We start from the raw sequence: 144179 nt of genomic DNA, 5'->3' as shown, positions 1-144179 counted from the left end.
GTTTGTTGGGGCAATTCATCCTGATACCCCAGGCTACCGGTTCAATCCATGGTTGCAGGTTCAATCCATGGTCAGGGCACATACATGAATCAACCAATGAAATCATAAATAAATGGAACAATAAACCAATGTTTCTCTCTCTTCCTTCTTCTCTCTCTATAAGTCAATAAATAAAAAAAATTAAATAAAAATGTAATTTATGGCCATAAAACATATGTATTTTGGGATTTGTTATTTCCAAAGTGGGTATCCTTAAGGCTGACCCTTGCTTGAGGGTGTCGTGGCCACTGACCAGCAGTGACCGCGAAATGCTGCAGATGGCTTGTCAAAACACAAGAAAAACTTACACAAAGACAACCGAGTCCTGTGGAGAAATAGGGACAAAACGGCCACCCTCCCTAGGGGAGAGCGCCTCATTCTCCTGCCTGAGCAGGCTTTTTATTGGGTTTGTTTGCATAAGGATTCAGGTAAAGCTCATTACTCATTGCCGGGAAGTAAGGATCAAATAACAAGGAACTCGGAGGGCCTATTTTGAGTCAGGGGTCAGATAGCTAAAGAGCTATAAAAAACTTGAAGGAACAAACTTACTTCTTCCTTGGACCCTTATCAGTTAATTGAGAGCATTCTAAACAAAGCAGGTTTCACAGGATTTTACATATTCTCTCTTAGGCCTGATCACCTGGGGAACCTGCCCTTTCCAGCACAGGGCTACACCACCCTGTCATTGTTTCAGACTTAGGTGGAGCAAGGGAAGTAAGGCAGCCAAGAGATTAGGAGATTTTCTCTCAGACAATGAGGACTCAGGCTATGTCAAAGCCGAGGGGCAAGGGTCCATCACCCCCTTTTGCTGTAGCCCCAAAGCCCTTTCTCAGGGGCCTCCCACGTGATCATGCCTGTCTTAAGTCGTTCCCCCTTTGGGGAATCTTACCCATCATTGACTAACCAACCAACCAAGCATTGGGGACCAGGCAGGGTGAAGTAAAAGGAGCAGAAGCGGTGCTCTTGCCAGGGAGATAAGCTTTTGTCTCCTTGCTGGCTTATGGTCCAAGGTCATTCCCTCAGCCTTAGCCTTGGCGGGGGTTACAGCTTTTGATACCAGGCAGGGCAGTTCCCAACATGAGGGCATGCTTATAAATATATCAGTTTCATGAAACAGGTGAAACTCTTAGTTGTTTATGTTCCCTTAATGACTGACTCTTTGTCTGCTTCTGTCATATAGCTAAATGAGCTTGTTGTTTGCTGATAAATCCTGCTAGAACTCAAGAGGTCAAAGCAAAGAACCAGTGTTATGTGGCAACCCATGATCATCTGTCTCATTTCCTTGAGGAAAGAGAAGCTCTGAGCTGAAGTGATGAACAGTAGGCAACAAATTGATTAATGGGCATCACAGAACATGATTTTTCTGGCTTTATTTATGTGCTTGTATAAGCAGTCAAGCTAGACTAGTCATACTTCTAAGAAAAGGTAAAAAATGATTGGGGATGAGTTGGGGAATTGATCAAGGAGTTCTAATCCTGGGAGGAATCCAGAGACCATGAAAATGAGTGTGAGTGAATAGGATTTGCCCTTGTATTATAGGCTACAGCGTCTGGGAAACTGAGTCTGAGACAGCATAAGAGGCAGGAATTTTATTAGGACATGCCCTTGGGTTCTATACCTGAGGAAATAAGGGGAAAGAAGCAACAGTGGGCAGAGGGAGAAGCAGAGCTGTGATGCAGTGTAGGAGACCGTTCTGCATGGCGTGGGCCCAGCTCCCACTGGGAGATGCACAGGACCCATGCCCACGGATAGGTTCTCCTGTGGGGAATCAAGCCTGTAATGTACCTAGGCCACTATGAGTCTTGCTTTTTGCTAAAACTCCCTCACCCTGAATTGAGGACATTTACTGCAAAGTAACTTCCTAAAATCCATGCTAAACCTGCCAAGGATGAGTGTAACCAGTTCAACCACTTTTGCCTTTTCATTTGCAAATATCCCTCTTCTGTGATGTGATTAGCAGCATCGGCCCCTTTGTTTTCTGTTAAAGGTAACCACCTAAAGCAGACCCGTGCATAGTAAATGAGGACCATAACGTAATGTGCTGGGAGATAGAAATAAAGGCCTGTCATGGCGGAGGCTGCAGCTTTTGCTCCCCTTGAGAGAAAAGCCATGCTGTTCCTTTTCCTCCACCAGACTTGGTAGTCCATGTGAATGTCTCATTTCATCCATAATGACACGGACCCCACAAGCCGGGGTCTGCATCAGCTGGCGTCCATGAACAGGGACCCAGGGCTACAAGCCATTGTCATTATGGACAACACACCAACTTGGTTGGAGTATGTGTGCAATTAGCCCAGGTAAGAGCTGACAACCCTGAGTGCTGTTCGGGAATGTTGTAAGGGTGTGTTGGATTTCAGAGGAAAAGGGTCTTTCTTCCTAGGTCGCTCTCTCTTGTGACCACTTTGAAAAAATTTCTTTAAAGGTTTCTGTGAATCCTCAACCATGAGGAACAGGCTCTCTAAAGAACAAGAGCAATGTTTTAAGCTAGTTCAGCAGTTATGGGGTTGTTGAATGTGTATGGAAGAGAAGGGACCGATGTATACTAGCTAGGCCCTTCTCATGGTTCTCGCCAGCTCCCACCAGTCTCACAGCCCATCCTGTGAGCTCCGTGCACTGGCAGCATGGCTGTAGCCGCTGGCACTTGCACCCTAGCAGTGAGTTGAGTGGGGGCTGGGTCTCTCTGCTGGTGACAGGCAGTGGTGCAGATTGGTTTCCCTCGCTTCCTTTTCTCCCTGGTGCACTCGGGGGAACACCATCCCTGTGCCTGGTACCGGGTGCAGTCCTGGACACACCAGTGCAGTTGCCACCAGCCAGGCACGGTGGTGCACACCTATAGTCCCAGCTACTTGGGAGGCTGAGGCAGGAGAATCGCTTGAGCCCAGGAGTTCTGGGCTGCAGTGAGCTATGCCAATTGGGTGTCTGCACTGAGTTCCGCATCAATATGGTGACCTCCCAGGAGCAGGAGGCCACCAGGTTGCCTAAGGAGGGGTGAACTGGCCCAGGTCGGAAATGGAGCAGGTCAAAACTCCAATTTTAAAAAAAGTAAATGTATTTGCCAGTAGAGAAAAAAACTATTTCTGAAAGTTGTCAATGTGTTCATAAATTTGTCAATCTAAAGCATGCTATAAGTGGGATAGGGGGTGTGACAAGTTAAAACAATATTAAGAATCCTCCTTGTTTGTGCCAAAGCCATGACCTTTATTGTAGAAATGAAATATAAGTATACTCTCTCCTGGGGGGAACTAGCCCTTCTCCATGGAAGACAAAGTACAATTTTTTTAACTTAGTACCTATAAACACTGATTGTTTCCTTGGGGAAGAACTGGCTATTCTCCCAGAGGGAGTGGTTAGTCAATCGAATCACAAAAGGCCTTTGGCGTGTAACCATTTTTGTCTAAAACATATTTTTTTTCAGAGCATCTCCCCTCCGCCAATCTTTCCCACTTTCCTTGAAAACTATGAACCTAAGAACTACCAGGTCCTGATAATAACAAGGGAATTGCTTCTTAAACTCATTGCAGCTTGCAGAAACAGCAGGGCCCTGTCTTTCCAAGCTAAGAAAATTATTAAAAAATGTTCTGATTGCCAAGCCCTTAGCAAGGCACCCCCATATACAGGAGTTAATCCTCAAGGACAAGGTTCTCAAATAATTTAGCAAACAGATGTCACTCATTACGCTCCCTTTGGGAAATTCAAATACGTTGATATTTCTATTGATACTTACTCTGATGCTCTATATGCATCTGCTTTAACAGGAGAATCTGCTAAAAATATACAAGCCCATTGGATTTAGGCCTTTAATTATTTAGGATGCCCTCAGCAAATTAAAAATGATAATAGCCCTGGATATCTTGCCTATTCTACTCAGGTTTTTCTTCAGTGTTGGAATATCCAACATAAAACAGGAATACCTTATAATCCAACCAATCAGGCAATTGTAGAACAGGTTCTTCATACTTTAAAAATCTTCTTAGAAGACAAAAAAGGGGGAGTCATGAGTCCTTCTCCCCAAATTTGATTTTATTAGCCATGTTTACCTATAATTTTCTAAATTGTGATGAATCACTTTGTACTCCAATTGAGAAACGTTTTCAGAAGAAAAAGCCAAAGTCATCTTATCCTCAGGTTTTATATAGAGATTCGCTGAGAAATGGCTCTTGGCAGGGCCCTGTAGACCTCTTAACTTGGGGAAGAGGGTATGCTTGTGTTTCCATCCCTACAGGTCCTGTCTGGCTACCAGCCAAAAGAGTAAAGCCTTATCATGAGCGGGACAGACACCAAGCTCTGCTACCTGGAGCCAAGAGCCAATCGACTGACAGACCAGATGGCCCAGCTGACCCTGAACAACCAGAAGGAAAACGGATACTCACACCCGTCACTCAAGGGCCTGAGTCCACTGACATAGGCCAAGGCTTAAGCACCTCCTGAAGAGGGCAACAACCCCTTGGTGCCCCATAATGTTCAGTGGTTGAACCCTAAAAACTGTTTCAGTGGACTGAATTTACAAGTTTGGGTCCTAGCAGCCAGTGGATGCCCCTTTGTCTTAATCCTTATTTGTGCTTTAAGATATATATATATAAAGATTGTATATATATAAAGATTGTTTCCTTGAGATTGCATTCAGGAACAGCAAATAGTAGGTTTCACAGGCTTAACAGCTGCAATAGCATTTACAAATGAAAAAGCGGGAAGATCAGATGTTGGGAACCACCCTGCGTGGTTTCAGGAGCTTTAACCCCCCATGACTAAGGCTGAATGAGAGACCTTGGGACCATAAGCCACTGAGGAGACAAAGCTTATCTCCCTGGCAGGAGTGCCGCTTCTGCTCATTTTACTTCACCCTGCCTGACCCCAATGCTTGATTGGTTAGCCAATGATGGGTAAGATTCCTCAAGGGAGGATTGATCTAAGACAGGCACGATCACGTGGGAAGGCCCTCAGGGAAGGACTTGGGGGGCTATTGAAAAAGGGGGTGATGGACTCCCACCTCTGGGCTTTAACATATCCTGAGTCCTCATTGTGTCTGCAAGAAGTCTCCTAACCTCTTCGCTGCCTTACTCCCTGCTCAACCTAAGCCTGAAACAATGTCGGAGGTGGGTGAGGTCCTGTGCTGGAAAGGGTAGGTTCCCTGGGGGAATCAGGCCTAAGAAAGAATGCATAAAATCCTATGAAACCTACTTTGATAGTACCCTCAATTTAAATGATAAGGGTCCAAACCTGAAATGGGTTTGTTTCTGCAAAGTTTTGTGGCACTTTAGCTATCTGACCCTGACTCAAAATAGGCCCTCAGACTTCTTTGAATGTTATCTATTTGATCATTACTGCCTGACAATGACTGATGGGCTTAATCTGAGAATGTGGATCTTTGGAACTACTGGTTGCTTACTGATTATAATAATGTTCTGTGTACTTCAACATGTTTGCAAATTATTTCCCCAGGGTTGTATGGGAGACCAGCAAGCAGTAAGCTTTGTGGGATCTATAGTGGTCCTAACTAAAAACAAGGAGGGGAGATGTAGGGGACTGTTCTACATGGCGTGGACATAATGATGCGGACACTGTGGGTTGGCATCTGCATCAATGCAGGCCCCAAAACAGTCTCTGGAAATCCACAGGAAGCTCTGGAGCTGTAATGGCCCTCAGAGTTGTCCTGAGTTTGACCAAATGTCTGGAATGTATGTGTTTTTGCACTGATCTGTCATTGTATATGGATGATCTCAGAAGGTGATCAAAGAAACTGCCTTTTTGGTCAAGGTGTCTCTCTGGAACTGAGGCAATCCTTGAAGGGACTGAGAACTCAGGGTTGTCTACCACCAGAACACCTATAGCCTGCAACAAAAAGAACTTCATTTCATCTGGTTCATGAAAGTGGCTACCACATATGGTCAACTTTGGGCTGTGGCTTATCAAGGTGATTATAACAAGTATTAGGAACCCCAAAGAACTGCAAGACTAGTTGTTAAAGGCAGGTCATGCCACCAGAAGTTTGTTGCTCCTGACTCTAGTAATTATTTTGTTTTGAGATCTAACAAGGAAGGGCAGAAGTAAAGAGTTGTGGACCTGGCCCTTGGTCTATCTAGAGGGGAGAGGCAAACTAAAGTGGAGTCAATGGTGGAGGTCCATGAGCATCAGAATGATCAGTGAGTATATTATCTAAGGATTTAAGCAAGAGTCAAGCAGTCAATATAAGGCATACAAAATGACACAAAAGTCAGGTGAAGGTAATATTTGGAAGTCCATATAGATGAATGCAAGCCACTAGGACAAAAATTATAACAACTACACTTCAGTAAGTGCTTGTGTGGATGAGGAATACTGCTAATCACTTTACATACTCATCTAATTTTGTTACAGGAGAAACTTGGTCCTTCTTGCCAATGCCATAAAAAAATTATAGATCAGCAAGTCTATTAGTATGCAAGCTGGGTTTATTGGTGATACATTCTCATGGAAGAGAATGGGCCTAGCTAAGGTGTGGGGGTGAAAGGCATAGGTTCAGGGCAGGGCAAGGTAAGGGTGGCAACAGCATCAGGTCCTTTGTCCTGAGGACTTATATAGTTGGTGGGGTAGGGGTGAGGGAGTTAAATATTGATTTGGTTGGTAAAGGTGGTGCCAGCTTCCCTGGAGGGATGTGACTACCCAAACGTAGGTATGTGTGGGTATCTCTTAGCCTGAATCCCTACCTTGTTCCAGACCCCATTTATTCATCTTGTTGTAAAACAGATATGTGACAGGAGGCAGTTAATTAAAGTTGGGACAGTTACCCAAAGTTATTTATGGGCTCTTTCTGTAAGTACTAGGCAGCCCCCTCATAAAACAGATAGTGACCAGAGGCAGGCAATTAACCAAAGTTGTTTTATGGGGTCCTTCTTTGAGTATGGTGGACCCCCTCCTCTTCTCTCTTTCAGGCCTTGGGATAAGTACACAATCTCAAAGGATTTCTTTACAGATAGTGGAAACAATATATACAGAACTTCAAGGGCTTCCCTCCTCCTGTGCTAGCAATGGTGTTACTTGTGGTGTTTGGAACACCTGTTGATCTTATTGGACTGGGTTCAGGACTGCTAAGTTAGTGGGTGAGGGGTGTCTCCTTCCTGCTTTGGTTTACTATCTATCCTACCTAACAATTTCATGCTTATAACTCTGTGTGATAGGTGTTATTATGTCTACTTTTTATGGGCAAAGAAACCAATTCAGAGAGGAACTTAGCCAAAATTATTCAGCTAGTAAGTGGCAGAGATTCTGGAGAAAAACTGACTGGGTTTGAATTCTGACTCTTACTAGATGTGTCACCTGGCAAATTACTTCACCTCTCTGTTACTCACTATCTTCATCTTTAAAATGGGAAGAACAGTAATAATACCTACCTATATCTACCTCTTATGACTGTTATGAGCATTAAATGCATTAATATCATTACAGTACCAAAAGCAATGTGACATAGCTTAGGAACTATGTAATTGTGAACTAAGTGAATAAGAAAGCCTAACACCAAAACCTATGTTTTTTACTATCAAGCTACCCTGTCAGGATTCTCATTCTTGGGGCATAAAGTGGGAGAACTAGGCAGCCTAAGTACTAGGAAGTAGCTAAGATAGTAGGCAAGTAATCATTCATTCATTCATTTACAAATATTTTCTGAGTATATATATGTACTAGGCATTTTTCTAGGTAGTGGAGATAAAACAATGAACAAAACAGCTAAAGTCCCAAACATCATAGTTTATATTATAGTAGGGAGATAGGCAATAAACTAAGTAATAGATAAATATCTAAATAATGTCAGATAGTAGTAAGAGTTATGAAGGAAATGAAATCAGTATAAGGGCACAGGGAGCCATGGGGATGGGGCTGAAGGAAGGGGTAAATGTGTGCTACTTTAGGAAAAGAGATCAGAAAAAGCCTTTCTTATGAGGTGACATCTGAGCTGAGACCTGAATGAAATGAGAGAAGGAGTCAGGCAGTAATGTAGAAGAGAAGTCCAGGCACAGAAAACAGCAAGGGCCCCTCTAACTTGTTCTGAGTTGGGAGATGTAGGTTGCCATTAAAAGGAAACAAGGTCTTGGGTAAGACACCTTTCTCCAGTGGAGGCAATCTCCAATGTGAGCTGACAGCTGTAGGCCACCTCCTAGCATCACTCCCAGCAGCTGGAGGACTAAGTGTTTCAGTCCCAAAGGTCCATCTGGGTGGTACATCCCAGCTTCCATGACTGTGTGCATGCTTCAGTTGCTTGTTGTACTATTTGTCTTATTCCTGTAGAAACAGATCTTTGCCACCAAAGAATATATGCTAAACATTTTGAAACCTTCAGTGAAGTTCTTGTGCAAAAGTACAAAATTTGAAATGTTACTTTGATGTAAGTAGCTAGAAAGACAATATAAATATTGGAACACTGAATAACACAGGAGGAAGGAGCAAAGCTCTAAATCTGAAAGTTCTTAGGAAAGAAGTACTTGGCAGATATGTGGTTTTAAAATGTTATATCATGGATTCTTTTGCAATTTGATAACACATCAACACCACCCACAAGCTCTAGAAACCATGTAAATGAAGAAGGCTGTCATTAGAGCTGAAAATTGCTTTGTGATTTTGGCAATGGTCTGCTGTTAGGCCAGGTTCAGATTCCCCAGTTTCTGAATTCTAGCCAGTAATTGCCATTACAAGTGTGTTTGGGAGATGGTTACTGGAGATTGTGGCAAGAAGATAGAATTCTCTGCTTTTTAAGGCATCTTAACCACAATCTTGGCAATATAGGAGCCTTCAATTTAGTAAGCTGAAGCAGCCATTCCCACAGCAAAGAAATAAGCTACTGTTTGACCCAGAGAGGGAGCCTTCGGCTATTGTTTATTGACCTGAGCCAAGGGAAACAACATGACAGATTGGACAAGCAGCACACCATGCAATTTATGCCCTTCATGGACTGTCAAACATTAACTTAATTTAATTTTAATCATGACCATCTGGTGCTTATATAGAGAGTCAGACCAAGATACATATTCCTTTATCTTGAACTGGGGAACAGTGCTGTGTTTTGCCCTGCAGCCACATCCATACACCCCAAGGAGTAGGTAGGGGACTATGGAAAGACAGATTTGTACTGACCCAGCTGTGCTACCATCACCAGCCCCAGAAGCTGGAAATGGAACCTGTGGTTGGTGCTGGTCTTACCATGGGTCAGTATTCCCTTCTCTTGTCCCAGTCATGGAGGCATAAATGCTGAGTCATGTCTTTGTATTCCTGGACATTAGCAAAAGGGATGTCTGGGATTGTGTCTAGGTGAATTAGGGCATCAGATTCTGTGGGTCAACCCTCTTGTGTAGCTAAATTGACCAGTAGCCACATTTCATCTGATTACAGGTAGTTATTAAGCAGTGACCGTCGTGATAAGGGCTGGGATCAGATGACCTTTGAGTTTTCATCACTCCTGAGAATGTATGATTCCTTGTATCTATCACAGTGCCAGGCCTAGCAAAGAATAAGGAAGTATAAGGTAACATCCCTGTCCTACAAGTCACCTCAATCCCAAGAGGGATTTTCCTTTCTTCCCAGTCCTCAGATTGAACCACAGGTTCTTGGTTGCTGGTAGGAGGTGGAAGGATTGCCAATGAAGTCCCAAGCAAGTGGTGGGGGGCATAGAGAAAGAAGACCTTCATTTTCCTGAATTTTAATTTCTGAAATGCGAAGTAGCTTGGTATTTAAAAGACTGGAAGATGCCATTCATCAAGACAGCTCCAGCTTCAGGAGACAAACACTGAGCCCTGTTCATTGCTTTGTAGAATAAGATCATATGACTTACTTGAGAGAGGAGAGCAAGTTTCCCCCTTTTCTTTGAGAACAGAAACAGGTCTTTTTTCTGATTTTTCTACAGTAATTTTATATACATGCTCATTGTCAAAAAATCAGATAATATAGAAAAGTAGAAGTAACAAAATGGTCACACACAAATACAGACCACTGTTAACATTTTCACATATGTATGTATGTGTGTGTATATATATACACACACACAACAACAGATCATGTTATAGGTAATGAAAAGCAAAATCTCTTGCTGGGTGATTTGTTTTTCCAGCCAGGAAAGAATACTCGGGGACTTCAATCAGGGAAAGGGAGAGTAGCTTTGCAAAAGTTGCCACTTCAAATTTCAAGGCTGAATGTTCTTTCCAGCTCAAGCTTTGTCTGTCCAACCTACTTCTTGGCAACTACCCAGGGCAGACTTGTGAGTCCTTCTGAAATACGAAGCCAACTCTATTCAGAACATGAATCTTGTTTCTTTCTATGAAGCATTACATTTTTTTTTCTTATAAAAAGTAATGAAAGCACTTTTCATTATGGAGGGCTCAAAAACAAATACAGGTTGGAAGAAATATTTGCAAGGGTTAAAATGGAGCAAGGAAAGAGAAAATTTCCTGCCTTCCTTTCCTAATTAGACAGATTTTTTTTCTTTATGCTAAAAGAGAACACTATTCCATAAAGAACGCATTTTAATTCACATGCATCAAAATTGAAAGGGTGTGATCTCCAAGTGTATTTTGACCCAGGTAAAGGTGTGGTTGAATCTGTCTCCTTGCAGGGGATTCCACTCACTTCTGGAGAGTGACCAGAGAGAGGGGGCCCACAGAACCAGGCCATATGAGGAGTGATAGAGAAAGCCAGGTCTGGAAGTTAGAACCAGAATGAAAGGATCAAACATGGTTAAGCAGAGAACTGACATAAGATTTGAGAGGATAGAGAAGGAAAAGGAGTGAAGGCAGCTAATATTTATAGCACCTACTAAGTCAGAAGTTGTGCTGAGTTCCTTGTGTTATCTTATTTAATCTTCACAGTGATTAAGAGGTAGATAATATTACTGTTATTTTGTAGCTAAAGAGAGTAAGACTCAGAGGGTTTAACTTACCCAAACTTACCCAGCCATGAATTGGAAGAGTTTGTGTTCAAAGACAGATCTGCTTGACTTTCTTTCCCATATCACACTCTCTGAAAATGGAATGGGAATTCCTCATGAACTAAGGTATTCCTGGTAACCTGGGATATTCAAGCAAATGTTCAGTGATTATTTACCAGAATATTTTTAAGAACAGTCATACATTGATACAGAGCTGGAACACATGGTTTCTAAGAATCCTTCCAATTGCATGTTATAACAGGATCTCTCTAACTAAAATATGTAATTCTTGCGTGTGTACTATGATACCTACTATGGTCATGATTAGAATTACTTGTTTGGCTAAGGCATCATCCTCAGAAAAATCCAAGATGGATCAACTCCAGCACACATTGTTGATGTCCTACCCATACCTGTTTAGCACTAACTATTTGCATATGCACCCATTGAGTCCTGCCACAATCACCCAAACTTTCTACCTAAGGGTTTTGGGTTGTTTTTTTTTTTTGATTATTTAAGGGGAGGCTAGAAATGCCAAACAGTGAGCACTCTAGGGAGCAGTCCTCCACTCATGACAGATGGGATTAGGAAGACAAATATTTCTTATCCTTGTCTGAGACACACCTCATATATCTCCCTGAGTTTCCCAGTAGGAGCGAGTCCTACTTGCCCATAGGAGTGACCTGCTTTCTAACAAACTGTTTTTGGTTTCTTCCTCTTCTTTGTCTCATTGCCCCCACATATACTAGTCCTTTCAGGGATCACTTTTCAAAGAGAGTAGTTGTACTCAAATTCTTGTCTCAGAGTCTGCTTTTGTAGGAAGCTAAACTAAGACACCAACATTATTTACCTATCAGCTCAGGCTTTCTCAACCTCAGCACTACTGACATTTGGGCCTGGAGAATTCTTTATTGGAAGGTGCAGCACTGTCCTATGCACTGTGGGATGTTTAGCACCATCCTTGAACAATTTGCTATGCTCAGCACCCAGTTGCAGTGTGCTTTTCTGCAAATGACTAGCATCTGTGGCCTTCTTTTGCTTTCCCTTGGATTCCTGGGGTTGCCTCACCTATACATACAGCCTTTGATTTTGTATCCCCCTGGAGAGGCCCGTAGCTAATGGGCAGGAATATGATAGTCCAGTTCCATTGCCTCATGTTAAAATGAATTCTAGGTGTAATTTACAACCCAAAGCTACACAGTGGGATTATAATGAAGCTGAGACTTTTCCTAAAATCACAGCCTTGCTTCTTGGCTTCCTTTCTTTCTCTGTTCTGTTTTCTCCACTCTTTTGGCCTACCCTGAGAGCACTTTCTCAATAAATCACTTGCACAGGAATCTTCTTCTCAGGGTTTGCTTCTGGGGAATTGGAACCCATACATATGCATTCCAAAGTCTACATTTGAGTGGGAGAGGTGAATTCTACCACTCATATGGGATATTCCATAATCTTACCCTCTCCTATAAAGTAAACATTCATTAGATGTTTCTTGCTGTAGTGGATGATCTTAGTCTGGAGAAAACAAATAAACCACTACCATCTACGGACTACTCCCCCTGGCTCCACAGGCAACAGGGCCACAGAGGACCTCAGGAGGTGTTGGATCTCACTTTGCCAAGTGAAGTAAGAGAAGCTGGCTTTGCTTGTTTTAAGTGAATTAGATCTTGGACACTCAAAGCTGTGCCTATCTTCTTTCATACTTGAAAAGACTTTGTCACAGAGGAGAGTGATTCAGCAAAACAAGTCTGTAGTGAGTAAACTTGAATCAAAAACATTGGGAGAAGCTTCTGATACTTATTAGGGTTTGAGAGGGCCTCCACAATTTTATTGCAAAAGTGAATGGTAATACAACACTGTTTTTTTTAGTGCTCTCTACTTGTTTGGCAGTGTTTGCTCATGCATTACATCATTCCATCTTTGTGGTATACGTGTGAGATATGAACATTCCCATTTTCCAGTCAAGAAAGCTGAGGCTCAAAGAGGTTATGCTAGCTGCCTGAGGTCACACTCATACTAAGTGGCATAGCTGGGATTTGAGTCTACATTTGTCGGATTCCAACAATTATGTGTTTAACCACAAATCAGAGTAGAGTCCCAACACTGGCTCTCTTCTCTCCAGAGACAGGAGGGAAAGACTTGTTAACATTTTCACAAGACAGAGAACTATCTCATGTGAGAGGATTTCTATAGACATTTTTCTCTTTCAAGAAAAATAAGTAAATATATAAGAAATTGAAATATATTAAATGAGCCTGACATGGTACAATACAGAATGTATGTTATATGGGGAAGTTTTTTCTAGGATTAGCATTTTCTTATTACAAGGGCAATATGATGATTAATGATTTACGCTCAAGGCAGAAATTGATCATTTTCTTTGTAGTCATCTGGAGGGTATTACACATAGTATACTTTCTTTCTTACTTGGGTACATGCTAGATTGTCCTTGGGTTGAATTTTTGTTTTCTCCCTCCAATCCAACTCCAACTTCATTCCTCCCCCCACAGAACCAGGCCAGAAAGGCTTCATAACTACTCCAGTTTTATCCAATTCCCTCCAGGATTGAAAAAATGTACTCTTTCTGAATCCTAACAGTTTTTGCAAACCTCAAATGTAGTATGAGAACACTTTTGCATAAGAATCTTCCATGAAAAAAAATTGACAATATATCCTGTATTTAGGTATAAGATATGTATTCATATTTTAGCTTAAACAGTGAAGGGATCTCATTTTGAAATTTTAAGATGTCAGTTTTCAACAACAGAGAATATAAAATTTGAGAGTAGCTGAAAAAGAATTTTTTTTTCATTTTATTTAGAACTAGGTCCAAAGTTTAGAGCAAAACTCTCCTCTCTAGGGTTCACATATTGTTTACCCTGAATATAACATGCTTTCCTGTTTGATAGAAAACACATGAAAACATTCTAATTATGAAACAGCACCAGGCAACTGGTATTTAGGAAAATAAAATGCTAAGCATTCAATCACAAGCTGGAATAGACCCTATGAGAACATCTAGTTGTGCTCTCATCTTCCAACTCATAATGGCTAACTCATCCTGTATAGGTTTTTCTCTGTTTTGGTAGGATTTATAAATCTATGTGTTCATCTTTAGTGCCCATTCACATGACATGTTTCAGTTAATAGTGTAATATCTGGGTAATCACAAGAAGTCACCAGTACCTAACAACAACAACAAAACTCTTGACACATAAACATTGTTCAGTAGAACTTTTACTAGAGGGAATGAATGTATTAACAAATGACAATAAATGAAGGCTGAATAGTAGAAACTTTATGAGGGGATTCTTACTGATATGATTAATTAACATAAAGGAAACAAATTGTGGCAAAGTTCAATGTCTGGTAAACTCTAACCATTTTGCATTCCATAATGTGGATTTTGTCCTTCTCAATAAGTAACATAACCATGTAATATGTATTCCAAACAAGGACCCTTTTGAGTGTGAAAGGGGCACTGCTTTAAAAAGTCTTTAGTCATAACTTCTGGTCAAGATGGCAGCATAGGCAATAATGGCTCACCTCTTCCCACAATCACATCAACATTACAATTAAAATATAGAGCAACCATCACTCTGAACCATCAAAAATTGAGTTTAATGGAAATCTGACAACTATGGAATTGAAGAAACCACATTTATCTAGACTGGTAGGAGGGACATAGATGTGGATGGGCTGGTCCTAAATCTACACGTGGAAGATAAAAATTCAGGAGGGGTATCTTGAGAGCGAGGAGTCCCAGCCTCACAGCCAGTCCTTGCAGCTGACTGGCCTGGGTAAATCCCTCCTATTGATCTTCCAAAAGCAACCAAGGCTCAGCTACAAGAGAAGGATGTACTCAACCCACACAAAGGGTGCACCTCAAGTACCCAGCTTGGGTGATAGGGGATGCCGTGCCACTGGACCCTACAGGACACCTACTACATTAGCCCACACTACATAAGCTGTACCAAGACACAGAGTCAAAGAAGATCAACCTAATACATAGAAACAAACACAGGGAGGATACCAAAACAAGGAGACAAAGAAATATGGCCCAAATGAAAGAATAGAACAAAATTCCATAAAAAGAACTAAATGAAATAGAGATAAACAGTCTATCAGATGCAGAAGTCAAAACACTGGTTATAAGGATGCTCAAGGAACTTAGTACCTCACAAGCATAAAAAAGATCTAGTCAGAAACAAAGGATATACTGATTGAAATAAAGAACAATTTATAGGGAAACAACAGTAGAGTCGATGAAGTCTGGAACCAAATCAATGATTTGGAACATAAAGAACTAAAAAACAACCAATCAGAATAACAAGAAGAAAAAGAATCCAATAAAATGAGGATAGTAAAAACAGCCTCCAGAAAAACTTCAGGAGGTCCAACGTTCACTTCATAAGGGTGCCAGAAGAATAGAAAAAGGAAGAAATTGGAAATCTATTGGAAAAATAGTGAAAGAAAACTTTCCTAATTTGGTGAAGGAAATAGACATGCAAGTCCAGGAAGCACAGAGAGTCCCAAACAAGATGGATGCAAAGAGGCCCACTCCAAAACAAATCATAAGTAAAATGCTGAAGGTTAAAGATAAAGAGAGACTCTTAAAAGCTTCAAGAGAAAAGAAGTTAGTTACCTACAGGGGAGTTCCCATAAGACTGTGAGCTGATTTTTCAAAAGAGACTTTGCAACCTATAAAGGATTGACAAAAAATATTAAGTCATAAAAAGCAAAGACCTACAACCAAGATTGCTCTACCCAGCAAAGCTATCATTTAGAATCAAACGGCAGATAAAGAGCTTCCCAAATAAGAAAAACTAAACGAGTTCATCATCACCAACCCATTATTATATGAATGTTAATGGGACTTATTTAAGAAAAAGAAGGTCAAAGCTATGAAAAATAAAATGGCAATAAATACTTATTTATCTACAAATGACTCTAAAAATAAACTAAGCAAACAAGAAGAACAGAGACAGAATTGTGGAGGAGACTGTTTTGATGGTTGCCAGATGGGAGGATGGTGTGGGGGAATTGGTGAAGACAGGAGGGGATTAGGAAGTACAAATACATAGTTGCAGAATAGCCATGGGGATGTAAATACAGTATAGGAAATGAAGTAGCCAAAGAACTTATACGCATGACCCATGGACATGAACAGTGGTGTGGGGATTGCCTGAGGGAGTGGGGGCTGCTGGGTAGAGGGGAGCAAAGGGGAAAATCAGGATAACTGTAATTGCATAATCAAAATATAATTTTAAAAGAATGAAAGAAAAAAATAAAGATTTCCTAACCTAAAAAAAAAAGGAAAAAAAGACAGTCATCCAGAAACTAACAAGTGGGTCCTCACCAGACATCAAATCTGCCAGTGTTGTGATCTTGGACTTCCCAGAATTCATAACTGTGAGAAATAAATATTAACCATTTTAAAATTTTGTTTACTCATTTATTTATTTATGGGGTGCCATTAATAATCTCAATAGTACAACAAGACTGCTCTGGGGAAACTGGAACTAATAGTCACCCTCTCAATGAGAGATTAAAAGCAGGGAAAAATATATGTATACAGGCTCTAAAATAATAAACAAGGGGGTTTTCAATCACAAATGAGGACTGGAGGGGTTTCACTATCAATATGTTTTACATTCTTAACCTTGGGCATTCTTGGCTCATCTTGGAATTAGGGTAAAACACATGGGGCAAAATGGCAGGCAAAAATTCCTTTCCAGTAATAGTACAGGAATTACAATTAAAGTATTATCAAGAGCTTAACTAAGAGACATTGTGCCCTGCAGGCCCCCAAACCTGTCATTGGTTATGTTTAAATGGAACAAATGTTACTGCCATCCCTGCCTTCTCTCCTTCTATCTAGTGGGAGGAAGTGGCACTGCCTCTCACCACGTTCTAAGTTCTCCCTTCCTTTGCAACTTCTGGTACCATACATATTAGCTATCTCCTGCTTCTGAGAGCAGCTACCACCGTATTTTCCAGTTAGCTCCCCATCACTAATTATGAGCTCCAACCTCCACCAGAATTATTCTGCTGAGGTGGAGGGTGCCATCAACCACCTGGTTAACCTGCATCTGACAGCCTCTCACACCTACCTCTCTATGAGCTTCTATTTTGAAGGTGATGAGGTGGCTCTGGAAAGCATAGGACACTTCTTCCAGGAATTGGCTAAGGAAAAGCACAAAGATGCCAAGGTTCTCTCAAAGATACAAATCCAGTGGAGTGGCTGTTCCCTCACCTAGAAAGGGAGGAAGCAGTTCCAAGATGGGTAGAGTGGCAGTGTGGATGCCATGGAAGCTGCTAAGGTCCTAGAGGAGAACCTAAGCCAGGCCCTTTTGGATCTGCATGCCCTGGGATCTGCCAACACAGACCACCATCACTCTGACTTTCTAGAGAGCTGCTTCTTAGAGGATGAAGTGAAACTCATCGAGAAGATGGGCGACCACCTGACCAACCTCTACAAGCTGGACAGCCCCCAGGGCATGCTGAGCAAATATCTCTTCAAAAGACTTACCCGCAGGCATGAATAGCCTCTGCAGCCCAGCAGCCTTTGAGGGACCCTTCTGCTTTCCCCTGCCATTGAGTTCTGACTGAGCCTCTTTCTCCAGCCAGGAGGCAACATATTAACCACCTCGAAACCCCCACCCAAGCCATGAGATCAAGTGGAATCCAGAAAAATATTTTTTTTTTTGCAGAGGGGGAAAAAAAGCTAGAGGGGGGTGTGTGGTGGGGAGGGATAATATGCAAAATAGCATGAAGAGTTTGTAGTGTTTAATTCTCTAGGCTTTCTAAAGAAATTGTTTAACTTGTGTGAATCACCTGTGTATGCTGAGGAACTATGCTTTCTTGCTCTGGCTGGTGTGGCTCAGTGGACTGAGTGCTGGCCTGCAAACTAAAGTGTCACCAGTTTGATTCCCAGTCAGGGCACATGCCTGGGTTGCAGGCCAGGTTCCCAGTAGGGGATATGTGAGAGGCAACCACACATCAGTATTTTTCTCCTGCTCTCCTTCACTACCCCTCTCTCTAAAAATGAATAAATAAAATCTTTAAAAAAAACTATGCTTTCTCTGTCAAGAAACACAAATGCAGTTATTCACTAAATGTTGTATATAATTTGAGTGTTTTCATAATCTCTCTGAAACCTTTCTGGGTACTGGATTAAACTCTGCTGTTCCAAAATTTTTCTTTGGTTTTGCTTTCACAGAGCCAAGTGCTGAGTACCTTGACCAATATCATATTGTTTCCACCCCCTCACTCCCAAACTCATGATTAAATTGTTTTCCCTGATTTCCAAGTTGGTGTGATGCTATCTTCCTATTGAATAATACAATAAGAAAAAGCCCTGTGAAATTCATCTTTGCTACTACTAGGTTGCTGTTGAGAATGGTGATTATTGCATCATACACTGACTTTTTTATGGAGCCTCTCAAGAGAAATTTCTTTCTGTTCTTAATATTAAGAATAACACTGCTTCTCTTAGGTAATTGGTTTGTTTTTGTTTTTGTTTTATGGACACTGTAAATGATGTAATTAATTAACTTTCCTTTTTTTTCTGACTGTCTGCTAGAAACCTTCGAGCTAAATTTGTGGTCCACCCAGAGTAAAAGAGAAGGATCATATAAGTGTTTTTATATAAGCTTCATTCTTGGTTCTTCTGTTTCTAATTTCTTGGTATATTTTATACATTATTTTAAGCCACCTTAAAACCTTTCTGGAACAAGGTGGTGCATAAATAGATAAAGTATACTTTAAAATGCAGACTGAAAAGTGGCTCTGAGGTTTATTTTAAAGGAAAAAGAAGACAACTTTAATGATGCAATAAGTTCCGAAGTGATTAGAATGGAAATGGGTCAGATGGAGGTTAAATTCTAGAAGCCAAGAAGAGAAGCAGTCAAATTTAGCATTCCTTTAAAAATGTGTTTCATTTTTCCGGTGAGTTGTTTTCTACTAAGTTCATATATTTATGTCCCCCATATAGCAATTTAGTAACTGCTTGTGTTTTCCTTGTATTTTGAAAATCTGAAGTTATAACTTTGTTCTAAAACTGGAGAAGTGGGAAAAATCAATTATTTTCTTATAGCAACTTTCTTTTCTGGAGCATGTTATTATGTTATTATCCAAAAAGGCATGCTATTATTATTTCTTTTTATCCTACAGGGATGAGGAAGAATATTTTACAGAGATTGGGGCAACTTTTTTGCTCAGTTAAGGAGAAAACCTTATCTTCCTGTTTTCACACAAAATCATTTGATAATAAAAAAGAATATGGTGGAAAAATTATTCCTAAGAAAACATTTGTACATTGTCTGGCAGTTGGCAGTGAGAGACATAAGGAAGCAGTTAACAATTTTCAGATTTGGATTAAAACTCAGATGTCTGTACTTAAAATATATGCTTAAAATAAAAATCATTTTAAAATAGCACTCAAATATAAACATATAAATTAAGGAGAAAAAATCACCTAATACAATGAAATCAATTGAAAAACTATAATTTGAGGTTGATTATTTGGGAAAGATGCAAACATTTGTTTTAAAAAAATGACATTATATTTGTCAAACCATTACTTATTAGTGTTTTTTAATGTCAAAAATTGAGCTGTAGGAGAGAGTTTAATTAAAGTCTCCCAAATAGGCTGAAATGGTCTTTGGTCATCAAATAATTCTTGAAAAACAGCAACTTGCTGAGCAGACAATACTGACTCAAAGGTATGTGTATAGAATATTAGTTTGGATTTAAAAATGACTTAAGGTTCCTGGCAAAATCATCTGTAGACAAATGAGGATTTGATGATATTAAAATTCTAGAGATTAATTTGGAAACAAGTCCCATAATGCTTTTCTCTATGGATAACCACTGTGTGTGTGTACTTGCACAGACAGCTACAATAAACAATTCCTGTAGACTACGACTAAATTCCTTGTACCAGCCTTCAAAGCTCTTCTTGGTCTACTGTGTCTAATCTACCTTTTAATTAAATTTTCTATTCCTTATTGTTGAAAGTTTTGGGGGATACAACCTGATCACCTTTCCTTTCACCCAAGTTCAAATTAATTAGAACAGACACAAGAAGCCAGGTGGAAATAAATATAGCTTTATTGGTGGTAAAACCAAATTGGAGAATGTCTTAGGACTTCCTATTGCCACATCCTGAATTAAACTCAACCATCCAATTCCAGGAAGAGAAGCTGAAACAGAGCAGAAACAGAGCTTGTCTGACTCTGACAAGCTGGGCTGGTCAGAGTCAGACTTAGCCTCATCTGCTAACCCAGTGAAAACTGGCACCTAGGGTAATGCTGGTGGCCCAAGGGAAATGGGCAGGGTACGGCAGGCTATATTGCCTTGTCATAGGAGTGACTGTACTATTGCTAATGTGTAACAATAGACATCAGGCTCTCAGAGTTTACATTAACTCCTGTACACCCCTGTTAGGAACTATAGTGGAATTTTTTCCTCTTTTATAGAATGTGAGGCCTAGGAGACGAAGCTCTCCTATGGAAGACTGCAGGAGCTCTCTTGCCATAGCCAAAGCACTCAGTTTGCTGCTCTTGCAATTTTACATGGTTTCCCTCAGCAGGAAGGCCCTTTATACCCCTCTTCACCAAATCAAACTCAGTCTACTTTTCAGCACAGTTTCAATCCGCCTTTTGTGAAATCTTCCCTGACCAATGCAACTCAGTCATATGGCATAGATTTGTCTTCTTTTAGTTAACTCATAGTCCTCACTAGACTGTAAGCAAGTTGGAGTCTGGAAGGTAAATAGTACAGTGGTTGAGTAACATGCTCTTGGCTAGACTGCCTGTGTTCAAATCCTGCCTCTATGCTAACTCATCTTAGTTCAGTCTCTGCCTTTTTGTTGTTGTTGTTGTTCAAGTACAGTTGTCTCCATTTTCCCCCACTGGTACCCCCCACCCCAGCCATCCCCACCTCCCATCTTCACCTCTTTTGATCTCACCTTCCTCATCTGAAAAAAATGACATAATCATGACACTATCTAATTCATAAATTTTAGGAAGGATTAAATGGGATAAGCCATGTAAAATCCCTAAGTCATGGCCTAGCACATGGTAAATGCATAATTGTTAGCTATTTTTATCAAGTGACTATATCCAGCAGAGCTTAGTAGAGAGCTAAGATAGTAACATCTCAAAATAAGCTTGCTTCTCAGTTTCAGGAAAATGGATAACTTTAGATTATAGAATCTTTTTTAATGATTATTCCTCCCTCTAAATAGTCTATATATGTAGAAATGAAATGTACTAATTTCCTCACTTCCTGGATGTGATGATCAGTGACTAGAAGAGGAAAAAAGAAAATGAAGGAGGACCACTCTTCAGCCAAATAAATATAGCTACCTTATTTAGGACCTGTAATTAATTGTTTTATTTACTACACTGCTAAATGCAGGCATGACAGCATTTTAACCTCTCAGGAAGGACCAGCCACACAAGGAATCACTGCAGAGCTAAAACTAATTAAAACTGCTGGCTGCTGCTCTTTGCATAGTTTCCAGTTTTTGGTAATCTTCTCCTCCCACTTTTTTCACCCACACATCTTCCTCCTTCCACTTTGTGGTAACCTTGGATATGTCAGTATGAAGGATCAGGGACTGAGTAGGCACAGTCAAAACTCCAGGCATCACTGAGGCCTTGAACTTCTTTACTGTAGCACCTGTTTAAAGCTCTTAGTTTTTGATTACTATGTAGTTGACTCTCCTTCTCTGGAAAGTGAGACAGATACCGGCCAGCAGTATCCATCACTGCAGATGCTCATGGAAACATGAGAAAAACATACACACAGACAACTGAGTCCTGTGGAGAAATAGGGACGAAACGGCCACTTTCTCTAGTGGAGAATGCGCTGTTCTCCCGCCCGAGCAGGCTTTTATTTTTGAATACAGATACAGTTTGTGAATTACAGTCTGACAGGGAAGGTAAAACAAGTAGTTTAGCCTTTCAAAGGGGTGGCAGATCTCCCGCTGGGATTCTGGGCTGAGATTTTGGGGTTTTATCATTTAAAAAGACTATGGGACTTAGAAAGTTAGTTTCGTTTCCTGCCTGTGCCTTCATATTCTAATTAAAGGGCATCCTCCAGCAAGCAGATCTTACAGGATCTTTCATATTCTATGTCCTAGGCCTGATTACCCCAGGGGTCCGCCAACTTTGGTATGGACTGCAGTGCTCCTGTTATTTCCGCAGGCCTGAGTTGGGCGGAGGAGACAAAAGCAGCCAGGAGACTTGGATTTCTCCACAACTCAGGCTTTGGCAAAGCTGAGGGGGCAGGGGTTGATGTCGATCACCCCTTCATTTCTACAGCCCCCCAAGTCAGTCCCTGAGGCCTCCACATGATCATGCCTCTCTTAGGCAATTCCCCCCCGTGGGAAATCTTACCCGTCATTGGCTAACTGATCAAGCATTGGGGGCCAGACAATAGAACAGGCAGTGTTCATGCCAGGGAAATAAGTTTTGTCTCCTTAGTGTCTCCTGGTTCAGAGGCCTCTTACTCAGCCTTAGCCATGGGTGGTTACAGTTTCCTGAGACCAGGCAGGGTAGATCTCAACAGAAAAGATATACAGTCTTACAAGGGTTGGGTTAAAAATGTTACTTATTTAGAAGAAGGAAATGTTTTTACTAGATTCAGGTCATGCTGTTTACCTCCACGAGTCATCTACCCACCTTTATTAATAATTTATTCTGCATAATAATAATGAAGCATGCACTAATCCATGGGAGCGTGGGAGAGGCACACATTAGGAAAGAGTTTTGAATTGCCATGTTTCACCTGAGAATAAATTTCCAAAGAAGCAGACATTCTCCTCAGTATTTTAGAAAGTCTGGTGGCTAAATTAGGGATCATAAGAGGAAGCAGAAAAACTTTTGATTTCACCAGAAGACCTCAAAGTTCCCACAGCTGTGCAAGGTGTCAGGGCAAAGTGGGGGACATGTGGGTAGAGGCAGCTATTCTGAGATTTAAAATGAAATACATATTCCTGCTAAAAATTCATGCCCTGAATCTGATAATGAAAAAACATCAGACAGATTCAAATTGAAGGGCATTCTAAAAAATAACTGGCCTGTAATTCTTTAATGTGTAAAGGTCAAGAAAGGCAGAGAAAGACTGAGGAATTGTGCCAGGTTAAAGAACACTAAAAATCATGACAACTAAATTCATGATCCTAGATTGGACCTTCATAGGTGTGGGAGGTGGCTATAAAAGACATTGAGACAATTTATAAAATTTTAATATGGACTGTATATTGGATAATGGTGTTGTATCACTGTTAAATTTCCCAATTTAAATAATTTCATGGTAACTAGATAGGAGAATACCCTTGCTATTGAAAAACACAAGTTGAAGTATTTAGGGTAATTTGCCAGGGAATGAGCTATTTTGTGGAAAACAGGATTTTAGTGCTAAAATGAGAACAAATGAAGACAAATAAGGACAGTTATTGCCAAGTACTGTTTGAAAAGGTTGGAGAAGGTGTGAATTTTTCCCTGTGGGTCATGATACAATTGCCTTTATCTTCTGGACTTTTTCGCTCTTACTATCATTGGGGCTAACTGTAACTGTGGCTCAGTGTTATTCATTCCATCATTATCTTTTATTTTTTGGCTATGGATCTTGGAGGGCTGCATATTTTTCAGTTATCTCTCTTTCCTGAGTTTTATTCTGCGATCCCATGTCAACAAGAGGAATAAAGAGTTGGAGAAAGCATCCTTGGCTGATGTTCATTTATATGACAACTATGCAATATGTGGGTGGAGATGCAGGGACACAAAGAGGCACATGCGGGAAAACACAATGATGACTGGGAGGCACTGAGCATAACTTTGCTTATCATTGCACAATAAGACAGCTGGTGCCTGATTTGCATTGTCATTTCTTGATTGATTAATTGATTGAAACATGCATTAAAGCAAAGGCTTATTTTGAATGCATTTAAAAAATTCTTTACCTAATCCTTGCTCATAATTCATGTGCTGTTTACTTGGTTTTAAGAGCACCAAGTACCAATCACACTAGAAAATTAATGCTTTTTGAGCAGTATTGCCAAAATCCTAGCTAAGTTTATTGGACTACAAAAATTGGCAGAAGTAATAGATTATTGGTTAGCATTTCTATTGGTAAGTCATTGAGCCAGAAGTTGCAAGTGTTATACAGAATAATGACTGACTCCTTCTCTGCTTTTTAGGCAGCAGTTTTTTTTTTAAATACCGCACATTAATTATCTCCAGGTTCTGTGAATCAGGAATCTAGGCACAGCTTAGCTGAGTACTCTGGCTCAAGATCTCTCATGAGATGCAATCAAAATATAGGCTATGGCTATGGTCAGTAGGAAAGTACTAACTTCCAAGCTTATTCTCACGGCTGCTGGCAGGGTTCAGTTTCTTGGAGGTGTTTGGACTGAAGGCCTCAGTTACTTGTTGGCCCTTGACTGGAGGTCACTCTAAATTCCTTGCCACATTTCCTCTCTAACATAGCAGCTTGTTTCATCAAAGCCAGTAAGAAGATCTGCTAGCAAGAGGGAAGTCAGTCTTATATAACTAATCATGGAAGTGTTATCTCATGACTTTTGCCATATTCTATTTGTTAGAGACAAATCAATAGTTCCAATTCACACTCAAGGGGAGAGAATTACATATGGGTTTGAGTATTAGGAGGCATGTATCATGGGGGCCATCTTAGATGTTTGCCTTCTATTTAGCAGTTTTGGTAGAAGCATAGCAAAGTGGTTGACTGAGATGGCTCTGAAGCCTTATTTGCATTCCTGGCATTGACACCTACTGGTCATATAGCCTTGAAAAAGTTACTTAACCTTTCAGTTTCCTCATCTGTTAATTCAGAATAATAATAGTACTTAACTATCATGGTGGTTATGAAGATTAAATTTAAATGAAATTACTAATGTGCACATTTACCATGTTGCCTGTAGTATATATAGTAGGTACTCCTAAATGTTACTTGTTAGCCAGGGTCTCTCAGGAATAGCCTGAAAGACAGGCAGATGCATTAGGGAGCATGGAAGGAGAGGAAGGCAAGCAAGGGTGGAATCTAGGCAAAAATCCTGCAAGGAGTAACTTTTTAGCCTGATCGAGCCCAGGAACTCTCAGTGTGAGTTGCCCTCCAAATTGTGTCATCTTGAGGTCAGGCCACTGTGCTTTCATACTCCCATGCTCTATATTCACTGATTAACAACCACCCACCTCAGAGTAGAGTGGGGAGATGGAAACTTCCAGCACTAGCCCTCTAACCTTGTAGTCAAAGCAACTCTAGTAGCCTGAGGGGAGGTCCCTGAAGAAGAGCCAGCACAGATTTGGGTCTCGCAATTCAAAGAACACTGACATTGGCAGAGGGAGGGCACATAATAGTAAAATGTCAGAAAGGGATCTGGGTGGAGCACTGCTATTATTCAATATACGGTATTCTCCCTAAATTCTCAGTTTCTCTCTCTTCAGTTACACATGGTCAATCACAGTCTGAAAATATTAAATTGAAAATTCCAGAAACAAACAATTTATAAGTTTTAAATTGTACATCATTCTGAGTAGCATAACACGATGAAAGTTCCTGTCTTCCCACTCTGTCCTACCCAGATTGTGAATCATTTCTTTGTCCAGAGTATGCATGATATACACACTACCCACCTATTAATCGCTTACAAGCCATCTTGGTTAGTCTTGGTTATCAGGTCGGCTATTGCAATGTCACAGTGCTTATGTTCAAGTAACCCTTATTTTACTTAATAATGGCCCCAAAGTTCAAAAGTAGTGATGTTGGCAATTTGAATATGCCAAAGAGAAGCCATAAAGTGCTGCTTCATTTAAGTGAAAAGGTGAAAATTCTCCACTTAATAAGGAAGGAAAAATAATCATATGCTGCCATTACTAAGATCTATGGTAAAAATGAATCTTTTATTAATTAAATTGCCTAATTAATAAAGTTAACTATCATAGATATGTATGTACAGGCAAAAAACATAGTATACATAGAGTTTGGTAATATCTGCAGTTTCAGGCATCCACTGGGGGTCTTGAGATGTGTGTCACACAAATAAGGGGGTATTACCATATTCCTCAGTCAAAAAATGGAGGTTTCAGTTTCAGTAGGGGAATAAAACAAGTTCACAGAATACTGTAATTAATTGGAAAATATAATAATTGGCATAATTGAAGTTTTAGATTTGGTCTTGGCAAAGGTTACAACCAGTTCTTTATAAGAAAATATAGAAGAGAAGGCATCCAAAATGCTATTAAATATTGGATTTTAAAAAGCAAAGATGAAGTGGTATGAACAAAGGCAAGGGAGTAGGGAATCTGAAGACAGGTTTAGGGGAAATTAATTCAGTTTTCCGCAAGAGAATAGTAGGAGTAGAGGAGGAAAAGCCAAGCACAGATGGGTTGGGGATAGATTACAAAGAAGCTTCAATGTAGGAATCACAAATTTACACTTCACTGAGAAGGAAATGGGGAACTACTATGGGTTGTTGAACAAGTAAGGAATAGAAAAGGAAGGGTAAAGGAAATAAAAACTTATTACAAAAGACAGTACAAGTGATTGTGAGGATTGGGAGTAGAGTAGTGAGAATGGGATATAGGAGACAGATGCAGATGCTGCAAAGGCAGACAGTTTATAGATTTGGTAACTTGGCAGATGTAGGGAGAAGCAAAGAACAAGCTTCCAGTCATTGGGAAAGGAAATAATTTATGGGAAAACATAATGAATTTACCTTTGGAACTGTTGAGTTTAACATGCTGTTGGATTATCCAGGGAGTTATGTCCATCAGGAAGTTGTGAAAATAAGAGTAGAGCTCAAGGAAATCATTGAATTAAAAGGTGTAGGTTTGATAGATAAAACCATGGACATTGCCAAACCTATCAATGTTAAAGATAGACAAAAAATTACCAGTAACAGAGTCTTGGAAAACCTTTAGGAGAGAGAGGAGGAAGAATATCAGTGAAAAAGACAGAGAAGGAGCATCTAGAAGTAAAATGAAGCAACTTTTGGATCATTGAAGTCAAGAGAAGAGAAAAGCTCAAGGAGAACATAAATAAATGGAGAAAGATGGAGGAGAATAGAAGAAAACAGCAAAGGGATTGACAATTAGCAGTCATCAGTGACATTGATAATGGTTTTTGTGGGGCAGCAAAAATGGAATTTACCCTTCAAGGGAATGAGCTATGAGCAAGTTATAATAATTTCCTTCAAAAGATTGGATTGCAGTGAGTTTGACACCTTGTGGGAGTTAGGATGTAATTATTTTAAATACAAGATAGATCCAGAAATGTAAGCAAAGGGAAGGGACAGTAAAACACAAGTAATTAAAAATATAATTTGAGGGAGCCAGACCTCAAGTGTTATCGAGAGAGACTGAGGTCAAGAGACTTATATCCATTCTTCCAGGCACCTCTCAGGTAAATAAACTCATTGCAGCTTCTTGTGTTTGACATAATTATCACACCCTCTTCCCCCATGTTTTTCAGCTTAGAATCTTTCAAATTTTTACTCAAATAGTGTCTTTAGCAAAGTGCCTAATTTCAGATGATGCTTGCTATTTGAGAAAGCAATTTGCAAAAGATGACTATATCAGGGTGATAAGTAGCGGATGGCTGCCTAGGAATGAAAGCTCACAAATCCACCCACCACACTCATTATGGAGCAGTCACTCCACAAGAGAATGCATTTTCCACATTAATTTTTTGTTTTCTGTGTTAACTAAGGATTACACCAGCACACAGATAAAATACCTTTCAAATGAACTCCATGTGCCCAGTCACTCTTGATACCTCTAAAAGTAATGATTTGGGGACAAGTTTGTCAGTCAAAAGCTCTAAATAGAACCAGACTGATGGAAATGAAAGAAAACTGATCACTCTATTACTTTTATCTTCAATATATTTGTTGCTGTTGTTGTTTGGATTGCTCTACTCAGACACCAGAAGAAGGGATTTGGGAGTTCTAAAGTGGGCCTGGGGATAAAGAAAGTAAAGCTATCTTTATGAAATTATTATTTTCCCAGAATAGCATCCTGAATTACAAATGTGAAATTAGACACAGCAAGAACCTACCTTGTGCAGACTGACAATGGCAGCTGTATTCCCCTTTTAAGGACTTGGTGGTGGTAACCTCTGAAAGCTGTGTAGAGCTATGCTGCACTGCTTAGCCTCTTTCATGCTGCTAGATTGACATATGTCATTGTTAACAGACTGGGAAGTAATTTAGCCATATGGTATGTGCATGAGGTAACTTCTTTTCATCAGTCTGTAACCCACAAGAAAAGTACAACCTAAGGTCCAAACAATGGAATAAAAAAAATTCACAGATATATAGATCCAGAAAACGTTGCCGAATTAAAAGGAGCCTTGCATATACAGGTGGGAATAACATAACGTATCCCAGGAAAATTTGATGTGGTATGTCCCATTCCACAGAGCTCTCCCGGCTGCCACAGATGAGAAATAAGTCATCCAGGACAAAATCTGTTGTTCTGGCAAGAAAGAGGGTGGCAATTCCTTCTAGTGGAGAATGCTCTGAGCCCTTTTATTTGGATCAGTATGTGCAGGGATATACAGTATGCATGCAAAGCTCATCAATCAATGTTTAAAGGCCATAGTTACATAAACAAATATTATTATAGATAACAATTGAGGAAACACAGAGATCTGCTTCAGGTCAGGGTCTGTTAGATATGCTGACACCAGAGGGTCGTTAAGGTGTGGTTCATGAGATTAGGAATCACTCTCTTATGCTTTGAACTTAAATATCTGACTTATATCAACAGGGCTATACAAAGCAAAGCAAGTCTCCAGGGGTATATGCATTCTTTAGACCTGATCTCCCACGGTGCTAATGCCTGCCTCCAGCATTCCCAATGTTCTGGTCCAGACTTACAGGCCTCTTTCAAGGCCTTGCTCACTCAAGGCTATAGTCTCTAATACCACACAAAGTCATCCCCAACAATTTGATACTGAGTGAGCATGCCAGTTATCAATCCCAGTTCCAAGCATACCCTTCTATATTCTACTTGATGATGTTGGAAGTCTGCAAATTATAGCACATTTTTTAAATTTTCCAGCTGGTTCCATCTTGGGCTCCCCTCCTCCAAGCTTCTAGAGACTGATAATCTCCTTTAGTTTTTTCAGTCTTAAAAGTGATAACTGTTTTCTGCAGGTATTATCTTTAAGTATCCCCAGTGTTCTCCTTTTGTTCTTTCAGCTCTGTCACACTTGTGTGAAGTTCCCTATATTAAATTCCCTCTGTTGAAAAACCTAATCTGATGTCAGTTTTAAAGACTGGTCCCAGAAGGATAGAATGAACAACAAAATATATTCTAGTAAATTTTCTAGATTTCAGAAATGAAGTAGGTGACCTGCAGGCATTAAAACAAAGATAAAAAAGATTGTTGATTGTAAAAATGTGATTGACTTTTATACATTTTTTTTTAATTCAGGAAATCTGCTAAACTCTTCTTAATTCTAAGAAATTATAAATTCTGTCAGATTTTCTATAAAGACAAACACATCACTTGCCATAATGACAGATTTTTCTTCTTTTTCAATTCTTATACATTAATTTTTTCTTATTTTATTGTACTGGCTAGGATGTCCAGTACACTGTTGAATTGAAGGGGTGATAGGAGGCTCTTTGACTTTTTTCCTGATCTTAATAGTTATCTCTTCATTTTCTCACCATTAAGTGCAATAATTGCTATCAATATTCATAGATATAATTTATCAGGTTAAAGAAAGTCCCTTTTATGTCTAATTTGCAGAATGTTATGATCATGAGAATATATTGACTTTGTTATCAGACCTATTTTCTATATCCATATGGTTTTTCACCTTTAAAATATCAATGTAGTGAATTATATTAATCAGTTTTCTAATATTAAATTAATCTTGCATTTCTGGAGTGATCTAAACATGATCATCTTTTTAGACATTGCTAAATTCAGTTTGTTAATATAGTATTTGGGGGTTCTACATCTATGTTCATCAAGGAGAATAGACTGATTTCCCTTTCCTCCCCTTGACTAGTTTTGGAATCAAAGTTGTGTTAGCCTTATCAAATGAGTTGAGGTGCATATCCTCTTTCTTTGCTTACCATATGGTCTAATAGATAATAAATTTTCACTTGTGCTTGAAAAAATGTGCTTTCTCCAGTTTGTGCATATGGTAATTCATGTATGTCCATTGGACCAAGTTTGTTGATTATCATATTGAAATATTTCCTCTTTAATGATTTCTCTGCATAATTTACCAACTCCCAAGAGAAATATGTTAAAATTTCCCCAACATGGTAGTGGATTTATTTATTTCACCTTTTTCATGTTCTTATATATTAGGCACATACAAATTTAGAAGTTTTATATTATCTTGATGATATAAAATATAGAAGAAGATAAAAAAATCTTTAACCCTCTCCTGAACAACTCAAGAATTCTACCATTATCTCTGATGGCCACTCTCCATACTTACATGGTTGCCCAGTATATTAGTTATATCTCCTTTTTCATTTTAAAGATTAGACATTACTATCTATACATTCACTTGTTTTATTGTTTTATATAATCAACACTTACTCTATTTTATTCATTATTTTTCCTGAATGTATTTCAGATCTTACCTGTGAGTTTATTTTCTCCTGCTTGAATGACAATCTTTTAGAATTTACTTGTTGAAATCAATTGACAAAGATCTTTAAATTTTTATTTGTCTAAATTTAAAAAAAATATTTTTATTCTTGAAATATGCTTTCTGTGGGTACAAAATTCTAAGTTGACAGTTATTTAACCTCAGAATATTAAAGCTATTATTTCACTGCCCTTCTGTCTTCAATTGTGGCTATTGATCTAATAGACTTTCCTTTATAAATGATGACTAGGCTTTCTTCTCTGGCTGATTTAAATATTTTCTCTGTCTTTGTTAATCCACAGTTTCATTAGGATATATGAAGGTGTAGATTTATTTTTATTTATTCTCTTCAGTATTCATTATACATCAAACCATTTGTTTTTAAGAAAGGTTGATCGGTCTTTGGGATACTTATTTGTTACCCTCAGTTGAATTTCCATCTATGCTTAACTCAAAAAATTAAATGAATATGGTTTGAAAGAATTACAAAATCTTTCTGAACTTCTATTCCTCATATAGCAATTTATCTTGTAATTTCTAAAATTACACCTCCTCTAATGAATAGTTTGTTTAACACTTTAGGATGTATGAAATTTACATAACTCAATATACCCCAGCTTTATTTGGTTATTCCCCAAAACAAGAGCAAACAAACAAAAACATCAACTTCTGGTTAGCTTTCCAAATTAAAGTGAGTATAAGCACAATCTATTAATTGTCTGGAATGAACACATCCTATTATCATCAATTAGCAAGTTTAATTAAGAGAGCCATGAACTAAAGTAAAGCAGGCCTTGGGCTGAGAACAAACATGACAGAAAACAGTTATGATCTGGTAATCATCTAATAACTAATGGGCATTTGTGAGTTGAAGGACATTATAACTCTCATAAAAACACTGAAAATTTTAAATAAAAAGAGCATGTGCTTATTGCAAAACAAGTTAAGGCAGAAGAGTATTAAAAAAGAACATAAAAATCTTCACAAATCCCTCAACCTAGAGATAAACACTATTAATATTTTGGTAAACATCCTTATAGCTACTTCAATATACAAGTCCTTTTAAAAGAATCACATTTTGTCACTGTTTTGAGTATCTGTGATATACATTACCATTTCAGATGCTTCTCATTATTCTTCATAATCTCTTCACATTCTTTCATTTTATATACATAATATAAATGACTAGCAAGCATACATTTGTAGACATGTGCATGAAGGGTTGCAGTGGGACAGTCTCCAAAATCTTGGCATGTGATGAAGTTATGAAGGATATTGAGAAGCATCCAATAAAGTCAACAAGTATAAAGGACACATGGACAAAACCAAAGGGGGCTGGGATCAGGGGTGGGAGGTAGGGATGGCTGGGGTTGGGGGGGGAGTGGTGGGGGGAAATGGAGACAACTGTACTTGAACAACAATAAAAAAAGAGTTGCCCATAATTTTAGGGAAATTTGACAACTTTTGATAAGGAAAGCTATACATATTTTGTATTTATTTATTTTTAGAGAGAGGGGAAGGGAAGAAGAAAGAGAGGGAGAGAATTATCAATGTGTGGTTGCCTTTCACACTCCCTCTACTGGGGATCTGGCCCACAACCCAGGCATGTGCCCTGACTAGGGATCAAACTGGCGACCCTTTGGTTTGTAGCCTGCACTCAATCCCCTGAGCTACACCAGCCAGGGCAAGGAAGACTATATTTAAAGGCATGACATAAGCAAGTTAGTTTTTCCCTGTTGACCCCATGCTGTTGTTAAATCACTGATAATTTCTTTTTGTTGTTTTTTTTTCTGTGTAGATCTTTTTTATAACAGTCTTATGGTGTCTCCTTTAATTGCCTAAGCAGGACTGCCACCTAGCTTCAATTGCTTAGCTTTGAGAATGTCAGAGCTTCCATCGAATGTTAAGGAGTGAACCACTTGAAGGTCCCTTCGACTTCTTTACCACTTATCACTTCAAGTGCCTTTATCTCAGGGCAAAGGAGTTCTTTCTGTGGAGTACTATAGTTCAAGTTTGTTATATTATCACTGCAGGTATTGAAGACTTTAGAAGAAAAAGTAGAATGATTTATTGAGAAGGACCTTTGACCACCCAGAGGATAAAGCATAGGGGAGTATACCATGGTCTTTGGTTAAGGGAGATATTAAGTTTTATAATCACTCAAAATATTAGGTGTCTTGTAATAAAAAATAATTACTGGACAACTGTCAGAATCTGTGGTTCTCAACCTAGCTGCACATTACAATTACCTTGGAAGATTTGTAACAATATCAATGACTAGGCCCCACATCAACAGACACTGATTTAATTGTTCCAAGAAGTTTCTTGGGCATCAGTATTTTTAAGCTCTTCAGTGATTCTAATGAGCACACTGGTCAAAATAAATAGAAGAGAGAGGAGATTCCATTATATCTATAGTTTAGGTGGTATAAGGTGTCAGTATGAGCATCTTTTGTGGAAGGGGAAATGGAAAAAAAGGCAGAAAATTTTCCCATTTTGATTATTTATGCTTCAGAGCTGTGTTCTTATAGCTAGAATAATCATATAATTTATGGTCCAAATCAGGGCACTTATGAAAATAAAAGACAGAGCTATTAACAATTGTTAACTGTAACTGTCTAGGCAAGCTGGGACCAATCGACACTCTGCTTATAGCTATAGCCTGTCTCTTCTCTAGGTCTCATTAATGGCCCAAAGTTAAGCTATGGTATTGTCGATGTTTTAATATTTGCTTGTTGAAGGACTTTTAAGTCATTTTTTTAAAAACATCTTTTTATGGTATAATCCCAAAAGTAGAATTACTGGGTCAAAAGAAATTCCATTTTTAGTTGTTTGAGGAAATTCTCTATTGTTTTCCACAGTTGCTGCACCAGTCTGCATTCCCATCAACAATATACTAGAGTTCCCTCTTCTCCACAGCCTCATCAGCACTTGTTTGTTGATTTGTTAATGATGACCATTCTGACCAGTGTGAAGTGGTTTTCGTTTGCATCTCTATGATGGCTAGTGACGCTGAGCACCCTTTCCTATGTCTCTGGGCATCTGTATGTCCTCCTTGGAGTAGTGTCAGTAGTAGTTCAGGTCCTTCACCCATTTTTTAATTGGGATGTTTGTCTTCCTGGTATATGGAGTCGTGTTAGTTCTTTATATATTTTGAAGATCAAACCCTTGTCTGAAGTATCATTTGCAAATATGTTTTCCCATATGGATGGTTCCCTTTTCATTTTGCTAATGTTTTCTTTAGCCATGCAGAAGCTTTTTATTTTAATGAAGTCCCATTTATTTATTCTTTTCTTATATCCCCTTGCTCTAGGGGATGTATCGGTGAAAATATTGCTGCATGGAATATCTGCAATTTTCCTGCCTTTGTTCTCCTCTAGGACTTTCATTGTAAGACAACTTACATTTTAGTCTTTTATCCATCTTGAGTTTATTTTTGTGTATGGTGTAAGTTTGTGGTTAAGTTTCATTTTTTTGCATGTAGCTGTCCAGATGTCCCAACATCATTTGTTGAACAGGCTATTTTTACTCCATTTTATGCTTCTGCCTCTTTTATTGAATATTAATTGACCATAGTGACATAGGTTTATTTCTGGACTCTCTATTCTGTCCCATTGATCTATGTGTTTGTTCTTATGACAGTACCAGACTATTTTGATTACAGTGGCCTTGTAATATAGTTTGATGTCAGGCATAGTGATCCCTTCTACTTTGTTCTTCTTTCTCAAAATTGCTGTGGCTATTCAGGGTCATTTATGGTTCCATATAAATTTTTGAAATGTTTGCTCTGTACCTGTGAAATATGACATTGGTATTTTAATAGGTATTGCATTGAATCTATAAATTGCTTTGGGTAGTATGGACATTTTGATGATGTTAATTCTTCCAACCCATGAACACGGTATATGCTTCCATTTATTTATGTCTTCCTAAATTTCTTTCTTCAGTGTTGTGTAGTTTTCTGAATACAGGTTTTTTACCTCCTTGGTTAGGTTTATTCCTAGGTACTTTATTTTTCTTGTTGCTATAACAAGTGGGATTTTTTTCCTGATTTCTGTTTCTAATATTCATTGTTGGTGTAAATGCCTTCAATTTCTGAATAGTGCTTGGAATAGTGCGTGTACCCTAAGAATCCTGAAATACCAATTCTAAAGAACCTATGCACCTCAATGTTCATAGGAGCACAATTTACAATAGCCAAGTCCTGGAAGCAACCTAAGTGTCCATCAGTAAATGAGTGGATCAAAAAACTGTGGTATATTTACACAATGGAACACCAGGCAGCAGAAAGAAAGAAGGATCTCCCACCCTTCCCAACAGCATGGATGGAACTGGAGAGCATTATGCTAAGTGAAATAAGCTAGGCAGTGAAAGACAAATACTATATAATCTCAACTATAAGTGGACCTAATTAACAAAACAAACAAGCAAGCAAAATGTAACCAGAGACATTGAAATTAAGAACAAACTGAAAGTAAGCAGATGGGAGTGGGGAGGGAAATAATGTGGGAAAGAAGGGAAAGGGAAATGAATATGTATGAAGGACCGATGGACAAAGCCAAAGGGGGGTAGAATTGAGGGTGGGAGGTGGGGATGGGTGGGGGAGTTGTGGTGGGAATATGGAAACAACTGTATTTGGACATTAATAATAAAAAATTTAAAAAGCATCTTTTATGTCAAATTTTAGCAATAAGTGTTTGGAAAGTCATATTTTGAGGGTTTAAAAAAATATGCCTTCCCAAGATTCTTATTTCATTCCTTCACCACCACTCTCTTACAGAACAAACAGGAAATAAAACCCACATACATTGTCTTTTTTGCTACTATGGGTGCTTTTTAGGACCTCAAAAATTTAGTGAGAGAGGAATTAGAAACTACTTGCTCTAATTAAGTTTTTAGTTTGTATGTGGATTTTGCACACATATACTGAGTCTATGTCCCATTAACAAGGATAATTAAATGTTAACTGACAACACATTTCTGAATGAACAGTCTTAAGTAATTGCATTTATTGATTAACTTTGTTGTTATAGCCAAATGAAATGTCTGTGAGAGCCCTTTAAAGAACTAAAAGTGTCATTATGTGGAAGACATTATTCTATCACTGAAGGTTTATATTTTAAAACAGAAAGAATTCTCATTTTCTTGGGATGATTTGGTTCAGTGTGTTTCGAATATTTTTTAACCTGAGAACTATTTTAGAAAATGAAATCTTATATGGAAATTCAGTAGATAAAACAAATTAAAGGCCAACTGCTTGAGTTGAAGTGACAAGAGGTCATTGCGGTGGAGATGAGGGCAAAGTGGCCATACCTTGCCTGTTGAGGCCACTCCGCACCCCTTTCAGGATAAGGGCATGGGAAGAGAATAGAGGAGTAACTTTGAGCTTGAGAAATCTATATTGTGTTCCTAGTTTTAGTCCTAAATTTCTGCAACAGCCCAAAATATTAGTTTACTTCCACAAGTTTACATTTCTGTTGAGGGAGGATAATAAATGCTGCCATCTGCCTTCCATTCGGGGATGATATATGAGCAAAAGTTGATAAATATAACATGTTTTATTCCTACCAATGACAGTTTATATAAATATAAAGTACTTTAGCCTTGTAAAATAAAATTATTACTAATTATTATAAAGGCAAGAGGCCTAGAGAGAAAAATGAAAACAGAAGTTTAACTGTTGAGCTGAAGAATATTTTAGCAAGAATTCACCCTCTTTATATCTTCTGTTATAAAGCTGAACTGACAAGTCTACAGTTTGTTTTGTTTGTTTGCTTGTTTCAGATGTCTTTCTCTCATACCCATTTGTCCATCAACTAGTAGATGGATAAACAAATTGTGGTATATCCACACAATGGAATATTATTTAGTAATAAAAATAAGCTTTTGTTACACACAAAAACATGGTTGAATCTCAACAATATTATGCTGAAGGAAAGAAGCCTGACACAAAAGACCACATACTGTATGATTTCATTTATGTGACATTTTAGAAAAGACAAATCTAATCCACAGTAAAATAAAGCAGAGCAGTTGTTGCCTGGGGCAGGTGGTGTGGAGGATTGGCTACAATGAGACACAAGGCACATTGAGGGGTTATGAAAATGCTCTGCATCTTAATTTGCATCAAATTTACAAGTTTATAAATTTGTCAAAACACATCAAATTATACACTTAAAGTAGATTTATTTTAGTGTATGTAAACATGTCAATTTATTTGCTGAGTAAGTTTTATTCTTAGTTCTTGACACTGATGCCAGTGGAAATTGAAATATTATATTAGACTATTCTGGTGCAAGATATAGATTAGTTGGCCTGATTTTATAACTTGGATACTATTATGTCTGATTCTAGAAGCTTAAACTTTAGATGGGAGCATTAGCACTGTATCTACTTTTATGTTTATTCCTAGTTTCACTTTATCCTCTGATTTGTTTTTTTACACCATTTGTAATGTTTATATTTTTAATGTTAAGATGTACTCATGCAATTTATGTGGAATCCTTTCTAGTATGAGGTAAAGTATAAATTTTAAAAAAGGAAAGAAAATAAACTTATTTATTTTTTATTATAGACAAAAGTAATATGTATTTTCACCTTTCTATACTTACACACATACTTGGTACACACTCAGACACATTTACTAACCATTAATAGATTTAGAAATCCAATGAAGTTGATGGATTTGAGAAGAAGTTCTTAACTGTGATACGACTAAAAAATGAAATGTTTGTTGCTTTCTATGAATACTCTCCTAAAATAGATATAAATTTAATAAAATATAACTAATAGTTGACACCCTGTAGTTTAGAAAGCTGGCAAAAAGTAATTATAGACAGCTCATTATATATGGTGTGGCTTTAGATATCGTTTATCATGTAAATGTTGGCAATAAGGATTAATAGCAATAAGCCCTCTTATGGTATTTAGGAATACTCAAAATCAGTGTTTCTTTCCTGGAATTAAAGCTGTCTCATGGCATCATTGACATGTGTTATTCAAAGATTTGCCATTGGGAAATATGCCCAAAGAAAAGTAAATAAATGAAATTTTAGAGAGGTAGGTGATGAAATAAATCTAGGAAGAAACTTTATTAAGCACTTTCATAACCTTTATTTGAAATATACAAGATGTATAAAGACATATGTCTCTATAAATGAAGACTAAGAAAATTAGGCAAAAACACACAACTCCATTTGAATGTATAGATGGTGTCCATATGTGATTTTGATAGGAATGGGCAATGCAAATATGCTTATGAAATTAAAATTACCTAAAAAATAAAGTTTAAAATTTGTTTAAAATCCACAAAATAGAACTAAATAAAAGGTGAGTAGCACAATATAAAAAGTAGAGCAACAACCATCATCTGTTATTTTTGTATCAGTTAAAATTTGTTTTGCTGTAAGTTGAGTACCCTTCCTTTAAACTCTTTTTCATAAACACTGATGCACTATTAGCAAGTAAATTAATTTCTTTCTCTTCACTGTGAATATTCATAAAGGAATAATACTATCACATAAGCACATTTTTTCCTTAAGTTAGAAAAACTAAAATTAAGTTTCAAATGTTGAAGATTTACAGTAAAACTATGGCACTATTACAGGTGGACAAATATAAGTTTACTGTTGCAATACAAATAAATAATACAATAACTAATAAATAATAATGCAAGAATAAACTCTGTGTTTCATGCACTCACAACTGTAAACCTACTTTTGCCAACTTCTATATTATGCCTGCTTTTGACTCTTGCCAAAGTGTAGTCGAGCAGCATCAGTATCACCTGTGAACTAGAAATGCAGACTCACATGCCCCGCATGACCTCTTGAATCAGAATCATGTTAACAAGATATCTAGGGAATTTGGATGCAGCTTAGTTTGAGGAGCCCTGTCCTAAACCATCAACATGACCAGTTATTCAAGAGATTGCTAAGATGATAACCATCTGGTTTGCCCTAGACCAAGAGACTACCCTGGACTTAGTACTAAAGTGCTAAAGTTTCAATGCTAAAACCAAGAAAGTCCCAAGCAGATCAAGATGAGTTGTTCACTCTTAAATTGCCCAATGTTTAGCTTTAGATTTGTAGAGGAAAAATATGGATATGGGGAAATTATACTCTGAGTCAACTTCCATTAGTGTTACTTAGCTCTTCTCTCATAATCTTTTTAAGCATTAAGAAAATAATTGATTCTATAATATATTATTATCTGTATATTGCATTGTGTATTCACCACCTAAAGTCAAATCTCCTGCCATCACCATATATTTGACCCCTTTATCCTTTATTACTCCCCTCTGCTCCCCTTATTACACTCTGATAACCACCTTACTGTTGTCTATGTCTATGAGTTTTTATTTCTTTTTTTGTCTTGTTCATTTGTTACTCTCAGTATTATAGAGTTGTATACTTGAAATATGCATAATTTTATTAACCAATGTCAACCCCAAAATTTTTATTTAAGAAGGAAAATAAATGAAATGGGGAACAGCTCTCTTTTCTCTAAGATGTTGAGAATTTTCAGCTCCTTAGGTCCTCCTATGAATCAAAACATGGGGACCAGGGTCAAAGGCCTAAGAGGTCAAATTTGTTTGCTTTGTCAGTAAAGTTGCCATAGGGGTAATACACTTGATAATTTTCAAGCAAGACATTTTGTTCTATTCCTTCCCTGATTTCTCCTTCAGGATTGTTGAACTACACCTCTGGCCTGTGTGTGATTATTGTATATTTGCAAAACCTCTAAGCAAGGTCACTGGGGATACAGCTGTTTGCTCTCATTAGCTGAGAAAATAAGCCTTTGTTTATTCCTTGTGCTGGTGTCAGGGGGACCCTGGTTTAATTCCAACACAGGTCTGGGCGTTGATTTTACACAAAGGGATTAGCTGAGGCATCTGTGAAAGTTCTAAGGCAGCCTCAGAGGAGCCATCTAACTCAACACTGTGATTGGGAAAGCTGGGTATACAAAATAACATCATAATTTTCCTTTAACACATGTGATTAGCAAAGAGTTATGAAGTTAAATCAACTAAATGAAATGCCAGTTATGCTCTCTCATTTATCACAGGTACTGGCCTGATACATGTCCCTTTTGTAAGTTCTGACACCCTATAAGTGTAAGATGGGTAGTTATCATTGAAGCAGATGCTGCCAGTGCTCTGCCATAAACCCTCCAATCCCTTTACCATTTTCAATAGCTAATACTTAAATATCTAAGTTAGCTGGCCACTCTCAGTCAATTGGAAACTAATTTGCCTGGAAACATAGAAATTTGGAAGTGCCTGAGAATCTGCATTCCCTTAAAGAAGCTCTTAACCAGTGAATGATAGTGAGGAGAATTAATATTCAAGCTCCCTTGCCCACTACTGGAGATGATTCTTAGATGTGTTTCATACTGTCTCCATAACTCCCCTATGAGATTGATTCAAAGCAATAGTCTATGGAATTTTGTTGCTATCACACCCTGTCTTGGCTTCTTTTCCATCCTTGTCTTGATTCTCCATTTGCCTACTGCCTTTTCATGGAAATACCTCCTAATAATTTACTTTCACATGAATCTTTGTCTCTGCCTTTGGGCCATGTAACCTAAGACAATCATGTTACATAATTTGAAGAGCATCTAACCTTTCCTGTCTCAAAGAGTCAGAGGTCTGAACAAATGAATGTGCAAATGGCCCCCAAACATATGCAAAGATATTCTACCTTGCTCATGATAAGAGCAATCCAAATTAAAACTGCACATAGATATTTCTCACCTGTTAGAGAGGCAAAAAATTTCAAGGGTTGAAAACACACTCCATTGGTGAGGCTGCAGGGAAACAGACACTGACTACAGAGCTGGGAAATCTGTAGCTTCTTTGGAGATTTTGTTACATCTTTAAAAAGTTGCATATACCCTTTGAACAAGCAATGTCACTTTTAGAAATCTAGCAAAAATGCAAGATGACATATATAAAAAAAACTATTCATTTTACCACTATTTGTAATGGTAAGAGATTATAAATAACCCAAATGTTCCTCAATAGAAGACTGGTTGAATAAACTATGTTATGTCTAAACAATGAAGAATAGGTTAGTGTTAAAAAGGAGGAAGATTTCTACATAATCCTATAGAGTAATTGCCAGGATATAGTATTAAAAGAAAAACAAACTTAAAATGTATTCCTTTTACATTCTCTGAGGAACATATTCTAAAGACTAAAAAAAATCAAAGAAATCTTATGATGTATTCAATAGTCTTACTTTTAACAAAAATAATGTTATTCTGAGGCTGTGATATGTAAATTATGATAAATCAAATTTTAATTATGTTAATTAGAAATAAATCTTTTCACTATAAGAGAAAAGGGATACAAATAAAATCTAATAAGTTACAAATCTTGAAAGCTTACATTTCTTAGACATAATCAGTATAAACCCATAATTTGTTTTTCACTTTCTAAAAATGTACATATTTTCTAATTCTGTTCACTGAAAAAGTATAGAAGAAATGAAAATCTGGTAGGAATGAGGACCCCTAACATCACAATTATGGTCTCTAATAGCATTTGCCACAAAAATAAATCAGACTGTCTTAGAATAATGTTTAGATCCAAGTCTGGATCCAATGTATAAAAGGAATGGGAGACAACATGCTGTTCTAGAAAGCAAGGAAGATATCAAAGTTTATTGAGGTCATAACAAAAAGATTCCTGCTAATGAAAGATAGGATAATTTGAGCATCAAAAGGAATAATAAAGCATATAAAATATAAAAATATCTCCGTGAGTTCACAATATTTGAAGAAAAGGTGAGCTTCTTTGGAAGTTATTGAAACATCAATTCATTATTCTAAAAATTGATTAATAAAGAGAAATAATGAAATATTTATTCTGTTTCCTGTATAAGCTATATTTTACGATAACTACATAATTGATGCATAGCATTTCCAGAAGCAGTCATCAAAAGTTCTCAAAATCATTAGGTGGATGTCAGTGGGGATCTTTATACTGGAAAGATCAGGCTAACAACACCTGGACCCATTGTCATAACTAAGTCACAGAAGGAAACAATATGAACTTATTTTCATATAAGCCAAAGAAGACAATCAAGAAAATTTTAATGAAAGAACTATTTAACAAGGTGTGGGCATGGTAAAGGGAAATCAACATGGAATGATGAAGTACCCTAGGATTCACATGAGCCAGGAGCCCATTAACCCTAGGTCTGAAAGGGTAAAGAAAGGGGGCAGTTAGTGGTGAACTAAAAAGAAAACTATAGCTATAAGGAAAGAACCCCAATGAGAGCTGTGGCCTGTGGTAGAGAAATGTAACCACTGCCAACTTGTGGCAACCCAGCAGAGAGGCAACCGGGGAGTAAACACCCTGACTTTATTATCTTCCCATCCTATGATTATAAGCATCCACCATTGGATAACCAGAGCCAGAGCACAAAGAAGTCTGTTGATGCAGTCTATAAAACTCGGCTCCTGGGAGTAGAGAGCATAATGGAGAAGAATGGGGAGTGGAACTGGAGGGATAAACAGAGTATATCTGACACACAGAAATCCCTGTAGCACCAGTTTGATCCCTTTATAGACCTGAACAAAAGAGCAGTCTTCATAAGGATGCTCCCAGCATTCAGGATTTCTCAATTTCATTCTCATGTTGAAAATCAATAAGAAGCAGGCTGGTGTTGCAATCAGTTCCAACAGAGTCTTCAGGATGAAGGCTGCAGTGACCCTGCTTGTCCATTCCATTTGCCATCTGGCAGACTGAAACACCTACAGTGAGGTTCAAGATTTGGTTAGAATTCTGAACTCCAGGGACTCTAGAGAAGGATAAAATCTGTAACAAATCCAATCTGTCTGGCCCCTTGCAATTCTTTAAGTTGATTGTAAATATTAACCCTCTTCAACCAAACCTTGCCCAAACTCCAAATTTTCCTTCCTTTCTAACTAATACCTCCAGAGCTCCTACTTTTTCTATCCATGAAGAAACCTAATGATTTTTGTCACTTAATAACTAGGGTACCATAATATACAGTTGATCCTTATGATTCACAGATGTCATACTTGCAAATATGCCTGGTTACTAAAACTTATTTATAACACCAAAATCAATACTAGTGGTGCTTTCACTGTCATTTCACAGATATGCACAGCATGGTTAAAAATTTGACATGCTTACTCCATATACATGTTCCCAGCAAAGGTTGAATATGGTGAAGTTCTGCCTTCTTATTTGAGCTCTCATACTATAAACAGGTGTTCTTTTTGAGGTTTATTTAGTGCCACATCTTTCTCATTTTTTGTGCTTTTTGTTGAGATTTTACTGTTGACAATGGCCTAAAACACGTAGTGCCAAAGTGCTGGCTAAGCCCTAGAAGTCTGTGATGTAATTTATGAAGAAAATACCTACGCTAGACGAGCTTCATTCAGGCCTGAGTGATAATGCTTTTGGCCTTTAGTTCAATGTTAATGAATCAGCAATATGTATGAAGTCAGGTATCTTTAAACAGAAACACAGATAAAACAAAGTTATGTGCTGCTCAGTTGATGAAAATGCTGTGGCTAAAAGCTTGCAGGAACCTAACCCTTTAATTTTCTTAGGAGCACTAGTTCAGTATTTGCTAACTCAATGTTCATGGACTTTATAAAACATAACTACTATAAATAACAAGAATAGACTCCATGAAATAAAAGAAAATATCCAAGAAAGTAAAAGATGGAATGCCTAGATAATAGGTGAAAACTGGGGCTAATAGCCAGCTCCTACTAGCTTAAAAAGCTGATTGTGTGCGTATCTTCCCAGTTCCACATTCCTTCATGCCACGTTGGCAGCTTGAAATTGGCCATTGTAACAGTATTTACACAGTGGAAATTGTCAAACCCTGCAAATTAGAGCCAGTTGTTACATTTACCCACATAATGCTGACTATATAATTCTTCCTTTCTATGATTTCCCCCTCAAATTCCTTTTGTTGAAGTACAGGGATCACAGCGAAGCTGCCACCAATTTTCTATGCTGCTTGTGGCATTGGAGAGAATAAATTCTTAGGTGGATGGCTGGGAATGTGTGACAAAATTCTGTGCTTACTGCCTTTGTTTACTAATCCCCATGTGCCTGCCATTGAGGAATAATAGTTTTTTCCTTCATTCCACCTTTAATTTCTCTCACTCCAAACTCTAACTGGAACCTTGATAACCAATGAATCTGGAAAATATAGTTTCTAGGCTTTTAGTCCTTGTAGTACAAGGGAGAACATAGAAGGTGGAGATGATACTGAATATCAGTAAAACCTACATGACATGAAGGGAAAATAACTCTGGTATGAGTGAATACCAGTAAACTATTAAAAAAATATTTCCTATGTGCCAGACACTGTGCTAGGAGATTTCAAGGGATAATGTTCAAACTGTGGGTAAAAATCAATAATAGGTTGTAATATTTATTATGGTGTGTCCAATGTTATTTTAATACAATTGAACAAAGCAGAATAGACCATAAATAGAGTCCATCACATGTAGTATGAGTAAATATTGTTTGTAAAACTTTTATCTCAGATAGATAGACAAATGCATATCTACTTGTTTACAAAATAAATGCATTTCTTACTATTTATTATAGTCAAATACAGTTTAAAAACATATCTTTAGAGCAAGAACCAGTAAACCTTTCCTTTTAAGTGTCAGATAGTAAATATATTAACCTTTGAAGGCCATGTGGTCTCTCCTGCAAATACTCAATTCTACCTTTGTAGGGTGAAAGCAGTATACATAATAAGCAAATAAGTGGGCATGGCTTGTTCCAATAAAACTTTATATACAAAATCCCAGGCTATAGTTTGCAACTCCTAATTTAGAGCAGGGCTTCTTGAATTATCTGTGGTAAAGCACTAGTGTTTTGTTTTTATTTATTCCTGTCCAGGACAAATATACAGCTTGTACCATATGCAACTCATCCAAGTGAGTTCAACAACACCCAATCTGGCCTAGGCCTGGCTCACAGGGTGAGTATAATGATCATGCATTTAAACAATATACAAATGTTAATTTTTTATGAAAGATTATAAATACATACTCTCAGTTTGTGTACTTAACTTGTTGCAGAATGCACAAATAGTTCACATAAGAGGGACCAAATGCAGTCTACAAACCACAATTTGAGAAGTTCTGCTTTAGAGAATATAAGGAAATAAAAGATACTGCCATTGTATTTAAGAGATTTATGAACTAATGGAGACAAGCCTGTTAACAAATAATAATACAAGGTAGAATACAATATGTCCTCCAGTACAAAAACGAGTTCATAGCACATGAACTTATTTTCCCCAAACCTGACCTAGTTATCTGAAATGGCCAATTGTATTTAGTATATGTGTGTGTGAGTGTGTGTGTGTTGGGGGGAGGGGAGAGGTCAAGATTCCAAAGAAATTATTTAATGTGTACCAACCATTAATAAAATGTTTTATTTGATAATAATCTCTGTGTGTATCAGAATTTTTTCTGTTTTGAACGGTGCTCTGTGAAATTTAAAAGGAAAAATTCCCCTCATAGGCATCATTATGAGCAATTCTTGGCGAATGAAGACTTGGAAAACCTCCAATTCAATTACTGCTGGAGCTGCAGCTGACCAACTAGAGACAGAGGCTATTGCTATTTCCACTTCAAATGGCTTGCTTCTCTCTCCAATGAGAACTATTACTCCTCATATGCTAGTAGTGGGAACCATTTAGGGAATGTGTTAAGATTTATAAATATGTAATATGGTAGATAAGAACCAAATCATAGCGTGATGGAATCAAATTTCTCAACACTTGAGAGTTTGTGTCCATTACTCTCCCTGTGCCCTTTAAAATGAACTCTTTTCTTGCTCTTTCCTGTTCTTGCCCTCCACAAAAGGATTTATGATGACAGACTAGCTTGAGAGCTCTGTGCTGGAGAATCACAAGAAAATGGTAAAGCTGATTGTATGCACAACAGTTTCACGGAATCATAAATTGCTGGATGTCAATGTGTTGGTTTGAAGAAGAGACATGGGGAAACAACTGTGGTGTATGATGTGGTGTATGGGAGAAGAATAAAAAGGGGAATTTTAATGCATGTTTCTGAGGATTGTATGTTTCACTTCATAGAGTTGCTAAAATATAAGTAAAAAACTTCACCTATTTAAAATTTACTTTTAGTTGTATGGAGCATGCACTTTTGAAAACAACACCATTAGAGGAATGGTTTTATAACACTAGTATTATAACCTTTAAACTAGTAATACTAACTAGTAACATTTTACTCTGTTCCTTTCCCTCTCAGAGTATACAAAGAATGTTTGAAGCTGGGTCTTCAGAATCTGTGAGAACTACTAGGTTTTCTTTCAGTGAATGCCAAACAAACATAAATCATGTTGAAAGAGCCCCATGAATCAGATTTGACACTTTATTTGGGCTGTTATAACTAGATTTAATTAAAATCAGGCCATTTTTCCACTTCATAAGAACTTATTGAATGAGGAACAGGTAGGTAACATTATTTTAGTTTTACAAATGGGTGAATTTAGGTGCAAGGGATTAGATGCTTACTCCAGGGTCACCTGGTGAGTTGGTTCATCTTATTAATTAAATTACAGAGATGGCATGAATTTTCAGTATTGTTTTTACCCTAAAAGAATGTCCAGATGTTTTTGGTGACTGGATCAGCTACACATGTAAGCTTAAGGGTTGGATCTAATCAACCTACTGTTGTTCTAACACTTTCCTCATCTTAGTATCCTGCCATGAACACTAGGATGCTCCCCAGACACATCACTCTCCAGGAAGGATTATTTGGCACTTTTTTGTGCCTTGAAAAAGACTTCACTCCTGCTTATATCCTGGACCTCAACTCAAGCCTCTCTTCTCCCTATGCATTACTCTAGAAAACTCATACCCTCAGCTACTTTAAGTTGGACTGACATCTAGGGGGATTTCAGATATTGAAAATTTAGAAAATAAGATTGTTATTCTGCTGTTTTTAAGAGCAAAGACCCAGGAAATATTACTAGGACAAGAGTGGGACAGAAAAAGGACAGTATAAATTTTGGTTGAATTTATTTGTCTCTTCATTACACTGTGAAAATAGAAAGTTTAAGATTATCCTTTGTTTAAGATTTTATTTATTTATTTTTAGAGAGAGGGGAAAGGAGGGAGAAAGAGGGAGAGAAGCATTAATTGGTTGCCTCTTGAACACCCCCACCTGGGGACCTGGTCCACACCTGAGGCATGTGTCCTGAGTGGAAATCAAACCAGCAACCTTTTGGTCCAGAAGTTGGCACTCAAGCCACTGAGCCACACCAGCCAGGCTGAAAGTGTAAGATTATTCTTGATAACATACCCATGAATAAATGGACTAGGGAGGAGTGCTCTAAATCAGTCCTGTCACTAATAAGACAGGACTGATGTCATCAGCCTCTTAAATATTCTGCATGAGTAACAGATCCATTAGGGAGATATTGTCCCTCTCCCTGCCAGCAGAACAAAATTAATGTCATGGAGAAAGCTCAAGGGTAGTTGGGGAACACACATTTTATTTAAAAAAAAAACTGTCTAAAAACTGAAATGTATATATTTAATTTTCTCCAGAAATGGTTGGCAATTATCTTTTATTGTCACTGCATTTTTCAGGATGGAGAAAGCCATTGTGCCTCTGGTACACTTCAAGTTCTTTGAGTGACTGATAGCATTGCAACTTGGATGACTCAGGAAGGATTTTTATTCTCTTTAATGTATTATTTTAATAAGTAAATTTAAGGCAGTCTATTCCTCCAGCTTAATTGGTTTTGTGACATTCTATTGAGTCCTGGTGGTTTATATAATAAAAGACTGACTCTGTTGGAAGGGTGACCTGCTTGGCCAGAGGGAAGAAAAATCACTGTTGGGCCTAAACTTATTCCCAGTATTGACTCATCTTCCCAAATGCATCAGTACAATCTTATTCATCTTGATCAAGGATATAGCAAGAATGAGACCATTGATCTGAATTAAGAACTTTTCCAAACTCTATTCCTGGTTCTTCCCAGGCAGGAATGCAAAATCCCATCTGGCAAATAGGTTATAATCTTTTTTTAGGTCACAGACCTTTTGAGTATCTGATAAAGCTGTGTTGATCCAGGTCCACTAAAATGGGATTAGCCATCCAAGAAATCTATTGAGAGAAAGGTTTGTGATGGAAAATGTGTAGGGAGGCTAGGAGAACCATTAAGTCTGAGTAAGATATCTGATTTGAGCCACTGTAGAGGAAAGGAAAGAAGATTAGATGGAAGTGCCTTAGACTTCACAGCAGTTTTAAGGGAGTTCTACAAGGGTCTCAGGGTGTCCTAGAACCAAAATTGCCTGCCAGAGGAGTTTCACCACTCCCAGGCCCATCCCTGCCATCCTCACTCAGTGCCTTGGGATCTTTTAGGGCTCTCAGTCAAGTGCACTGCTGATAGTCAGAAGCCTAAGAGAGACATTCTCATGGACCTTGAATCTACCCCTTGCACTGCAAAGATCTACTCCACACAAATTCAGGAACAAATCCAGCATAGCTCCAAAGACCCTTTCTTCCTGAGGGGAAAACTCAGAAAAGGAAGGCTAGTGGGATGAATTATAACCCTTGTTGCTGCATTTGGTCTTGGAGCTGCAATTAGTACTCATCCTCCCTCTCTTCTACTATTCATTCCAACCTTCACCCATTGCTATCACCTCTGTAGGTCTGGCTCTACCTTGAGATAAAACCCCAAATTTAATTCCTGAGAAATCTGAGGATGCATCTGCTACATTTTCCCATTCACTGTCATACTTGGGTAAGGGAGTAGCAAATTTATCACATGAGTAACTTCCATTTCTCCCTACTTCCGTTATGTAAAAGCAATCATGCTCCCTCCTGATGATCAACATCAATTACCCTTGCCATAATTGTGACTCCTTTTCTTGCCTGCTGGTCTCTGGGCACAAGGCATCCACAGTGTCCTAGTAGTGGCCATGGCTTGTAGTTCAATGGGATCCTTCCTGTATCCTCTGGCAAGAATGTGCTCTCTTTGGGGACAATGACCACCAACCCTGTCATGCCCTGAGTTGATGGGACTGGAAGCATAGGATCATCATGTGGTAGGTGGGGCCACTTCTGCTTCCATGTCCTGGTTTCTGGATCCATGTATTCTTACTGGGGACACAGCACCAGATAGAAGTCTCTGATATAATATATATACTGTGTCCTGAAGGGCACATTCTTTTTTAAGAGTGTTGCTTAAAAACTGCCGGTTTAGTTACTCCCTTAAAAATCCATCCCACTGTCCTATGAGGCTAGCTGGCTCTGGATAGTGTGGTATGTGGTACCAACAGTAGATGCTGTAGAAATGGGTGCACTCCCACTCTTTCTTTCTTGTGAAATGGATCCTCTGGTGAGATGCTATGTTATGTGGTATTTCATGCTTGTGGAGCAGGCCTTTCATAATCCCCTGGATAGAGGTACTGACTAAGGCTCTACCAACAGGAAAGGTAAACCTATACTTGGAATAAGTGTCTGTCCCTTTGAGGACAAGCTTCTGACCCTTCCAGGATGGAATGGGTTCAGTGTTGTTGATGACACTATGTGACCAAGAGATAGTTTCATATCTGGAAGTTCATATGGCTCTCTGTTGACAACAGGTTGGACATTCAGAGACAGCAGTAGTTAGACCAGCTTTGGCAGGTGGTAGTCAATGTTATTAGTCACCAATGTTATAGGCCAAATGTATGTTGATAATCTGGCCACTTCATGAATATGCCTACCATGCCAGTTCTAGGGTGGCTGATGACAAAGGCTGCTAAGTCATTTTGTCTACTTGGTTGTTTGCTGCCTCTTCTGTCATGGATGATTTCAGCTGGACATTTACATGTGATACAAAGATCTTCACATTTTGTACCCACTCTATGTTTCTATTCACATGTCTTTAACTCAGAACTTCTTGTATCTGATCTTGAAGCCTTCCCTTCCAGACAATTGGACACTGCCCATGAATCTAAATATTCTCACCTCAGACTACTGTTCCTTCCACATGAAATGGGTGACCACATGCCCCACTTAATCTCCAGCCATTGAGAAGATTTTCCCTCTCATTGTCATTCAGGGCCAGTCCTGAATGTGGTGTAATGTAGCTGTCATCCATTTTCAGCTTTATTCACACACAGCCCAACCATCTATAAATCAAACAAGAGCTTTGTTCTCCTCCTTCAGCTATTTGTATAAGAACCCTCCCCCATATAACTATGGGGTTCAAGGTTCAAGCTTTGGTGGGGCACTGATAAACTCTTTATGGGTGACATGGGGATCTGGGCTATCTGCTTATATAGTTTATTTATGTCCTCTGATCTTGCTCAGGCCTCATCTTGGAGATACCATTTCTATGTTATTATGGACTGATATTAGGGGTCTCTGACTTTACAACTTGACAATTCAGAAAGAATTCAACTCATAATGGATAGCTTCAGTTGCATGGTCACTTGATGCCTGTGGTCAAACATTCTATATCTACCAGGGCCCAGTAATGTTCTCACCAGGACATATTCCTCAAAAGGCATGTCATTTTCCACAGTGGGTGGCATGCCTTTGCTCCAGACTCCCAGTGCCTCCATTGTTTATCTTGCCACAATCTCTGTACTGTAGCTTTTCCCACAGAAAAAAAAAACTACTAATATACACGTGTAAAATGTGTATAATTTCATGAGGCTTATTGATTCTCTCAAGTCCATTCCTTGTACTACAGGGGTGGTTAAGAACACCTGTTTTCAGAATTGATGACTCAAATCATTTAGCAAGAACTGACTGAGCTTTTATTTGAAAGATAAACAATAAATCCTTAAAAGATACTATACATTTTGTAAGGATATATTATAGCCTCTTCATTAAAAAGAGGAGGCCTACATCTTCTTAATATACTGTACAGTACTATACAATTGTAGATAATCTGAATATGTTGGATGGGTATACACCAATGATTTCAGCTAAAATAGTCCCATTTAGGGGATAGTTTTAGCAGTAGGATTGGGAAGCAGCAATGGCTTTTCAGATTTGAAGCTCTTTTTTGTCTAGCAGTTTAGTAGAATGGAAATTTCATGAATCCACCAGTTATAGAAGATTCAGATGTTCTTTCTAACAAAGAAGATGCTTGATTTATTTAATCAAATAAAATATTGTTAAATGGAATTCCTCTTTGGTAAGTAGTGCCATTGAAGTAGTGTAGGGGCATACATTTCCAAATCCAGACAAAGGATGAATTGGACAACTCATTTAATTCTTGTGCTTTGGATTTCCCTACCTTTATTTAATGCTTAAAATCTAAATGCATTTATTTTTTTTCATTTTAATTGAGATAAAATTTACATTTTTCAAAGTGCACAAATATTAACAGCTTGTTGAATTTCTACATGTACTTACATAACCACAGATCTGATGAAGATACAGAACATTTTCAGAAACCCCAGAAAGCTTCCTCGTGCTCCTTCTCAGTCAGTACACATCCACATAAAAGTAACCACTATTCAGACTTCTATAACTGTAGGTAAATCTTGCCCATCCTTGAACTTTATGAGCTTCTTTGTGTCTGGCTTCTTCCACTTTGCATTATATCTGTGAGATTCAGCTATGTTTTTGTGAATGACTGTATGTACTTCATTTATTTTTATCACTGTGTAGTATTTTATCAAGTGAATATACTGTCATTTATTGATCCATTCTACTGTTAATGGACATTAGCATTGTCAGTTTGGGGCAGTCATGAAAAAAACTGCTGTGGATTCTTTAACATGTCTTCTGGTGGACATAAGCACGCACTTCTCTTGAGTACATATCTGGGAGTGAAATTGCTGGTTTATGGTACAGATATATGTTCAGCTTTGTTAGATATTGCCAAGTAGCTCTGCTTGTGTGGCTTAGTGGATTGAGTGCTGCTGGACTGCGAACCAAAGGGGTTGCCAGTTCAATTCCCAGTCAGGACACATGCCTGGGATGCGGGCCAGGTCCCAAGTGAGGGATGTGTGAAAAGCAACCACACATTGATGTTTCTCTCCCTGTGTTTCTCCCTCCCTTCCCCTCTCTCTAAAAATAAATTGATAAAATCTTTTTAAAAAGATATTGCCAAATAGTTCTGAAATATAGTTGTACCAGTTTACACTCCCATCAACAAGGTATAAAAGTTTTAGTTGTTCCCTATCTTACTTTATCCTCACAGACTAGGTTAGTGTAATTCCTTTAAATCTCAGCCATTCTGGTGGGAATTTACCAATTTTAAGTAAGACTAACTGAGCTATTATTGGTCAGGAAAAAGGTATGCTAGTGCGCTCAGAACCTCTTAGAGACTTTGGGGTGGTTTTACCCTGCTAGATATACAGGGTTGTGATGTGGATGTATTTTTTGACTATTTATTACAGCATTCTTGGTTTTTTGGAAGTGCCCTACAGAATATCAAAAGAAAGAGTTTTATAGTTACAAAGGCCCTTAGAAAAGCTACTGGAAATAATTACTGGAAACTGAAAGTCCAGTTTATTGCCCAAATTGAAGTGGTACAAGAAAAGAAATGACCATTTCAGGGAGCAAAGAAGGGGTCAGCTCCAGAGGAAAAAGTGCATCATATATTTTATACTGACATTAACTGTCCACTCTTACTTAAATATGTATAAATTCTTCTCAATGTGATTTAAAGTATTAATAATTTAATTATCAAAGAACTTGGACTTTATTAGATTGGAGAAACAGAGATGTTCACACCTGTACAATTCTGCTATTATTGAGCTTTTACTGATGAAAAAGGAAGGACAGGGAAACGACTAATAATTATAACTAAGTGGTTTGTCTTTTTTGCTCTACTCTCAGACCCGTGAGCAGGAAATATATTTGTTTGGTCTATAAATCTGTAAATCAAGATTTGAAGAAAAGAAATATAGGTCAAGCATCTTCTTTAATCCTTTCCCTTAACTATTCTCACCCTATAAAACTACCTTAATTAATCTATGGGGCTCTATTTTGAAAGACACCAAGATAATTAAAAGCGAAAAAAAAAAAAAGTTTAGTTGCTTTCCTTGTGCCTGGTAAGGAAATAGGGGTCTTTGCATCTATTATCATGTTTATGCTTCACATCAACTATCTTAAGTTCTTCTCATCCCTGTGAAGCTAAGAGATTATATTTTATTAATACTGCTTTAAAGATAGAACTATTGAAGCCAAAAGATGACATGACATATTTTTTTGCTATAACATTTTTTAATTGTTCAAGTATAGTTTTCTTTTATGTTTCATGATAATTTCAAGTTTAGTGTTTATTCTTTCTCTTTGACTTTTATTTTTTATGTTGATACAAGCAAATATATTTTATTTTTAAAATTTCTATTGTTTTTCAGTTACACTCGTCCCCATTTTTCCCCCCATACTCTCCCCTCTATTTTTTCTCTTTGACTTTTAGATTCAACTTCCAAGGCTTGTCAGTTGTCTCTTGGATCAAGTGTTTCATCTCCACAACTGCTACTCTACCTCAGGGAACAAAAGAGCCATGACATTGGTTTCCAAAATAAGTCTATACAGTATCAAGAGATCGCTATTGATTAAGCGCCACTTTCATCATGTGCTTCTCATGATAAAATGTTCAATGGCTCCTCAGAGCTTGCAGGATAAATTCCAAACTTAATAGCTTATTGATGAATGTGTTCCTCAGTTTGGAACTAACATAGTTTTCCAAATACATGTACACACGGGTCCTCCATTTCAAACAATAATGGACTATTATTCACTGATCATCACACAAGAATTCCCATTTCATACATTCTCATTTCACATACTGATCATTGTACTGACAACCTGAAGGCCCTTCTACTTTTTCACTGCCTATCCAGATGTTTCCAGTCCTTCAATGATGGAGTGATATTCATTCACTGACCTGAAGTCCCATAGGTGGTATTTTCTCCCCTCTCTGAAGTACTGTGGCATTTCACAGCTCTATTAAGCAGACTGCAAATAATTTACAGAACAATAGAGTGAAAGTGTTACAGGGTGCAGCCAAGAGGGGGGACCCCAAATGGGCATTTGAAATGTGGTCCAGAACTTAAGGTGTCCAGGAGATTTTAAGATGTCTCCATCCCCCCCACCCAGGGTGTGGGTTGGGGGAAGGGACAAATGGAGCAAGGCCATTGAGATCTGTTTTGCATAGCAACAGCCTTGCAGCTACCCTCTGGCGTGGTCATTTAACATATCTATAGCCTTTGGCTGGTCGCTTAGATATGTTAAATAGCTGTGATCATCTCTGAGCCAGGGGAATGGAAGTAACTTCCCCACCAAGACGTGACTGGGGGCAGATCCCTCAAGCTACAGCGCCTGCGTGGGAGCTCGGAGAAGATTGGCTCCAGGACATGGGGCCACGCCTGCTCAGACTCAAGATGGCAGCCCAGTAAAGCTGGAAGGATATGAATTCTGGCAAGTGAAGCCGAGTGTGGGAGGAGTCGGAAATGAGGCTGCAGAGGAAGATTGGCCGCGGGGATTCAAAACCCAGACTTGGCGGCCATTGGAGAAAGAGAACCACGCGGCTTTGGCAGAGTGGGGACTCTCCCCTTCCCGCACCGCAGCCCTGAGAGGGAGAACCACGAGGCCTGGACAGAGTGGGGACCCCCACAGCTTTAGAAGGGGGAACCACCACCTGGTTTTAGCAGAGATCCCGGCGACGCAGCCGAGGGTGCCGGGTACCCAGGGAGGTCTCCCAGTCGAGATGGAGGACTAACTAAGAACCAGAGGACTGCCTGAGCCATGGACTTCGTTTTCCTTTCCTGAGATACGGTACTCTGGACTGGGCAAAGGAGGAAGGAAGGACTGTGTCTGTTTGTAGGTGCTTTAAGGGACTTTAGGATTTTTGATAAAGACATTAGGTCATTACTTGAAGTTTGTATATCATTAAATAAACATTTCCTTTCCTTTTCACAAATCTCTGGCATTGAGAGATGTCTTTCCTAGCGCGGCGGACAAAACGGACCCGGGGCCTTCTTTCAATAATAGTATATTGTCTCAGGCCCCCCTTGTCTGTTCTGTAACAAAAGGTGGCATGGTAAATTCAAAAATAAGCTATATGCTCCTATATGAATTGAAAGATCTCCGAATGTGAGATGACAATATAAATGAGCATTTTAATTAGGGAATTAAAGATATATTAGTAGCATTTTAAATAAGGTACTATGTAGCAAGCCATGCTCTATTTTTTCCTGGACATGCACACTTATTTCTATAAGTAAGCTGTACTATTATCTTCTATTTACAGATGAGGAATCTGAGGCTTAGAGCTGTTATAGGAATTAGCCAAGGCCAGTCAGCTAATAAGAGAAGTGAGATTTAAGTAACCGATATTCTTATCCTTTATATAGTTCACTTAACATGTCATCTCAAGTTCCAGTTGTCCAGGAGAAAGACAGGGAGACTAGGAGAAAGACTAATAGGAAAATGAATACAAAGAAGTAGAAGAGGGCAAAAATCAACAATGGAGAAATAAAAAGATGGAGTGAAGCATAAAGTCATTAAAATGGGGCTGAGGATTCTGGAGCTAGATCTGGCAACATTTGTCTTCCAGTGTCCTCCTTTTATAAACAGATCTGTTTTAGATTCATTTTTTTTCCTGAAGATGAAGAATTTTAGATATTTTATTTATTTATTTTATAGTATTTTTTATTATTGTTCAAGTACAGTTGTCTCCATGTTCCCTGCACCATTCTTCCCCATCCCCACCTCCCACCCTCGATCCTCTCTCTCTTTTGCTTTGTCCATGTGTCCTTTATACAGGTTCTTTGATGACCCTTCACCTTTTTCCTCTCATTATCCCCTCCACCCTCCTTTTGGTAACTGTCAGTCTGTTCTTTATTTCAATGTCTCTGGTTATACTTTGTTTGCTTCTTTGTTTTGTTGATTAGGTCTCAATTATAGGTGAGATCATAAACTATTTGTGTCTCACTGCCTGGCTTATTTCACTTAGCATAATGCTCTTCAGACCCATCCATGCTGTTGCAAAGGGCAGGAGGACCTTCTTTCTTTCTGCTGCATTGTGGGGGGGCTCGCTCACAGGCCAAGCCGCCACAGATGAGAATAAGTCTACCAAGACAAGGTCTGCTTGGGGAGGAAAGGTGGCCAATCTCTCAAAGGAGAAGTACCAAGAGCCTTTTCCTCAATGGGCTTTTATTGGGTTCATTTGCACAAGAATACAGGTTAAGCTCATTAATCATTGTCAGGCAGTAAGGATCAAACATTAGATAACAAAGAACTCTGAGGGCCTATTTTGAGTCAGGGTCAGAGAGCTAAAGAACTATAAAACTTTGAGGAACAAACTCACTTCTTGCTTGGACCCTCATCATTTAATTGAGAGCATTCTAAACAAAGCAGGTTTTACAGGATTTTACATATTCCTTCTTAGGCCTGATTGCCCAGGGAAACTGCTCTTTCCAGCACAGGGCTGCACCACCCTTTGTCATTGTTTCAGGCTTAAGTCAGGCAGGGGAAGTAAGGCAGCCAAGAGATTAGGAGACTTCTCAAAGACAAGATGAGGACTCAGGCTTTGTCAAAGCCGAGAGGCGAGGGTCCATCACACCCTTTTGCTGTAGTCCCCCAAGTCCTTCCTTAGGGGTCTCCCACGTGATCGTGCTTGTCTTAGGTCGTTCCCCCTTTGGGGAATCTTACCCATCATTGGCTAACCGACCAAGCATTGGGGGCCAGTTATGGATGAAGTAAAAGGAGCAGAAGCGGTGCTCTTGCCAGGGAGATAAGCTTTGTCTCTTCAGTGGCTTAGGGTCCCAAGGTCGCTCACCCGGCCTTAATCATGGGGGGGTTACAGCTTCTGAAACCAGGCAGGGTGGTTCCCAACACTGCATAGTATTCCACTGTGTAAATGTACCATACTTTTTGATCCACTTATTTACTGATGGGCACTTATGTTGCTTACAACACTTGGCTATTATAAATTGTGCTGCTATGAACACTGGGGAGCATAGGTTGTTTTGAATTGGTGTTTCAGGAGTCTTAGGGTACAATTCCAGCAGTGGAATTGCTGGCTCAAAAGGCAGTTCCATTTTTAGTTTTTTGAGAAAATTCAATACTGTTTCCCACAGTGGCTGCACCAGTTTGCATTTCCACCAAGAATGTACTAGGGTTCCCTTTTCTCCACAGCCTCACCAGCACTTGTTTGGTGATTTGTTTATAACAGCCTTTCTGACTGGTGTAAAGTCCTATCTCATTGTAGTTTTAATTTGCATCTCTCTGATGGCTAACGATGCTGAGCATCCTTTCATATGTCTCTGGACCCTCTGTATGTCCTCCTTGGAGAAATGTCTGTTCAAGTCCTTTGCCCATTTTTTAGTTGGGTTGTTTGTCTTTCTGGAGTGGAGTCATTTGAGTTCTTTATATATTTTGGAGATCAAATCCTTGTCCAAGGTATCATTTGCAAATATATTTTCCCACATGGTTGGTTCCCTTTCCATAACCCTAATGTTTTCTTTAACAGTACAGAAGCTTTTCATTTTGATGAAGCCCCATTTGTTTATTCTTTCCTTTATGTTCCTTGCTCTAGGGGATATATTGGTGAAAATATTGCTGCGTGGAATATCAGAGATTTTCCGGCCTATATTTTCCTCTAGAACTTTTATAGTGTCGCAACTTATATTTAAGTCTTTTATCCACCTTCAGTTTATTTTTGTGTATGGTGTAAGTTGGTCAAATTTCTTTCTTTCTTTCTTTCTTTTTTTTTTTTTTTTGCATGTAGCTGTCCAGATCTTCCAACACCATTTGAAGAGGTTATTTTTACTCCATTTTATGTATCTGCCTCCTTTGCCCAATATTAATTGACCATAGAGACTTGGGTTTATTTCTGGGCTCTCTATTCTGTCCCATCAATCTATGTGTCTGTTCTTATGCCAGTACCAGACTGTTTTGATTACCGTGGCCTTGTAATATAGTTTGATGTCAGGTATGGCGGTTCTTCCTACTTTGTTCTTCTTTCTCAAAATTGCTGGAGCTATTTGGGGTCATTTATGGTTCCATATAAATTTTTGAAATGTTTGTTCTATATCTGTGAAATATGACATTGTTATTTTAATAGGGATTTCATTGAATCTATAAATTGCTTCTGGTAGTATGGCCATTTTGATGATGTTAATTCTTCCAATCCATGAATACAGTACAAGCTTCAATTTGTTTGTGTCTCTCTTAATTTCTGTCTTCAGTGTTGTGTAGTTTTCTGAGTACAGGCCTTTTACCTCCTTGGTTAGGTTTACTCCTAGATACTTTATTTTTCTTGTTGCTATATCAAATGGGATTTTATTCCTGATTTCTGTCTCTGCTATTTCATTGTTGGTGTAAAAATGTATTCAATTTCTAAATATTGACTTTTATCCTGCTGCTTTGCCAAATTCACTTGTTAGTTTGAGTAGTATTTTGTGGAGTCTATAGGGGTTTTTATGTACACTATCATGCCATCTGCAAAAAATGACAGCTTTGCTTCCTCCTTTCCACTTTGGATGCCTTTTATTTATTTTTCTTGTCTGATTGCTGTAGCTAGGACTTCCAATACTATGTTGAATAGAAGTGGTGAAAGCAGACCTCCTTCTCTTGTTCCTGATCTTACTGGGAAAGCTTTTAGTTTTTGCCCATTGAGTATGATGTTGGCTGTAGGTTTCTTGTATATGGCCTTTATTATGTTCAGGTATGCTCCCTCTACTCCCACTTTGCTGAGTGTTTTTATAATAAATGAGTTATATACTTTATCAAATGCTTTCTCCACATCTATTGATATGATCATGTGATTTTTGTCTTTTCTTTGCAGTTTGCCAGTACTTTGTTGAGGATTTTAGTGTTTATGTTCATCAGCGATATTGGACTTTTGTTTTCTTTCTTTGTTCTGTCTTTGTCTAATCTGGGGATTAGGGTGATGGTGAACACATAAAAAGAGTTTGGGAGTCTTCCTTCTTCTGGAATAGTCTGAGAAGTATAGGGGTTAGCTCTTCATTAAATATTTTGTAAAATTCTCTTGTGAAAACTTTCAGAGCAGGGCTTGGTGTGCCATGTGTTTTTTGATTACTGGTTTGATTTTGCCAGCTGTTCTCAGTCTGATCAGGCTGTCTGCATCTTCTTGATTCAGTTTTGGAAGATTATATTTTTATAGAAATTTTTCCATTTCACCCAGGTTTTCAAGTTTCTTGGCATATAGTTCTTTGTAGTGATTTCTTACAATCCTTTGTATATCTGTAGTATCAGTTGTAATCTCTCTGCTTTCATTTCTGATTTTGTTTATTTGGGTCCTCTCCATTTTTTTCTTGATGAATCTGGTTAAAGGCTTTTCAGCTGTGTTTATCTTTTCAAAGAAATAGTGCCTGCATTTACTGATCCTTTGGATTGTTCTTTTAGTTTATGTCATTTAATTCTGCTCTGATCTTCATTATTTCCTTCCTTCTACTGTTCTGGGCTTTGTTTGTTGTTGTTCCTCCAGTTCTTGTAGATGTAGGGTTAGATTGTTTATTTGAAATGTTTCTATCTTTTTCAGGTAGGCCTGTATCACCATGAAGTTCCATCTCAGGACTGCCTTCACTGTGTCCCATAAGTTTTGGGTTGTCGTGAGTTCATTTTCACTTGTTTCCAGATTTTTTTTTTATTTCTTCCTTGATCTCATTCTTAACCCATTCTTTGTTTAATAGCATGCTATTCAATCTCCATGAATTTGAGTGTTTTTTAGTTTTTTCCTTGGGGTTGGTTTCTAGTTTCAGGCCCCTGTGGTCCGAGAAAATGCTTGATATGATTTCAATTTTCTTGAAATTGTTGACATTTGTTTTGTGTCCTATCATGTGGTCTATCTTTGAAAACGTTCCATGTGCAGTTGAAAAGAATGTGTATGTTGCTTCCTTGGGATGAAAGGTTCTATATATATCAGTTAAGTCCATTTGGTGTAGGGCATTGTTCAATGCCACAATATCCTTGTTGATATTTTGTTTGTAAGATCTCTCCACTTTCGACATTGGGGTATCCCCTAGGAAAAGTGTCTTGCTGTGTATACCTTTCTTGAAGTCTTCTAAGATTTTTCTTATATATTTGGTGCTCCTATGTTGTGCGCATATATGTTTACAATGTTTATATCTTCTTGATCGATTCTTACCTTGAGTATTATGAAGTGTCCTGGGTCACTTTTTATGGCTTTTGTTTTGAAGTCTATTTCGTCTGATATAAGTATTGCTACCTTGGCTTTTTTTTTTTTCTTGTTCATTTGCTTGGAATATTTTTGCCAACCCTTCACTTTTGGTCTGTGTAGGTCTTTTGTTCTGAGGTGGGTCTATGGGTCATGTTTCCTTATCCATTCAGCTACCCTATATGTTTTAATTGGAGCATTTAATCCATTTACATTTAAGGTTATTATTGATAGGTACTTATTCATTGCTATTTTATCACCTTTGTACCTGTATTCTTCTCTCTCTCACTATTTTTCTTCCTCTTCTTAAAGCAGTCCCTTTAGCATCTCTTGCAGTGCTGGTTTTATAGAGGTATATTCTTTCAGCCTTCTTTTGTCCAGGAAACTCTTTATTTGGCCTTCCATTTTAATTGAGAGCCTTGCTGGATGGAGTAGTCTTGGTTGCAGGCCTTTGCTTTTCATTTCTTGGAATATTTCTTGCCATTCCTTTCTGGCTTGTAGTGTTTCCATTGAGAAGTCAGCTGCTAGCTTTCTCAGGACTCCCTTGTATGTTACTTCCTGTTTCTCCCTTGCTGCCTTTAAGGGTCTGTCTTTGTCTTTGAATTTTGTCATTTTTATTGATATGCCTTGCAGTGGACCTCTTTAGGTTTCTCTTGATTGGGACCCTCTCTGCTTACCGGTACTTGTGTGCCTTTTTCTCTCATCAAATCAGAGAATTTTCCCTTCATTACTTGTTCAAACTGGTTTTCTATTCCTTGCTTCTCTTCTTCTCCTTCTGGTATCCCTATTATACAGATATTATTATGTTTCATGTTGTCCTAAAGTTCCCTTAACCCCTCCTCATTTTTTTTTTTTACTTTGTTTTCCTTTGCTTGGTTTTTCTGGAAGTTTTTTTCTACCTTGTCTTCCAGCTTGCTGATTCGATCCTCTACTTCATCTAGCCTGATTTTGATTCCTTCTACTGTGTCCTTCAATTCACAAATTGTATTCTTCATTTCCTCTTGGCCCTTGTTGATAGTTTCCATGTCCTTTTTCATGGTGATATAATTTGCGGTAAGTTCCTTGTAGTTCCCCTGTAGTTTTTGGTAATTCCCAGTGAACTTATTGAGCTTCTTTACAACCATTGTTTTGAACTCAATATCTGATAGTTGACTTGCCTCTATTTCATTTAGGACTCTTTCCGAGGATTCCTCCATTCCATTCATTTGGGGGTTGTTTCTTTGTCTTCCCATTGTTTGTGAGACTCTTCTTGTTTTCTTCTGCTTCTTAAATTGATCTTTTTTTTAAGTCCCTGAATTTGTGGTGTGAACTTCTATGGTAGGTGACCTGTGAGTCTCAGTGGTGCAGTCTCCTTGGTCTCCTGAACCTCATGCTCTTGGGATGCCCTTTATGCTGTTTATGTTGGCTCTCTGGATGTAATTTGTTTTTTATTGTTGTTGGGTCTTTCTTTGTTGGGTGCTTCTCTCCAGCTGGTTGACCGAGGGGTCACTGTACCCAGCACATCTTATATGTTGTTGTGCAGGCACTGCCAGAACAGAACAATAAAGCCTAGGAAACAAACCCACATCTGCAAAAATAACTCCCTTCCTGCAATCCCACTCTGAACAGCAAATGAACCAGTATTGATAAGGGTGAAAAGAGATTAAGACTATTATAAGAAAGGAGAGAAATTATCTATAGTATAAAACCTAGTGATTTAATATGTACAAATTGATGGATAAGAAATGAATGTTAAAAAGCTATGCAGGAAAGAAAATATTGCAAATCATGGAGAAGAAAACAGTGGATTTTATATCGGTAGCCTCTAGTATTTACCACTGTTTTTTTTTTTTTTCCATTTTGGATCCACCCATGGTGATGTCAGATGTTGACCCTGTCTGACCTTATGCAGACTGCTCTGAGACTGCCAGTGATCTGCTGTCTATAGTTGTCTCTTTCAGTTGTTAATTAGTTACTCAGTGAGGCCTAAGCCCCATAGGGCAGGGCAGAATTCCTCTTGGAGTCAGGGCTATTGTTTCCCCTCAGGCTACCGCTGTTCAAAGTGTTACAGAATGGATACATGACAGGAACAAGATACTGTTACCCAGTGGAGTCCTCCCTATCCTGGAGTCTCTCTGTACTAGGTTTGCCTTGGCTGCCACCCTTAGTAATTATGCCTCTCAATGTTGGAGTTTGGTGTAAAGGAAAGGAACTATTTATTCAAAAGTTTTACAGGTTTGGAGTGATGGCAGAATGTCACCGTTAAATACTCCGAGTCCCTAAAACATCCACAAACACACAAAATCCTTCCTTCCCACCTTTACCCAGTCAGGCCAGCCAGGGGTTCCGTATCTTAAGAAAAAAAAAATAGAAGTTTGTATCTCAACAAGCCCAGTTCTTCCCAGCAATTCGTGCTCAGTGGGCAGGCCTCCCATGGTTCCCAGCACCATCAGCTGTGTCACCATGATCTCCAGTTCTTAATGCAAAACCACGGGGCACCTTCTCATGGCTCCTTTCACCCCTTTCACCCCTGTGCTTCCTGCAACATTCTCCTGCATTCTTCCAATCTGCTCAGAGAGTGTTATGCATGGCTGCTACATCTTGCTTTCTTGCTTCTTAAGCTGTGTGGTTAGGGGATCCCCTTCTCCACCCCCCAAACTGTGTGGTTCCCCCCTGCATGGATGCCATGCCTGGTTTTAAATCCCGGGTGAATATCGCTCTGCAACCCTATTTCCAACTCCCCACACAATCAACTACAGCTCAGAATAAGCTGCCAGCATTCCCGTATTTTTCCAGCCTTTCTTGGCTTCCATAGTTAGTCCAGATGGGCATGGCCCCTTGGCATGGAGTGAACCATCTCCAAGTTCTCACCCAAAGGCTGTAACCAGGGGGAGCTACCTCCCAGTTATGTCATAGGTCAAAGTCACTCCCATCTCCCTGACTCAAAACTTGCCATGCTACTTAACATATCTGTGAAGCTAGCTGGATGTTATAGATATGTAAAATAACCATTTTTGCATATCTGGTATGAAGCTGGCCAACTGTTGATATGCAAAATAACTCTCAATGGCCCTGCTCCACATGTTCCATCCCCTAGTTCAGACTTGTGGTGTCGAGGATATCCCTGTGTTTATATTTCCTGAACATCCCAAGTTCTGCACCCTGTTACAAATCCCTTTTTACGGAGAGCCCCAGCTGTACCCTGTTACATTATGGGAGTGGTCTGCCTGCCACCATCTGGGGGATGACTCAGCACTGGGACTCAGCAGCTACTCTCTCAGCTCTCTCCCCAAAGCTTCCATCCACAGCCTCTTATCAGGTGTCTCCAGCCCACTCGGCCCCTGCCTTTTCTGGAGCCCAGGGTAAGTGGCTACAAATGAAAATTGGAGCATTGGCCCTTTAAATGGCTCTTTGTGTCTCCAGCCATCTGTCTCTGGCAGAGAGCAACCCTGCTGCTTTTCATTACTGGTTGTTATCTGTGTACTTTTTGGACTCTGGTGCTCTGGGCTGAGAATCCTAGCTTAGAGTTTAGACCCCAATCTTCTTAAGGGGATCCAACTGGTTGCTTAATTATCCTTCCGGCGCTGCCACTCGTGAGCACCTAGCCAGCCCTCTGCAGTCTCCACTGCACTGCTTATCAGTCAGTTAGTACTAACACTGATTCTTCTGTCTGTCCAAGGTTATGAAGTTTTGCTCTCACTATTGTTCAGTTGTTTGTTCTGGGTGATTTTGCCACAATTTAGTTGTAATTCCAAATTGGTCCTGGGACGAGGTTAGTGTGGCTTTCATTCACTCCTCTGCCATCTTGCCTCCCCCTGTTTTAGATTCTTAAATGGATCAAATTCAGTCAGATATTTGTTTCTTGGCTTTAAAGTTATGGAAATGTAATTGTCTTGGTTTGTCAATAGTTGAGTAGACTTTGAAGACCAACTCAACCAAACAAATATCTAAAAGATGGATGGATAAACCAGATAACAGTGTATTCATACACGCTAACGCTTATTTTACAATACATTCCACTTATAGCTATCTTTTCAGAAAACCCCTAGTAGATACATCCTATAAAAGCCTTCCCATTTTATTGCATTTGCAATAAAAACCAAAATTCTTGCCTTAAGTTCAAAGGCTTACATTGCCTAACCCCTGTTAAACTTTCCAGGCTTGTGTGTGTTCCTCTCTTTCTTGCTTACTACACTCTAGCTATATTCATCTTTCTCCAGTTCCTTTAAGAAAACCAAGCCCTTTATCACCTTAGGGCCAACCTGTACACTATTTCCTCTAACTGAAATATTCTTTTTTTCCCATTTTTATGGAAAAAATGGGAAAAATTTTCCACTTAATTATATGGAGATCAGAAATTAAACACCTTAATTTCTCTTACTGACCATAGTTGAAGAAATGTTATCTTTACAATATTCAATGAGAAGACTTGAGGGCAGGTAATCTTAGCATTAGTACTTTGAGAATTAATGCAAAGTGTCATGATGGTTGTAAAAGCCTCAGAAGATAACAAACAGAAGTTAGAGAACATTTACATTTTATTGACCACATTAAAAGGAATGGTTGGTCAATGGCCAGTAGGACATAAGTTTTTAAAGATAAAGATATATGCTCTTTTCCTTGTTAACAGAATAAGATCTTCAGTGAAATGTTTTATGACAAGGCTTGTAAATACAAAATGTCTAGTGTAACGTCTCATAAAATATGTTTATTACAGCAAGTTGTAGTTGCTCACTTAAATGGTAAAATATTTTTATAAGTAAGAACTGGAATGTACTCCTTTAAGCAGTAAATGTACTTAACAGCCCTATGGTTCAACATATAGCTATAAAAGAATTGGCATCACCTCAGACATACCTGAGATACAAATCCAATGAAAAACTTGGGCCTTCCAATTATTCTCATAAGTCAGGACTCAGTTTTAAGGTCACCTCTGAAAGGCTTTCTCTGACTACTGTATTTAAAGCAGCACTACTCAAATTTTGGAAAATCACATGGTAAAACTACAAAGACCCAGGATATCCCCACTTCGATAAGCCAGGGCCTCTACATTATTTATTAGTTCTCCAGGTGATTCTGATAGTCACCTAAATTTGAGAACAACTGACCCAAATGTCTACCTTTTCTTCCATCCCTTTATTTTTTATTAGAATGTCATATCTGTTTCCCTCACAGCTCTTATTACATGTGGTTGTCTGTCTCCCCTACTAGACTATGAGCACCATGCAGACAGAAATCATGTTTTCCCTGACCATTACTATATCTCCTAGTGCCCAACACAGTATCTCGCACGAAGTGGGGCCTCCAAACAATAGATGACTTGGTATGTACAGGAGATTTCAGTATAGATTTTATCTATACTTAGTACAGCCAACACTTGCTTTATAGAAGTGTCATAAACTGTTTTATTTCCCACCAGAATCTTTTGGGGGAATGCTATAAATATTGAAGTTAAAATTAAAGTAGAGTCAACTATACTAGTTTAATTAGGAATGGGTGTTCCAGAGTTTTTCCCCTTTGGCCTCGTTGGATCCCTAGAGGTAGTACAGGACCTTGTTGGTTAAGTTGATTCAAAAGGGTTGGCACAAAAAGGTTGGTAGGTAGTACTGCTGACACCTTAGCACTAAGGCAGTAGAAGCAAGTCATTTTATTCTTCACTATCACATATAGGCAAATTGTATTTAATTTTTTATTTTTTAAATATATTTTATTGATTATGCTATTACAGTTGTCCCGTTTCCCTCCTTTTATTCCCCTATTTCCTGTACACGCCCTCTGACCTGCATTCCCCCCTTTAGTTCATGTGCATGGGTTGTACATATAAGTTCCTTGGCTTCTATATTTCCTATACTATTCTTAACCTCCCCCTGTCTATTTTGTACCTACCATTTGTCCTTCTTATTCTCTGTACCTTTTCCCTCGATATCCCCCTCCCACTCACCCACTGATAACCCTCCATGGGATCTCCATTTCTGTGATTCTGTTCCTGTTCTAGGTGTTTGCTTAGTTTGTTTTTGTTTTTTGTTTTAGTTTTAGGTTTGGTTGTTAACAGTTGTGAGTTTGTTGTCATTTTACCATTCATATTTTTTATCTTCTTCTCTTTCTTAGGTAAGTCCCTTTAACATTTCATATAATAATGGCTTGGTGATGATGAACTCCTTTAACTTGACCTTATCTGAGAAGCACTTTATTTGCCCTTCCATTCTAAATGATAGCTTTGTTAGATAGAGTAATCTTGGATGTAGGTCCATACCTTTCATGACTTTGAATACATCCTTCCAGCCCCTTCTTGCCAGCAAGGTTTCTTTTGAGAAATCAGCTGATAGTCTTATGGGAACTCCTTTGTAGGTAACTCTCTCCTTTTCTTTTGCTGCTTTTAAGATTCTCTCCTTATTTTTAATCTTAGCCAATGTAATTATGATGTGCCTTGTACGTGCTTCCTTGGGTCCAATTTCTTTGGGACTCTCTGAGCTTCCTGGACTTCCTGAAAGTCTATTTCCTTTGCCAGATTGGGGAAGTTCTCCTTCATTATTTGTTCAGATAACTTTTCCACTTGTTTCTCTTCCTCTTCTTCTTCTGGCACCCTTCTGATTCACATACTGGAACATTAAAAGTTGTCCTGGAGGTTCCTCAGCCTCTTCTCATTTTTTTTGAATTCTTATTTCTTCATTCTATTCTAGTTGAATATTTCTTTCTTCTTTCTGGTCCAAACTGTTGATTTGAGCCCCAGTTGCCTTCCCGTCACTGTTGGCTCCCTGTACATTTTCCTTTATTTCACTTTTCATAGCCTTTATTTTTTTCTTCTATTTTGCAATCATACTCAAACAGTTCTGTGAACTTGCTGATTACCAGTAGGCTTTTTTTATTATTTATTTTTTAATTGTTGTTCAAGTACAGTTTTCGGTCTTTTACTCACATCCCAGCCCACCCCCACCCAGTGCTCCCCACCTCCTTCCCATTCCCACCTTCCTCTAGTTTTTGTCCATGCGTCCTTTATACTTGTTCCTGTAAACCCTTCCCCTTTTTCCCCTGAAATTCCCTCCCCTCTCCCCTCTGGTCACTGTCAGCCTGTTCTCTATTTCAGTGTCTTTGATTATATTTTGCTTGTTTGTTTGTTTTGTTGTTTAGGTTCCTGTTAACGGTGAGATCATATGGTATTTGTCTTCCACCACCTGGCTTATTTCACTCAGCATATTGCTTTCCAGTTCCATCCATGCTGTTGCAAAGGGTAGGAGATCCTTCTTTCTTTCTTTCTGTTGCAGAGAATTCCATTGTGTAAATGTACCATAGTTTTTTGATCCATTCATTTACTGATGGGCACCTAGGTTGCTTCTAGAACTTGGCTATTGTAAATTGTGCTGCTATGAACATTGGGGTGCATAAGTTCTTTTGGACTGGTGTTTCAGGGTTCTTAGGATATAATCCTAGCAATGGAATTGCTGGGTCAAAAGGCAGATCCATTTTTAGTTTTCTGAGAAAATTCTTACTGTTTTCCATAGTGGTTGTACCAGTCTGCAATCCCACCAACAGTGCGCTAGGGTCCCCTTTTCTCCACAACCTCTCCAATGAGTTGTTTGTTGCTTTGTTTATGATTACCAGTGTTTTGAACTGTGCATCTTATAGGTTTGCTATCTCTTCATTGCTTAGTTGTATTTTTCTGGAGCTTTGATCTGTTCTTTCATTGAGCCATTTTTTTTTTGTCTCTGCATACTTGTTATGTAGTAAGGGGTGGAGCCGTAGGTATTCACCAGGGCAGGGCAACCCAAGTTGCTGTGTTGTGACAATGTCAGTGGGAGAGGGATCTGAGAGGAAACAATGCCACTTGCTCAGCTCTCTGCCATCTTTCAATCACTTCCACAACTACCCACAAGCAAATTGGGCCCTTCTGGTGCTGATTCCTGGGTGGGTGGGTTTGTGTATATTCTAGGACTTCATGGGTCTTTCCAACGAACTCTCCTGTGAGGGTGGGAGTTTCTCCCAATGCCACAACCCTCATAGGTTTTTTCAGTCAGTGGTTTTGAGGCTTTATTTTCCCACGCTGGGACCCTGGGTTACGTGGTCTGTCTCACTTGCCAGTTGTTGCTCCCTGTTTATCTGCATGCAAATCTGGGACCACCAGCTCTGAGACTGCCTTGACGTAAGTCCTATCTGCACTGGCTGCCCATCTCCACCCCTGTTAGCGGTCTGGATGAATGTTTCTTCTTTAATTCCTTTTTTGTCAGACTTTCACACAGTTCAATTTTCTGTCAGTTCTTGTTTTTTGTTTTTAAATTTGTTGTCCTTCTTTTGGTTATGCAAGGAGGCACAGTGTGTCTACCTATGCTTCCATCTTGGCTGGAAGTCCTACAGGCAGATTTAAAAAGCTAGATTCACTTATGGATATCCTTGATGAAGCAGTAAAAGTTATTAATATTACATTTTAACCGTTGAGTACACGTTTCTTTAATATTCTGTGTGATAGCATGAGAAGTAAGCATTAAGCCTTTGTGTTGCACAAGTAAATGTGATGATTGAAAAGCACTGTGCAATTCTCTAAGTTGTTGAGCTAGCCACCTTTTGTATGGTACACAAGTTTTCATTGAAAACAACTTATATACTACGTTATTAGGAATTGGGTGTTTGGCAGACATCTTGAAAGTGAATGAAGTAAACCTGTCACTTCAGGAAAGTAACTGAAAGCTTTCAAAAGAAAATTAGAATTCTGTAGAATTTTATCTGCTTTACAATACTTAATTTTTTTTTCTAATGAGATAGGTGGTTGTGTTAGCCATTTGAGCTGCTGTAACAAAATACTGGATAGCTTGTAAACAGCAGACATTTACTTGTCACAATCTTGGAGGTTAAGAAATCCGAGATCAACCCTGGCTGGTATAGCTCTGTGAATAAGCACCAGCCTGCAAACCAAAGGGTCACCAGTCAGGGCACATGCCTGGGTTGTGGGCCAGGTCCCCAATAGGGGCACATGAAAGACAACCACACATTGATGTTTCTTTCCCTTACTTTCTCCCTCCCTTCCTCTCTCTCTAAAAATAATTAAATATTTTTTTTTTAAAAGAAGTCCAAGATCAAGGTAGTGGTAGTGTTCTGGTGAGGACTGCCTTCCTGGTTCATAGCTAGAAACTTCTCTGTGTCCTTACCTGATGGAAATGGCTAGGGAGCTCTGTGGGGTCTCTTTTATAAGGTACTAATCCCATTTATGGGGGCTCCACCCTCATGACCAAAGGCCTCACCTCTGAGTAGCATAATCTTTGGGGATTAGGATTTTTGGGGACATATGAATGTTGGGGGAGCACAAACATTCAGATCATAGCAGTGGTGATATTGACAAATATGATTTTTAAAAAGATTTTATTTATTTATTTTAAGAGAGAGGGAAGAGAGGGAGGAAAACATCAATGTGCAAGAGAAACATCAATCTGTGACCTCTCAAACACCCCCAATGGGGGACCTGGCCCACAACCTGGGCATGTGTCCCAACCAGGAATCATCCAGCAACCCTTTGCTCGTGGAACAACACCCACTCCACTAAGCATGCCAGTCTGGGCACAAATGTGATTTTTATAAATTTTATATAATGTAAATCATTTGGAATATCTGCATAATTCAGTGTACTAACATTTTCCAAATAACCAATATGGAATCACACGTGGGTAAATGATCTACTCAAAGTGCAAGGTAGACATTACGTTTAACTTTGTAGAAAAGTTCAGAGATGAGGTTTCAGATTTCACGTTGCAACTAATGTTTAAGGAGCTATCACTTGTGGAGTTTCAGTGTAACATCAAAGAATATCCATGATTATTTGAAAAGGCTATTAAAATAGATCTCCGTTTTCAAATACTTATCTGTGTGAGGCTTGATATTCTTCCTATACTTCAAATCACCACAGTGCTTCAGATGGAATGCAGAAGTAGATATGAGAATTCAGCTGTCTTCCATCAAGGCAGATATCAAAGATGTGCTAAAATATTAAACAATGTCTGCCCTGCATTTGTTAACTTTATTTGTTTTGGGAAAATATACTTATTTTTCATAAAAATATATTATTTATGTTGAACCATAATGGGTTCACTATTGTCATTTTAGAATTAACCAGTAGGTAAATATTCCTAAAATTTCTCAGTTTTAATTTCTAATGTGGTAAATACTGACAAATATATCCTACAGAAACAAAGGCTCTCTGAGATCTTCATAATTTATGGGTGTGTAAAGAGGTTCTGAGACCAAAATGTTTGAGAAGTGCTGCCTTAAGAACAGTTTCAAAACTTCTTCCTTTGAGCAGTTCTAGCTTCAAACAAAGAAGGATGAACCATGACAAGTTTTTTTCCTAATCCCTTTCCCCTTTTACCTGCTGGACCCCAAGTCCAACAATTGCCACATGCCTTTGATTTATTTCATATAAATGTACACTCCTGGCATGCTTTGTCAAGCAAAGAATGTAGTCACCTTCATTAGACTTTCAGACTTGCTGGTTTCCAGGATGGGGTTTGGCAAAGAGCCAGGTTGCTCACCTGGGTAGCACATTTACAAACCAGCTCACAGAAAGAGATGCCCTCGCTGAAGTATCAGCTTCTGGGTTCTGCCAACTTCAGAAGACAAGCTATGATGGACATTATAATTTCTATTTTGCAAATAAGAAAGACAGGGTTAGATAGCTGTTATGTAGGAGAGGAGGGATGAAATCTAGACCACAGTGGCTCCAAAGACAGATTAATACTTCAGAGGATCTGGGTTGTGTCAGTAGCTTTATGATGGTAATTTATGGATGTGGGTATGAAAACATGTCAAATAAGTCTTTAGAATTGTCTCAGGACAATGATTTGCAAAGTGTGGTCCCTGGACCTGTAGCATCAACATCCCCTGGAAATTGTTAGAAACACAGATTCTCAGGCTCCAATACAGAACTACTGAGCAAGAAGCTTTGGGGGAAGCCAGGAAGCCAACACAAAGAGCAGATCAACTAAACAGCTGCTAGGGTTGACAAATTGAAAGGTACTAAAGTATCACAGAAATAAAACAAAGAATATTATGTCAGTTAACTTGGATCTACTCTTTCTGGGGAAAGCAAGCTGGTCTCATTCCATGCGGCTACTAAATTCCTTGTTATAAATTGAATATGTGACAGGAAAATAATATTTGTTTTGTATAATGTTCTGCTTCCTTTTAAGAAAGGCTGATCCTGATAACCAGAAAAGTTTTTTGCTTGCTAAGCACAAGGTTTTCACCATTTATCACCATTTGGCCTTTTACTTCCCTATTCTACCCTTGATGCCTAAAGGATAAATAGTATAGTACAGACCTCTAAAAAATCTTTTTATGGATCATCTTAGATCAAATCCCCTTAAGAGCCTGAGGTGGGGATTCTTATGCAAATAATTTATTGAAGAAGTACTCAGGAGAAGGGGAGCAAGGGAAGCAGGTTAGCAGTGGGGAAAGCTAAGGATGTGGTCTCTAACAGATATTAAATTTAGCCTGATCCCATGGGGAGCTCTGGTGCATGAATTTAACCACAAAGTTGGTCTAGAAGGAAGAGAGCCAAGTTCTGGTACACCTTTCTATCATTCCTTGACTGTGGACTTACAGTGGTGAGATAAAGGTGAGAGTCTCTTGGGCTAAGTGGTTCCTGATGGCTGAGGGTAGCTCTTTACAAAAAGAAGTGGCTGTGAGCCATTAGTGGCTAACTGTGGCAGCCACTGGGAGGATGGGTGAACCCAGGTAAAAGGGATGGGGTACCAACAGCATCTACTACATGGATTTCTTTTTGTATCTCTGTTCATATCCCTGGATATCTGTACCCATCCCTGCTTCAGATATGAACTTTCCTATGTCCCTTGGCCTCACAGAACCATAGTCCTAAATGAGGCAATTTCCTATTCCTTCACTCAGCCTATGACATAAATCAAATCATGTTGCTACATTTGTAAGATCCCAGATAGTTTGCAGAGGGGTGTTGAATAAGTGCATTATCCCTCCGTATAGAATACATTTCTATCTTAGAAACATATTGTTGTTATTTCCTATTTTCTTTTTTTGTAAAATGAAAGGGTGGTCTGGATTTTTTCTAAATCTTCTGGTTTAAAAATTCATTTGCGTAAGTCAGTAAGTAGTGCCTGCATTTCCTCTGGAAGTGAGTTAAACAAAACCATTGATTGCAAACTGAGGCTGGCTGACCCTGCCTGGTGGTTCAATTTGTTAAGAGCATTGTCCTGTACAACAAAAGGTTGCAGGTTCAATTCCTGGTCAAGGAACATACCTAGGCTGCAGTTTCAATCCCTGGTCAGGGCATATACAGGAGGCAACCAAGTGGTCTCTCTCTCTCTCTCTCCCATCCCTACCCCTTCTTTTCTCTGTAAAGTCAACTAAAAAACATCCTCAGGTGAGGATTAACAACAAAAAGAAACTGAGTCTGGTGTCATCAGTATAAGTCAGACACTATTAAAACTGTAAAAAGATTTAGTCCATATCAGGGAATTCACTTCCATATAATCTGACCAAGATTCTTTTATCAATAATCAATATTAAATTTTCTGGACAATTATTAGTGATGAATTTATTTTAAATACTAAAGAATTACAGAGTTGATCTCAAATCCCTGCTTTAATGATCTGTGTCATGTATTTTTCACATAAAGATGGACAGACACTCTTAATTTCCATTATGGAGTCTTAATGAAACTGTGGCAGAAACTGAAGCAAGACACTAAGACCATCACTGAAGTTTCCCTATGTGTCTCATTTTAACCAAATAAAAGGTGACATTAAAAAAATTGTGATGAAAATTGTTAATAGTAGGGCCAACCCTAGCAGATACTGGCCCTTTGTATGACTTAAAACAAAGCACCTATTGAAATTTGTTCTGAAAATTGTTCCCTCTGGGTGGACAACTTACAAAAAAGTCATTCCTTCCTCCTGGCTGTAAGGACTGTAACAGGGTACAAGACTTGGTAACTGAAGTACAGACCAGGTTTCAACCTTTACTCATACTTTTCACCTGAGACCTTTGCCCATAGTACAGCTTGCATGTCAATGTGTAGTATTCCTGTTTGTGGGTGTCTGATTGTTGTGACTTGACTTTTTTAATTCCTTGATATGACCTTTCATATTTGTCAAAAGACATCAATCCTACAAAATTGCTGAGTGGTACCATATCTCAAGACATGCCTCAACCATCTCCACAATCTAAACATTGATGACAGCCTCCAAGACAAAAAGCACTCCTCCCCCCCAAAAAAAGAATGTATTATGGATACGCTCTCCATAAGTATTTGTCAGTCGTTTTTATCACATGAGAAGACTTGTCTTGGAACTTTTGCATTGGACCAAGGGGCCCCTGCCATTTTAACTGAGGTTCTAGTGTTGCTTGCATATGAGGTCTAACGTGGCATTGCCATGCTAATCCGTGCAGATCTTTCTGCCTGGGGATCTTAAAGTCAAACCATCCATTAGCACAATATCCATTAGAAATATCTGACATTGAATTATTTTACTAAAGTTCTTGGGAACTTATCACTGAAACAAAAAAACAAACAAACAAACACACAAGGGATGGTTCTTCCCTGACATTGAAATCATTGCAGTGTGTTTTTACTTCCATTGTTACAATGGGGAAAGCCGGGAAGCAAGGAACTCTTTTGCTAGTTATGGTAATAAAATAGATAGGATCTATTGTGTACACCAGAAACCCAAGCGTCATTGCTGAAATTTTTGTTAATCTTTGTTGTTGCAGTAGTTACACAGGAAAGAGAATGAGGGAGGGAAGGGTATAAAGAAAGAGGAAATTAAAAAATAGTTTGGAAGAAATTAAGCCTACTTTTTCCCTCGTTTTCTTTATTCCTGATAATATAAATAATGTCTTCCTAAGATAAAAAATTAAGCATTTTCTACAGATTTGGGTTGAGAAAGATATTGAATTTCATATACATGAAAAAGAAAGCTATAGGACTTTTTGAGGTAAAGTGACTATATGTTAGCAAGAAAATGATTATAAGTTTTTTCTTATTGAGGGATGAAGATTATACTTCCACTTGGTTCAAAGAATAACTTGTAAAAACATCAGCTCATTACCATGGGGGACCATTTAGAATGTAGAAGGATACTCAGGATTATGTCCTTTACATGTAGGCACTTTGAGGGAGAGTCTTGACAGTCCACATGACACCTTCTGGTTAAATCATTCCTATACCCTCTGCTGAAGGAAGATAGTCCATAAACTCCATTCTTTCTTTCTTAAGTGCTCCTTATAAATTACCACAGACACAAAAATCACCTTTGATATTTACTAGAAAAAATGATTTCCCCTATAACATTATAAGCCTTTTTTCCCTACAAAATGTTTTATTGCAAATCTAATTTGTCAGTTATCTCTTACTCATTTGTCATAGATATCTGCTGAAAAATATCAGCCAACAAGCCTGAAAACATTCTTCTAATGGGGGAGGTAGAATGTAAAAGTAATTACTTTTTTGTTCTCTGTAAAAGACATTATTTTTTTCCTCTGTAAAATGTATTATTTTTAAGTTCCAATTATGTTATTTAAATTTTAACTAAAAGTTTTCTAACTATATCATAATAATTCAACATTTCAAGTTTTAGTCACCCACAAGAGACTCTAGCTTTAATTACATTATAATAACCCAGTAGTGCAAATTTTATCATCTTGAAGAAAACCTGGAGGGGTATTGGGCTACAATATGGCAAGTAGTAGATTTATGAAAATATCTAGTGTGTGGTATAAGTAGATGCATGATAAACACAAACATGAAAAAAATTGAAGTGCTCCTGCTGAAGAATTTGAACCTATGAAAATGTCACTCTAACAGATCTTACATTGCTAGCTAGGTATCCATGGTTTTACCACTGTTTACAAATGTTTCCTTAGTGTTGTAACATTAAATATTCAGTACAGAAAAGAGATATGTGCTCTAGAAGGACCCTCCTTCCCACAAATGATTGGAAAAAACTCCAGAGTTTTGGCAGAATTATAACTGTTTTCTAAGAACTTCATCATTTGCCTCCATAAGCAAATGTCTATCTACTTCATTTGCCTGAAAATTGCAATATGTCAGCAAGATGGCTCATTCGGCTTCTTTGTTAGTACTGGGGAATATGAACGCAGCCCACAGATATACTAGCAGCTGACCTGTTTGGTAAATGTTTATTTACAGATTTGTTTGGGTGATAATTTATTCAGGTAAAAAGCATAGATTACATTTAATGGCTTACACATTACATATTATGAATGTAGTATTTTATGTTTAGTTGAGGTAAATATATATATATATATATATATATAATTATTAATATGATGACAAAATGTAACCCAGAAATCATAAATTAGTTAAAATCAAGTCAAGGCATGTATTACAGTGCATCAACACTTAAATTAAGGAGTTTAGGAAAGTTTTAGAAGAGCAAAGCAATATCATATTGTTCACCTATACCATGAATCAGAATTTCCTTATTTCTCTTAGATTCTTTTCTCCTTTCCCCATAAACTGACTCATTCTGCTACAGAAGAACATTGTTTCTCTCTCAGCAAGTATCACAGCATTAAAACTTTGGCTTCTGGAGCTGAGGTGAATAATCTGTCAACAGGGACACCATGACAGCCTAGGATGACACAAGAAAGGAAGAGAAAGAAGAAATGGTATTAGCAAGAGTCTGCTTAAGGACCTAAGGAAGAGGAAGTGGGTTGCAGCTTTGAAGGCCTTTGGTAAAATATGTTTTTCTGAGGAAATGATAAGGGGCCATTTCAATCTAATATTTATTTTTACCTAGATAAAGGAAGATTGGGAGGAATCAGACTGACACAAATATATGCACAAACACTATACTTACTTAGGCCTCATTCCAGGACTAGCTGAAATGATATATCATAGTGGTAACCATGATTACATTTTCCAGTCATAAGTGAAACCTAGGTATTGGCTGGTTTTAGAGAAATATTATTCCTCCCATCCTCATGTTTATACTGTGGTTTAGTCATTTGTAAGCTAAATTAGATGTAGAATAATATAAGTAAATCATCTGGGATAACAAATAATGTCTATTTGAATCTGATTCCTCATGAGAAAATATTTATAGCTAAGAGTACAACTTCCCATTAGGCTGTCAGCCACAAATAGTAATTTCCACTTTCACTTTCCCCAACTTCCACTATAATGGTAATAGTATTAATATCAAACAGTGATGACAAATGTTTATTGAGTGTTATGTGCCAGACTAAGTGCCTTATCATGTGTTAGTGAGTTAAGAAATATTTGCCAAGCTCTATGCTAGGTGCTGTGGTGAACTAGAGAGGAATATTTATGCATTATCTCATTTAATGCAACAACCATCTATGGTAGCTTCTATTATCATTTATAGAGGAACTCTGTCCTGGTAATAACAGATAATACAGAACTGGGTTGGGACCTAGATTTTTCTGACTCCACTCTTGAGAGGTAGTTTCATTACCTTTTGGGTACTTGCTTTCCTTTCCACCATTCTCCATATATGTCCCTAGCCTATATCAGAAATGCAGGTCTTAAATTTTAGAGGTGTTCATTGAGCATATTTATTGAGTAGTTATCACATTCTGGGCCCTGTGCTGAGTGCTTTCTATGCACTCTAACATTTAATATCCTTTCCTACCATGTGAGATGATAAAGGACATAAATACAGATGAGGAAACTGAGGCATAGGTATTTTCCTGAGTGGTGGTAGTAAGGGATGACTCTGTACCTGCCTGTCCCTAGACCTTGACTACTTTGCTCAAATGATTCATCTCATTTAATCCTTGCAATCTTATGAAGTCGTTTCTATTTTTATCCCCATTTTTATATGAATAAACTGGGCTTTGAGAAATTACAGTATTTGATCAAGATTACAAAGAGAGCCAGGATTTTAACCTGATTTCCAAAGCCTATGTTCTAGAACAGGTAACCCAACCCATATTGTCTTCAGGCTACAAAAATGTATTGAGCGTATATTCAGGGTATATGTTGGGCACCATTCTAGGTGTAACAAAGAACATTACAGCCAAAAGCAATGCTTTGATGCATTTTTCATTACACGGAGTGGGGGAGTGTGGGCAACAAACAAAATATCACATAGTGATAAATGTCATTAGAAAATAAAATAAAAAATGGTATAAAGGATCCTGGGAAATCATTTAAGAATAGTTGGCCAGGGAAGACCTTATTAAAGGAATGACATTGAAGTTAAGATCTGAATGACAAGAAGAAAGTAGAAAGGCCAAACTCTGGGATAAAAACATTTTAAGCTTTTGTTGGGAACCGCCCTGACTGGTATTAGAAGCTGAGACCCCCGCCTAGGCTAGGCTAAGGGAACGCCCTTGGAACCGTGAGCCGGCAAGGAGAAAAAAGCTTATCTCCCTGGCAGTAATGCTGTTTCTGCTGCTGAACCCCAAAAAAGCTTGGTCGGTTAGCCAAAGACGGGTAAGATTCCCCACGGGGGAACAACCCAAGCCAGGCACGATCACTTTTGGGAGGCCCCCCAAAAAGAAGGACTTGGGGGGCTGCAGCAAAAGGGGGGTGATGGACCCTCACTCCTCGGCTTTGACAAAGTCTGAGTTCTCAGCGTCCGGAAGAAAATCTCCTTATCTCTCGGTGGCTTTAGTTCCCACGCTCCACCTAAGCCTGAAACAATGACGGGGAAGTACAGCTCGGTACTGGGAAGTGCGGATTTCCCGGGGTGATCAGGCCTAAGAAAGAACATGTAAATTACTGTGAAACCTTCTTTGTCCAAGAATGCTCTTAGTTGAATGAGGAGGGTCTTAGGAGGAAGCTAGTTTGTTCCTCAGCCTTACAGCTCTTTGACCCCCCAACTCAATAGACCGGCAGAGTTCTTTGTTTTATATATTCCTTACTTCCCCTAATGAGTATTGTACGTTACCTGAGTTATTATGCAAAATGAGCCTAATAAAAGCAGGTATGGACGGTAAATCAGCGCGCTCCCCACTAGGGGGGGTGGCCATTCTGTCCCTACTTCCCCACAGAAACTGGTTTGTCTCTGTGCATGTGTGTTTTTTCTCGCGTATTGTCGAGCCATCCACAGTGTGCCGTGGTCACTGCTGGCCGGTGACCCACGCGCAACAGCTGGCGCCCAAACGTGGGGCAGCGATTCGGGACCACAGAGGTGGGACCCCGTTCGAGACCACTTGGAACCAGCGGCTACGAGCCGTCGCTGTGGACAACGCATCAACTTCGGGTGGATTTGCGCGCTAACAGCCCAGGTAAGGGCCAACGACCCCGAACTCTTTCTCGGGCATGTGTTGGGATGCGTTGAATTTTCAGGGAAGTAGGTCTTTCTTTTCTAGGTCGTTTCTCTCTTCGCGACCGCCTATAATTGGGTAAATAGTAATTTAATTCTCAAGTTTGGGAAAAAACAAACGATTTGCCTTGAAAAAAGTAATCAGGTGATTTATTTTGGCCAATTAAAAGTAAATAAAAGTAAGCTTTTTCTTTAAAAAAAAAGAAGGGAGGTAAACATAGGTTGTAACTTATCTAAAGGGCAGAAATCTTTTCTGCGTATATTACAACAAGTTCTTAAAGAAGCAAAGTATAAGGAAGTATAAGAAAGTATAACAAAGTATAAGAAAGAAAAGCATTTGGTGCAGCTTTTGCAATCTATAAGAAAATGTTGTCCTTCATTTCCTGATAGAGGGACGTTAGACATTGATGTTTTGGAAAAAGTGGGTGAAAGGTTGAAATCTTTGCAAAACAGTGGTATATCTATTGGTGCACACACCTTTGTAACCTGGAGGCTTGTCAGGGATTCTCTCGAGTTCATTTGGGCAAAGAAAACAGAGCTAGATGATGATGAATCTGATTCTGACAGTGAAACGGTGTGCAAATTGAGTGAGCAGATCACGGAGGCCCCACCTTCACCCCCACAGAGAAGGATGGATTTTACTCTGTATCTGCTGTGAAAAAAAAAAATTGAGGATTCCAGGGAAGGTTGAAACTTCACACTCTAGGAATGTAAATGGGGAAACTGTAAAGATAAATGGAAAAGTAAAAGTTTTAGGAAAGAAGTTATGTGATGTTAGTTAATAATTGAAGGTATAAGGCATGGAAATGCAATCCTGGTGAATATCAGAAGGGGTATGAAAGACAGATTAGAAGGTTTGTGAATGTTGCAGAAAATCTGTGGAAGTAAACGTTTTAAGAAAGAATTATGTGGTGTGTGTTAGTAATTGAAGGTATAAGACATGGAGATGCAATCTTGGTGGATATCAGAAAGTGTATGAAAAAGAATAGAGAGTTTGTGAATGTTGCAGAAGGTCTGTGGAAGTGAAAGTTTTAAGAAGCCTGGTAGATAGCAGAAGGAAAAGGATTTTCCTTCACACTTTATATTTTTCTCCCTACCTGATCCCTCCAGAATTTGGCATTCTAAAGGAGTAAGTAATGACATAAGGTTTCTTTGCATAAATCTAACAAGACCAGTCGTTAATAGTGGTTATGATTTAATTGTGTCTTCCTACTCTTTCCAAATCTGTTATCTCCAGAATATGACCAGAAAATGAATGAATCCAAATGGCATTATAGCATTTAACAATGCACTGCTCTCCTTATGAGTCCGACAGTTTGTTAACACCTGGTTGCACTTATGGTTTAATCAATGCTACTTTAGAATTAGTCCAACAGGCTCAGATAGATCAGGAGATCCTGACCCGCCTTTCTGCAGTTGAATCAGCACTGGACTGGATTGGCGAACGCCAGGACGCTCTCGTGATTCGTCAACACCTAACCTGTGACCCTGGTTTCTCCAGACTGTGTGTCACACCGCTACAGTGGAATTCCAGCCAACATAATTGGACTGATATACAACATCGCTTGAGGGGAGCTTTCTCCACTAACTTAAAAGGACAAATTGATAAATTGCAGTTGGAGTTACATCATCAGCTGCAGGACATTCAACGTTTAACCAAACAGGACATTTTTTCGAGCCCTTAATGAAAATATTAATTGGCTGAATCCTAAAACATGGTTTGATGGAATTAATTTGAGAATTTGGGTTTTTGGAGCTGCTGGTTGTTTACTGATTGTGATATTGATTTGTGTACTTCGGTGTATTTGCAAATTGTTTTCCCAGGGTCGTGTCAGAGACCAGCAGGTAGCCACCTTTATGGAACCCTTAGCAGTCCTAACTGAAAACAAGGGAGAAGGTATGAGAAACCACTCTGGCAGGCGTAAAATTAAAACTCAACACCCACGTAAGAAAGTAGGTGATGAGTCGGTGCGCAGAACTGCACCTGTTAAGAAATCCTCTTGTAAAAAGTCAGGCTTGCATTATGCTCAAACTGCCTTGTAATTTGCCTTTCCTGATATCTATGTAATTTCTCTCAAAGATTGAAATGTAATCAGACCTATTACTTTTGTTTTTCCCTTAATATGTTTTCTTGCACTGAATTTAGAAATTTAGGTATTCACCACCCATAGAATTTAGTTTCTGCTTTATATTTCTATTATTGCCTTATGATGTATGTAGATGTTGCTTTTCTTCTGATTTGCATTCGAAAACAGCAAAAGTAGGTTTCACAGGCTTAACGACCACAATTGATTTTAAAAAAACTAGAAAAGGGGGATATGTTGGGAACTGCCCTGACTGGTATTAGAAGCTGAGACCCCCGCCTAGGCTAGGCTAAGGGAACGCCCTTGGAACCGTGAGCCGGCAAGGAGAAAAAAGCTTATCTCCCTGGCAGTAATGCTGTTTCTGCTGCTGAACCCCAAAAAAAGCTTGGTCGGTTAGCCAAAGACGGGTAAGATTCCCCACGGGGAACAACCCAAGCCAGGCACGATCACTTTTGGGAGGCCCCCCAAAAGAAGGACTTGGGGGGCTGCAGCAAAAGGGGGGTGATGGACCCTCACTCCTCGGCTTTGACAAAGTCTGAGTTCTCAGCGTCCGGAAGAAAATCTCCTTATCTCTCGGTGGCTTTAGTTCCCGCGCTCCACCTAAGCCTGAAACAATGACGGGGAAGTACAGCTCGGTACTGGGAAGTGCGGATTTCCCGGGGGTGATCAGGCCTAAGAAAGAACATGTAAATTACTGTGAAACCTTCTTTGTCCAAGAATGCTCTTAGTTGAATGAGGAGGGTCTTAGGAGGAAGCTAGTTTGTTCCTCAGCCTTACAGCTCTTTGACCCCCCAACTCAATAGACCGGCAGAGTTCTTTGTTTTATATATTCCTTACTTCCCCTAATGAGTATTGTACGTTACCTGAGTTATTATGCAAAATGAGCCTAATAAAAGCAGGTATGGACGGTAAATCAGCGCGCTCCCCACTAGGGGGGGTGGCCATTCTGTCCCTACTTCCCCACAGAAACTGGTTTGTCTCTGTGCATGTGTGTTTTTTCTCGCGTATTGTCGAGCCATCCACAGTGTGCCGTGGTCACTGCTAGCCGGTGACCCACGCGCAACAAGCTTTTTTATAGGTTCCTGGGACCACGTTTAAGGCTTGGTTTTGTTCTTAATTGCCATTACATGTATCAAATTTATTTTCAAAAGTAAAATCTTAGGAAGTAAACTTGAAGTGGAGTTTCCAGATTTAGCTAAACAAATAAATGTAGACAGACAATTAAATTGGCATTTTGGAAAACCAACAATTTTTTTAACTATAAGCATATTCCAAATCTTGCATGGGACATTAGCTATACTAAACAATTATTTATTTATCTGAAATTTCATTTTAACTGGGTCTCCTTTGTTTTTTTCTGACTCCTAATATGGAGACTAGTTAGGGATTATAAAATACTGTGAATTATATTTGAAATGGTGTTGTGTGTCTGAGCATGAGGCTGATAGCAAGTGTCAGCTGTTTGCAGGGTCCCTTTAAGTTACTTTAGCTCCACAGTAAAATTTGTAGGCAGAAGAAGAAACCCTCCTGATTTTGTGAGTCATACAGCCTTACTAATTATTGAAAAATACAAAAGCAAGCTTTTGGTGAAGGAGAGGGTATATTTTATAAAAAAGACCTCTGCATTATGGAGAGAATGGTGTGATTACTAGAGTGTTCTGAAAAACACTGCTGGAAATCACCCAGCATGGAGGCCTTAAAAAGCTATTGAGTGCTGAAAGAGTACACTTTTACTTTTTAAAAGTTATATGCTTTTAGAACAAGCACTTCACCCTATTTAGTTATATAACTTAGTATATACCAATCATTATGGGCATCTCAGAACTTGAAGGTAGGTTTTATCTTTCCTTCTTCCAACCTGATTTTAGATGAACTGTTTGAAAATCATTCTTTAGACTGTAGTGCTGTTCAATAGAACTTTCTGCAAAGATGGAAATGTTCTATGTCTGTGCTGGCAACTACAAATAGTGTACCTACCAGCCAAGTGTGGCTATTGAGCCCTTAAAATGTGGTTAGGAGCTTCTGGCCAAGATGGAGGCATAGGTAGATATGCTTCACTTCCTCGCACAACCAAAAGAAGGATAACAAGCAATTTAAAAACAAACAAACAAAACAACCAGAACTACCAGAAAATCAAACTGTATCGAAGCCCAACAACCAAAGAGTTGAAGAAACATTTATCCAGACTGATAGGAAGGGCAGAGATGGGGAGCCAGGGCGGTAAAGATGTGCAAGTCAGTGACTAGCAGACTAGGACAGATGAGTCTGTGGCTGGCAGATGGGGTGGTCCCACATTTGAGTACTGATAAGCCAGAGAGAACAACTGGGGAATAAGACAGACTGTGCAACCCATGGTTTCCACATGAGAAACTAAAGCCTCAAAAACTCTGGCTGTAAAAACCTATGCAGGTTGTAGCAGTAGGAGAAACTCCCAGTTGCACAGGAGAGTATGTTGGAGGGGCCCACAGGATCCTAGAATATACACAAGCTCACCCACCTGGGAATCAGCACCTGAAAGGGCACAATCCTCTTGTGGGAAGTGAGGGAAATGACTGAAAGTGGGGTGAGGGCCAAGTAAGCAGCATTGTTCCCTTTCTGACCCCTTCCCTACACAGTACCACAATACAGTAAACTAGATTGCCCTGCCCTGGAGAATACCTAAGGCTCCACCCCTTACAATGTAACAGGTGTGCAGAGACAGAGAAATGTGGCCCAAATGAAAGAACAGATCAAAACTCCAGAAAAAGAAACTAAGCAATGAGGAGATAGCCAATATATTAGATGCAGACTTCACAACACTGGTTATCAGGATGCTCACAGAAATGATTGAGTATGGTCAAAAAATAGAGGAAGAAGTGAAGGCTATTAAAAGTGAACTAAAGGAAAATACACAGGGAACCAACAGTGAAGGGAAGGAAACTGAGACTCAAATAAAAGATTTGGAACAGAAGGAAGAAATAAACATTCAGAGCCAGAACAGAATAGCATAGGAAATGGAAAAGTCAAAGAATTTATTTGTACAACCCATGGTCATGAACTAAGGGTGGAGGAATGTTGGAGGGAGGGGACTTGCAGGATGGAGGGGGATAAAGGGAAGAAAAAATGGATAACTGTAATATAATAGTGTAATCAATAAAACATACTTAAAATGTGGTTAGTATGCCTGAGGAATTGAATCTTAAATTTTATTATAGTTTAACTAGTAGAAGTTTAAATCTAAATAGCCACATGCACCTAGTAGCTACTGTATCAGATAAGAAAATTCTAGAATGTTCATGGCAGCACAATTTACAATAGCCAAGTGCTGGAAGCAACCTAAAGTGCCCATCAGCAAATGAGTGGATCAAAAAACTATGGTACATTTACACAATGGAATTCTACATAGCAGAAAGAAAGAAGGAGCTCCTACCCTTTGCAATAGCATGGATGGAGCTGGAAAGCATTATGCTAAGCGAAACAAGCCAGGCAGTGAGGGACAAATACCATATGATCTCACCTTTAACTGGAGCATAATCGACAAAAGAAAAAAACAAACAAAATATAACCAGAGTCATTGAAAATAAGAACAATCTAACAATAGCCTAGCCAGAGGGGGAGGAGGGGGACAGAGGGGAGAAGGGTTTTCAGGAACTACTATAAAGGACACATGGACAAAACAAGGGGGAGGATGGAAGCAAGGGAGGGAGGTGGGTTTGGGGGAAATACAGACAACTGTAATTGAACAGCAATAAAATAATTTTTTAAAAAAGACAATTCTAGAGGAAAATAAGTATTGTGCCTTTAAAATATCCCAGAAAAATATAACAAAGAAGTGCTGAGACTAAATCCCATTCTAAATAAGCTAAGAATATTTTCTTTGTCTATAAAATAAGAATTTAGACTCTACAGTCTCTAAAGTCTCATCCCACTTGAAAATACTATGCTTTTATGAACTGTGGAGGCTGCAGGGGCCCAATATTCATTTTTAAATCTCCAATGCCTGGCAGAGAATCTGGCACACAGTGGATGTTCAGCATATGATTGCTGAAGTGAGCTTAACTCAGTGGACTGTCCAAATTATCTAGCTTAGAAACATAGAGTGCATCGTGTGTGTCATCACTTCTTTCCAGAATCTATGTTAGGCATCACTAGTCAGCCATGCCACTCTTTCTTTACAAAACCTCAAGCAAGCTTAGAACCCTCCAAATATAGTACTCCAAATAGTCTACTGATGGTATTGAGGACCTAAGTTTAAAAATAATTTCCCATCTATACAGAATGATCCTCCCATTTTATATATGAGGAAACTGGAACCTAGAGAGGTAATAGTTATCTAAGATGACACAGCTGACTAGTATTAAAGAAAATTATAGAATTCAAGTCTTCTCACTCCTGCTTAAGTATTCTTTGTATTTTAGACTCTTTACCTTTATTTTAACATAGCTATGCTTCTTGTTTAAAATATAATTTCCCCTAATAACAGTGGGTACCTCAGGAATTTGGGGGAATGGAGAAATAGTTTTAGAACATACAAGGATGGAAAATGGGTAGGCAGAAGATTTCATTGTGTGTATGTATGTGTGTATGTATGTATGTATACACATATATTTATATACTTATATTCTTATAAACATTTCAACCATGTGAATATATTACGTATTTAATTTTTAAGGTAAATTCCAAGATGTTGTTAAATAAGCTCTTTAAAACTTGAGAAAGTGCAGAGCTCCTCCATAAATGATATCTTAGAAAGCTTTCTTTTAGTTTCTCCTCTGACCCCCCTAATTTCTAAAAGAAACTATTTTAGCAGATTTAGGTTGATTTATTTTTGTAACTCCAACCATACTCTGATAAAGACTAGAGCTTGAGGAAAGTATTTTTTGCTATGTTGCTTCCTGAGGTATATGGTTGGACAGCTCACATTTTTTTTTTCAAGCCTTTTCTGAGTAGGCATATTGCCTGAGCAGTTATCAAAGCATCATTTTTCTTTCTTCATTTTAAAAAAATATTGTCTGTGGATGCTTGCTGTGGTCTGCTTGTCTGGTTTATGGTGATTCTACCTTTTATATTCTGTTGTTTGCTCACACAGTTTCTTTTTCATCATCTGTTGGGAACCGCCCTGACTGGTATTAGAAGCTGAGACCCCCGCCTAGGCTAAAGCTAAGGGAACGCCCTTGGAACCGTGAGCCAGCAAGGAGACAAAGGCTTATCTCCCTGGCAGTAATGCTGTTTCTGCTGCTGAACCCCAAAAAAAGCTTGGTCGGTTAGCCAAAGACGGGTAAGATTCCCCACGGGGGAACAACCCAAGCCAGGCACGATCACTTTTGGGGAGGCCCCCCAAAAGAAGGACTTGGGGGGGCTGCAGCAAAAGGGGGTGATGGACCCTCACTCCTCGGCTCTGACAAAGTCTGAGTTCTCAGCGTCCGGAAGAAAATCTCCTTATCTCTCGGTGGCTTTAGTTCCCGCGCTCCACCTAAGCCTGAAACAATGACGGGGAAGTACAGCTCGGTACTGGGAAGTGCGGATTTCCCGGGGTGATCAGGCCTAAGAAAGAACATGTAAATTACTGTGAAACCTTCTTTGTCCAAGAATGCTCTTAGTTGAATGAGGAGGGTCTTAGGAGGAAGCTAGTTTGTTCCTCAGCCTTACAGCTCTTTGACCCCCAACTCAATAGACCGGCAGAGTTCTTTGTTTTATATATTCCTTACTTCCCCTAATGAGTATTGTACGTTACCTGAGTTATTATGTAGCATGAGCCCAATAAAAGCAGGTATGGACTGTAAATCGGCGCGCTCCTCACTAGAAGGGGTGGCCATTTCGTCCCTACTTCTCCACAGAAACTAGTTTGTCTCTGTGCATGTTTTTTCTCGCGTGTTTATCGTCGAGCCATCCACAGTGTGCCGTGGTCACTGCTAGCCGGTGACCCACGCGCAACAATCATCTAGATCTTTGCTCCTCAAATGTGGTCCACAGGAGAGCAGTATCTGCATTACCTGGGTCTTGTTAGAAATGTTAAACCTTGGCCCTCACCTCAGACTCACTGAATCCAAACTTGCACTTTAACAAGAACTTTAGGTGATTCAAATGGACATTAATGTTTCAGAAGCACTGATCTATATGACATGGCATCTGCCAGCTAGTCACAGTTAGCACCCTGAAGTGGCAAGCTAGAAGGTACAGTAAAAATATCATCCTTCTTATTAAATATGACAAATTTAGGCCTGATATACAACTTTCCATTGCAAAGGGAGTTGCTATTGGCTTCCAAACAGCCATAGTGGACCTTGAATTTCTGCTGGTCACTGTATTTGACCAACAATGAAGATGCTGATGGTGATAATGATAATAAGAGTATTTACAGTTTATTAGGTGCCATACTGTTTTATATGTATTATTTTAATATTCACAGTAATTTTATAAATCCTCACTTACAGAATAGATAATTAGCAGATAGTACTTGCCACCTTGTTTTTCACTACTCTGGAGACTGAAAGCTATAAACTATATTTCCCAAACTACCTAGCAGTTAGGATGCAGACATGCCACTTAGCTGTATCTATTCAAGACTTGGAGCCATAAGTGAACTAAATGCAGTGGAAGCCTTTCTCTGGGAGAACGGATCTTATAGTGCATGGTAGAGGTATCTAGTTCAGCTGGGGCAGCTATAATGCAGTATCTAGCATTTAGTTTCAAAGGCCTTACTTACCAGCTTATGGATTGTTGTGTCATTGGTGTTTTGGCTATAAAGTACCACTGTTTTGTTGGGCAATTCTCCTGCCTGTGTTGTTTCTGAATGTGTGGTATCCAAGAATGATTTGCTACACCCTCTTTCCTCAGATATTCTGGGAGCTGCTTAATGTTTTTCAATAATTTTCTTTCCATTTATCTACCTAGAATAGACTCTATTGTTTGCCAATAAAACCTGGCTAATATAGTAATTAAGATTAGTTAAATTACTAAAAGCCAAAAACAAAACAAAAAAAAACGATGCTACTAAATTACTGCACTTAAGTATTCAGTTTTCCAGAAAAGAAGGTGACATTTGGGATATTGTAAAGCAAAGACTTGAGATTAGTATTTCCCAGAATAGCAGTGATGAAGATGAAATTAGCAGCATTATGTTAAAGGGACCAATAATTTTTGTTAGTTTTGCTGCAACTCTAGAAATGTTCCATACCTAAAAGCAAATGTGTCTTTGTGGCCAAAGTCAAGTAGAGAAACAATTATCTAAGCAAGTTATGAAAGCAAGAAAGAGAAGAAGAAGGAAATAAGATTACTTTAAATGCTTATTTTGTGGCAGGCACTGAATAAGGGCCTCTATAAACATTAACAAGGGGACTGTAAAATAAGAATTATATGACTTGTAACTGTTGGCAGGCAATGGTGGCTGGTGCTCAGACCGATAAAGAGGATTAAGAATTTCAATTAAAATAGATAATTTTGGAGTGGGGTTAATTTTACTCAATTAAAATACACTGTAAGTGATAATAAGCAATAATAATCAGTTATGAGCTTTCTGGAAAGAAAACAGATGCCATATAAGCAAGTAAAGTAGGTGGATAATCTCAGTTGCTAATGGTTTGACAAAAGGCATGAATGACCTACTTAGGGCCACAGAGAGAACTCCTTATTCGCCATTCCCTATTTCTTGCTTACCATGATTGTCCACTTTCTGTTTTCAGCCTCTGGGAATACTAGAGATCGTGGAGAATAAAACACTTCATCATCCACTTCTTCTGGTTTTCTGGGCAAGCAGTGTAAAAATGTCCAGTCAGAGGCAGCAACTTTAGCAGTCTAAGGAAGAGATGGGAATAAGACTGTGTTTTCAGTATTATATGTGGCTATCACATTTGTCTTCTTTAATATTTAACAATACATATGGCCTGGTGTCAGAGATCATTGCAAAATGACAGATGAAGCTGCATGCAAAGAGATAAAGAAGGGTGTAAGCTCAAGGCACCCAGGAGAAATGTATATGGTACTTTCAACTCTTGGAAATTTATTGTTATTTTTGTATTTGGGAGATCATCACTCTCAATTAAACCACTGACTCAGGTTTCTGGTACTCTGTTTAGGGGGATAGTGGACATTTCAGTAAAGAACTCTACCAGTATAGTATGTGGCTGATAGCAAAAGTCACTGATTATACACCAGTATATTTTAGAAGTTTCTTTTATGTGATTGTGTTGTATTTTGAGTTTATCTCCAAATTATGCATTTTAGCACTTGAAGCATGCTTTATCACCAGCTAAAACAATTTTGTAAAAGAGCACTGAGATAGGAGTGTATTAAACAGGGTTAAGGGCACTGTACTAGATGTTTCATTCTTAATGCAAATGTTCTAATAGTTTTAATATTTTCCAGCAGTTCATTCCTGAAAGTTACATTTTCCATCCATTTCCACTGTTCACTTACAGATTCAAAACTACATTTCATCATAATTTCCTACCTCAAAATTACTGCCTTTGTATTTAAAATTTGTTTTACCTCCCACTCTAGGTCTAGGTTCAGAACCTTCTAAGTTTCTAAATACTGGAAAAGTGACAAGGGAAAATAATAACACTTGAACCTGTCATACATCAGTGAGATTAATGCTCTTTATGTCTACAGTTCCAGCATGGAAAAACTTCTAAGTTTGTCAAAGGAAGTATGGGGTAAACCACAGAGAATTTAAAAATTCTCCATGGATACAGAGAACATACTGACAGCTGTCAGAGGAGAAGTGGTGGGGGAACTGGGTGAAAAAGGTGAAGGAATTAAGAAAAAAATCCTAATAGACAACAGTATGTTGATTACTGAAAGGAATGGAGGGATGGAGGGAGGTAAAAGAGAGTAAAGGGGTGACAAATGGTGATGGAACGAGTCTTGACTTGAGGTGGGGAACATACAATATAATATACAGATGATATATTATAGAATTGTATATCTGAAACCTATATAATTTTGTCAACCAGTGTCACCTCAATAAATTCAACTTTAAAAAACAAAAAATATCTCCATGAAAATATTTGCCACATATATGACAAGGGATTAGCTATAATTTATAAATAACTCCTATAACCAAGAATAAAAAACAAAAAATAGAAAATGGGCAGAGGATATGATAGTGGCTTATAGAAAAAGACATGGAAGTGGCCAATATACACAAAAAGATGTTTAACTTCATTAGCAATCAGTGAAATGCAAATTTAAAAAAATACAAGACACAAATTTTTAAAATTAAAAATGTAAATAACTAAGGATGGAGACAGTTTGGAGGGAGTATTAAGTTGTCGGTCTTTTTCAGATGGTCAGTTTAGCAGCATTTCCCGTGTTTTACAATGTATATGCCATTTCACCCAGAAATTCTTTATCTAGGGATTTATTCTCCAGTAATATTTTCACAGAGAAATAAATGGTGATCACATGGAGGGTTATCAATAGGGGAGGGGGAGGAGGGAGAGGGGGAAAAGGTACAGAGAATAAGTAGCATAAATGGTAGGTAGAAAATAGACAGGGGGAGTGTAAGAATAGTATAGGAAATGTAGAAGCCAAAGAACTTATATGTATGACCCATGGACATAAACTAAAGGGAGGGAATGTGGGTGGGAGGGGGTGTGCATGGCAGAGGGGAGTGAAAGGGGGGAAATGGGACAACTGTAATAGCATAATCAAATATATTTTAAAAAAGAAATTTATATAAGGATGTTCATTTCAGTATTGTTTGTAAAGGACACATGGACAAAGCTGAAGTGGGTAGGATCAAGGGTGGGAAGTGGGGATAGCTGGGGTGGGGGAAGTGGTGGGGGTAAAATGGAGACAACTGTACTTGAACAACAATAAAAAATGTGAAAAAAATAAAATGCAAAAAATAAGTAAATAGCCTAATTTTTTAATAGGAAGCATTTTAAGTGGATTATAGTCCATTCATACTTTGGAACTCTATGTAACCATTTAAAAGAATGAAAACTATCCAAATGAATGGATAAGTGAAAAATATAAGTTGGAGTAATATACCATGCATGATAAATCAATAGTTGTGTGTATAGGCATATATAAATACACAGAAAAGTTCTGCAAAGAGACACATCAGATTGATAAACACTGGCTACCTCTGGGAATAATCACTGTTAAGGGGAGGGGGAAAGACATTTTCACTTTTTACTTTTCAAACTTTATTCTATTGTCATATACACAAAGGGAGCTTATATTTATATATTTTATCAATAAAATATCTACTGTAACTACTTAATCCTTTTCTTCACTAAAACAGATTAGTTACTCTGCTGACAAAATCCCAATGTCCACCTGACTTTTAGGGTTTTCCTCTAGGACAGTGGTTTTCAAAGGGTGACCCTTGAGCAGATGCATTGCATCACCTGGGAACTTGGTAGAAATGCAAATCTTGGGCCTCACCCCTGACCTAGTGATTCAGTGTCTCTGTAGGAGTGGGGTCCTTCCAGCTGTATATTAACACCTCCTCCAGACAATTCTAATGCATGCTCAACATTAAGCATTGCTTCAGATATTCATGAAAGGCATCACAATAGATAGGAGTCCCCTGGGAACGCTCTGGAGGAAGTTAGCAAAAACTCAAATGGACTTGTGTCCTTAGAAAACAGTCAAGGACTGGCCTGAAGAACATAGTTATGGGACATTACTTAGAGAAGAAATCATAAGAAACTGCATGTGACAGAAGTAACCTTATGTCTCTAAACATATAAAGTGTAAAGCATTTTGAAGCCTTCATTGATGTGAGCGAGAAAAGTTAGCTTCTTTCTTCTGCCTGGGTTTCAACTTCCTTCAACCAGGACAGAAATGTCTTTCTAAAGGATATAGCTAATCTTCAGGGGTAGAGAATTCTTTAGGGGATATAGTCAGTGGGTCCTTCATAGGGAACGAACAGACAGTCTACTCTTCCTAAAGTGAATGAGTGATTAGATGGTTCTGGCCTTTATGAATAGACTTGATCAACCTTCAGAAACACATCACTTTGTACCTTCATTGTAATCTGGTAACCTTGGAAAGCCTGGAGACGCTTTTTCTTCTCCTCTTCTTGTCCCATGCTTATCCAAGTGTCTGTAATTAATACATTGCCTCCACGAGCTGCTTCTAATGGATCATTCATCAGTGACAGCTTGGTATTGTTCTAGAATACACAAGCATGCCAATTAAACGTGGGACAGATAAAGGCAATAATAACATTATATATAGGAACATACCTCCTTGGCATACTGCTCTGCCAACTTGATTACACTGGGATCTGGCTCATAACCCTGCAGGGGGAAGAATGTAACTGTTATGTAGGTAACTTTATTCTATATGATTTCTTACATAAGGATTATATTCTTTTCAACAATATTCCCATCTTCTTCCCTTTTTATGCTTTAAGTTGTAGTGCAAACTGAAAGGTTCAGGCCAGTTTCCCAACCTGCCAGACTGCTCATGACCCAGTCAGGCCAGGTTTCCAACTCCCTGGGCTACTCATGACTCAATTGTTTCGACTCACTTGGTAGCCCACGACTTAGTCAAAACTCTCTCCCACTGAGAACAATATACATCTGATGCCAGCTGTAATGGCTGCTGGTCAGAATGACCTTCCTATACCTGGGAACAGCCTGGTCCCTTACCTTACCCATCCCTACTCACATCCTGAAACCCTGAGGCAACTGCCCAGAAGAACAAGAGACTAATCCTTCCCTCATTCCCATACAAAACATGCACTTTTTCTTTTAAAAAACCCATTCCTGCCTCCCCCCAGGGCTGCAATCAGTCCAGACTCAATTTACCTGTAAACTCAGCATAAAATAAAGGCACTTGGATCAGATTATCCTGCTCCTCCTGCCTCTATCTCTCTCCCATTTCTAACACAACCATGTTCAGCAGTATATATTTATATTTTGATCAAACCTTAATAGTGCCTTGGCATTTAAAAAGATAACCAATTGCCCCATTTTATTTTATTGTTTTGGCCTCTTTAGTCATAAAGTCAAACAGACTAGGGTGCTTTTTAGCACTTGGTTGTACTGCTTCTTATTCCTCTAATAGCTTAAGAGGATCATATACATAATTGTACAACCTTATGCATTTTTGTCTCAGAGTCTTTCCACAAGCTGTTTTTTTTAAATGCTCTTTTGTCTGAAATGCTTTTCCACACCCACTCCGTGTGGATAACACTTTCCAGTCTCAGTTTAAATATTTCCTACTCAGAACCCCCCCCGCCCCCGTGACCACCCCAGCTAAATACTAACAGCCTACATGCACACATTCTTTTGCACTCACCAACAAGAGTCCTGAGTGCTGGGCACTTGCTCAAAAATGGCACTTACACAGCAAGCACACTGTTTTTGCTAAAATATATTTGTTTGGGATGGTTTGGTGAAAGAAGAATTAGGACTTCAGTGAGGCAAGCAAGGTGCCTAGGACACAGAATCTAAGGAGGTGCTCACTGTCAGAATCCTGCAAATACAAATTTTGTACTATATGGTACCTGACTTGCACATCCTAGCCTCAACTCCAGGTGAGAGGACATTATAAGAACAACTAAAACCCTCATGCTATTCCAGACCCTACAGGTGGCCCCTCTCCTTCCATCTTCTCCTTCCAATCTGTTCTATACATTATAACAAGAATTGTTTTCTCTGAAGACTTCAATGTTTACTATTTGTTTTTTAAGTCAAAGCTGATTAAGAGTATCAAGGCTCCCCACTGACATCCCCTGCTTCTGTCTGTTTTAATTTTTCCCAACATCTTGCTGTAGGAAAGCCTATCATATTGACATTCCTGCAAATGTCTAGCCCTTTTCTGCCACCACAGCCTTTTACCCTTGAGCACTACCCACTTTGTCACCTCCTTGGTGTCTTCAAAGGAACATGTCAGCTCCTCCTTTGTCAAAACTCCAGCCCAGCTTCAACCTCTACACCCTCCATATGGAAGTCTTGTCTGTCCAAACACCATAATTATTCTCACTTTTTCCTTCATGCTTCTCATTTTCCTAAATTCTTAGTTTTGATTACAAGTTGGTTTGTATAAATTCTCAGTAGGGCATTGTAGTGGACACTGTGATGTGCCACACAGATTCACATTTATGAATAAAGGACTTATTCCCCAGCTGCTGGGCATGTTGCTGAAAGATGTCTTTCAGCTCCTACCTTTCTTTGGGCACTGCCTCAGCTGCAGGGAGCTGATGCACCCAAGGTCACATACTTTTGCAGGATGAGCCAGATTCCATGAGTGGTTGACAGAAGGGTATGAAAACCACACTCCCTCCTCCCACCTAAGAATAGCTCTGAATAGACATCTCAGATCTAGAACTCTCCATTAAGTCAACAGAAGCACTTGTTGGGGCTGCATCACAGCTTGGTTTCTCCCTCTGCTCACTCCTGCTTCCTTTACCTCCCTTGCATAGGTGTTGATCCCAAGGGCACACCCTGATAAACATCATGTGGGATAAATTCTGTCTCAGAGTCTGCTTCCCAGGAATCTCAACCTATGAAATGTATGTTCAACTTTATTCATTCAAAATTGTTTGTATTTGCACATGATTGTCTACCATAATTCCTTCTCTCATTACAAAATTCTTGAGGAAAGAAACTATTCAGCCCTGGATGAGTGGCTTGGTTGGTTGGTGCATCATCTCGTATACCAAAAGGTTTTGGGTTCAATTCCTGGTTGTGGGTTTGATCTCCACTCATGTACAGGAGGCAACTAATTGATGTTTCTCTTTCACATAGATGTTTTTCTCTCTTCTTTCCTCTGTCTCTAAAATCAATCAACAGATCCTAGGATAAGGGTTTTTTTAAAAAAGCTATTCAGATATTTATGATCATGGCTACAGAAATTTTAGCAGCTTTACTACCCTTTAAGCAGCCATACATTTTGGAATTTTATTTATCAGGATTTTGGGAAGGTAATTTATAAAGGTTTGGTAATTTGGTAACAATGTTATGAGCATTCATACTGGTATACATAAATGAAAAGATTTGGCTATTACCTCATGTGCTTCCTGCCCTGAAAATCTAGCCTTTCCTTTGAAGAGCAGGTTTTTGTGCTCCCTAAGTATAATCATCCTTAGAGAAGGAATCAATAAGCACCTAGAGAACCAATGGAGAGGTTTGGAAATTAGAAAAATATCCAACCTTGCATGCACTGGGCCATGACTGAGAATACAAAGTGGAATTCTTTATTCACAGCTAGCTTTCAATACTAAATCACTCACTGGTTTTTACATAAATGTTAAAACCAGAGGAGGAAGATGATTAACAAACCCAGTTCAGTCTAAATATCCACTTAGAATGATGTTAAAATCATTACCATCAATAGTTTATGGAGCAATTTTACAATCAAGGACAAAATTATGTTTTCTTGAACATGTAAGTTATTCTTGGTTGAAGAATGGGGAAATAGATTAATTATGGCCTTGGAAACTTTTTGTGCTTCTTAAATTTACAATAAATCTCCTACCTCTATCTTTAAAGGAAATAGGTCTACTTATAAATTAGTAGAATGACTTCTACACTATCAGACTTTCCAGAAAACATTTTAAAACTCTTACTGACACTAAGAATTAACCAGGTTTTGGTACACTTTATCATTTAAATGAGTTTATGCATAAGAACAATGCTGAAATTACTCTTTAACATCAGGATTTTTTCCTTTGATGCTAATAAAACATCTTTGACATGCAGTAAAATGTTTAAATCATATTTCTCCAACAAAATAAATCCTTTTCAAAAACATCTTATAGCAAGGAACAATTATTGTTAATGTATGTTTTATCTGTAAAACTAACTGCAGTAATAGTTCACATTAATACAGCATTTCCTCAAACTGGATTTGTAGTGAGAGTACTAATTCTTCCCATAAAGTGAAGAAGCACCACCTTATGCTTAAATCTGACCTTTATTTCAGTTCAAGCTGAGCAAAAGAGAATTATCTGTTATAAGAATTATCTTTCTGAGTCCCAAAAGTTTACTATAATAGGGTGACTGCTTTTCTCTTCTATAGCAAGTATATTAGGCAGAATAGTGTCCTCCAAAAACTTCATTCCCACCCAGAATCTCAGAATGTTACCTTATTTAGAAGTAGGGTGCTTGCAAATGTCATTAGTTAAGATGAGGTCATACTGGATCAGGATGGGCCTAAATTTAATATGTCTTCATAAAAGAGGAACATTTGTAAAGAGAAAGACAGACGGGAAGGGAAGGAGATGGAGACAGAGGTTGAAGTGATGCAACCACAAACCAAGGAATACCTGGGGCCACCAGAAGTGGAAAGAGACAAGGAAGAATCCTTCCCTAGAGGCTTCAAAAAGAGTATGACCCTGCCAGCACCTTGATTTTAGACTTCTGGTTTCTAGAATAAAAAAATGAAATAATAAATTTCTGTTGTTTTAAGCCACCAAAATTGTGATAATTTGTTAGCCCCTGTGAATTAAGGCAGCAGAGTACATTGAGTCAAACTGATCCAGCAACAACACTAGGGAAAACCATTTTGTTTTATTTTGTTTTGCTGGCAGGATGTAGCAGACAATGCTGATGCTCTACCCAGATGCCATCAGAAGGTCCTTTGCTCCCTCTCCACATTTCAGTGTGCTTTTCACATGGAGAACTACTCTTCTTCAGAAAATGACCCTCTGGCTACCGGCTGCCTTTCTTGCCAGAAGTGACAGGAGATTCGTCACCCCATGTCCCCTTGCTGCACTTGACCAAGGACTGGTTCTAAGGATGAAAGAATGAAAGTCCACTTTCCTTTCCCCAGGCTGGAATAACTCTGGGGTATAACTTATACTCCAGAGCACCTGTGAAATCAAGCTGAAGATCCCTTTTGTGAGACTGTGCCTGACATAGCACTAGAGTAACCAGATAATCCTGGTTTGCGTAGGACTATCTCAGTTTTAGTGCTGACAGTCCCATGTCCCCAGAAATCTCTACACTTGAGCAAACCAGAATGGTTGGTCACTGTAAATGGAATTCTTGCTTAGATTCTTCCCTTCTGTGTTTTGCCATCCCTATTACCTTACAGGCTTTCCTTAAGAGTACTTCCTTAATAAATCACTTGTATATAAATCTTCATGGGGGTCTCGTTATGGAGAACCTGGCCCAAGACATTGGTAGAGGATGGGGGTGAATACTGGGTGCTTGAATACCTCAAGGACTGGAATATTTCCTATTGGAAAAATGCAGCTATTAATCCACATTTTGAAATTCAAGTTACTAGTGATTGACAAATAAACATCTCAAACTCAAGAAGCAAAAGCTGGGAGGAATTTTCATTCCTCAAATATTTACCTCTGAATATCTTAGCTTATCAGAGTAAACCACAGCAGTGACTATTGAGATAATAGCAAACACATGCTTGATTAGAAACATACTGGTGCACAATAATTGTGACTAGTCATCAATAATGAGATATTCAATTCTATCTTTTACTTTCTTTTTGAATGGGTTCTATTTAGGGGAAGTTTCCTTTCAAAAGACTCCTGATAGAATATTAGTATTCAGTAAAAACATAATGGGGAAAACAATTCAGTAGAGATGAGATATTTCAAAAGATTTTGTGGGAATCCTTCAGGACTGCTTTGTGTATGAGTCTATTGTAGGGTTAATTTTTATCCTCTAAAAGGCCTATTTATTTTGAATGAAGCTGCAGGTATAGTAATCTAGGGCTTGTCCTAGGAGAATCTGCACTGTTTTATTTTAGTATATTTATTTGTGCTTTTATGTTATTATGTAGGTAAAACATTCACATGTTAAGAAATTCAAACCATATAAAGGGATATACCGTGAAAAGAAAGTCTTCCTCCTACCTCTATTCTTTAACCTCCCAGTTCCCCTTCTCAGAGCAACAGCTACAGTATATTACCAGTTCATTATGTCTCAGAAGCATCACTTTAGACCTCTGAAAGAAGTCCTGCTTCCTGTGCATTCTATGAGAGATTAGCAGTAATGTAGGAAGTATGTGGGGATCAGGTTCACAGCCATGTGGGACTGAAATTTTAAAAGCTTATGAGTCCCTCAAGTTGAACTTGAAGAACTAAGCTGGTACAGATGCCATCACTGTGACTTTCACATTAAATCAACATTTTTATATCACAGTCAACCATTGTCCAAAAACACTATATGAAAAATTCCAGAAATAAACGACAGGTATGTTTTCAATTGTGTGCCATTCTGAACAGTATGATGAAATTTCACACCATCCCTCTCATCTCATCCAGGATGTGAATCATCCCTTTGTTTAGCATATTCATGCTGTATACACTGACTGCCCTTATTCACTTTATAGCTGTCTTGGTTACCAGATCAGCTGTTGAGGTATTGCAGGGCTTATGTTCAAGTAGTCCTTATTTTACTTAGTAATGTCTTATTCACCTCACTTCATCTCATCATGTAGGCATTTTACTATTTCACATTGTCATAAGAAAAGGGAGTGCAGCACAATAACATATTCAGAGAGAGACCACATTCACATAACTTTTATTACAGGATATTGTTATAATTGTTCTATTCTATTATTAGTTATTGTTGTTAATCTTTTACTGGGCCTAATTTAAAAATTAAACTTTATCATAGGTATATGTATAGGGAAAAAAAGTCTATATAGAGTTCAGTATTCTCTGCAGTGTCAAGCATCTACTGGGGGTCTTGGAATGTATTCCCCATGGATAAGGGAGGACAACTGCACTAGAAAAATGACAGCATTCTCCCCATGCCTTGTGAGTTCTATGCTGTCTGGATTTTATTGCTTTCTTCAGCCTTTGTGGTACCAATGTACAAGGATGCCGATCATCACAATGGCTGATTTCAATGGCTGGTTTGAGGGGATAATTCAGACATGCTTTTACACAGACTCATAGGATGAAAGGTAAAAGCCACAACCACATCACTTTGCAGAGATGGGAAAGTGGGCACTCGAGAAGCCAAATAGCTATAACAGTAGGGCTGGTAATATAACCTAAATTTTGTAGCCTCACCTGTGCTCTTGAATGGTGGAGAGGTTTGCTTTCACTGGCTAACTGCATCTGGGGATGACTTAAAGGGGAGGTCAGTTTCAAGGCACAAAGTTCCCCTACCTTTGGAGTAGCTGCCTGAATGTGCATTCCGAATTTTGCTGCACTCATCATAATGGAGTGCAGGATGTTGTTCCCATCTCCAATCCAGCTGAGGGTAAGGCCTTTCAGAGAGCCATAGTGTTCCTAGAAGGCAAGAATGGAAGAGATTATACATAGGAGGAAATCCACTTATGTGAAACAATTATTAGGGTTACAATAAAAGAAACCATCTTCATTCCAATTTTAAAGCTTTGTTGGAATGATTCAACTATTTTTTTTGCATTATACAGAGCGATTAAATAACATGAATGTACAATCACAAAAAATAGCAAAATGTCCTCATATCTTAAACCAAGACATCATATGAACTCATATGAACAGTTATATTTTCAAACTTTCAAATGTTAATCTCTATTGTATTCATTCATTCAACAAATTAAGCACCATCCATGTCCACTTTCCTTGGCCCTGGAGATGTAACAATGAGCAAAAGAGAAAATAAATTCCTACCTTTATGGACCTTACATTTGTTATTGTAAGAAAAGAGAAATACAATGTACCTAGAACAGTGTAGCATGGTAGTTGAGTATGTTCCCAAGTATATAAAGTTGAAAAACATTTTCATTAATACTCTGAGCTGTTTACAGATATGGAGATGTGTAGCTAAAGTATAAATACATGCCTAGGAATTATAAATACAGACATTGGGATAATAATTTCCTTGTGGGGTGGGAAGAAATGAGATCAGGGAGAGTCACACAGTCAGCTTTAATTGTATCTCTAATATTTTATTCAAAAACAACAAAAAAAATCCTAAGGTAAGATTTGACAAAACTATATGATAGGCATGTGAGTATTTGATTTATTTTTCATGAAGTAGCTATAGGTTTTATAGCTTTTTTATGTTTATAAAAAAATAAAGGCTAAGCAATTTAGAAATCACAGGACTAAGTGGCTAAGCTAGGATTTAAATCCAGGTCCATCTGATTTAGATTCCATGTTGTTGTTTTTTTTAAAGATTTTATTTATTTATTTTTAGAGAGAGGGGGAGGGAGGGAGGAAAAGAGGAAGAGAAATATCAATGTGTGGTTGCCTCTCACTCGCCCCTTACTGGGGACCTGGCCCGCAACCCCTGACTGGGAATCGAACCAGCCACCCTTTGGTTCACAGACCAGAACTCAATCCACTGAGCCACACCAGCCAGGGAAGATTCCATGTTCTTAATAAGTTGCTATTTAGTCATTCAACTCTCACTTTGAGGATTTCTTATATGAAGGCATTGCACCAGGTCCTGCAGGGGACAATATGATGAACAGGACATTTCACTGTGCCTGAATAAGTTTATAATCTAGGAATAATAAAGCCCCAGGGAAAAACATTAAATTATCTGGTATATATGTAAGGCCACATCCACAAATAACCACTTGGTATCTAATATTATTGTATTATCCTCTCTGCATAAATGTTATCCTCATCACCAACAAATTTAATTTTGAATTTAACCTCACATTTGTATGTACCTTATTCAATGAGGCATAATATAGACCTATCCAGTTTTTCCTGTCTCCCCAGAATAGTCCATAGACACCAAAACCATGGTTTTCAGGATTCCCAGTGGCAAAACTACATAGATTGTCTGTGACAAGGCAAACAAGATAAATCTTTCAAAGTTAGTTATTCAAGTTCCTAATTTGGTATACCTGGCTAAATGTGAGCCTCAATGCTATGTATTCTGCATGTTCTTAACTCCAGTTTTAAATAATTAGTTTATTAAAATGATAGAAAATTGTCTTCTTCTCAGAGGGTAATTTCATAATTGACCATTTTGCATATGCAAAGCATACTCCACCAGTCTTTGCTCCCAAGCCACAAAGCCTGATATGTGGAGGATTACATAAAGCTTTTTCATTCTGTATGCTCCAGCATTCCCTATTCCACTGTGTTATATATGGCACCAGAAAGCAAAAGGCTTGAAAGAACAGGGGATGAAAGAGGGGCTTAAAGAGGTTGGGAATCCAGTTAAGAACAAAAAGCTCTTATAATATGCCATGTTCCTTGAATATCTAGTATATAAACATGCTATAATTCTTTGCCAATATAATATTTAAAAACAAAACACTAATACCATCATTGAAACAGTTATATTTAGAGCTAGTCAAGGACTATTTATTGATTTTGCTTTTGTATAATGCAAGGAAATAAGCCAACCTGGAGCGTAAGGTAATCAGCCAGGATCTGGATAGGATGGTACAAATCTGACAGCCCGTTGACAATGGGGATGGATGCTTCTTTAGCCAGGATGTCCAGATCTGATTGTTTATATACTCGAGCCAACACTGCATCTGTCATGCTAGATAACACACTACAGCAATTCAAGACAAGATAATCTAAGTTAATTATACTTAATAATTCATTCCTTAATACAGAATTTTAAACAGTAATAAGAAATACTGATAAATTATAATTTTCAGTAAGTTACAACTACCTATTAACACAATAGATTTAAAAGCTAATGATAAACATGTAGTCATTATAGAAGCCAAGTGTTGTTCCACTGACATCTTAAATGGTGACTGGTGATTTTACTATTTTTTTACAGAGATAAGAAATCATTTGTGGGCCTCACAGTCATAATGATGAATTATAATTAATAAGCAATTAGTGAAGACAAAAGGGACAAGACCAAAATCAAGATATACCAAGAAATATTAATGACCTGGCATGTAACTAATTTTCTTTTATATAATCCCACAGAGAAATATACATTTTCACTATAATGTTGAAAGTACAGGTGTGGCACCCATGCAGGAGGTGTGCACATTGCCTTACAAGAGAAAACCTTCTGGGAGGAGTGCCATTAACTCAAAGTCCCCAGCTGCTGTACCTTCAGAATCCTCTTCAGCATTCCTTTCAAGGCCCCACTCTCCCCAGGCTGTTCCCACCAATGAGCATGATGGGAGCACCAGAGATGGGCCATTCTGCCTGACATGGGATTTTTCTGTTGGGTAGTCTGGTGGGGCTCCTCATCAGCCTGGCTGAGAATTTCTGAAGTTCAGTGTGCCTGAGGTTCTTTCTATCCTTCTTCCTATCTCCTCTCCTTTCACTGGGGTCAGACCTGCATCACCCTCTGAAGGCTCTCCCTGGCTACTGCTGCTTGCTGTCTCCTTAATCCTTTACAATTGTTTCCCCAAATACATCTCCTGTGTATCTCATTCCAGCCAGTGAACTTAAACTGACACAGACAGCAATGAGCCTCAGAAGGCATTTAGCCCTTGTCTCTGCACTCTGCATAACTCTCAGCATCTCTGCAAAAGACATAGTGTTCAACATCATACAACACACACGCACACACACACACATCTACCAAGAAAGCAACACACATCAAATCATGGCCACAAATGCAAACAATTCATAGAAGTATGGATATTATTGTTCTCATTTCATAGCTGAAGGACCTGAGACACAGCTTAAGTAACTTGCCCTGAATCACAGCTAATTAATTTGGAGGAGCTCATATTCAAATCAATTTAACTCAAAAGTCCATATTCTTACCATTACAACACATAGCTTCAAATTTTCAGATGATAAAAATCTGAAAGGAGAATCTAGGATCCAGATTTGAAATTCTCTCCATATGTCAGAATAATGGTTGTCCCTCAGCTAAAGCTTCAAAAATAGCAAGAATGTCCTTTTGTTTAAAATCTTTGTTTCTTATTACTTAAGGTAAACACTCACAACAGAGGCTTTAATCATTTTAGTCTTAAGGAACTATTCTTTTTATTTTTTATTTTTCCTTTATTTTTATTGACAGTATGCAGATGTCCCCATTCCCCACCCTTTGCACACCTCTTCCCAGACCCCAGTCCTCTTTCCTTCTGGCTATCACCACATTGTCTGTGTCCATGGGTTGTACATATGTGTCCTTTGGATAATCAGGCGAAAAGTTTTGGAAATCATTTCATGGTAGTTGTTATATTAAATATAGAGTCATGATTAAAAGATATCCAATAGTCTTGGGTTCTAAATCTGGCTCTGTCACTTACTAGCTGTGTGACTTTGGACATGTTATTTAATTTGTCTATGATTTAGTTTCTTCATCTGTAAAACCATAATAACAATATCTATCCCACTAGGCTATTGTTAAAATTACCACTAGGTATATAAAATGCATAGTATGATGCCTTATTCAGAGTAAGAGATAAAAAAAATAGTAGATAATATTACTGTGTCAAAAAATGAAAAAAACAAAAGCTAGTATTATTTAGTAAGGTCTTTATAAGTTTGTATTTTAATGATCATATATGGGGTGGGGGAAAAGTAGGTTTACAGTTGTGAGTATGTGAAACACAGTTTATTCTTGTATTATCATTTACTAATTATTGTATTATTTTCCATTTGAACAACTATACACCTACTTTTGCCCTGCCCTGTGTATTTTGAAAATTAGTCCCTCTTATATATCTGAGACATAGTATTTACTTGGTCTGTAGAAAACTGTTGGTACTTATAAAATTCAAGGATCACTAAATAAACTCCTTGCTCCCAGGGATTAGAGAATCAAAGATTAAAAACTATATTCTTATGATAACATTTCCTAGACTAATATTTTTTTCAAATTTTCATTGCTTTCTCATACCCATTGTTCCCCAATTTTCAAATTTTATGGATCAGCAAAATTTTCAAAAACAGATAAAGATCAACATAAGATTCCCACCTTTTTGTTTCGTAAATTAGGGACATGAGAAACAAGCACATAAATACATATAATATGTTAGTCTCTCCACCTAATAAAAGGACATTTTGATACCAAAAAAGGTATGAACTAATCTCAAAAAGTGATACTTGAAATTGAATTAATTTAGCTTTATAAAATTCACTATATTGTTTTTATTTTTCTTATTTGACCACTTCTGATGGAAACTTCCAAACCTGGCTGGCGTAGCTCAGTGGATTGAGCGCGGGCTGCGAACCAAAGTGTCGCAGGTTCGATTCCCAGTCAGGGTACATGCCTGGGTTGCAGGCCATGACTCCCAGCAACCGCACATTGATGTTTCTCTCTCTATCTCTATCTCCCTCCCTTCCCTCTCTAAAAATAAATAAAATCTTAAAAAAAAAAGAAAAAAAAAAGAAACTTCCCATGACAGGACATCAGTGGAGAGGTCAGGACTTGGGAACCAGTGCTCTGAACTATATAAGCACATTGTATATTATTGTATAATAAAGCATGAAAGTGAATAAAAGAGCCACTTTATAGTTTCTCTTGCAAAACAGGTGATGTTTAATGGTTGACTAAAACAAGGGTTTTCAAATTTTGCTGCACATGAAAGTTATCTCAAGAGTTTTTAAAACTGTAATATATTTTTCCTGTTTTTAAAACTCTTGATGCCCAAGCCATAATCTCTATCAATTACATAAAAAAAAAATAGACTCTCCAGTGGTGGGCCCTAGGGATCAGTGTTTTTTAAAACTTTTCAGAAAATTCCAATGTGCAGCCAAGGTTGAGAACCAAAGCAAGCACCTTGCTCCTCAGATCAACAGCCATCATCACTACCTGGGAGCCTATTAGAACTATAGAATCACAGGCCCTACCCAGATTTACAGAATCATATTCTGCATTTTAACATGGTTTTTAGGTGATTCATTTGTATATTGAAGTTTGAAACTTCCAATAAAGAGGGAATTGAGGCTTCCATATTTTTTAAAGTACCATCCATTTTTGTTAGAACTCTAACCAGCACCAGCCCCCCAAATATCATGAGATGACAGCCCAGAAAAAATAGAAGACTTTGTCCATAATCTCATTGGCAGGCAGTACTTTTCAGTTCAATTGAATGAATGGATATCTCAAATCCTAAAAAATGAATAATCCACTCCCTTCTATTAAGATATCCTTTTAAGAGTAATCAGCTACCCTGACCTATGGATGCCCCAAGGCAATGGTTTCCAAATTTGCAGGCCAGGTCCCTGGTTGGGGGCACACAGGAGGCCATGGGTCAATGTTTCTCTTGAACATCAATGTTTCTCTCCCTCTCTTTCTCCCTCCCTTCTTTTCTCTATAAAAAAATTAAAATAAAATCTTAAGATAAAATTAAGTGAAGAACTACTAAACTACAGAGGCCCGAGTTCCTAAAATAGGGTAGAGTCTGGGTCTTTTTACTTTTACCAAGTTTCCCACAGAACTCAGATAAGCTTCCAAACTTTGAGAACCACTGTCCTAAGGCATAGGCTATTATCTTGAAAGAATTTAAAATCTTTATTCTTTCTTCAAGATCTTAAAAATTATCTTCCCAGTAGAGATATACTTATGCTTCATACTATAGAATGCAAGTTTTTAGCTCTATTATGGAAAAGTAACGTGGATGGAGGTAGATACCCCAATAAAGTCTACAATTATAATCAATTATCAATTCCCTATTTCAGAAGAATTGGTTAATTTTATGATACCTACAATCCTATAAGAGAGAGAGAGGTAGAGGGGTGTTTGACTCCAAAGGGCTTCTTTATTTTTTGTATTATTTTTTTGCAATAACATGAATACATTTATTTTATTTTATAAATGTATATATAATTGATTATGTTATTACAGTTGCTCCATTTTTCTCCCCTTAATTCCCCCCTCTGCCTTGCACCCCTCTCCTCTCTAGCATTTCCCTCCCCCACTTAGTTCATGCCCATGGGTCATACATATAAGTTCTTTGGCTTCTCCATTTCCTATACTATTCTTAACCTCCCCCTGTCTATTTTGTACCTACCATTTATGCTTCTTATTCCCTCTTCCTTTTTTCCCATTCTCCCCCTGCCCCCTCCCAGCTGATAACCCTCCATATGATCTCCATTTCTGTGATTCTCTTCCTGTTCTAGTTGTTTGCTTAGTTTTTGTCTTTGTTTTTCAGGTTCAGTTGTTGATAGTTGTGAGTTTGTTGTCATTTTACTGTTCATAGTCTTGATCATGTTCTTTTTCTTAGATAAGGCCCTTTAACATCTAATATAATAAAGGGCTTGGTGATGATGAACTCCTTTAACTTGACCTTATCTGGGAAGAACTTTAACTGCCCTTCCATTGTAAATGATAGCTTTGGCGGATAGACTAATCTTCAATAGAGGTCCTTGCCTTTCATGATTTTGAATAATTCTTTCCAGCCTCTTCTTGCCTGCCAGATTTCTTTTGAGAAATCAGCTGTTAGTCTTATGGGAACTCCTTTGTAGGCAACTGTCTCCTTTCTCTCGCTGCTTTTCAGATTCTCTCCTTGTCTTTATTCTTGGGTTATGTAATTATGATGTGCCTTGGTGTATTTCTTCTTGGGTCAAATTTCTTTGGGACTCTCTGGAGCTTACTGGACTTTCTGGCAGTCTATTTCCAAAGGGCTTCTTTAAATATGTATCACTTCTTAAAGTGTATACAAGTTGGATAAAAAATCTGGAATAGCTATTGTAGTTGACATTCTGGAATCTCAGTCAGAAAAACAAGTTTGACTTCTATTATAGTTTCTTACAGCTAGGCCATGAGCTGTCAACCTCTTATGGTTTTCATGAACTTTACAATGTGTTGTCAAGCTTTGCTAGATTTGGTATGCATCATATGTAAATATTATCTTAACCTCATAAATGAGGAAACCAATGTCTTTGAAAACCTGGAAGTAATTAGAGCAAGAGTAGGAAAGAATGAAGAAAGATGAGGCTTCATCAGAGGGAGATGCAAGAAGCCCAAATGGAAAAAGCAATGCTCTACACACATGAGTTTCTCAAGAAGATTGAAAAAGGACATGTAATTCCCTCCCTTGAACAATCCCAAGAGCTCTTGAAGCGAAGGGGCAAAAATGCAAGCAAGCATTTACTTGTCCTCTTTATAATGTGCAGTTAGTATCCCTGGAAGCTCTATAGTATAGTTTCATGAGAGAGTGCCTGGTCTGCTTTATTGAGATTGCCCAACACCTCCTAGAACAGAGGTCTTCACCTCAACTGTGTATTAGTATTACCTATGGAGCTGTAAAAAATCCTGATTCTATATTCTGCCCTTTGGAAGGTTAAATAAGAAGTTATGGGGAGGGATTCACATCAATATTTTCCAAGCTCCTCAAGTTAATCCAATGTAAAGACAAGGCTGAGAACTATTTTTCTAGAAAATAGAGAGGGGAGAGGAGAGAGAGAGAAAAAGAGAGAGAGAGAGAGAGAAGGTGGGAGGAGAGGGGAATAATCTGTTATTAGGTGGAACAATGGGTCAATGTAGAGGAGGAAATTCTTAGCAGTTGGTGAAATCCCATACTGTAAGTAAAGTAAAGGATAACAACATGATGTATTTTACTGGAAAGGATGAGATCTTACACACTTACAAAAGAACTATTTTCCTTTTATCTCAATCACCACCAACAGCAGTACCTTAGAAGCAGCAGTAGCTATAATCTTTCCCTCCTCAACACTTATAAGTATTTCTAGTACCCAGAGTTTGGTCATAATACTGTTCTATATATATTTTTTAAAAACCCTAGAAACCATTAGAGGATAGCCAATTCCATGTCCTTGGGCAGGATAAAATCAGTATATGTCCATAACACCCTATTGTTGTCAGGACAAAAGAGATTTTTTTAAAAGATTTTATTTATTTATTTTGAGAGAGAGAAGGGAGGGAGATAGAGAGAAAGAGAGAAACATCAATGTGCGGTTGCTGGGGGTCATGGCCTGCAACCCAGGCATATACCCTGACTGGGAATTGAACCTGTGACACTTTGGTACACAGCCCATGCTCAATCCACTGAGCTACACCAGCCAGGGCTCAAAAGAGATTTTTAAAATGGCCAGAGCAGTGCTAAAAGAAAAAAAGAGAATCAATTTAAAGGAAATCTCATTGTCAAGCTGCAATCATTTATAGTAATAAAAATCATTAAATGAGACAAGGCATGCTTGTAAAAGGCCATGATGCTCATAAGAAAAAAGTAACAAGAAAATGTACAACAATATAATTCTAAGATCAAAGAAGGATGACTTTGACCATGCACATTTAAGTTTATTAACTTAAATTAAAGTAGGAAAGTGTTTATATATAACTGTATAAATATAGATATTTTGGGGGTTTTAAGTATATTTCTGTTTATCAAGTATAGATGTGTACCATTTTCAATCTGTGTAAATCACAAAGAATTAACATAACTTATATAACCCAAATAGTCCTAGAAATAGTAGAAACTACCACAGATGGATAGGCCGTATCAACATTTGTGGTCATATGTAGAGTGAAGTAGAAAAGGAGTCGAGCAATTAACTAGCACCAGTTGCCATGTATAATTTCCAATTATAAAGACAGTACAGCCATTTAATCTAAAATTTCAGATGTAATTTCTTATCTCTCTGGGAATGAGACCTCTTGATAATCCAACTAAGTATAATACAATACCAATGAAAAAAAATATATTTTAAAATATTTAAATTAGGCCAGATTAATATATCATGAAAATATTACAATGTATCATGTACTGCCACAGCTTAAAATAAATAAAAGTTAAAGTATACATCATCTTTTAATTTCTTTTGAAAACTCAGAATTTATATGGAGAATAGGAATAAGGATCCTATGGTAGACAGCATATGTCTGTCCCCAAAAATGTCCATGCCCCAGAACCCATGAATGTGTTACCTCACATGGCACAAAGGATTTTGCAGATGTGATTAAATTAAGGATCTTGAAATAAGGAGATTATCCTGGGATGGGCCCAATATAACTATAATAGTCCTTATAAGAGATAGACAGCATGTCAGAAACAAGAGAAGATTCTAGCTATGCTCCTGGCTTTGAAGGAGGGAGAATGGAAATACAAGTAGAAGAATGTAGGTAGCCTCTGGAAGATGGAAAGAGCAAGGAATTGGATTATCCTCAGGAGCCTCCAGGAGGAACACAACCATGTGGGCTAATTTTAGACCTCTGACATCCACAAGTATAAGTAAGGTACAAATAAGGATAATAAATTTGTGTTGTTTTAAGTCATTGATTTTGTGGTAATTTGTTAAAGCAGCAATAAGAAATCAAAATAGAGCCTATGATAAAAGTGAAAACTATGAGACAAAAGTATTCAGCCTAGTGGCCAGCAGCTTGAGTTTAATTCATCTTGAATTTAGCAACCAGTTCCCTAAACCCAATCAAACTTAAGTGGTCAGCAATCCACTTAACTTGCATTCCTAGCCTCTGGAAATGATTATTTTTCTTCTAGTCTGATAAAATTACGAACACAAACCCTGAAAATGCATAAAAAATAGTCTCTTATAGAATTCCAGATAACCTAGCAATGTATAGAAGTTTAAATTTCAGAACTATGTAAGGATAAGAATAAAAGCAGGGATAAGGATATAAAACAATATTAAATCTGTCATACTAACAGCGTTATGCCCAGTTTTGTTGTTAAATATTAATCACCTCTGTAATCAAAGTGATATATTATGTATATCTTTTCCTTTTTAAAATCTTTAAAGTATTCAAGGAAATCTGAAATGCTAGGCTTGTGATTGAGCTAAATGTTAAGCATTTGATTAAGTTTGCAATCAGTGTTTAAATGATTGAGTTCACTTGTTTTGTTCATTTAATATGTATTTGATTTATTGGTTGGGTAAGTAGTATGTGAATATTTAAAGCAATCATTCTGACACTTGAACATGCATCAGAGTCATCAGGAGAGCTTGTTAGAACACAGCCAGTCATGTTTCTGATTCAGTAGGTCTGGTTTAGGGCCCCAAAGAATTTGCATTTCTAACAGGTGCTGCTTATGCTGCTGATTTGGGGAGCACAGTTTAAAAACCACTGATGAATGTTTGCTATTTTATGTTTAGAGAAAAACTAAATGTTTTATATAGTCATAAGATTAACAGATTGGACTACTGGAAAAAAGGTAAAAAGTAGAGAATATTCCTATAGACACAAAAAGCCCTTGGACATTAAAGCATCTATGGGCAAAAGGGATCACTACAAAGCTTAATAAAAAATACCACTACAATCCTCCTTCAACCGCTGAAGGTTAAGGTGAAGTGAAATCAATGATGTGGGGGAGGAGGAGCAGCTTTCAGGTAGTTTTCACATTGGAATTGGCTTGGGGAAACAGAGGTATTAGAGACCTTTAAGTAGACCATTAGTTCATATTACTTTGTCAATGATATTGTTTTCTACTTTATGTTAAAAGTTGATATACATCATGGAGAAATCACCACTCTTATTTTTCTTCTTTCAGGCTACTAAACATCTTTAAATATAAAAAGCCTTTTCACTGAAAAAATAACAAACCTGTAAGTAGAGCTGGACTTACAGGCACATTAACTATAATCTGGGCTTTCTGTAGTTCTACATCAATTTAAAACTCTTGCTTTAAACATTATAAGAGGGGTGTTATATGTGCTACAAATGAAAAGTTGACAAGTTAAAAATACTCTCTGGCTCTATAATGACATTTCCTTTAGTCTCTTTTCATTCCCATTGATATGTAGAGTTCTATTTGCCTTCCGGTGGATTTCTGAAATTTTGCAATCTTAGATATCTGTCCACAATGGTAACAAAACAGCTTTTGGAAAATCCACATTACTCAAATTTAAAATTTGTCACACATATCAGTTTCCTCTGGATGTTTAATAGATAATGTTAGGATTAAAAATAATTAACAAGTTAAAAATTTATTCAACTTAATTTTGCCTAAAAGTTTAAAATGTGTTTGATCTTTGCCCCATTATCTCTTTTGCTGCTGTTTAGAAAAAAGACAAGCATGGCATAGGACTTGAAATGCAAAGATGGTTCAGGAGATAAAATGTTAACATTCATTATTTCTAGATGATGGCAGTATTGGTGGCTTTCTCTACATTTTAAAAAATCTTTTAGTAATTTCTACCAAAAGCAGTATTGTTGTAATAATCAGAAAAACATATTATTCAAAAAAACATACTTATGATAGTAAGTGAAGATAGACTAGGGCTTCTTAAGAGCAATGGCTAATTCTTGGCCTTGGTAAAGAAATGTGCAAGATGAGTTTGTAATATGATGCCATATCAAAAAGCAAGGGAACTAACGAAGACTAATAGAGTTATATCAAAATGACCCAGCAGCCAAACTGGAATACAGAGCACATTGGCTAAATATGGGACAATTTGAGCATCAAAAAGAATAACTACAATGATCCACTCATTTATTGATGAGCACGTAGGGTTGCTTCTAGCACTTAGCTATTGTAAATTGTGCTGCTATGAACATTGGGGTGCATAGGTTCTTTTGAATTGGTGTTTCAGGATTCTTAGGGTATAATCCCAGGAGTGGAACTTCCAGGTCAAAAGGCAGTTACATTTTTAGTTTTCTGAGGAAATTCTATACTGTTTTCCACAGTGGCTGCGCCAGTCTGCACTCCCACCAACAGTGCACTAGGGTTCCCTTTTCCCTCAACCTCTCCAACACTTGTTATTTGTTGATTTGTTTATGATGGCCATTCTGACCAGTTTAAAGTGGTATCTCATTGTGGTTTTAATTTGCATCTCTCTAGTGAAGTAAGCCAGGTAGTGAAAGACAAATACCATATAATCTCATGTATAAGTGAAACCTAATCAATAAAACAAATAAGTAAGCAAAATATAACCAGAAACATTGAAATAAAGAACAAACTGACAGTAATCAAAGGGGAGGGTGGAGGGAAGTAAGGGGGGAAAGGAGGGAAAGAGTCATCAAGGAACGTGTTTGAAGGACCCATGGACAAAGCCAAAGGGGGAAAAGATGGAGCGTGGGAAGTGTAGGTGGGTGGGGCAGGGGAAAGTGGTATTGGGAAAATGGAGACAACTGTTCTTGAACAATAATAAAAAAATAAAATTAAACTAAAAAAAGAATAATTACAATGAACTAAAAACTTAAATATGTTAAAATGGATGAATTTCTAATGATACTAAAAAAAGAACATTGAGAAGAGTCATAGCAAGACCATTTTCAACTCAATTTAAAAGTGAATTCTTGTGACAACATGGATGGAACTGGAGAGCATTATACTAAGTGAAATAAGCCAGGCAGTAAGGGACAAATGCCATATGATCTCACCTTTCACTGGAACCTAATCAACAAAAGAAAAAAGCAAACAAAATATAACCAGAGACATTGAAATTAAGAACAATCTAACAATAGCTAGAGGAGAGTGGGGAGGGGACAGTGGGGGGAGGGGTTTCAGGAACTACTATAAAGGACACATGGACAAAACCAAGGGGGAGGGTGGAAGCAAGGGAGGGAGATGGGATTGGCTGGGGGTGGGAGGGAGTAGTGGGGGGAAATGCAGACAACTGTAATTGAACAACAATAAAGTAATTTTAAAAAAAAAGTTAAATGAAGAATTAAAAAAAATTAAGAGATAGGAAATGATAGTGCCCATTCCCTGGTTTCACCTTCGATCTGGTTTGGTTATTACCATCTTACTGATTTGTTTGGTCTTCTTATTCCCAGTGTTTACCAAAACAGATAAAGAAATCCAAAGGAAGAGTCACTATATTGACCATACTGGATTTTTGCCTTATATTCTGATTCAGAGATTTTGGATTCTATGGAAATATAAAGGACATATCTTTTAATATATTTATACTGTGACTTTTCTTTGTTTATAATGACATCTTTTTAATTTTTTCTTTTGACAAGTATTTTTTAAAAAGTAAATATTTAGTTTAATTTGGTTTATGTATGACACATAAAAATTGCATGTTATAATTAGTATTGTTATTAAAACTACATTTTAAAACAAGTTAATATTCATAGCAAAATTGAGGGGAAGATACAGAGGCTTCCCATATGTTTCCTGTCCCTACGCATAATTATTTATTTAAAACCTGTATAAGAATCCTAGTTTCCTTCTCCCCACCCTCACCACTTCTCCAACTCCATATAGAAAACCTGTGGGGGGAAAAAAAAGAAAAAAAAGTGAATTCTTAGTCAGTTTGTATAAACTCTCATCAGAATAGTCAGACTGCATAAAATGAAACAAAATAGTTCAGTATGTAAAGAGTGCCCTGATACTGGATTTTTTCACTTTGGCTCAAGGACAATTTCAAAGGAATGGTGTGGAGTCATGAAAAAAAAGTTGATCTAAGTAATTCATGAAGACCTTCCAACCTCAAGTTTTTATTATTCTATGATATTTTGCCCTTTGGTTTAAGATCAAATTTGTTTAGAAATTAACTAAAATACCCAGAGGCCCCAAAAAATACAAAGCAACACAATATTAAAAACACCATATACAAATTCTTCCCCCATGGACCCAAAAGGCCTGCTGAATAGTCTATATGGTTGACTGAAAAGATACTTAAAAAACAAAACAAAACAAACAAACAAAAATAATAATAATATGCTGGACTAGGTCATAAGAGTAGATGTGGATATTGATGGGATAGATAATCACACAGCAATCCTGATTCTCTTAGAGGCACTTGAGTTGTTCCTAAACTATTGGAACTTAGTGAACAGGTTTCAAAAGACAAAGGCAAAGGCAAACAGATGTTACATTCTAATGGGGTCTTGTCAAGTATTCTTCTCTTTGTCCCATTCTGCCTTAAATAAGACCATGTGCCCTTTAAGTTACAGTTTGTTATCAATGGTATCTCTTATCAGTAGAACACCTGACTAGCAAACAATTGGAGGGATTTTTTGGCTGTGTATAACGATACCATTGAGAACTCTGTAATCATTAAAAAGTATATTTCCAATTTTTTATTTTTATATCAAAGCAGGCCAAGGCCCTAGAGGAGACGTGGATTTTTATCCCCAATGTAAACTGGTAAAGTAATAAACTTGCTGACAGTCTCCTTCTAGAAGAATACTCCAGCACTCTGATATCTCTACTCAGGTTTTAATTTTAGTTATATTGATGCAGGAATGACGAAAAAAAAAGATAATGGCTTTAGCAAACCTAGATGGTCTCCTCTCAAATGGGCTGGTGTTAGAAGAAGCCCAAGGATATTGAAGGAAATTGCTGTATACAATTTATTCACAAAGCTTCTATAATACCCGGGTTCTTTTTAGTAAAGATTTTATTTGTTTGTTTGTTTATTTATTTATTTATTTATTTATTTATTTATTTTTAGACAGGGGGGAAGGAAGGGAGAAAGAGAGGGAGAGAAACATCAATGTGTGGTTGCCTCTCAAATGGCCCCTACTAGGGACCTGGCTCAAAACCCAGGCATGTGTCCCGACTGGGAAACCAGCCCCTCCCTGGTTTGTAGGCCAGTGCTCAGCTCAATCCACTGAGCCATACCAGCCAGGGCTAGCCAGGCTATTTTGACTTAGATATTAGTTCCTATCTTTGAGGACCTCAAAGATAAATGGATAGGGCATAATGGCATTCAGAATAACTTACTGAAAATGTGCTTTAGGAATTTTAGGTTTGTGTCAGTGTAAGCCAAGAGACCACAGAGATGGCCAGACTTGAGTCAGAGCTCATCCTGAGATTGAGTTAGGCCACCACCAATTCAACCAACATTACTTGAATTTCTTCTGTTTGCCTGCCCTTCACAAGCATGATCTCATTTATCCTCATATAACTCACTGAGATAAGTATTTGTATCTCCATTTTACTATTGAGAAACCTAAGACTCAGAAGCAAGGGGTCCAAACCACAGGGTCAATGTAATAATAGGAGCTCTGAATTAAACTGAAGCCTGATCCTGCTTAAGAGCCCCTGTCCTTTACACTATGGGCAACTGCCTTTAAACTATGAATGTATCATATTTCATGCTGGGAGGGACTGCCTTTTGTTACCATTTACCCAAGGACATACAACTACCATGCCTGCTAGCTTCTTAGTGACCTCTGTAAAAATCATGGAGATGCCATATTTCCTATTAGATACCAATTATGTACCTAGTTAGGTGTATATTTCCCACCAGATGCCATTATTTTAAAATATTTTGCTAAGAAATATAAGAAAGGTTATTTTTTGTGTTAACATCACTGCTATAAATATCTTAATAACTGTTATAGGTTTTTAAAACATCTCTTTCCATATAACAGTAGTTCATTCTTTCTCTTGAGGACCATGACTCATCCACAAATCCTTCTATAATTTCCATTATTTGAGTTATCAGAATGACAATGATTTGAAACCCTTTCATGTCATTACAGGAGCATGTGCATATGTGGTTTATAGTGGTTGAATGATGTCCCCTAAATTCATGTCCACCTGAAAAGTCAGAATGTGACCTCGTTTTGAAGTAGGATATTTGCAGATATAATTAGTTAAGATGAGGTCATACTGGAGTAGTGTGGGCCCTGAATCCAATGACTGACATCCTGATAAGAGGAGAGGATACATAAAGACATACAAAAAGAAGCCCAAGTGAAGATGGAGGCAGAGTTTGCAGTGATGCATCTATAAGCCAATGAATGCCAAGGATTGCTGGAAGCAACCAGAAACTAGGAAAAGGCAAGGTAAGATTCCTCCCTAGAGCCCTCAGAGTGAGCATGGCACTACTGACACATTGAATTTAGACTTCTAGCCTCCAGAACTGTGAAAGAATAAATTTCTGTTGCTTTAACTCACCAAGTGTGGGTAATTTGTAGCTCTAGGAAACTAACAGTGGTTTGTGCTAATTTTCCTTTCTACTAGTTTTACATTCACAGAATACACTTTAGCAATCGCTAAGTAAATTAAATTTATAAGGAAAGTACGTAGAGTAGAACAATATATTACATTATTTGGTTTTATATGGAGCTTTTCATACACATAGTTCCTGAAGCTGCATTATGAAGTAGTGTATTAAAGTGAAAATGACTGTGAAGCTATTATGCACCTTTCAATAGTGGACTCAGAGCATTAGGCATGAACAGCTGTTATTATGGAAGAAACAGAAAGCCTTGAAACTGGAGTGATAATGTCTGCCTGCTGTTCCTAAGTTCCATCAAATTTTAAACTTCAAAAAAATCAGTGATCTGAGTCATGCCAAGGTGTCACTTCTGGTGTCACATCTGAAAAAACAAGCCCAGAGCAAGGAAAATATAGAATATCCAACTCTTAACCACAGAGAATTAACATCTGAAGATGTCATCAAATCTGAAGCAAATTTAATTGAATATATATGTATATATTTTGTGTCTTCTGATACATTACAGTGTGGGAAAGAGTTGCTAAGAGAGTTGCTAAGAGAGGCTTTTCAAAAGAGGAAAGTGAGCAATGGTTGATTCTATCTGATGCAATTCTGGCCCTAGGGACCCACACTGAACTGAAGACAAAATTCCAATCTTAAGGTGGTCCTCCCATGGGTGTAGGATACACTGCCTTACCAGTTAAAGTATATAGAGGTAAAGGAAACTTAGAAAAATCTAAAAAAGAGATGAAAGCCCTATTGTTCAAGGAAGGAAGGAAGGAAGGGAGGGAGGGAGGAAGGAAGGAAGGGAGGAAAGGAGAGAGAAAGGAGAGAGAGAAGAAGAAGAAGAAGAAGAAGAAGAAGAAGAAGAAGAAGAAGAAGAAGAGGAGGAGGAGGAGGAGGAGGAGGAGGAGGGAAGGGAGGGGAGGGGAGGGGAGGGGAGGGGAGGGAAAGAAAGAAAGAAAGAAAGAAAGAAAGAAAGAAAGAAAGAAAGAAAGAAAGAAAGAAAGAAAGAAAGAAAGAAAGAAAGAAAGAAAGGAAAGGAAAGGAAGAAAGAAAGGAAAGAAAGAAAAGAAAAGATCAAATAGTCTGCTTGCAAGGTTGGCCCTTGGTTAGTCTCTGGGAACTTGGACTTTGGGTTTCCACCATTCCTAGAAATAATAAGGATGGATCACTGTCTAAACTGTTTGTATAAACACTAAGGATTATGCTGAATGCCCACTTTCTTTGGGGGAATCTAGAATTTGAGTTCACGTGAGGCAGAAGATGCCTATGTGACCAGCCCCCAGTAAAAATCTTGGGCACTTAGTAAAGACTAGTAAACGTTTCATACATGTTGCCATTACTCATTGCTGGAGGATTTAAGAATGTCTTGTGTGTCTCCACTTGGAGAGGACCCTTGTGCCTGATCTCCCCTGGACTTGGCCCCATGTGCCTTTTTCCTTTGCTGATTTTGCTTTGCATTTCTTATTATGTAATGAATCTTAGCCATGCATAGGACCATATGCTAAATCCTGTGAGTCCTAATGAATCATCAAACCTAGGGGTGGTCTTAGAGAGCTCTGACACACCAGCTTCTCCACAACAGCAGCCCACAGTTGCATCTCAGTTCTCCTACTCTCTCCACTAGCACCCTCAGAATACATAATATCTTCAGGAGTGGACAGCTTTTATTATTTTAATCAAGAAAGAAAAGAGCAACACATTCTATTTTGAATGTGTATTTAAGATTTTTACTCCCTGATCTGATTTAGTTTCCTTCTTTTGGTGCTGTGACAAGACCAACTCATAAGGGTACGTTTTTCCTTAATCTATGCATTTAAAATATGTTTATTTGCAGACTTTAAAATATTGCTAGCTATCCTTTTGTTCCTGAATATATCAAGCTTGCCTTAACCTTTAGTACAAGCAGCTTTTTCTGTCCACAATGCTCTTCCCACAGCTTTGCATACCTGGCTATGTCTTTTCAGTGAGTTCTCAACTTAACTGTCACCTCCTCACAGAGGCCTTCCCTGATCACCCAACTTAAAATAGTCCTCAGCCCACCCATTGCTCACCTTGTTTTACCTTCATCATAGCATTTATTTCAACCTACAACTCTGTTCATACTTTGTTTATTTTTTTGGTGAAAGTGTCCTCCCTCTAGAATATAATTTCCACTCAAACAAGGCTTTTGTTTGATTTTATCGACATTTTATTCTCAGTGCTAAAACAATGCCTGGAAGAAAATAATAGGCATTTTATAAATGTTTTTGAATAAATGAATAATTAAATCATTTGACTAAATAAGAGAGACACTTTGGAAATTGTACTTAATAGCTTTCAGGAGACTAGCCCAATTTTGCCCTTTTTTCCTGTCACCACATTCACTGTATTCCTCCACCCATGTTCTTTTCTCACCAATGGGCAGTCACTTTCATATTCCACCAGGCCCCAAAAACTGCCAGACAGGCAGATGGAGAAGCAACACCATCAATCATTGTCTGGTGTGCACTCTTCTCTTGATTTGAAAGTGAGAGCACTGTTACTTAAACATCGTCCAATCTCTGCATCTTACAAAGTTTAACTTCCACAAAAAGCAAGAAGGCAATTGCTATGGATTGAACAGTGTATATTGGCAGAATAGATGCTATTAAGATTCACTTCCTTCCTTTTCCTTTTTGATTGGTTCTGTGAAAGGCAGTGGGTTTCTCTTGTCTTCTTCAATTTAGATTTATTGAATTTCTGAATATCAGCTATATCTTGTTTGTTAGATATTTTGACAGATTAAGTAGTAATGGAGTACATAAAAGGAAGTAAAATTTCCACAATGGCTACTCTACCCCACTTTCTGACACTCCCATGTCCCATTGCAGCCTCATCTGATATTGCCTTATTCTCCTTGTATCCTGAAAATTTCCTCCTGCTCTTCTTTAACTGTACCTGTCCTCAAGTTTCAGCCTTCTGCAATTCTCCCACAGTGAAACTTTGCAGTTCATTTTCTACCACTGAGCTTATACTTCTATTTCTCCAGCTTTCAACTTCACCCAAAATGTTTATCTCCAATGGTATGTGGCCAATTGTATTTGGATATCCAACCTTTAATGAAATATGTCCAATACCTGATCTATCACCTTCTCCCCAAAGCAAAAACTTCTTTTATTTTCTTTCTTCTAATATATACATACATATTTTAATAATAACTATCTGAAATCATTTAATCTCCATAATCAATGTAACCTTCATAATCAGTTATCATGAAACCATATAAATAGCTTATTACTTGTCTCTTCTTTACCATTCCCTTCATAACACACTAGCATAAATAGACAGCACAAGAGCCCAGAATTACAATATAGCCTCCCAATTCAGGGTCTCTGAAAGTGTGGTCCAGCCACCCTTGCAGCAGAATCATTTGAGGAGCTTGTTAATATACAGATGCCCAGACACCATCTGAACCCTAACCTGCAGAATTAGAAATTTTCTCTCAACCTCCTATGCATACTCCAATCCAAATTACTCTGCAACTGTCTACACATGGTTTACATTAGGACACACCTCTGTTTAAGGACTACCTCTTTGTATATAATACATCTGCATAAATTGAGACTATAAAGTTAACCTTAAGGATCAGAACTCCCTCACATTTTAAAAAAGGTAATTAAAATCCAGAGAAATTTTCACCCATGGAGGTTACAGAGTAGGTAAGTGGCAAAGCTTGGATTGGATCTTGGCTTGTGATTTTCAAGCAATGAAGAAAAAAGTTAACATAGCAGACCTGACTGCTATCCTTTGAAAGCCCTGCTTGTAAGATGCCCCAGGATGACATCTGGGAATTTTGATTTGGACAGGGTTTCCACTATTCCCAGGACTGGTAAGAGTTACTCACTGTGTCTAAAATGTTTTTTTACAAACAATATGGTTTAAAGCAAACACCTGCTTTCCTTCTGGGAGTCTGGGATTTGGGTACATGTCAAACAAAGGATGCTATGTGACCATCCCCCAGTAAAAACGCTGAGCACTGAGTCTCTAAGGAGCTTTCCTGGTTGGCAACATTTCACACGTGTTGTGCCAACTTGTTATTGAGGGAATTAAGCATGTCTTGAGTGACTCCACTGGGAAAAGACACTTGAAGCTTGTACCTGGTTTCCCTTGGACTTTGCTACTTGTGTCTTTTCCCTTCATTGCTTGTGATTGGTATACTCTCATTGTAATAAATCATAGCCATGAGTATGACTATTTGGTGAGTCCTGTGAATCCTACCGGTGAATCAAGTATGAGGGTGGTCTTGGGGACCTCATGACCCAGAAAACAATGATTTCCATAACATATTTTATTGATTCTCTTTTGGGATGTTTAAAAGAGGAAGTAGGAGTAGTCAAAACAAGATAGTCTGAAGAAAAAGCAGCATGATTTAAATGTTGACTTAGGTGCTTGCTTTGGCAGCACATATACTAAAATTGAACGATACAGAAAAAATTAGCATGGCCCCTGCACAAGAATGACACACAAATTCGTGAAGCATTCCATATTTTTAGAACTGTGTGTGTTGTGGGTGTTTTAAAGGACTTTAGGATCTTAATGAAGACATTAAGTCATTACCCTAAGTCTGTATAACTTTTTGAATAAATAATTCCTTCCCTTTTCATAAAAAAAAAACCATAAATGCTGACTTAGCTGCTAAGTCTGAGTCATGGTTTCATTGTCTATAAAATTGGGCCAGTAATACTTACTTTGTAAAGTTTTTAAAAAGATTTGGAGACTATAGTACAAGAGGTTCATAGTATACACCCTTTAAGGAACTAATATTTTCATTCAGAATCTTTTGACTAAGATTTAATGATCAGAAGGAATTAAATGGATCAAATTTCATGTTTCCATATATTCATGAAGCAATGGATCTAATTATGTATGTGGACTAAAAGGTCCCAATCATGTTGGAACTTGTGAACAGATTGCTTTTCTCAGGATCTGGGTAGAGCTCCTTCAACTAAGAACTTGCAGTGGGAATTGTGTGGAGAACAAGCACAAAAAGAATATGTTTATATTCATCCTCACCTTTCAATGTATACTTAGCTACTTGTCTCTTGCTTTTGGGGTCCTGCCTTCTCCACTGATTTCTGGGCCCTGACCTCTTTCTGGCTGCCAAGATGCACTCCTTAACTATTTATCGAATGCTCAGCTGTTCCTCCCATTATACCGTTTTCCAACAACTGGTTCACAAAGACTCATTCACTATCATTCGCTTGGTCCTACATGGAGGATCCCCACTGAAACTCTATCCTGACTGAGTCCCTGGTTTCATCTCTTGACTGGCTTGTAATATTTGCTCTTGAATAAAGTATATTTCTCTTTAGTGAAAGGAGAATTACTAGACAAATATAATTCCAGTCAGTGTCAGCATATTTGGAAGAAATACTCATTTATGCTTATTTATTCTTTTTGCCCAACACTTCTTTTTTTATAAATTTAAAAAAAGATTTTGTTTATTTATTTTTAGAGAGAGGGAAGGGGAGAGAGAAAGAGAGGGACAGAAACATTAATGTGTGGTTGCCTCTCACGTGCCCCCTACTGGGGACCTGGCCCGCAACCCAGGCATGTGCCCTGACTGGGAATTGAAGTGGCCACCCTTTGGTTCACAGGCCAGCACTCTCCACTGAGCCACACCAGCCAGGGCTCTAACACTTCTTAACACTAACATGTTTCATCTGATATAATGTAACAAAAAGATTTAAAGTTGAGTTACTTCAAATCTCTTCAGCAAATCAAATGAAATGGTTTCTTTAGTATATGCTAGGGTAGCTGCCATAAAAAGCAGAGAGTGTCTGTAAGGAGTTGTTTTATGGCACATCATTTGCAGAAAAAAAAATCATTAGTCTTCCATATCAAGGGTAAAATATCTAAACAAAGACATTTGCTCTGTATTTCTCAACCAGACATGACATAATGGCAAGAGTATTGCATGGGGAATCAGGGGACCTATGTTTCAAACTTTAACTGTAATCTAGTTGTTACAAGCCTTTTCCCACCTCTACTTTCATCTGGGTAGGGGTGAGCTACTAGAACTTGCCAATAGAATGTGAGTGGAAGTAAGTGTGTCACTTCCCTGCTAAGGTGGCTTTGAAGCAAGTATCCCCTCTCCATGCTCTCTTCCTCTAGGTCCTGGCTGGCTGTTGACACCCAGGGTCACCTTAGAGGGCACATGTTTAAGACTGCAGAGCCTCTCTCATCCAGAGTCTCTCAGTGGCTACATAAATAATCAGCCTTTCCCTCTTACCAATCAGGAACATCTGCACTATTTTAAGTCACTGACATTTTGAAATTTTGTGTTATACTAGCTAGTATATCCCTAATTAAGTTTTTTCCCTTTTTATGCCAATCTCTTTGGGTTGTTATCAGGATTAAATAAGTTTGAACAATGCTAACATATAATAAATGTTCAATAAATGTTAGCTATTAATATTATTACCTGCTTCAATGCTAACTAGTTATGAGTCATTGAACATGTCAATTTCCCTGGATCTCCATTTCTTCCATTGTAAAATGTTGGAGTCATGCTTGATGATTCCTAAGTTTTCCTAAATTTGAAGTTTTATAATAACAAGCCTCTTCAAATTGCTAAGAAAAAAGTTGTCTTAACTTACAGAAAGTGGCCAGAAGATGAAGTAGAGTCATTCAGAATATCAAATAAGGAGGAAAAGAAAAAAAAAACAGACAATAGCACATAGGATACTAAGATAAAAATACATTATTAAAAGAAAAGCATATTTTGTTTTTGAGATATATCTATCAATTTTGAAATAAGTTTTGAAGAGAAGATTTACAAACCGGGCTGTGTCTGTGAGACTTTCATTCACACCCAAGTGAATATCTTGTGTGGTAAGAAAACAAGGGTGACCTCCCAGAAGTGCAAAGCCTATAATAAAAGAAAGAGAAAGCAAAAAGCATTTTGAAAAAAAAAGCACTAAAGTAGGTAACACAATTATTATGAACTGGCACCATGGAGGCAAGGATTTTCACTCATGTATCAATCTCAAGAACCTAGAATAAATAATGGTACATAGTAAGTACTCAACAAACACCTGTTGAATGAATTTAGGAGGGATTTTGACTCTGGAGAGAGGACCCATTCTTTTCACTTGCAAACATCTAATTTTGTTAACAGAAAGAATAATATGTTCAGTTATATGTGAAGTGAACTAATGGGATTTAGTGATGATTATAATCACTAATCATTCTTCCTGAGTACTTCATCTGTTTATAAACAGGAAAAGTCACCTAAATAAATATGAATACTGTGAATTCATCAAGAAAGTATTTATTGTGTCCCTACTATGTGTCTAGCACAGGGATAAATGTCATTGAGGGTTGGAGACTATGAAAGAATGTTTCACACAAAGTTTAAGACCTCCTGGCAAGTCTGTTCCAAGTCACAGTCTTACTTTGACTAGAAGTCATTTTGCTGCAACAACCCAGAATTAGATTGTTACCTTTTCATTTTCCTCTGTGTACTATAAAGAACAGACACATCAAACTTGGACTTATGAGGTAGGGGGAGGAAGATGGGTTACAGAAAGTGTTAAGAAGCAGGAGTCAAAGCCTTCAGACTCTAAAAAGGAATTTCCCTCTGTGATTTGGTCACTGATCCAAAAGAAGCCTCAGACCCCATTCCAAAAGCACAGGTCAAGTATTCACCAGTTTATCAGACCTAGGTGGTAATGACTGCTTCAGGATGATGTCAGATGTTTTGAGAAGTCACCAGGAGCTGCCATTGCTAAGGAGAGGAAGGCAGAGGGACATATCTCTACTCTCCCTTTTACATTCATCCAGAGAAGTCTGCTTTTATCTGTTTCACTTGTTTATGCATTCACATCAGTTATTTTTGAACAAAGCGTTTCTTCTGTTAATATCTTAATTTATGTCTGGGAAAATAATAGTACATCTTACTTTGTTCTTTATTTTTCTCACAGACCCCTGGAAGCTTTGGAAGGGGTATAAAGGAATTTATGCACTGGAAATCTAAGGGTTCTTAAGGCTCTTGCTGGTAAAACTAACGCAGTCATTAACCTCTCTGTTCTTCACTCTCTTACCTGCACAATAGTATAGTGATTTTTATATTGTAACCTTTGCAAAGGTGATGAATTTGGAATAGCTTGGAAGACACCAGCTTCTATTTCACCTTGAAAGTCAAATACCAATGTTAAATAATGAAAAGAATCATCTCTTAGGAGGCTCTGTGCATTTTTCTATCAGCTACTGCACTTATAAAGATTAATAAATATATCTGTCTATATGCTCAATTAAATTGCAATGAAAGAATATAATCATCAGCAAACACACTGGAGATTGGCACGGTTTTCCAGGCAAGTGTAAACAAAGAGTGGGTGAGGAACAAATGATCTACATCTACACACAGGGACATTGATACATCTCTCAAACCTAATGCTGAACAAAATAAGCCAGATATAAAAGAGCATATGCTGAATGATTCCATTTATATAATATTGAAAACAGGTAAAACTAATCTGTGATTTTTGAAGCCAGGATAATGGTAACACTAGGGTGGGAGTAGTAGCAACTGGAAGGAGATACAAGGGAAGACTCTGATTGCTATTAATGTTCTGTTTCTTTATCTGGGTATTACTTACAAGGATGTGTTCACTGTAAGAATTAATTGATCTATATGCTTTGTGATTTGTATGTTTTCTAAAGGTGTGTTACACTTTAATAAAACATTACATGAGCAATTAATATGACCTAAGTTGGATGGACAATTTTATTCTGTCCCTTGGGATAAGCAGAAATACTGCTATATCTCTGCAACTCAGGCTTTGGATAGAATCCTCAAGGACTGTCCTCTGAGGATCACCTCATCCTAGAGGCTGGCACAAGCTGGGACAGTAATGCACAGTTTTAATTACATCCTATTTTCATTCTAAGTACCAAAGTAAAAGGTTTTGATAAAAAAAATGTGTCAAGGGACAACTATTAAGATGCACATGTACACAACAGAAAAGCTCTACCATGTTCTTGGCTGAGGTTTACCATTTCTGTAAACATTTAAAGCAGCTACTTACTCTGACTGATTCTCCTAGTGTTGAGCTTGGCAGAATGCCATATGCAGTTAGGACCCAGGGTATTTGAGGATAATGATGAATACTCTGTGAACCATAACTTTTATGGTCTTATCTTCCTTTTCTCGTGTATTTGTTGTTACAGTTTGCAATTTTGTGCAGGTTTCAGAGACCTTCTTTACAGATGGCCATCATTTAACAAAATGCTTAATGCCACCTGTAGAAACAATTTTACTGGAATAAAACATGACTATCACATGTCTAAATTAAATTAGAGACTGACAAAATACATTTAATAATAGCTTCCAATCCTGCATCTGCCATTTATTAGCTATGTGTCTGTGGGCTATTTGCTGAACCTGTTTCAGCCTGTTTTCCTCAACAGGCTCACTCTTGTAGACTCATTATGAGGACTAAGTGAGATAATCCATGTAATTGATGTACAGTACTTGACACTGGGTCTGCAGGCAAAGGCTCATTAAATATTCACTCTTGGTTTTATTAATGGCTTAACAAACACATTATATGTGAACGATAAAACTGATCACTTATTCAGGGACATTTAATAGCAAAAATAACATCTGAACAGAGAAAAGTGGTAGAATACACCATCAACTAAGAAGAATTAAGTTTAAGAAACTTAAAATTGACTTAACATAATGCTCTCAAGTTCCATCCATGCTGTTGAGAAGGGTAGGAGCTCCTTCTTTCTTTCTGCTGCATAGAATTCCATTGTGTAAATGTACCAGTTTTTAATATATTTTATTGATTATGCTATTATAATTGTCCGATTACCCTCCCTTAATTCCTTTCCACCCTGCACACCCTCTCCCACCCACACCCCCCCTTTAGTTCATGTCCATGTTTCATAAGTTCTTTAGCGTCTACATTTCCCATACTATTCTTGCCCTCCCCCTGTCTATTTTCTACCTACCATCTATGCTACTTATTATCTGTACCTTTTCCCCCTCTCTCCTCCTCCCATTCCCCTGTTGCTAACCCTCCTTGTGATCTCCATTTCTGTGGTTCTGTTCCTGTTCTAATTGTTTGCTTAGTTTCTTTTTGTTTTTGTTTTAGGTGTGGTTGTTAATAATTGTGAGTTTGCTCTCATTTTACTAAACATGTTTTTTATCTTCTTTTTCTTAGATAAGTCCCTTTAACATTTCATAAAATAAGGGCTTGGTGAGGATGAACTCCTTTAACTTGACCTTATCTGGTAAGCACTTGATCTGCCCTTCCCTTCTAAATGACAGCTTTTTTAGATAGAGTAATCTGGGATGTAGGTCCTTGCCTTTCATGACTTGGAATACTTCCTTCCAGCCCCTTCTTGCTTGTAAGGCCCCTTTTGAGAAATCAGCTGACAGTTGGATGGGAACTCCTTTGTAGGTTACTGCTAGGATGGCAACTCCTTTGTAGGTTATCTTTTGCTGCTTCTAGGATTCTCTCCTTCATTTTTACCTTGGCTAATGTAATTATGATGTGCTTTGGTGTGTTCCTTCTTGGGTCCAACTTCTTTGGGACTCTCTGAGGTTAATGGACTTCCTGGAAGTCTATTTCCTTTTATAGAATGGGGAAGTTCTCCTTTATTATTTGTTCAAATAAGTTTTCTACTTGTTTTTCTTCCTCTTCTTCTTCTGGTACCCCTATAATTTGGATGTTGGATCATTTCAAGATGTCCTGGAGGTTCCTAAGCCTCTCCTCATTTTTTTAAATTCTTATTTCTTCATTCTTTTCTGATTGTATGTTTTTTTCTTCCTTCTGGTTCACTCCATTGATGTGAGACCCAGCTTTCATTCCATCACTATTGGCTCCCTGTGCATTTTTCTTTGTTTCACTTATTGTAGCCTTCATTTGTTCATCCAATTTGTGACCAAAATCAACCAATTCTGTGAGCATCCTGATCACCAGTGCTTTGAACTGTGTATCTGATAGGTTGGCTACCTCTTGGTTGCTTAAAAGTACTGATTCTGGAGCTCTCAATTCTGTTTGAGCCATCTGTTTTTTTTTCCTTTGGTTTTGCTGTGTCTGTTATGTATGAGGGGCGGAGCCTTAGGTGTTCACCAGGGTGGGGCTCCCCAGTCGCTGAGTTGTGACATTGAATGTGGGGGCAGGGTCCAACAGGGAACAATGGCACTTGCTCTGCTCTCTGTGGGACCTCAATCCGTTCCACCGCTTCCCTTGAGCAAACTGGTCCCCTCTGTTGCCAATTCCCATGTGGATGGGCTTGTGCAACCCATGGGACTTTCCAAGGACCTCTCCTGTGAGGCTGGGAGTATCTCCCTGTGCCTCAACCCCCACAGGTGTTTTCAATCAGTGTCCCGAGGCTCTATTTCCCAGCGCTGGGATCCTGGGTTGCTTGCAGTGCCTTGCTTCACAATGGCTGCCTCACTGGGTCTGCCGGTTGCCACCCCTCGGCCGGGGTCTGCCAGCTGCCACTTACATGCTCAGGGTCCACCCACTACAGTCTTGTGCATCCTGGATGCCTTACGTGCCCAGTCCCAACAATTTCTGTTCTCCATGCCAGGACCCACGCCTGGCTACCCAACTCCACCCCTCCTACCAGTCTGAATGAATGGGTCTATTTTAACTTCTTGGTTGTCTGACTTCCATATAGTTCAATTTTCTGTCAGTTCTGGTTGGTATTCTGTTTCTAAATTGCTGTTGTCCCTATCTTGGTTGTGCAAGGAGGCACAGTTTGTCTACCTATGCCTCCATCTTGGCCAGAAGTCTGTACCACAGTTTTTTGATCCACTCATTTACTGATGGGTACTTAGATTGCTTCCAGCACTTGGCTATTGTAAATTGTGCTGCTATGAACATTGGGGTGCATAGGTTCTTTTGAATTGGTGTTTCAGGATTCTTAGGGTATAATCCCAGCTATTTGATCTCACCTATAAGTGGAAACTAATCAACAAAACAAACAAGCAAGCAAAATATAAACAGAAACCTTAAATTAAAGAACAAACTGAAAGTAGCCAGAGGGAAGGGAGCAGGGGGATAATGGCGGAAAATACAAGAAGGTCCATCAAGGAACATGTACAAAGGACAGATGGACGAAGTCAAAAGGGGTAGGTTCTAAGGTGGGAGGTGGGGATTGGTGGGGCAGGGGCTGAGGTGGGGTGAAAATGGAGACAACTGTACTTGAAAAACAGCTAAAAAAACCTTAAAATTGAGAAATTTCTATATATTAATTAATTCTTTTGATAACTTAAAAAAACACTCCTCATACTAATGATAAAAAATGATAACATAAAATTCTGCCCAACTCATGGAAGATCCATGTTGAAAAGATGCAGAATTTGATCATTACTAACTGGTTTATACAATATTTATTTTTCTTTATTTAATGGCAGATGTCCACATGATCTCTTAAAGAAGCCAACTTTAAAGAACAAAATGTTCTCATCTGTTTTCTTTCTATGACTTTAAAGATTAGGTGACATCTTATATTTCCCTTGTTTCTCCTTCCTTCTTTCAGGGGACAATAAGAATGCATTAATAAGAATAGTGAACTTGGCACCTGAACCCTGGTGCTATTTGTATTAATTGAGTGAACTTAAGAAGTCACTTAATTCTTCTGAACTTCATTTTGTCATGTATTTTAACTTCATTACTAATCATTAAAAGGCAAGAATGGCAATAAGCAGATGTTTGCTTCTAAGCCCTAGAAAGCTCTGATGCTTGTAAGTTGGATAAGATATTTCCAGAATCAATCAATGTGTTTTTGTTTGTGGTACTTCATCCTCAATTCTATCCATTTGCCCATTTGGGCAGTCATATTGTTTATTCAAGGAAGTTCTGATAGAACAGAAATGAAGAAAGAAAGAAAAAAAGCAATGTGTGGCTTATAACTTTCAAAACAGACTTTTTGAAACTTAGTACAGAGGTAAGCATTTGAGAAAAAAAAAGAAATTTTTGTTTTAACAGCCTAGGATTCTTGCTGCAAACAATAGATTTGAAAGAATACATGGATAGTCATAGTGAGATTTTTTTCTCCTACTTTATCACTGGGCTTCCAAAACTGGGAAGTAGAAGGGGAAGAAGAGGATCAATAGATAAACAGAAATTGGTGGGTCTTGGACACTGTAAACTCCTGTATGTACCCCAGGCCAAGTACTTCAGGTTGGGGAGCATAATGGAAATTTTAGAAGAGCCTGGGAAACCCTAGAGCTGAGAATACCTGTGCCATGCTTTTAAGAGAGATCTAGAACAACAAATGCAGAACTCCCTGGAATCCAGTGTGAGCAAAGAACACTATAGTAGAGAGAGCCTTGTGGTATCTCTGTGCCCAGTGTGGTGTGGAGAGCTGCCAAGAGACTGAGAGAGCCAAACTAAGATATATTTGAGGTCTTGTGATCACAGTGAAGTAAACTCCACAGTGAATGGGAGAGAGCCAATGTCCAATCGGGATACAGAAATCTTAGCAGACTCCAGCATTAACCTTTCATGACCAGATACCCATTGCCTTAGATGTCTTGAGATTCATATATTTTTTTAGGAATTAAGCTTGATTGTAATGCAAGGGATGGGAGACTAAATTCACAAAGCAACCCCTGGAATGACAGAGGACTGCCTAATATTGTAGAAATTACATTTCCACCAAACAGCAAAAGTGGTACAAATAAGATAAAGTTCTTTACATGTCAGAAAAATACACATTTCTTGACCACACGAGTTTGAAGCATGAGAATTTGTGCCTACTTACATTTTGTACTTAACATTAAGTGCTATTTGGGACTTCTATTCAAGTCCTCATTGAATTCCTATAGATGAAGCTAATCTTTCTGCTTTCAGCTTTTACAAGAATTGGAAGGGGCATTGAGAAACTTGTACTGCTGCTCCCAGAGACAGTATTTCCCCTCTGTGGTTGCTGAAGAAAAAGACAGACTCCCTTTACCTGCCACCCTCCACTGGACTACTCCCAGGTCCTCACCCTCCAGCCCCTTCTTCAACACAAGGGTGAGTTTGTTGGTGGACTCACCTGTTTCTGTGGACAATCTTGTTCGAGTACTTCTTTTTTCAAAAATCATGCTTAAAGCCTTGCCTTTCAATAAAGGCAAATACTGAAAATCAAGGACAAGAATACAATTAAGATGAAAAATATCCAATATCAAGGATTATATTTCAAAATTCTTTACATTATCAAAATACAGAATAATTCATCACTGCTTCCAAATAAGTATTCAAATGTCACTTAAAAAGTGAAGTTAAAGTTGTTTTTTTTTAATTTTCTATACAAATGGGGAAAGGGAACAGGAACTCCCACAGATTATTGGCATATAATTAGAAAGTATTATTAGTTGCTTTGGGTTCAGTCTGAACACTTGTTCAGTTTATTAATATTTCACACTGGAACCACCTTCTTACTTAAATCCATGTAAGACCCCATCAGTGTTCAATGACCTTGAAGATGGAAGGTTTGGAAATGTTTTCTCAGCTAAGAACATGCTGCCCTGTCACAAAATGGGGCTCTAAGGCACCTAAAGATGAAGCCTCAGAGTGTCAGCTACACTTTCATTATGCATCCTCATAGGATTGCAAAGGATTTGTTTCTGAAAATCATGTGGAAACAATCTGGAGAGTTTGGTGTGGGGTGGGGTTCTTCTTCCTTCCTCTTCTATAGATGGACTTTTCTGATATGATGAACTCAAATAGATTCCTGCCAGTTAAACATCCTCACACACAATGTAAAGAATAAAGGCCTGGGATCTTGGGGGACCTTTTCTCCTTATTTCAGATCTTCTACAGGAATACCATGCCATAACAGTTGCAGTCACTCTGTTTTCAGTATATTCATAGGAACTTGAAGAGCTCATGAACTAGATAAGAAAATCAAGGTTGTGTAAAACTTTCTCAACCTGTAACCAACTTTTTAAAAAAGTTTTTAAACAAGCTTGGAATACAAAAATGATTTCACAATTAAGCAGTCTAAATGAAGCCACTGCATTAATTAAGTGTTTTGCAAATATAAATTGCTCAAAATGCTGAATAATGATTATAGCTAAGCACCATATCCCATCTTTTCTCCTACTTGGTTACCATTTAATTATGTGGGGTTTTTTTTTTGGCTAATCTTAATTTTTAAAACATTGTCACATCAGTGTAATTTTTTTGACATTATCCTAATGATTATATATCTGCTACTCATTCACAATCAAAATTTGTAGAAAAAAATGTATCATCCTTATTTTTAACTTGATAGAAAACGCACAGAGAAAAGGAGGTATAAAAATAAAATCTTTCCAGAGAATTATTCCTTGAGTTCTGATCCAGTTAACAATGAATTTCAACATTCCACATGAAAGAAATGCAATGATTTGTCATTGAATAACTTATTTTTATGCTTTTTATATTCCTATACAGTCAGTGATTTCAGTGATAATCAACTAACTTGACTGTGTGGTTTCATTTCTTGCTACTGTTTAGGAATTTTAATGTTTTCTTTTGCCTCTTTCTTTGTAAGGCTGATTTTTAAAAAGCTGATTGGTAGTAATGGAAGATGAAAATGCTACATACCTCTCCTTTCTGTTTTATCCTAAATTTCAAATCTGCTGATAGCCATAGCATATACTTAATTTCTTCTCCTGTAAAGTCCTTTAGAGTGAGGAGGTCACGACCCTTGAGCTGTACTTTATTTTGTAGTGGTTGTCCACATCTAAAAAAAAGAAAGAAAAAGAGAAATATATATTTAAGAAAAAAGCATTTCCTGTGATGACTCAATGTTTTGTTTCTGAAACAAATCAGTAAATCACATGTAGCCTCATGTGTCTCTGCAAAGTGCTAATGCACTGGAATTGATATGGCTGTGGGTGACATTTTAGATATTCTGTATTTTGATTGTTGATAGAAAAAAATTGAAGAGAGAAACTGAATTCTTATTTGCTGCAAATAGCCATATGAATGGCTTTGTCACTTACTAGTTGTGCAACTTTGGGTAACTTAACCTCTCCCTTATAGGATTTATTGTTAGAATAAAATAATTTGTTACATGAAAATCAGACAGTGTTGGGTATATAATAAACATTTGATAAACATTAGCTATTACTATTGAAACCAATAGATTGTTCAATCATAACTTGTAATATCCATACAATAGAAAACAAGGTCATTCTTTTTCCCCTACTACCCTTCAAATCTATTCGAGATTTGTTCTTTTTACTTGTCCCTGGTGAAATACAATGGACATGGTGGCTTTTGTAGTAACTTTTGGGGCAGGGGGGAGTCCTCTGCTTGCTTGATTCCCTCAAAGAGTCTCAGTAGAATGATGTGTAATAATAAGAATGATTTTTCAACTTTAAGAGATGTACTGCAAGTTAATACCTTTTGCCTTCCAGCTCAAGCCTAACTCAAGCTGGCCTCCTCTCTAAGCAGAAGAGGGATCACAAGCTGTTCCCTCTGATTTTCTGCCATCAGTGCATTCATGTAAAGCCAACAGAAGGTGAGGAGTTAAGGGCCAGGCAAACTCTGGTTCTGTTTTAGCAATCTAGCATTGATGTAGATGCCTGAGTCCGACACTTTTTCTTATGGGGTGCTTTTCAGGGTCCCTTGGAGTACTCTCTCATCTGGGAATTTCTCACAGCAGTACTTGATGGCAGATAATTACATCTCCTCTGCCATCCAAGAGGCTACCTCCAGACTCTTCCTGCTGACATCTCCCTACCCCCTCAGCAGTCTTTTGGTCATGATGTGAAATAATACCATGCTAGGTCTCTTGGGTGTTCCATGTTGGTTCAGGAGAAGCCCTTCATGTTCTATGCTCTTACAAGAGTCAGGGTCATCCCAGTATGGACTCCTCTCTTTTTCTGCCATAAAAACAGTTAGCCATCCAGTCCCTCTTACTTAAGATTTCCCAGGTAGAGGCCTGAGATTAGTGTATTATGTCTACAAGCTCTCCCATTGATTGATGCCATTGGAGCCACTGTCCCTAGGCTTGAGATGAGGAAAGAGTACCCCTGTATGTGGGACACATCATACATTTCAAAAATGCTCTTCTAACCTACTACCTGTTTCTTGGTTTCTGCATACATTTTAGAAGCTGCAGGAAGTCACAGATGCATTGCAAATCTATCTCTTAAGTATATTGCATTCTTTGCAAGTCCTGTTTTAGTGATCTGGCATCTCATTTTGGAATGAAGGAAGAGTCAGCACCTATTGGGCCTGGGCAGAAACTGAGACAGACAGTCCCATTTTAACATTCTGTTATATTGTGATGACAATAATTGTTATTTGGGATGATCGGTATATAAAATGGACAGCATTTATTCTTTCAGTATTCCCAGTGTTATTTCTACTTAACAATAATTAGTGCTATATATCATTAGAAATTGTGAATAACCAAGGGCAAATTGTAGTTTATCACTTGTATTAAACATTACTTTTACTAGGAGTAGAACAACTGTCACAAAATGGTCATGCTTAAATTCCAGCCTAAGCACAGAGCTTGGGCTACTTGAGATAAAGAGTGAATTCTCTAGTGGGATTTATTTATATTCTTTTGCAATGATGATATTAAGATTATAGGTAGGAAAATCATAAATTCACTCAATTTGTTGTTTATACTGCATGATGTGAAATAACTTTAAACAAATGAATGATTTTAGGGAAATGATATTTCTCTAAATACCCAACTTTCTGGCAGAGTTGATTTGTTCATTTATTACTCAATAGGTGAGTGAATTTTTTTCAGTAGACCTTTTGTGAGATTAAGCCCTTTAAAGATTTAAGTTATTAAGGAAACTAACTTCCATAATGATGATTTGTGGGTTAGTTGGCTAATGGTTAATAGAGTGATTTAATAGAAGGTCCTAATGACATATTCAACTCCAATAAAAAGTAGTGTTTTCAACTTGTGTGTGAATCTAAATTTTGGTTCACATTTCTATTTCAAAGATGAAACATTTTTTAAACTTTTAAAATATGTGACTCATATATTCTCCAAATGGAAATTTCTTTAAAGTATCAGTCCTCAGTTTTTTTACTACAGACCCCTCATATTTAAAAAATTTGAACTGGATCTATAATACATACATATTAGTTTATATTATATGTTAGTATCCTAATAGATTATGTACATAACAAAACATAAATTAAAATAAATAAATAATTAAAAGTTTATACTAAGAAGAACCAAATATTTAAAAACTAAATTGTAAATATGAAAAATATTTTGCTGGTTAAATAAATTTCTAGAATAGACCTTCATTTTTTTCTTCTATGGAAACCCTAGTAAATAGCTTACAAAATGGTGTCCAACATCTCAACAGTAGTAGTCAGCGATTTAATAACTTTAGAGACATGGCATGAGGCAGGAAATTTTTTTTTACATATGTAGCTTGGTTATGTGTTTGGTTCCGATAACATTAATTAACGATAAATATTAAGCAATACTTAGACTATACAAGTACTGATATTATTGAGAAGTAAACCATTTGACTGATATTCATGCATTTTTTAGGGTCAACTGGATTTGTTTTCTGAGGATCTGCAAACAGGTTTAACATGTCTGGCCTGGAATGGAGGCATGGCAGCTTCATTTTCTAAATTCACATTTAGGGAAGTTTTGAAAATATTTGTTTCTTCTGGAATAAAGTCCAAGCAACATTAAATCATAGAAGATAAACTCTCTTGATTCTGTGTCTTACAATAATACATTAATATTCCTTGTCTTAAGCACTTCCTCCAATATTATTTTAAAAGGGGGAAACACTTTGCTTGGAAAGCTCTGCTCCCCAGGATTCAAGAATCTGTGAATCGTCACTATAGCTGCTGAGCTCATATCTATCAACAACAGGAAAACAACCTATGTCCTAATTTTGAGGTTTTATTTTTTGCCTGGAGCTCAAGCAATATTTTTCTGGTTATTTTGGAGCCCACACAAGCTGAGTCTCCAAACTGCCACACTTAAGAGATTCAATACCCTCCTCCAGTCTCAGTCCCTGTATGGTTTTGTTTTATCTATCCCCTTCTAAATAATCACAGGACTATATGTTTTATTTAAGAAGATATTATAGACCTTAAAATTGTGTTGTTGTTGAATCACAGAGAAAAAGAATTAGGAGTGAAAATCTTGCAGGTAATTAAACTATTTTCTCCCTTTTCCATGCAAGGAAATCATAAAATAATGGTGAAAGAGGAGGCTCAACAACACCTTCAGTTACTTCAGAAAAGCTACAACCCTGCCCTGGCCTGGTAGCTCAGTTGGTTGAAACGTCCTGATGCCAAGGTTGTGTGTTTAATCCCCAGTCAGGGCACATAGAAGAATCAACCAGTGAATGCACAAATAAGTGGAACAACAAATTTGATGTCTTTTTCTCTCTCTCCCACCCCCTCTCTAAAATCAAAAAATTAAAATGTTTTAAAAACTTCCAATGTCTAGCCCTTATTATTACCCCAATAGAAGACAAATTAGGATTTTCCCAAATTTGTTCTTACACACTTGAAGAAGTTTCTAAGTTGGAGGTGTGGTTAGAGTTCATTTTAGGGTTAAGGTTAGTGTTCTGCTGTTGACATCACATTATGAGATATTGCTTTTTTATTTTCACATTAACAGATTTGAGTTTGAAAGTAGAAAAAAAAAAACACAAACATCCTGCATGAATCTTCCTTTTTGTCCAGACCTTTCATTTTCAAATTTATATAATGACAGAAACTTTATTTCAAATTATTTTTCTTAGACTACAAGTGCTTAGAAGAATATCTCTTTGTGACTAGTCACCAAATGGCAGTGGCTGATAATGTTGCCCTCATTCTTGTTGCCCTGGAATTGCACCTCTGATTAATGTTAGCAGAAAAGCTTTTTATTTCAGACAGTTCTGGCTTTGAATTGTAGTGTGGGACTGTAAATAACCATTAAATCTGAATAATCAATAGGGAAAATTACAATTATTCTGTGACTTTTAAAATTTTGTCAAAACATTAAAAAGTCTGTTATTGTCAGTGTAAATACATGGGGGAAATTAAAAGGATAGTAAAACATATATAGAGAGAGTACACTGTAATTTAAAACATTAGAAACATTGAGAATTATAGTGTTTTATTTCTTTGTAAAAACTGTCAAGTAGTTTCAATAGTGCATGCCATCTCCTTATTGTATAACTTAAGATACCGAGGAAACATCTTTTCTATGCTTTGGCAAATTGTCATGTTTCTAAGTTTGAATCAACTTCCACCATTTATCCTTTGCATTTTCAATGTTGTGAAATATCACTGAGAATTCTTTTATTTATTTGTTTTATATTTTATTTACTTTTAGAGAGAGGGAAAGAAAGGGAGAAAGAGAGGGGGAGAAATATCGATGTGTGGTTGCCTCTCACACACCCTCTACTGGGGACCTGGCCCACAACCCAGGCATGTACCCTGACTGGGAATCTAACCAGTGACCCTTTGGCTCACAGGCCGGCACTGAATCCACTGGGCAACACCAATCAAGGTGAGAATTCTTTTAATGTGAGGTGTTTTGCTGGTGGCACTTCCTCTGGAACATCTTCATACTTTTTGTCACAACCACTTTCTTCATTTATGTTGATAACTTTCTCTTCACTAAGTTCCTCTAGCTGCATATCTAGAGCCTCTCAAACAGTAGCAGGGTCAACAATCCCACAGTCAGCTAGTTCTTTCTCTTTTTTTAAGATTTTATTTATTAATTTTCATAGAGGGAAGGGAGGGAGAAAGAGAAAGAGAGAGAAACATCAATGTGCAGTTGCTGGGGGCTGTGGCCTGCAACTCAGGCATGTGCCCTGACTGGGAATCGAACCTGCAACACTTTGGTTCACAGCCCGCACTCAATCCACTGAGCTACACCAGCCAGGACAGTTCTTTCTTAAATACATTAACATTTGATTCAAATTTAACTGCCAGTGCTAGTTTTTGTTTATCTGCTGCACTTTTATCTCTGTCAGACAATTCCTTCTTTCAATTATCCATTTTCATAAAACGTCACATGTGTTCAAAAGTGGGCAGCACAACTATGCTTTTTTGCTATATGTATGTGAACTGAATAACAGATGCACAGTGAGCAATCACCAACAGACTTTGAAAGAAGGAATGTGATTGGTCACTGATCATGATGTGCATCTGTTATTTGCATAGTGATTTGTGAACTGAAGAGCTAGCAATGAAATTTTTACTTTATGCAACTACTCAGAATTAATATACCATGACAACTGAAATTTGAACTGTGTACTTTGAACACTGCACTTATTTAACTAAACTGTAGTAATTGAAATTGCTACATATTGGGACCATGCAAAGGAAGGACTGCCTGTATTCCAAATGTTTTCCCAGTATAAGATTATTTTTAAAAAAATTTTATTTATTTATTTTTAGAGAGAGGAGAAGGAAGGGAGTAAGAGAGGGAGAGAAACATAGATGTGTGATCGATACATTGATTGGTTGCCTCTCACACACCCCCAACTGAAGACCTGGCCAGCAACCCAGGCATGTGCCCTGATTGGGAATCGAACTGGTGACCTTTTGGTTCACTGGCTGGCACTCAATCCACTGAGCCACACCAGCAAGGGCCCCATTGTAAGATTCTTATATGCCATTTCTTCTGTCCTCTGAGTTCTCAAGATGGGCTTTTTGTCTTCCTTAGACTGGATGCTTAAATACCACATCCTACAAGATTCCGTCCCTGACTGTACTGTGTAGTCTCCACTTTGTCTTCATTTTGTTCATAATACTGATCACAACAATTTTAAAATATATATGTATGTTTCTGTTTATTGCTTACTTTTTTATCTTCCCATTGGATTATACGATCCATGATGTCAGGGTCCCTGATATTGTGGATCCTGCCTGTTAGATTCATTAATATTTATGCAGTGCTTATTGAAATGACTGGGATATAATAGGCATTCAATAAATATTTCTTAAGTAAATGGGTGAATGAATGTCTCTGGGGCAAAAGTAAATCAGTTTGTATAAGAAATTCAGCAGATTTCCAAGAATTAATTTAGAGATTTGTCATGATGGATTTTCAATGCTGTGACCAAGATCTGATGATAAAAGAACCCCAAATGCCCCAAATCAGAATTAATGTTGAGGCAAGAACAAGTATGGGCCTAGTGTTTTGCTAAAGCTGAAGTCCCTTAGGGCTCAACCACTCTAGTACAGTGCTTGCATTACTGAGAATAATGGTTAGCCATATGCATGTGAAACAAGGAAGTTTTAACCTTGAGTCCTAAGTGCAACATTCTGAGTCAAGTGCAAAAACCTGGAAAACTGATGAGAGGACATGATGGGACAAGTTTTTGCCCATGACAGCATGAGGGCCAAATCCAAAGTATCTTGATAGTGAACTATACTGATATTTGATTCTCTCTGTCCACGAACCTCTTTTGGACATATTAAGTCTCCAGGATTCTTGGGGACAAAAAGGGTTAGAATGTCATACTGGCATGTGAGTACTTCAGTGATTAACTACAAAACTTTAAAAAATTGCATCTTAAGTGGTAAGGGGGGTCGTACTGTTTACACAATCAAAAAATCATTACAGTAGTCACCACCTTTCTCAGTTCTATCCAGGAGGTGGGGCGGGAAATGTTTGCCTGGGAAAAAGAGCTGTGCTTTAGAGATACCAAAAGCTAACCAGGAAAATTTATCACTGGAAGGAAAGCAAACACAATGGTTCCAGTTTAAATTCTTATCCTGTTTACTATCTCCTTATAGCACCCTACCTTCCCTCCAAAATGAGACTGCCACACCTCTTTCCTAAACTCCTTAAGCTGTCACAGGGGAGGGGTTTTAGGGGGAACTAGATGAAAGGAGGTGAAGGGAATTAGCCAAAGAATATATATGCATGACCCATGGACACAGACAACAGTCAGTGTGGTGAGGGCCTGAGGGAAGAGTGGGGAGGGCAGGGGGAGGTGGGCAAGGGCAGGGAAAATGGGGCCATCTGTAAGAGTGTAAACAATAAAAATAAAGTTTAATAAATTATGGTAAAGTAGAAGAGCTGCACAGTTTCATCATGCTGAAATGCCTCCACCACAGGCCCCCTTTTTTCCTATTCCTTATCAAGTAGTTCTTACTTTCTGGTGATAAACCCACACTGGAAGTAGCCAATTAAAACCACTGGCATAAATGGCTATTAAGTTCTCCTAGACACCACATGCTGCAGTTGGAAACAGCCTAATCTGGTTCAGGAGCATCCAGACCAGGGCCAGAGTTACTATTTTATTGTTTCCATAAAATGCATGGTCTTTTTGCACTTAAACGTGTCTCCTTGGTAAATCAGACCTAAATCACATTATCATTCTTCAGCCAACACATAATAAGGAAGATATAGTATTGGAGAAAACAATGGGAACCACGTACAGATTTTCTGGCAAAACTGTCATTGTCATTACAACCTGATCAAACCAGAATTTTGAAAAAGGCAAGACTAGTCCCTTACATTAATTTTATCCTTTGAAAAAATAATTATAGTGATTTCTCAACCCTAAATCACTGAATGCTAAGAAGTTAAGCCAAGGTAATAGTAAATCCTTGTGTTAGCTTTACCCAAATACCTTCCCAGCTAGAAAATGGAGGAGTATTCTCTATTGGAAGAATGAACCTTTTATTGCTAGAGTCTACATTTTCCAACTCTGGTAAATTGTTTGGAGCTTGGGGGGGAGACCTGGATATGTTCCCTTGTATAATTATATTTTGTTGGAAGAAAAAGTACTTGATTCGAGTAAAATGTGGTCAGTCAGAAACAGACTTTGCCAGAGTAGGAAAAAATTCAGTGTTAAATGATATTTTGATCACTGTGAAGAATTTGAGATAAAGACTTTAGCTTCTGGAGGCATAAGAGAGGGCCAAAGGCTCCTAATGCTGAGGTTTTGGTGTTACTTTAACATTGGAGATGGATGCAACAGTTAAGGTTTATTTTCTTTGTTGTGTTGTTGTTGTTGTTATTGTTGCTGTTACTGAGATATTTTGGCTATACCTAAGAAAGGGATATTGTGCAAGGGTACATTGGCCAACTTGATCAATCTGGAAGGATCAAAGTAATCGGAACAGTATAATGAATAGAACATTGGTATTGAATTCAAATTCTAGTCCTAGTTCAACTATGACCTTTGCAAGGTAATTTTGCATCTTTGGCCTCAATTTCTCATCTGAAAAACTAAGAAAATGTACTAAAAGTCAGTGGTCCTTTATGTCTTTGTCTTCTACGACACTTATAAGCACAAGATTTCCTATGGGCTATACTGGAGTCATCAAATTCTCAGTGGCCTAACTTTAATTCTATCCCTCTCTTTCTTTCTCAAAAGGTATATTACAATGCATACAAAGGACAGTGACTTTGTTTTCACAAAACTCTTGAATCTGACCCTACTGATTTGATCCTACTGAATCAGATCTTACAGAGTCTGATTTGATAAAAGCAAAAATTTTTCTAAACTTATTTTATGATTAACAACAATAACAATAATTCATTAATAAAAATGTACTTGGAAACTTTCTCACTGTTGCCACATACTCACATGTGGTATAAATCACTATTGATAGCTGGGTGACTATGTGGTTTCTAAAATATCTCAGACTGTCAATATTCTAAAACTGTGAAATTTTCTCTCATCTGAAAATTGATGAGTGAGATGATGTTTCACTTTGTGCTGGCCTACTATGAAAGGGTTGGAAACACAAAACTGATAAAAATCTGTGGCTGTCTCTACTTCTTTTATCTTAATTAAATTACTAAATTACTAAAAATAACAAACTGGAAATAAAACCCAAATTCTACTGTTGACCAAGGGGAACATTTAAACATCATTTCATTCCTGCTCTCATGCCCTGTATAGTTTTCTGAAGTCCAGAAATATGTTTTCTTAAAGGCATTCATTTTAGTTATGAAAGAAAATGTGATAATCAAAGATGATTGCTTTTTCTCCTCTATGCAAACACATGGGTAGACTGTAATCACTTTGTCTGTATCCACATGTGTAGCTGGGCATGAGCATGGGATGAAGGGAACATAATGAGTTATGTAAGCCCTCAGAGAGGTCTGGAATGAAATACCTGAAAACCAGTCACCTCTACCTCCAATCCATAACCTCTACAGAATTGGGTGGCTTAGCTCAATATTCTCTGAAGAAATTTTTATTTGTGAGATAAAATTGAACTGCACTTACAAAGTGGTCTTCTTTGATAAAGAGATTTTTAGTAGTTTCTTTAAAAGATATAGTGGTTTTCCTAATAGGCAATGAATCATAGGACACTATGTATTATCCAAACACAGCCAGGCTCTAGAGCCTCATTTGTGAGATGAAAAGACTATGGATTTGGTGTTTTTGGTCATCTTGGTGTCTGATCTTATTGGTTTTGTAAAAATAATAATAATAATAATAATAATTGACTACAAATGATTGATCCAGGAGCCAGCATGGATGGCTTCAGCTTCACTTAAGCTATAATTTTATCATGTTTATGGTGACATGCTTCTCACTTCAAAACTGTGCAGTCCCTGTTTTGTGGCATTGTGAAACCCTAACTACATGTTTCCTATAACTCTCTAGTCATCAAAGACTATAGGCCTAATTGGAGACTGGAAATTCTGAATTTATCTAGCTGGCAGCTAGTGTGGCTAACTAAAAAAGTAGAAAAGAAAAATACACATGGTACATGAGAATGACACCATTTCAGTATTATCCCATTTTTCAATAGATACTCATGGTCTTAACTTCCTAATAACAGGTGATTTGATGCTTTCACATTTTCAAATGGCATACTTTTGCCTCAGCCCTCATTTACTATGACAGATGGCTAGCCAGGATTTTCAGAATTGTAGTCTGATGTAGCTGGATGTAGACAATAGAATATTAGTAAATATCAAAAGCCCGAATATTTTGAAGAGGTTTTGCAAAAATTTATAATAATTATTTTTAAAAATCAATAATCACTGTACTTTGCAAAGAATATATGTTTAAGTTCCAAGCTTTGCTATTATTTATTTAGTTGATTGTCTTCAGTTCAGTGATGACTCTGTTAGAAACTATGGAATAAAATTTCATCACATTTTTATCTGACATAACTCAGTGAGATAGAATAATAAAATAATGAACATTTGTCTGTCACTATAGTTTTCTCACATTATATCGTTGATTATCAGCAGCTGTGACTTTATGTGTCTGGAATGAAATATCTTATTTACCACTGTATCTCCCTCACCTTGCCTAGGGTGTGGCACAAAGTAGGTGATCAATATGTATTTAGTAAATGAATGATTGAAGTACTCTGTGGTGGAAGCAGAATGGGTATTACTCTTTTCTCCATTTTATAGGTGAGTCAACATCACAGAAAAGTTAAGTGACTTGCTCAAAATTATAGCCAGCAAGTAGTGGTGCCAGGCCTTGAACATAGTTCTTGAGACTCCAAAACCCAACCTTTCCTCCAGATTCTTGGATATATGGTCTAATTCTGAAGGTAATTGGTAAACCCCATAACTTCTCTGGACTTCATTTAATTTATCTGTATAAAAAGAGAAGGCATTATTCTGTTGCTCTGAGGTCTCACTTAAGTCTACCACTATGGACTTAATTTACAATATCTTTTATAATGAAATTCTGTCTTCCGAGAGTTTTATATTAACCAAAGAAGTGATCCAGAGAGCTCAAAGCTGTGAGATGGCCCAGAGAAGGGAGGCTGAGGGCCGCTGTCATCGGGTCACTTCCTAACAGTGGGAAGAAACTTCAGACTAGAAGCTTCCTCCTTTATGAAGTCAGTGAAGTTGTTTTGGGGTTGGTTTAGGTTGTGAAGAGGCCCTGGAAAATTATATCTGATTTTTAACATGCTCTAATTACTCTAGAAGCTTTCTAGTAACAAAGTCCACATTTATAACCTTGCTTACACAGCTAGCTCACCACCTTCCCCACAGACACACTATGCACCATTTTCTACCACATGCTCCATGGCTCTAATCTGGATGTAGCTTTTATAATTAATCCAGTGGAGACAGCCTCCTTTGTACATGCGACCGAGAATTTCAGGGGTAGATATCAAATTTGGATTTTATTTTATTTATTTTTAAAACATTTTATTTATTTTTAGAGAGAGGGATGAAGAAAGAAAGGGAGAGAAACATCAATGAATGAGAAATACATTGATCAGTTGCCTCTCACACACCACTAACTGAGGACCTAACCCGCAAACCAGGTATGTGCTCTGACTGGGAGTCAAACTGGGAACCTTTCAGTTCCCAGGCTGGTGCTCAGTCCACTGAGCCACACCAGTCAGGGCTTGGATTTTATTATTAAAAAATCATTCTTCACATCACACATAAGACTCCAAGTAATTAATTCCTATGCCCTGGACTGATTCATTGTTTTCAAGAAAAACCATTGAACACAAAGCTGAAGGCCCTGTGTAAATTAGTTCCTCTAATTTACTTCAGCCAGTTGCTCACTTGAAATATACACAAACAGAAGATGTCAAGAACTATGCCTGCTATACCTGCTGTGGTTAGTCACCCCAATCCCCAAACACAATGAAATCTGATTACAGAGGACTGAGCAATGAAAGCTCAGCCAAAATTAGAGACAGCTGTCTCTGAGGGTCAAACCTGGCATTACACTCTGCAGAAAGAGGGCTTTTGAGGCTGCATTACTTACTCTACAGAATAGATAAATTTCATTTATCACCATGGTTCCTAGATCACACTGAAATCTCTGGCCATCATCACTTACCGAAAATTTCGAACCACAAAACTGTGACCATTTCTAAGAGCTGCATTGTTCAACAGGCTCCTCAAATTAAACAGCATCTTCTTTTGCTAGTGAAAAGGATGATTCTATACTCTTGAAAATGCCTCACCGAAGTAGTCAGTGGGGTTCGCCTAAAAGCTAAGAATGCTTTTGATTGCAGCGAGAGAGCAAAGGTAATATTAACCTTCAACTACCTTATCAAATTCCCTTGTTTAGAGATACTGCAGGGCAGGGTTCAGGGGTATTTGAACTTTAAGCCAAGCTTCAGCACTGTATACTTTTTAGAAGGAATTCTGAGTCTTTTGGTGCATAGACTCCTCATTTTTCATAATATATTTATGCTGTCACATACTTGTACAAAATCAATTGACAAGTACTCATTGAACATACAATATATGCAAGGAAATGCAGTGCTGGCCACTGTGAAGGCACATAGAAATAATTCATTCAGAAAATATGAACTGGTAGTGCCAAACCCCAGATGTAGATGTGACAGCCCTGAGTATTTCCAGTGATATCACCTTCATATCTCTAATTCCCAGCCTTGACACACACACACACAAAATAGAAAGAAGTGCCCTGTGGAAGCTTTCAGTTTTACCTTTTAAGATGATGATGATGATGATGATGATGATGATGATGATGATGATGTGGCAAGAAGCTGGAGTGAGAATAGAAGTATAGTAAAAATGTCTCAGTCCTAGAGCTCCCATCATGTTTTGCACATAGTAGATCTTCAATAAATCACTAGCTGCCTATTAATTCTAGCAAGAACTCAGAATCAGTAGAAGTGGGGAGGGTGATTCCATATGCTTCTATAGCAGCCTCTCCAGCTCACTAAGGGGCTATCCACAGTTTCATGTTCATTCATTCACCCACACTTATAAATCAGATATTTTCAAAATCTATTTTGTGTCAGGTATTGGGTTAGGCTAGAATTTCAGAGGAGGAAGATGAGCTCACCTTTACAGAGTTTATAGTTAAATAAGGGTGATAAGATTTCTAACTAAATATCCCTAACACAATCCCATAGGAGATGTCCAGATGAAGTGCTACCACATCATAGGAAACAGGGAATGCCCTAAGCTGGGAAGGGCAGGAGGCAGGAGAAGAGGGAAAGCAGTGGGGGCTGCCTATGTTGGTCAATTTATTTGACTTTAGCAAACCCAGGTAAGCACTTGCTACAAGTTTATATAACACAAGAGAAGTATTCTTTAAAAACCAACTATGGCCACTTCAGGGTCAGGGATGGTTGTGATGTCATCATTAATATCAGCAGGAAAATAAATCCTGGCACTATTCCCTTCTACTTATGGGGAATGATATGGAATAAAGAGTGAGAAAGACCAAAATTTCCAAATCTCTGCTAAATCTTCTGTTTTGGAAAGAATATTCCAGGCAGAGGCAAGTGTTTACAAAGCTGTGGAGGTAACAAGGTATAGAGTGAATGCTTCAAGTGGGAGAGCAGGTCGATACTTTCTTTGAAAAGATCATAAAGCATCTTGGAAGAGGCAAAATGGGAAAGTTGTTGGATAGGGTTCAGAAAGCAAAAGTGGTCTATGTAATACAGGGAAGGAAACTGAATGTTTGCAGGGAAACCAAGGGAGAAGACATCAACCTGTATGCTAATATAAAGTCCATATCTTTAATCAACTGTGTTACTTACACAGACAACTCATGTGAGAAATGTATGGGGAGAAATCAAGAAGTGTGTGCAGTACTTTGGTAGATAATGTGAGCAGCACTTCTGAGATGTCAAAGTAACTCATAAACCCTCATAATTCTATAAAGGTAGGCACTCAG

General features: G+C 38.0%; 1 protein-coding gene, 1 non-coding gene and 1 pseudogene across 2 annotated transcripts; 2 read left to right on the top strand and 1 right to left on the bottom strand.

Annotated features, from left to right (window-relative positions):
• The first annotated feature begins 16941 nt into the window (after nucleotides 1–16941).
• On the top strand, nucleotides 16942–17469 carry LOC123832653 (annotated as a pseudogene).
• Nucleotides 17470–74842: 57373 nt separating this feature from the next.
• Nucleotides 74843–142540, bottom strand: OTC (ornithine transcarbamylase). Its single transcript, XM_045860524.1, has 10 exons — nucleotides 142359–142540; nucleotides 130204–130342; nucleotides 128669–128750; nucleotides 121442–121529; nucleotides 100283–100436; nucleotides 98096–98218; nucleotides 91245–91298; nucleotides 91022–91171; nucleotides 87700–87837; nucleotides 74843–75316 (listed from the first exon to the last, which is right to left on the bottom strand). The coding sequence occupies exons 1-10, from the start codon at nucleotides 142433–142435 to the stop codon at nucleotides 75257–75259; spliced, it is 1065 nt and encodes a 354-aa protein (XP_045716480.1). The 5' UTR covers nucleotides 142436–142540; the 3' UTR covers nucleotides 74843–75256.
• Nucleotides 119044–119149, top strand: LOC123832854. Its single transcript, XR_006788116.1, has one exon. It is a non-coding gene; the product is annotated as a U6 spliceosomal RNA (small nuclear RNA).
• Nucleotides 142541–144179: the final 1639 nt, after the last annotated feature.

The sequence above is a fragment of the Phyllostomus hastatus genome, unplaced genomic scaffold (assembly GCF_019186645.2).
Source record: "Phyllostomus hastatus isolate PE091 unplaced genomic scaffold, TTU_PhHast_1.1 phas_scaffold_200, whole genome shotgun sequence".
In the NCBI taxonomy this organism is placed as follows: Eukaryota; Metazoa; Chordata; class Mammalia; order Chiroptera; family Phyllostomidae; genus Phyllostomus; species Phyllostomus hastatus.
Note: the sequence above shows the minus strand (reverse complement) of the source record. Positions and strands in the feature narration are given on the sequence as shown.

Bases quoted from the DNA above. Each gene is read 5' to 3' on its own strand.
- OTC (XM_045860524.1), bottom strand. From the start codon at position 142,435: ATGCTGTTTAATTTGAGGAGCCTGTTGAACAATGCAGCTCTTAGAAAT. The intron at 87,838-91,021 runs GTACAAAGTGAT...TCTCTTCCTTAG, and splicing joins GTTACCAGATTACAATGAAG to ACTGCTAAAGTTGCTGCCTC. The intron at 75,317-87,699 runs GTAAGCAAGAAA...GTGTCATCCTAG, and splicing joins ACAGAAAGTGGACAATCATG to GCTGTCATGGTGTCCCTGTT.